Source organism: Microcaecilia unicolor, chromosome 11, assembly GCF_901765095.1.
Source record: "Microcaecilia unicolor chromosome 11, aMicUni1.1, whole genome shotgun sequence".
In the NCBI taxonomy this organism is placed as follows: domain Eukaryota; kingdom Metazoa; phylum Chordata; class Amphibia; order Gymnophiona; family Siphonopidae; genus Microcaecilia; species Microcaecilia unicolor.
Window position 1 is genome coordinate 191,110,374 of NC_044041.1, and position 144,179 is coordinate 191,254,552.

The window sequence follows — 144,179 nt, forward strand, 5'->3', positions numbered from 1 at the left end:
ATTGACCTTACTATTGAGCAACAAAATTCTCCGGGCCTCCAAGGGGGGCCCGGCGCCGCAGTCCCCTCCACCCACCCCCCTCTGTCACCACCATCATAGCGCCTCACCTCTACCTCAGCTCCGTGTGAAAGAAGCGCAGCAGCGTTGGCAGTCTGCAGATCAACTCCCTTCGGACCTCCATCCCGTGTCCCGCCCTCGTCTGATGTAACTTGCGTGAGGGCGGGACGCAGGGAGGGAGGCCCAAAGGGGAGGTCGAGGTGATGGCGCTATGAATTTGAATTCAGGGGGGCCTGGCCAGGTGGTGGACGGAGGGGGGCGGTGACAACAACCTCAGGTGGGGGCGGCGGGGGCGAGGCCCCGGGGGCAGCCTTGCACCGGGCAGTACCAGTCTCTCGGCGGCCCTGGTTATGGGATCGGTGTGCGTTATCCAAGTGTTAAAATACTGCAGCAGGACATGTTTATCCACTCCTGCCCTAGCTGAGATAATATTTAACCATCTCTCTGACCTCATGTGCAACTTTCTTTAAATTAGTCACCTACTTTCTAACTCTTCTTACTCTCTTTCCTATCTATATGTTCCATCTTTGCTTTACCCTTCACTAGCAATTAAAATGTTCTATTACGTATTGCGTTGACATTGTACATAGTATCCCATGCCATACTTTGTATTGTTATTTGAATATTTCTACTTCTGTAATTGCCTATTGCTCATGTTTGATCTATTCTTACTGTACACTGCCTTCAGTGAATTCCTTCAAAAAGACAATAAATAAATCCTAATAAATCAATAAAAATAGATTTTCCTTTTTAGCGCAGGGGCATGTTTGGAGGCAGAGAGTAGGTGTCCCTTGCACTAATTGAGTAGCGCAGATACATTGCTGCCTGCTGCCCAATTATTGCGGGGTTAGTGCGTGAGCCCTTGCCACCTAGAAAATAGGTGACGGGAAGGGGCTCTCCCACTAATGGCCAAGCGTTAATTGGGAAATTAGCACATGGCCATCAATGGAGAAATAGAAATTGCGGTCATTTTACAGCTGCACTAAATGTGGCCTCAGCACATAGGAAAGCTCCTCGCTACTGTTACCACAGGCCCACGTTTTAGCGCAGCTTAGTAAAAGGGCCCCTAAATTTTGCAGTAAACATCTCATCCAAGTCAGTATAAGAGGCTGATCCAGTCCTGGTTTTGTCTTACAGTATGCACGGAGCCCTAGTTCTTATTTTCCTAGGGCACTGCAGAGTCCTTTTACAAAGCCATGGTGGCCTGTGGTAGTGTAGGTACATCTTTTAGGGGCGCGCTAGGCCAGGGGTAGGCAACTCCGGTCCTCAAGAGCCGCAGGCAGGTCAGGTTTTCAGGATATCCACAATGAATATGCAGGAGATAGATTTGCATACCATGGAGGCAGTGTATGCAAATCAAGTTCATGCATATTCATTGTGGATATCCTGAAAACCTGACCTGCCTGTGGCTCTCGAGGACCGGAGTTGCCTACCCCTGCACTAGGCTATTTTCTTCCGCAGCTGGGAAAAGGGCTATTTTTTAATGGGCCTGAGCTAATATCAGAATTAGCTCCTGCCTAGTGCTATGGGCTCACACACTAACCACGCGGTAAACCGTGCAGCGTGCGCCAGTGTGGGCAAACTGCCGGTTACTGCCGGGAGCATCCCCGCAGTAGAAAATTATTTTCTACCATGGGTTCAGCATGCGTCAAAATCAGAATTACCACCCGGCACCTGCACTGCCCTAGCAGCAGTTCTGATTGGATCAGGGGCGTAGCTACGAGGGGCCACGGGGGCCTGGGCCCCTGCAAATTTCATCAGAGTGCACAGGAGGAGCAAGAAGAAAGAAGAGCAGGGGGCAGGCAGCGAACGCGGCTGCGTCGGAGACCGCGCTGAAGAAGGCTTCGGCTGGCGGGGGTTTGTTTGTGAGGGGAAGCAGTGAGGAGGTGAGGCATGGCGAGGCATGGCGGTGGGGGGGGGGGCAGCGGGGCGGCACTCAAAATGTGCCCCCAACCTCGGGCTCTGGCCCCGTCCCACTGTGAGGTCTGGCTACGCCCCTGGATTGGGTGCATGCTGCTCACACGTTAGCCCTTCCACGCCTTTTGGTCCCTGCACGCAATAAACCAGAAGCCAAAAGAAGCAGGAGGAAACTGCAGGGTTTAAAAAATAAATCCAAGTCATTTAAAGAAACAATATTAATGTTTTTGAACTTTAACCTCTCCTTCAACCTAACAGTGAATTTCCCGTTATCTTTATTATCCATGCAGACTCCTATTTTTATTTATTTATTTACTTATCTATTCATTATCTTTTCTGAAAAAAATATGCTTTTTCAACATAGCTTGGAATGCTCATTTTTTTTTTAAAAAGAGGCTTGTCTTATCACATGTCCACATGCTAAAGTGCAGTTGTGTCGATTTCTGATTACTTAATTCATATTGATATGCAACTGTACAATCTCAGTAAAAATGGTTTGACCCCAAAAAACAAGAAACAACCAGGCTGTGTTCCAACCCTACTACTGCTTAGCACATTTCCCCGTGGCCACTCCCACATTCCAAATATATATAAACCGACTCGCAGCCTCCATTCTCGTGGCAGAAATAACTCCCCAGACTTTGCCCTCCATTAGAACAGTGCTTCCCACCTCTTCTACAGTCATGCCCAGCAAAACCGTGCTACCCACTGAGGAGGAGGCGTTGCCAGGCCGCTCTGAGAAGCTGGTAGTAGCAGGTACAGTAGTGTGGTCCTGGGATTGCTCAGACTGGTTTATTTTCTTCTTCCAGGTTAAGCTTTTTTTTTTTTTTTTTAGCCCTTTTTCAAACATTTTTGGTCAGTCTCATGAGCAAAGCCAAAATGGGTCAGAATAACGGCTTTCCTTTAAGTGACACAGGCAACTTTTCTAAGTCTGGCATTTAAAATATGTAAGTTCACAGGCTCTTTAGTATGTCAAATCTTTATCGTATACATTTCATTGCAGGGATGTGGGCACTTTTAATTCAAGAGTCCTGGGCTGGGAGCTGGTTTAATGATAAAGCTAGGAGTTTGTTTGTCTCCCCCCTGTCTTATTTTCTCGTTCCTTTCACCCAGGAAGGTGACGGTACTCACCACTAGCCAGAGTTGCCAAGGGTCTGCAAATTTACAGATAATCAGTAAAAAAAAAACCATGCAGAAAAAATGCCCTGTCAATAAAGTTGCTACCAGCAATGGTGCTCCTCTGTCCAGTGCCCTGGGCTAACCTACTAGGGATTTGGGGAGGGGGGGAGGGGGCTATCCCTTGGTTGCTAAAGGGAGAGGGGGAAGAGGAATGCCAGCACAGTAAGTCCAGCCATGCACAAAAAGGAATGGTACAACCAATGGTGTAGCAAGGGGGGGTGGGAGGGGCGGTCCGCCCCGGGTGTCAGCTCAGGGGGGGGGGGTGCTCCCTGCCAGCTCCCCCCCCTCGGCGAATCGACCCCCCCGACCAGCTCCAGCACCCTACCTTTAAAAAGAATATCGGGAGGCGAGGCGCAGCGCCTCGCGCCTGCCCTGCACGTAAAAGAAATGTGGACCGTCGGGTCTTCCCTCGCTCTGTCTGTCCCGCCCTCCGCTGACGCAACTTCCTATTTCTGCAACGGCGGGACAGACAGAGCGAGAGAAGGCCCAACGGTCCACATTTCTTTTACGTGCAGGGCAGGCGCGAGGTGCTGCGCCTCGCCTCCCGATATTCTTTTTAAAGGTAGGGTGCGGGAGCTGGTGGGGGGGGGGTGTCATCGTGCTGCACCCGGGGGGGGGGAGGGTGCAATGGTGAACCGCCCCGCCCCGGGTGGCAGTCCCCCTGCTACGCCACTGGGTACAACCTGTGTCTCTAAAATCTGTAAAGGAAAAAAAGTTCGGTTGTCAATGCAAAATCAGGCAGGTTGTCAGTAATAGAACATTTTAATGGGCTAACAATTCTGCCATTGGTATGAAGTAGGTTCTGAGAAATGTATTTATTTATTATGATTTATTTACCGCCTTTTTGAAGGAATTCACTCAAGGCGGTGCACAGCAAGAATAAGTCAAACATAAGCAAAAGGGCAACAAAAATGATAAAGGGGATGAGACGACTTCCCTATGAGGAAAGGCTAAAGCGGCTGGGGCTCTTCAGCTTGGAGAAAAGGCGGCTGAGGGGAGATATGATAGAGGTCTATAAAATAATGAGTAGAGTTGAACGGGTAGATGTGAAGCGTCTATTCACGCTTTCCAAAAATACTAGGACTAGGGGGCAGGCGATGAAGCTACAATGTAGTACATTTAAAACGAATCGGAGAAACTTTTTCTTCACTCAATGTGTAACTAAACTCTGGAATTCGTTGCCAGAAAATGTGGTAAAGGTGGTTAGCTTAGCGGAGTTTAAAAAAAGGTTTGGACGGCTTCCTAAAGGAAAAGTCCATAGACCATTATTAACTGGATTTGGGGAAAATCCACTATTTCTGGGATAAGCAGTATAAAATGTTTTGTACTTTTTTGGGATCTTGCCAGGTATTTGTGACCTGGATTGGCCACTGTTGGAAACAGGATGCTGGGCTTGATGGATCTTTGGTCTCTCCCAGCATGGCAATACTTTATGTAATAGACAGTAAAAATGATTCAAATTACAATACAAGGTATGGCATAGTTTGCTACATGACAGTGTCAACACAATACATAATAAAACACTGTAATAGACAGCCTACGATGTGAGCCAGTGGCGTTCCTAGCCCGGATTGCACCCGGGGTCGATCGCCGATGCACCCCCCCCGGGTGCAGCGTGCCCCCCCTGCAAAATGACACCCCCCCCGGGTGTACGCCGTTGGTGGGGGTGCCGCGGCACGCGCCTGTCGGCTCCGAGTTCATTAACTTTGCTCGTTCGCTGCAGCTCCCTCTGCCCCGGAACAGGAAGTAACCTGCTCCGGGGCAGAGGGAGCTGCAGCAAACGAGCGAAGTTAGAGAACTCAGAGCCGACAGGCGTGCGCCGCGGCACCCCCCAGCGGCGTGCACCCGGGGCGGACCGCCCCCACCGCCTCCCCCTTGGTACACCACTGATGTGAGTAATTGGGGGTTGTTTACTAAAGAATGTATCACGTTCAAAATCTGCACCCTGATTCATAAAATTATCAACGGCAAAGTCCCGGGATACATGACAGACCTCATAGACCTGCCAACCAGAAACACAACAGGTTCAACACGAACATACCTAAACCTCCACTACCCAAGCTACAAAGGACTCAAATGCAAATCAACTTATGCATCCAACTTTTCCTATATAGGCACACAACTCTGGAACGCATTACCAAACGCAGTGAAAACAACGTTTGACCACCTAAACTTCCGGAAATCACTAAAAACTTACCTGTTCAAAAAGGCATATCCTACCGACCCAACTTAAATGCCCGAACCCTGCAACACAACGGATCCAAAGCTTGTACTGGACATTATTTAACCTGTTCTGGGGCAGAGGGAGCATAAAAACGAAGAGCCGGCAGGTGCGCGGCACCCCCCCCCCCCCAGCGGCGTGTACCCGGGGCGGACCGCCCCCCCCCTTGGTACGCCACTGGCCTTACGGTACTATGAAAGCCACATTGAGCCTGCAAATAGGTGGGAAAATGTGGGATACAAATGTAACAAATAAATCAAATAAATAAAGCTTAGCTCAAGGTATCTGCAGCAGGGCCCATAGGAATAAAATGGGCCCCGCTGCAGATAACTTGAGCTGAGCTTTAGTAAACAGGAGGGATAGATAGGTATGAGGAGTCAGCAAATAAGGGCACTAATTTCAAGAAAGTTGCACAAGAGGTCAGGGAGGTGCTTAAATATTATCTCAGCGAGGGTAGGAATGGATAAACACATCCTGCTGGTATGACCTTGGTGACTCTGAAGGTACATGTACTAGTCAATTCTTTAGAGATTCAGTTAGAAGTGCAACGTAATCGTATCAAGGGCCCCTTTTATTTCATTGCGAAGGAGATGTTTTATGTTTGAAGTGCTGGAAAAGCTCCTCTAACTGAGTCACTGTCACCAGCGTGGAGCTGAGTAAATCGTGAAGGCAATGTGGTGCTGATTTATGCCGGAAATTGCTGCATGTCAGGCAAGAATGCAGCAGGAAGTGGAGGTGTAAGCAGCGGCGTACCACGGGCGGGTCGGTCCACCCCGGGTGCACGCTGCTGGAGGGGTACAGAGAGCAGCCGTGCGCCTGTCGGCTCCGCTGGTTGCCTCCTCCCTCTGCCTCGTAACAGGTTACTTCCTGTTATGGGGCAGAGGGAGCAGGGAGCCAGCGGAGCCGAGAGCCGCGCGGCTGCTCCCAGCAGCTAAGAAGGCACCCCGGGGGGGGGGGGGGGGGGGGGGGGTGCGCATCGGCGATCCACTCCGGGTGGCAGCCGACCTAGGATCATCACTGGGTGTAAGGAAGTCTAGGGTTTATAGCAGCAGGTCTTAGAGGTGGGGAAGCCAGGGTTCAAATCCTGCTGTTTCCACACATAACACCTTGGGTATGTAACTCGCTTCTAATGCCTCAGGTACGATTTTTTTAGGGGGTCTTTTACTAAAGGTTTGCTTGAGTTATCTGCAGCAGGTCCCATTTTGTTCCTATGGGCCCTGCTGCAGATAACTCGAGCTAACCTTTAGTAAAAGACCTCCTTAGATTCAAGTTTGAAAAGCATTTGAATGCTGAGATGCTGTGCAGTAGGGGCTGTACTCAGGGCCGCCGAGAGACTGGGCCAGGCCCGAGACAAGGCCGCCCCTGGGCCCCCCCACCTGAGGTCACTGGGCCCCCCTCCACCGGGCCAGGCCCTCTCTCCACCCCCGGGCCCTCTGCACTGACCTTAAGCGCCTCACCTTCGAAAGCGCAGCAAGCAGCGGCAGACCACTCCTTCCTTCCGTGTCCCGCTCTTGCGGAAGTTAGGTCAGGCGAGGGCGGGACACGGAAGGAAGGAGTGGTCTGCCGCTGCTTGCTGCGCTTTCGAAGGTGAGGAGACGCTTAAGTTCAATGCCAGTGAGCAACAGAGGGCGGGTGGGCTGGACTGCGGCAGCGGCGGCGGTGCCGGGCCCCCCCCTGGAGGCCCGGGCCCGGGGAATTTTGTCCCCTCTGTTCCCCCCTCTCGGCGGCCTTGGCTGTACTAAAGGGGGAATTGGGGTACTATTGGGTTTCTAGGTCTATTAGCAGGAAGGTTTGGATTCTTTTTTAAATGAAATTTGTTTTATGTTGTGTTTATGATTTTACTATGGCATTTGTTATATGGCAGACCATTGAGAAAAGTAATGGATGGGCAGTTTTATAAATGTTTTAAATAAATACATTTAATAAAATGTAAAAAGGACAATATTTAATTTATTTATTAGGATTTATTTATCGCCTTTTTGAAGGAATTCACTCAAGGCGGTGTACAGTAAGAATAGATCAAACATGGGCAATAGGCAATTACAGCAGTAAAAAATATTCAACTAACAATACAAAGTATGGCATAGTAGACTACTTACAATGTCAACACAATCTATATATATAAAACTCACCCTCAACGTTCTATTTGCACTGACGTCACTGAAGCCAGGTTCGTAAGTTCGAAGCTCTGAAGCCACAGAAAATCACAGTCTGTGGGCCCCGCCCTCGCGTCAAACGTTATGATGTTGAGGGCGGAGCACATTCTCAGCTCCAACATTGTACTGCACTGTACCTCTGCTCTGCCCTCGCGTCAAAACGCGATGACGTCGAGGGCGGAGCACACGGGGGGTGTGCCAAAAGGGCCGGGGTCACACATTCGCACGGAGGCTGCAGGGGGGCCGGCGACACACGGAGATACAAAGGGACGGAGGGGAGCCTTGCTAGCGCCCGTTTCATTGCGATTTGAAACGGGCCTTCCTTACTAGTACGTAATAAAATGTTTTAATTGACAGCGAAGGGTGTAAGCAAAGATGGAACATATAGGGGTATGTTTACTAAGGTGCATTAGCATTTTTAACGTGCCTGTAAATTTAAGGCGCATTAAATGCTAATGCACCTATACACTTCTATGGGCGCATTAGCGTTTAATACGCATACACCATTTACGCATGTTAAAAATGCTAACACACCCCAGGGGCGTAGCTACGTGGGGCCAAGGGGGCCCGGGCCCCCGTAGATTTGGCCCTGGACCCCCTTGCCGACGACCCTGTTGACCTCCTCTCCCGCTGCTAACCTGCCGTCGCCATCGCCTACCTTTGCTGGTTCTGTTTCTGTGAGTCTGACGTCCTGCACGTACAACGTGCAGGACGTCAGACACAGAAACAGAACAAAGGAAGAAGAGGATCTCGGCTGGCGGGGATTGGGGCAAAGGTAGGCGTCGGCAATGGCGGGGGAGGCGGTCGAGAGGGGCGTCGGCAGGGGGGATCAGAGTTGTTGGTGGTGATGGCAGCGGCAGGAGGTTGGCAATGGCGGGGGGTGGGGCTAAAATGTGCCCCCTCACCTCACGCTCTGGACCCCCCCTCCCGCCAATGTCTGACTACGCCCCTGATGCACCCATAGCGCCACTTAGTAAACCTAGCCGATAGATAGGAAAGAGAGTAAGAAGAGTTAAAAAGTAAGGTGACTAATTTAAAGAAAGGTGCACATGAGGTCAGAGAGATGGTTAAATATTATCTCAGCTAGGGTAGGAGTGGGTAAACATGTCCTGTGGCAGTATGTGCAGCCCGTGTCACTCCTTGTGTGTGTGAGTGAGACCAACAAGTTAGTTACTTCTTCCGTTAAAGGCTTGGTTGAAACGCCAAGCTGTCACCTGCTTCCTGAAGTAGAGGTAGTCTTGTGTTAAGCGGAGCCTTTCAGGCATTGCATTCCAGAAAGTGGAATGTAGAGGTACTGTAATATGTACTGTTACTTGCCTTGGAAAAGTGAGTAAACCAACACTTTGAGTCTGTCTTTCTGCAATGTTTTTAAAACTCAGGTAACATCATTGCCGACAGCAAGACTTGATATACTGCATTTCTGTGGTTTTTGCAACTACTTTCAAAGCGGTTTACATAGTATATACAGGTATTTATTTGTACCTGGGGCAATGGAGGGTTAAGTGAGTTGCCCAGAGTCACAAGGAGCTACAGTGGGAATCGAACCCAGTTTCCCAGAATCAGAGTCCGCTGCACTAACCACTAGGCTACTCCTCCACTAGCAACATTCCATGTAGAAGCCTGCCCTTGCAGATCAGCAACGCAGCCGCGCAGGTTTCTGTGAGTCTGACGTCCTGCATGTATGTGCAGGACGTCAGACTCACAGAAACAGAAGTCTGCGTGGCTGCATTGCTGATCTGCAAGGGCAGGCTTCTACATGGAATGTTGCTAGTGGAATAGCAACATTCCATGTAGAATCTCAAATAGAGAAAAGGAACTGGGACTTGATATACCGCCTTTCTGAGGTTTTTGCAACTACATTCAAAGAGGTTTACATATATTCAGGTACTTATTTGTACCTGGGTCAATGCAGGGTTAAGTGACTTGCCCAGAGTCACAAGGAGCTGCAGTGGGAACAAACCCAGTTCCCCCAGCATCATGGTCTGCTGCACTAACCACTAGACCTACTCCTAGTGGACTGCTCCTTGCTCCACCTTGAATGTTCAGAAGGATCATCCTCTCTTGTCTCAGGTAACAAAAGGCCGGCTTCTCAATGGCACTGGTGAGGCTTTGGACCAGCATCCTAACTGTTGTGATTGGGTACCTAAGTTCAGCTGTGATGTTTAATCCCTTATGTTGTATGGGGGGGGGGGGGGGGGGGGGCAGCAGACTTCCCTACCTTGATCTGTGGCAGAAGCACACAAGCCAAAGAAACATCAGCGAAGCATTTTGTGAAAAAGGCAGCTTTGCGCTGAAGTTGACTCAAGGACTTTGGGTATAGAACAGGAGCCTGAATGCTGCAGAAACACCTAAGTGAAGAGGAAGGCAGGCATGGAACTAAGCTGTCCTGCAGAGATGCACAGCTGGATGTCAAAGTGGGCATGAATTGGTGCAGCCTTGCCACTAAAAGCCAGACTTGTCACCTGTCCTAGCTGGATAACAACAAGGCAGGTCAATGTACACCTGGGAGCATGAATTAGAGCTGTCCTGTCACTTAAGGATGAACTGTCCACATGACCTAGCTACATAACAACATGGCAGGTCAGTATGCATCTTCAGGAGACACAACCACCCAGTTGGAAAGGAACGGTGGCTGGTGTATACAATAGTGTCAGATGGTTAATAATACAGCTGCAGCCTTGCAAGTCTCCACATTTCTTGTGTCAAGTGTGCTGCTTTGCAGAGCTTGTATGTATTAAGAAAGAGGTGATGTGCTGAGTGGGTGTACCGCCTGCCCATGTGAGTAAACATTGTGCTATGCAGAGAAAAACTTATTGGATGTGCCTTCTTTCCATACAGTTAGCTCATATGATTTACAGGCAGTACTTTTCAAGTAGCAGGTCCATAGTTTTGGAATACACTTCCAATTGAACGGAGCAAGACAGAACAGCTGATTTTAGGCCAGATGCACAAAGCTTACCATGCCAGCAACGTGCAATCTTGACCGGTTCAGCGAGCACGGTATTCAATGAGAAATGCACAAAAGAGTTCTGCATGCTTTTTACTATTCATGGTAGCAGCCAATGGGAATCCTATGCAAATGTATTACAGTGAGCTCATTTGTATTCCAATGCGCATTCCAAGCAATATATATAGCTGTTTCCGAGCGGTGCACAGAAAGAAGCGTCCACCCTTAACAAGAGAAATTTTACAGGAGGTCAGGAGCTGTCGTAGCATGACTGTGGCTTCCCGGGGGGAGCAGCCTGATGTTGTGTTTGCACATGTGTGTTGAAGAAGTTGTCTTGGAACAAAAGGAAAAGGCTGTAGCATCTTGGGGGACGTCCATGGCACCCGTGTGGCTTTCATACACAGCTTTTACATATGGCCTTCATACACAGCTTTTACATATGGCCTTCATACACACACATATAACCAATAAAGCCCCTGGGGCATGAAAGTTGCAGTGAAACAGAAATCCTTGAAGAGATTGTAGACTGTGCAGAACACAAGAGTGAGACTTTTATACCATGCGGATAAATTTGACTACCTTACCCCTTTGCTGGCCAAGGAAGAGCCACTGGTTTCCGATCACTTTTAGAACTACTGCCTGCACCTAAGGCTTTCATTATTGGCCTTCCCTTGTGTTTATCCAGCCATCTTGTCCCAGTACATTCTTCTTAACCAATTCAGCTGAAACGTAAAATCCGATGTCACTTGCCCCCTGTTCCGAGATAGAGTTGCTAACTAGATCCAGATGTGCCCGACAGGGTTGATCCAGTCCTGGGCTTACCCCCAATGCATGTAGGGACTTGTAGCCTTGCTTTTCGTAGGGAATCCAATGGGGAAATGAGAACCACAAGTCCCTGCATGCAATGGGGTAAGCCCAGAACTGGATCATATCTGTCGGGTGAGTCTGGATCTAGTTGGCAACCCTATTTCGAGATCTTGTGATGAGGCTACTTTTGTCTTTGCTGCTCTGTCGCTTTGGAATGATGTTCCTGCTTATTTGCGGATATGATCTTGTTACTGCAACTTTAAACAGAGTTTTAAAACTTTTCTTTTCTTTTCAAGGTTTTTGAAGACATAGTGGACCCTTGAGTATGATGTGCTCTATGCTACTCTCGCTTCTCTGTTTATGGTTGCATAGTAACTTAGTAGATGACAGCAGATATAGATAGACCTGTATGGTCCATCTAGTCTGCCCGAGTAGATAAACTCATTACATACAGGTATGAGGTGATGCAACATATGCATACCTGATCTTGATTTGTTCATGCTATTTTCAGAGCATAGACCGTAGAGGTCTGCCCAGCACTGTCCTTGTTCTAAAACTTATGAAGATGTCATCGAAGCCCTTGAAAAGCCCCAGTCCAGCCCATCTATATCTATGCAGGCTATGATCAGGGCCATAGGAGCCGAGTTTTTAAAATGATTGGGGGTGCTGAATTTTTTTTTTTTTTACAAGTGGTGCATTCCCCCCTCCCCTCCCCCCCCTGTTCCAGCCCCCCCGCTCCTCCATCCCTCCGTCCATCCAAATTTTAAAAGCCATCTTCTTACCTCGTCGGGGTGTTACGGCGGCAGCTGCATGCAGTGAAAAGCGTGCAGGCTCGCGCTTTAGCCTTCCCTCGTCTGTCTCTCAGCTCTGGTCCTGCCCTCATTTCCTGTTTCCGCAAGGGCAAGACCAGAGCTGAGAGACAGACGAGGGAAGGCTGAAGTGCGAGCCTGCACACTTTTCACTGCGTGCGGCTGCTGCCGTAACACCCAATGAGGTAAGAAGATGTCTTTTAAAATTTGGACGGACGGAGGGATGGAGGGGCGTGGGGGGGGGGGCCCTGGAACTCGGAGGGAGGGAGGGACGGACGGACGGCCCTGGAACTCGGAGGGAGGGACTTTTAAAATTCTGGGCTGGAAGGGAACTTCTGGTCGGCAAAATATTGGGTGTGCTCGAGCACCCACAGCACCCACGGAGTCGGCGTCTATGATCAGGGCACAGACTGTAGAAGCCTGTCTAGCTCTGGCTTTGCTTCCCAATTACCAGTGTTACCACTTAGTTTCTGCTGGTTAGTTGTGTAATTTTTCTTTTGTACGTGTAACAGAAATTGTTAATTTTTTTGCACTTTTTTTTTCTCCTTTGCTTCCTTTCCTCTTTTGCCCTGAAGCCATTGACAAAAGGCAGTAAAGCAAATACCTGAATAAACTGTGAAGCGCCTATCCTCGCTTTGCAAGTTTATTGGCATTTCCATGCGCTGTCTGCAATGTCAAGTTACATCTGCCAAGATTAATTCTAAACTTTTAATAAAATGTTTATAATAGCCCTTTTAGCACTCCGTGTGCTCCTCCTGCTCCCGATGGCCTGTCTGATAAATTTGCAGGAAGGCACTCTAGTTTCCACTGAATAAGCTTCATCAGAGAACTTGGAACAGTTCAAAGAAGGGGACTGTGTTGTAGCTAGAGATATGTAGAAATTTCTCTCCACCTCTTTCCCAAACATTCCTCTCTGCCTGGTGAACGATTTGTGCATTTCATTTTTCATATTTTTTCATTAGAGGATGATTTTGCAAAGTATTCACCGTTTTACCCTCACACCGTTTTTCTTGCTGGCAAAGGATTGGCATTAAAATCTACAGCATAAGTTATTGCAAAAGGTGTCTCTTTTTTTTTTGTTGTTGTATGCATGTTTTTGTCTTTTTAATTTCATTTTAAGAAAATGATTTTTTTTTCATGAACATTTTTGTTTGGGTGCATTGGTAAAGGAAAGACTTCAGGTTCTGCAGAGACAAACAGTAGAGAGAGATGATGTCTGCATGTGCCAGATGAGGGAGGGGAGATGGTGAGCCTTCATACCACCTCCAGGTAAGGCAGAACTTCCCAAATCTGTCCCCTGGGGATCCCACTGTCAGTTGGATTTTCAGGATATCCACAATAAATATGCATGAGATACACTTGAGACTCAACAAAGGTACATTGATCTCATGCACATTCTTTTATATCCTGAACCCCAGATGGCTGTATGGCCGGCAGGTTTGGGAAGCCCTGATATAAAGCCTGATCTTGGTTTATAGCAATCGGGGGGGGGGTTTTCATTAATTCCCAGGAGAAAATCTTCCCTTTCCCTGCTGAGAATATGGTGCTTTTCGCAAGGAGCTTGTTTTAACAGTGTGTCTGTGTCCCATCTACACTTTCTCCCCTCCTCCCACTCCATCCTACAAACCGACTGCATTCCTAGTAGAGTGGCTGGTGTCTGTCTTCGGAGCATGCCAGGGACCCCTGCTTTGGAATGAGGTGCTGCTGCATCAGGGCTTTTTTTTTGCCACTAGAGCTCCATCACACCAAAGGGAAGGGGGTAGCGAGTGGGGGAAGGCAGAGCTCCACTCTCCATGGCAACAGATGGTGTTGCTAGGGTACAGCTAGGGAACAAGAGAGGGGGAGGAGCACCCAGCATCCCTGCTCAGAGAGTTATTTATTTATTTCTCCCATTCCTTCTCTTCCCCTCCCCCCACCGCCCCCATGTCGCTGACTCGGCGTCATTCATGCTTCAGAGAGACTGTGCGGTGAGAGGCCGGGAGTTCACGTGAGGGTGGCTGGGTTCAGGCCTCCAGGCCTTTCTGTATGGACTTTGTAAAAACTTGATCGATCTCTGTATAGATACATATAGGTGAACGTTTAGCCCCCCTAAGATCTCAATCGCCTTTGAACGATTGCGTCGACCTATGCTCCACCTTAGCAAGTGGGACCCCAGAGAGCGAGTGACAGTCTTAAGATGGGAGGACAAAGAATTCTTTCAGTGTCCATGCTAACAACCCCCCCCCCCCCCCCCAAAAGGATTGTTTTCCCAAATAATCTTTGAAGACATCTGGCCTTATTGCCTTATGTAAACCAACTCTCTCTGGGGGAAAAGAGTGAAATGTGGGTCCCCCTTCATGGTGACCAAACGTAAGAATTTAACATATTATGGCAACTGAAAGTATGTAAAGGGCTACTTTCAAAAGATCTGGCAAGGTAATTACGGCTTAGCCAGGTAAACCCAAGGGCCAAAAATGTCCCTTCTCCTGTGCCAGAAAGGGGCACTGGGAACAGGGGGAGAGCAGACCTAAGACATTTTGAAATCCCCACTTGTCATTCACAGAACGGACTTTGCCCCCTGCTGTATAGCCGAGTCCATGCTTAAGGATGTATTTACTTATTTATTAATAAAATATACCCGCAAGACCCTCCAACCTTCAGATTTTCAAGGGAAAAAAACAGTCTGCAGTGAGTTTCCACTTGAAAATATGTTTGCAAACACCCCACCGGGTTTTAACAGTCACCTCCATAAATGACTGGTAGCCATGCTATCCATTCTATTACAATATAGTAACATAGTAACATAGTAGATGACGGCAGAAAAAGACCTGCACGGTCCACCCAGTCTGCCCAACAAGATAAACTCACGTGTCATTTTTTGTGTATACCTTACCTTGATTTGTACCTGTCTTTTTCAGGGCACAGACCGTATATGTCTGCCCAGCATTATCCCCGCCTCCCAACCACCTGCCCTGCCTCCCACCACCGGCTCTGGCACAGACCGTATAAGTCTGCCCAGCACTATCCCCGCCTCCCAACCACCTGCCCCGCCTCCCACCACCGGCTCTGGCACAGACCGTATAAGTCTGCCCAGCACTATCCCCGCCTCCCAACCACCTGCCCCGCCTCCCACCACCGGCTCTGGCACAGACCGTATAAGTCTGCCCAGCACTATCCCCACCTCCCAACCACCTGCCCCGCCTCCCACCACTGGCTCTGGCACGGACCGTATAAGTCTGCCCAGCACTATCCCCACCTTCCACCGCCGGCTAAGCTTCTGGGGATCCCTTCCTTCTGAGGAGGATTCCTTTATGTTTATCCCACGCATGTTTGAATTCCGTTATCGTTTTCCTCTCCACCACCACCAATAGGCATAAAAAAAATACAGGATATTCATTCTTCTTCCTCTTATTTTGCAAAATATGTTTTGTTAACTTAAGAGATTGATTTGTATAGTTATACATGTTATACCTTTTTCTTGTGGTACCTATATGATTATTATGCTTGGGTCTTTTTGTTTCTCGCCTTGCACCTTTTTTAAGGGCTTTGGTAGCATTCGTACAAAGGTCAACCTTAAAACACGTGTGGTCAGAGAGAAGTAGACACCAGGGCATCTCTGCTGGTAAGTAGTGATTACTTATTAACTATTAACAATTTACATTTGTTGATAATTAATGTCTATCTTATCTAGCACTTTTTATTTTAACAGAAAGCTTCAAGAAGGTCGAACGTCAAAAAGAGTGTGAGTATTAAGCTGTGTGTTTTTTCTAGTGAAAAAGGTGCCAGTACTCAAGTGCCAGGCCACCCTTCAGGGGTGGGGTGATCACTGAGGGACCCACCCCACAATAGCCAGGCCCCCTGCAGCCAGTCACGGAATCTATGACAAGGCAGAATTGGTGTGTAGAGTCTGAGCTCTTTCATTAAAACTTGGGGACCGTGGGTCAATTTTAGCAGACAATGGAAGAGGTGCCGGTATCCCCAAGTACCCCTTCAAAAAAAGTCCTTCTAAAGAGTGACAAAATTCCATGCAGAATTTCAAAGAGTAGCAACATTCCATGTAGAACCCCAAAGAATAGCAAGATTCTAGAATCTCAGAGAGTAGCAACATTCCACGTAGAACCCCAAAGAATAGCAAGATTCTGGAATCCTAAAGAGCAGTGTGTTTTTTCTAGCGAAAAAGGTGCTGGTACTCAAATGCCTGGCCACCCTTCAGGGGTGGGGTAATCGCTGAGGAACCCACCCCACACTAACCAGGCCCCCTGCAACCAGTCACAGAATCTATGACAAGGCAGAATTGGTGTGTAGAGCCTGAGCGCTTTCATTAAAACTTGGGGACCATGGGTCAATTTTAGTAAACAATGGAAAAGGTGCCGGTACTCAGTACCCCCTCAAAAAAGCCCTGGTATTAAGAGAAGCCTTCCTTGCAAACACTGTTATGTAGCTTTCTTAATTTATTTACAGGTTGCTTCTAAAGTGGTAAAGACGCCTTTTTCAGTGTGGATTACATAGATTATAGTTTTTGAGAACTCGTTTTTCCTTTCAACGATGTCTTAAAATGAAGGTACAATTCACTGAAATACATGGGAGCTCATTTTCAAAGCACTTAGGGCTCCTTTTACTAAATGGTGATAAGCCCGACCTGGGCTTACCGCTCACTATACAGGAAGTACCGCCGGCGGTACCTTCCCACCCCTAACGCGCCGTCATCTCCGGCGCTACAAAAAAATGTATTTATTTTTGTAGCGCCGGAGTGTACCCGGTGGTAATCGGGCAGTGCCGCATGCTACCCAGTTACTACCGGGTTAGCGCGGGAGCCCTTACCCGCCACCTCAATGGGTGGCGCTAAGGGCTTCCCCGGAAATGGCCACGTAGCAAATGCTTTACTTGCCGCGTGGCCATTTCCTGTAGGAAAGTGAGACTTCCCTTTTACCAGCTGCGGTATAGAACCATAGTAACCATAGTAAGCTTGGAGAAAAGGCGGCTGAGGGGAGAAATGATAGAGGTCTATAAAATAATGAGTGGAGTTGAACGGGCAGATGTGAAGTGTCTGTTTACGCTTTCCAAAAATACTAGGACTAGGGGGCATGCGATGAAACTACAATGTAGTAAATTTAAAACAAATCGGTGAAAATGTTTCTTCACTCAAGTGAGAGGAGTGTAGTAGCCGTGTTAGTCCACTCTTAAGGTTATCAATAGAAATCAAACAAAATAAAACATGGAAAAGAAAATAAGATGATACCTTTTTTATTGGGCATAACTTAATACATTTCTTGATTAGCTTTCGAAGGTTGCCCTTCTTCCTCAGATCGGAAATAAGCAAATGTGCTAGCTGACAGTGTTTATAAGTGAAAACATTCAAGCATTACTATGACAGTCTGACAGGGTGGGAGGATGGGGGTGGGTAGGAGGTATGCATGGGGACATCAAAGCATATCATTGATATTTTAACAGGGTGGGTGTGGATAGGTGAGGGGAGGGTGATCAACAGAGACATACAGCTTTATGGTTTATAATGGGCTAGGAACCTCAGATCCTTGTTAAGTCCTTTCTGTTGGGTGTTATTCACTCAAGGTGTAATTAAACTCTGGCATTCATTGCCAGAGAATGTGGTAAAGGTGGTTAGCTTAGCGGAGTTTAAAAAGGTTTGGACAGCTTCCTAAAGGAAAAGTCCATAGACCATTATTAAATGGACTTGGGAAAATCCACTATTTCTGGGATAAGCAGTATAGAATGTTTTGTACTTTTTTGGGATCTTGCCAGGTACTTTCGACCTTGATTGGCCACTGTTGGAAACAGGATGCTGGGATGATGGACCTTTGGTCTTTCCCAGTATGGCTGTACTTATGTACTTATGGTACTTTGTGTGTTTAAGGGACCCTTTTACAAAGCAGCGGTACAGACACTGCTGCTTTGCCGTGTGCCAAATTGGGACCACTGCAGGGCTACTGAAGGAGCCTGGTGCTAGTTCCCACCCCCAGCACGTAGCATCTCTGGTGTTACAAAAATATTTTGTATTTTGTATTTTTGTAGCACTAGGGCTTGCCCAGGGGTAATTGGACAGTGCCGCGCGCTACCTGGCTACCGCTGGGTTAACACAGGAGCCCTTACCATCACCTAATAGGTGGTAGTAAAGCCTCCCCCCTGGCCATTTTCTTTAAAAAAAGAACAGCCTTTTTACCCACTGCAGTAAAAGGGGGCTTCGGCAAGCATCCAAAACCCTTGCCGATGTTACTGCAGGCCCCCCTTTATCTCAGCGTGGCCCTAAGTGCTTTGAAAATGAGCCCCATGGTGTGACTAGTATTCCAAAGACTAGTAGAAAAATTGCTGCTTTTTTTTTTTTTTTTTATTTGAATTGAAATTCATGCGTCCAATCGGTTGATTTGCTCACATATATTCTCTGGTTTTGTTTCAGGTGATAAATGTCAGTGTTGGTTCAGAAACTTCCCAGCGAATGTGGGGCCGGGTGCAAAGATCTGTGGCAGAGCCTCATTTGAACAAATCAGCGGGGGGCTGAAAAGTGGGGCCATGTGCAAAAAAAACAGCTGCCCAGGGATAGGGCCGTCCCTGCTGCAATCTCCCAATGCAGTGGTGTAGCTACAGGTGGGTCTGGATGGGCACAGGCCCACCCATTCTTGACTCAGGCCCATCCAGCTGCAGTGCCCAGAGGTAAACTGGATGGGCCCTCCCCCACGCAAGTGCCACTCCCCCAGTGGCGTTCCTAGGGGTGCTGACACCCGGGGCGGATCGCCGATGCGCCCCGCCCCCCGGGTGCAGAGCCCACCCCGTGCAGCCCCCCCCCCCCGGTGAAAGGACACCCCCCACCTGGCGAAAGAACCTCCTCCCCCCTGGGTGCACGCCGCTGGGGGGGGGGGTGCTGCGCGCTGGTCGGAACAGGTTACCTGTTCCGGGGCAGAGGGAGCATGGAAACGAACGACGCTGACCAGTGTGCGGCACCCCCCGACGGCGTACACCCGGGGCGGACCACCCCCACCGCCCCCCCTTGGTACACCACTGCACTCCCCCCCCCCCCCCCCCCACACACACACAATAAATATCTTCCCAGAGATATTTTTTAAGAACATAGATTTTTTTCACCTACCCCACATCTTCTCCCTCTCCTCCACGCAGTGGCGTAGCCACAGGTGGGCCTGGGTGGGCCGGGGTCCACCCACTTAGGGCTCAGGCCCACCCAACAGTAGCACACATTTAGCGGTAGCTGGTGGGGAGCCCAAGCTCCGCCAGCTGAAGACTTCCCCCTGATGGTAGTAAAAACGCTATTCTCCGTGTTACCGGCACCTGCGCATGCTAAGTTTTCAGCGCATGCCTGCTGCAGACTGCCAAGGTGGAAAGAAGCGTTTTCCCGCCAGCTGAGATATTTTTTGGCGGGGGGAGAGGGAGAACACTTGGTGCCCACCCACTTCTTGTCTAGGCCCACCTAAAATCTGTAGTCTGGCTACGCCCCTGCCTCCACGGCATCCTGGCCTCCGCACTCCTGTCTCTGAACCCCTTCCCTCCCCAGTGTCGGTGCAGGCCTCCTCGGCCCTGCAGGCTTCCAGCTGCCACATTCCACCAGACAGGAAACAGGCAGTGACATCAGCAAGGGCGGGACACAGCAAATGGAAGCCTGCAGGGCCAGCGCAAGTAGCAAGAATGAGTTGCTGCAGGCACCAAGGACGTCTGTATCGACACCGGGGATTGATAGTATGCGATCATTACTCTCGTACCCTTGATGCAGCTCTGGCAAAATCAACAGCCCTTGGGTTTAGATGTGATAGAGTACTGGTTAATGCAGCGGGTTGAGAACCTGGGGAACTAGGTTTGATTCCCACTGCAGCGCAGTTTTGAACTACCACCCAGCTACTGCGTGGCCCGGGCGCTAATTTCATTTTTTACGTGTATCCACTAAGTGTGCCAGAACATATATTTTATTTTCCAGCGTGTGGCGCTAACCTGGCGGTAATCAGCATAGTATGTGCATAGATCATTACTGCCTGGTTAACGCGCGAGACCTTACTGCTAGGTCAATGGGTGGTGGCATGGTCCTGGGCGTGCAGATTTTTATTTTGCTGCACATCCAGGTGCGCTGAAAAATGGACCTGCATGTGTCCAATACACGCATCTACATCAGCACAGGCCACTTTTTGGAACACACCTTAGTAAAAGGACCCCTAAATAATTTAAACCACCCAATTAAATCTCTGCCCATAACCATTCGAGACTGAAAATCAAAATTCTGCCATAAAAGCTGTACTCAGTGGAGTTCCTAGGGGGGCTGACACCCGGGGCGGATCGCCGATGCGCCCCGCCCCCCGGCGAAAGAACCCCCGATCCCCCGGCGAAAGAACCCCCCCCCCCTGGGTGCACGCCGCTGGGGGGGGGGGGTGCCGCGCGCCTTCCGGCTCTTCGTTTTCATGCTCCCTCTGCCCCGGAACAGGAAGTAACCGTGTTCCGGGGCAAAGGGAGTGTGAAAACGAAGAGCCGACAGGCGCGTGGCACCCCCGCCAGCGGCGTGCACCCGGGCGGACCGCCCCCACCGCCCCCCCCCCTTCGTACGCCACTGGCTGTACTCAAAAGCTCTTGCCTTGTTCTTGAATTTTTGCCTGGATAGTCCAGTATTTTTCGACATTCTTTTATTTTTTTTTATAATTCAGATTTCCTATGAATTCGTAAATTTGCTTAATTTGGGATCTAATGGATATCCCACAGGGTCTTTAGCTCGCTAAATTTTCAAGTTCTTAGCATTAACAGTTCTCAAGATATAACCAATTCTCACTTTTATCTTTTTTTTTTTTTTAAATAGTAACTAAATCTCCCACATCAGATTTGAGATTGACACCCTCTCAACAGATTGTTTTATTCATCTGAAAATACGCTCTTCTTTTAGAATAACACCGTCTGACAGAAACTGAGAAATGGGCTGTCATACGTCTCATAGAGAATACAGACACTCGTTTTTCTTTACCAGATCTTTTCAATTTGAATAAAGCCTCAGTTTCTTCAAATACAAAACCTTCCTTTGTAAGTCACCCCTTACACTTAGCAGCCCAATCCACCCAACACGAAGCTCCAGCTGTTGAAGGGGACTGACTGAATCTTTCCTGGCAACTGACTTCAGCACTGCTTAATTCAGTGCATTGCTTGTAGCTGTTCCCTCCCACCCAGTGGTGTGCTGGAGCAGGCTCTCACAGGCTCTCGAGAGCCGTTTGTTAAGTTTTTAAGATTTTTGGGAGCCGGTTCTCCCTGGCTACTTTAACAAATGGATCCCAAAATGTGGGCTTGGGCCCCTCCTGAATTCTCTTTTACTTTCCTGGCGAGAGAGAGCCCCCTGTTAACAATTTACAAGCACACCCCTGCTCCCACCCCACCCCACCTTCACCACTGCAGCTCCAGTGATAGCAAGCCCTCTTCCCTGGTTCTGTTTCTTCTTCCCCTTTCTAGCTCAAGGTGAGTTACATTCAGGTACACTGGGTAGTTCCCCGTCCTTGGAGGGCTCACAATTTCATTTGGTACCTGAGGCAATGGAGGGTTAAGTGACTTGCCCAAGATCACAAAGAGCAGTAGGATGTGAACCAGCCACCTCTGAATGTCAAGACTGGTGCTCTAACCACTAGGCCACTCCTCCACTCCCATAAAATTATCCATAGCAACACAGTGAATGAGCAAACTGATATATCCAGTCTATCATTTGAATAAATACGAGCACAAATTTCCATGCTCAAACACCTCTTCCCCACTCCCTCTGTCCACCTAAACCTCCAACACCTTTCCAACCACTGCCCTCCATATATGCCCTAAACATGCTCACGTAAAAGCAATCTGGTAGCAACACAGTCAATCAGTGGTTTCTAAACCTGGTCCTGGGGGCACCCCAGCCAGTTAGGTTTTTAGGATATCCACAATGAATATTCACTAGAGAGATTCGCATGCACTGCCTTCACGGCATATAAATCTCTCTCATGAATATTCATTGTGGATATCCTGAACACATGACTAGCTGGGGTGCCTCCAGGACCAGGTTTGGGAACCACTGCAATAAATAATGGCAGTTAAAGACCCCATAGGGTCCATCCAGTCCCCTAACAAGGCGATCGGAGCCTCACAACAGTGTTGCAAACTGACAATATTTTACTCATTATCAACCTTAAGGTGACTACCTCTCCACCTCTGAATTATACTCATAGATTATGACATAAATGTAATATAAAATACGCATATTTGTTCTTGATTCATCCTTGCTATTTTCAGAACACGGACCATAGAAGTCTACCCAACACTGTCTACTAGCGTTCCCATCCAAACTCACTCCAGCCCATTCAGATCTACCTTGCCATAATCAGGTCGCAGACCAAAGAAGTCTGCCCAGCAGTGGTCTTACTTGCCAACTACTTGAGTTGCCGTCTAAGCACTGTTGACTTTTGTTTAGTTCCCATCCTCTTTCCATATAGGGCTCCTTTGTGTTTTTCCCATGCATCCAAGTCTTATTGGATATGAGCTGATTGGTGGTGTATGAGTAGAAGTAAATCGATTTTTCACTCATTCCAAAAGTACAAAAACTAGGAGACACTCGAGGAAGTTACATGGAAATACTTTTAAAACAAATAGGAGGAAATATTTTTTTCACTCAACAAATAGTTCAGCTCTGAGCTCTTTGCCAGAGGATGTGGTAACAGCAGTTAGCGTATCTGGGTTTTAAAAAGGTTTGGACACATTCCTAGAGGAAAAGTCCATAGTCTGCTATTGAGGCAGACATGGGAAGCAACTGCTTGCCTTGGAATTTGTAGTATAGAATGTTGCTACTCTGAGATTCTGCATAGAATCTTGTCACTCTTTAGGATTCCAGAATCTTGCTGTTCTTTGGGGTTCTACATGGAATCTTTCTACTCTTTGAGATTCTGCATAGAATCTTGTCACTCTTTAGGATTCCAGAATCTTGCTGTTCTTTGGGGTTCTACATGGAATCTTTCTACTCTTTGAGATTCTGCATGGAATCGTGTTGCTCTTTAGGATTCTAGAATCTTGCTATTCTTTGGGGTTCTACATGGAATGTTGCCACGATTTGGGTTTCTCCCAGGTACTTGTGACCTGGCTTGGCCACTGTTTGGAAAACAGGATACTGGGCTAGATGGACCATTGGTCTGACCCAGTATGACTACTCTTATGTTCTTATGTGCTCTTCTTCCTCTCCCTGTCATTGGGGCTGTTGCATACATGCTCGAATTCTCCACTGCTTTTGGCTAGAAGTCCGGTCCAGGTGTTCTCCACCCTGCCAGTGAAAAAAAGGATTTTCTTGCATTCCTACTGGACCTTTGTCCCTTTAGCTTCTTATGATACACTGCTGCCCTAGGTGTAGCACCTAAGAGAGCATCTGGTATGCACTATATGTCATGTTAATGAGGAAGCAGGACCTCATTTTGTTCTGATCCCATTCTGTGACACCCTCATCGCATCTTGTGTTTGACATTAACTTGCTTCCATTTATAGAATTGGAATTTTATATTCTGCTTCATTTATTTAACACATCCCGCTCTAATACCCTGACATCATCATTCAGCCACCTCTAGTGTGGGTGTCCCAGCATCTGCTGTTTGATGCAACAGGCTGTGACATGGAGAGAAGAGTAAAGGAATGGTACTATTCCACAGTTGTATAGGGTGAGCTCACTGATTAAGGGTTTTTAGTTTTCATTACAAGGAGGCAACTAAAAAAATCAGATCAGGGACCAGAGAGAGAGAGAGAAACTTTGATATTTCGTCCTCCAACTACCAGGATAAGAAAACCTTGCTCAAAACTGAAGAGCGGTTCATAAACAGGAAGTGATGGAAAGGTGGGACAGTGGGATGACTTTCTATTACCAAAGAACAAGCTTTGAGGTTTCCCCTGCCAACAGAAGACCAAATACCGGTAACTCCAGGATAACCAACATCTCTACCGATGAACCCACAGGGACTCTACTGCGGGGACCAAGAGTTCCCATGCAGTAAGAGACATGACAGAAGGCGCGAGTTCTCCGTTTCATGCAGAGTTTTTGCTTTTGTAGTAACCAATGTCTAATCTGGTCACCCCTTTGGACTAGGTCCTCCATTTGTCCTAGTTGGAGAGCACTGCCTGTTTTGGTTATGGTCGCAAGACTGATATGAGACCCATTGCATTACTTAAATAAGCCCATATGGCAGGCTGCACATGCTTTTATCTTTGATGTGAGAATATTGATTTTATATGCTCTGTCTCTCACTTGTCTTCTCTTCCTCCCCCCCCCCTTCTCTGTCCCATGATGCTCAGCTGCTCAGCAGGACTGGCACCATATAAAAGCAAGGGGCTGTTCTACTGCCCCACTGACGTCTCTGCCGTGGCAAGTGAGGGGGAGAGCCTGGCACTGTTTGTAAACCAAATCCTCCGATTCCAACCAGCCTCCACCTTCCTTCCGCTGCCAGCTTTCTCCAGTCACCTTTCCTCTCGAGCTCCGGAGGCAGAGATGGAGGAGCAGGGGGAAAATCCCCACGCCAAGCGGGCGGGTGAAAAAATGGGCAGCGTCCAGCAAGCCTGGGTGGTTTTTGGTTCTTGAACGGCCAAGGTTGGTGGTTTTTCTTTTATAGGGGAAAGAACTGGAAAATATATAAATAAGAGGGAAGCGAATCAAATGCCAGGTTTTTTTTTTCTTCCTGTTTGTTGGCACAGCTCCTGGGCATACCAGCTGGAGCGAGGAAAAAAATCCAAAGAGAGGGAGAGGCTTGGAGGAGTTTGGACAGAGGCCGATGAGACAGAGGGAGAGAGATAGAAGAGAGTATGTGGTGAAACACAATGGGAGGGGGGAGAGTGTGATTGAGATGGGTAGAGAGGGAGGGAATGAGGAGGAGAGAGAATGTGAGTTAGAGAGGGTAGAGAAGAAAGGGGTAGAATAAGTGTGAGTGAGATGATAGACGGAGAGGGAGTGGGAGGGAAGGAGAACACGAGTGAGAGAGTAGACATGGAGGGAAGGGTGTGAGTGAGATGGATAGAGAAGGGGGGAGTGGGAGGAAAAGGGAGAAAGAGACACAAGGGAAAATGCAGGTGTGAGCAAGAAAAAGATGGGAGACAATGTGACAGAAACAGGGTCATAGGGACAGCAAGGGAGAGAGGCAGTAAGTGTAGGAGAAACGTGGTTAGAAGTAGTTCAGGCTGGAATATTGCCAGACCTGCCTGGCAGCAACGCTGTAAGACTGGCAGAATGGAAATGAGTTACAGGCAAACAATGAGAGAGTGAGAGAGATAGAAATAGAGACGAGGCAAAGGGGAAAAATACAGAAAAACTGGCAGAATATCAGACAATGTTTTTGAAAACCTGTCTGATGGGGATGATTTTCTGTGCGGAGAGGACTGCGGATGTGGGGATTACAGGTGCGAGAGACCTAGCAGGTACCTTCCAGAAGAGGACTCTCTGGTTTTTGGTTTGCTTTAAAGTGGGGAGTGGGCTGGATTTCTGATGGGAGCTGCATTCACAAGCTGCCAAAAACCAATTAATGGATGCCATTGAGAATGATATAAAACCGGATGCATGATTTTTTTTCCAAGGGGGTGCCTCCACCCCCAATTTTATTGGTCTACCAGCTGGCTCTGTTTTTCTCAGACTTACAAATTAATCCAATCTTGATTTTTACCCCCTAACTAGCATAAGCTGAATTTCTAGTTGTGGGGGGTAAAAGAGTAAAAAAGCACAAGGATCCTTCAAGATTAGGGGGCATCAAATCAGTACTTTATGGAACAGACCCTGATTTGACGCCTCCTGTTCTTTGAAGTCTCCTTGTGCTTTTTTGCTCTTCTGCTCCATTTGGCTGTGCTTTGGATTCCCTCTCTTACGTTCCTCGTTGTGGGGGTAAACCAGGGCTTGGGGAGAAAAATATGAAACCAGCTGCCAATCCTAATGCAGTATAATTGCAATCGTGCCGTTATGCCCTTTATGTTAAAGCAACAGCGCCATCCTTGTGGTAAAGCGATGGGCTGCAGAGGCTGAGCACAAGAGGATCACATAAGGTTCCCTTGCTTGATCTATCTATCCTGGAGGAAGGTGATAAAGTCTGACCCGGATATGCATCATTATCTGACCTAGATAAGCAATCAAAGTTGTATGATTGGACGCTGAGAGATATCTTTGAGCGGGGGTCAGGATGATAGGCCAACTTGACTTTATTTCAGTTACCTTCTAAAAGCAACCAAATTGATTTGGATAATGTCCATGGGAAATCTATTAAAATCTACCTTTTAATTATTCTGAATTGTATCTAGTTTAAACATTGCGAAAGTTTCTCTCAATATCAGTAAACCAATGTAAAGAAAGTGGAAGGCACCATGCGTGTAATCCTCATTAGACCCCCCCAGGAGAGTATTTGGGATATTTAAGGTATAAATGTACTAAGTGCAGTGGCAGCTAATTTATTTATTCTTAGAGGCCCTTTTACTAAGTCATGTAGGCGCCTATGTGCGTCCAACGCGCGCCAATTTGGAATTACCACCCAGCTACTGCGAGCCCCAGGTAGTAATTCCATTTTTTATGCATGTCCGATATGCACGGCAGAAAATATTTTTTATTTTCTACCGTGTGGCGCCCGGTTAACGCATGAGCCCTTACCACTAAGACATTCGGTAGCGGTAAGGTCTCAGGCCCAAAATGGACGTGCACCAATTTTTGTTTTGCTGCATGTCCATTTTCGGCCCCCAAAAAGGCCTTTTTTTGCAGGCACGCTGAAAAATGCACCTGCGCGCGTCCAATACACACGCCTACAACAGCGCAGGCCATTTTTCAGTGCACCTTAGTAAAAGGACCCCCATAATTTTAAAATGTATAATGAACATGATTCCACAAGTCTTGGCAGTTAATGAAATGAATATACATAAATCAGTAATAAGTTAAAATAGCAGAACAATACAATAAATCCATAACAGTACAGCACCCGTTCATCAAGATCCAACTGAGGGACTCCAAAAGCCATTTCCCATTAAAATAACAGCACTTAGAAAATGTAGGAAAGAAGATTTTTTTCAAAGGAAACAAATAGTTATAACACAATATGAACCCATAGTTCTTTGTAGCCCTTTTGAACCAGGACTGAAATCCCTATAGTCATGATTCAATATATCCATCTAGTCATCTGTCTGGGGACATGGTAACTGCCAAAAAAGACCACCGATCAACCTTAAACCTTGAGGGAAAGTCAACAGTGGTTCTGCAACCTTCTCATGGTGATTTGAGAACATGGAAGGGTCAAAGAGGCACCACAGGTTCCTGGGAGAGCTTCTCTCTTGGTTGAGCCTGGTTGACCAATTTCAAATGCAATTTTGAGGCACATTTTGAGACATCTCACCCAGGAATGAGAGGGAAGTCCTACGTGGGTTGATCACCTCTTGCATTTCAAAGAGCAATTCTTTTGGTTGAAAGGCCATTTTTCTTGGCACTTTGAATGAGAAATGTTGACTAGTCCAATGCTTTTTCATAGCCATCAATATACACCCATCCAAGAATTGTTGACAATATGGCTACGCTAATCATCAAACACAGTGGAATTCAGAAGGATAGATGAATATTTTTCTTTAATTCATGTTTTACTGATATTTTCAAACAGTCAGAGTCAGGACAGAATGTTGCCAAATTACACTCCAATCAGAAATCATTTTATTTATTTATTAGGATTTATTTACCGCCTTTTTGAAAGAATTCACTCAAGGCGGTGTACAGTAAGAATAGATCAAACATGAGCAGGAGGCAATTAGAGCAGTAAAAATATTAGAACAACAATACAAAGTATGGCATGGTATACTACTTGCAATGACAACACATCATGTAATGTCTTTTGGAGAGGTTGTAGTTAGTGAAAGTCCTTGGGAGGACCTTAGTGTTCTTGGCGGTGTGTGGAGGATCATCCTATTCTTCAGATACTCGGGGCTATTTCCTTTCAGGGCCTTGAAGATCAGACATAGAGTTTTAAATTTAGCCCTGTATTGTACTGGTAGCCAATGAAGGTTTTGCAAAAATGGTGTGATGTGGTCACGTCACTTGCAACCTATCATAAATCAAATATTCAGGATAGAGAGATGAGAAGGAACTTAACCAACCTTCTCAACATCCATAGTGTTTATTTATTTATTTTATTTGTTTCATTTGTATCCCACATTTTCCCACCTATTTGCAGGCTCAGTGTGGCTTACATAGTACCATACAGGCGATCGCCAATATCGGTATGAACAAATACAGAGTGATGTTGTAGTAGAGTACGGTTCATGTGTTACAGACATGTTAGGGAATCGTAAGGGGGAAGAGTAAAGTTATGTCCAGTATGAGCTTTGGTTTCGTTGTGTTGCAGGGTTAAGGCATTTAAGTTGGATCGTTAGGGTATGCCTTTTTGAACAGGTAAGTTTTTAGCAATTTCCTGGGTAACGTGAAAGGGTACTGATGTGTCCACCAGATTACGTTTACTTCATTCACAATTATAGTCTTTAAAAATGGATTCCAGATTTCAAAAACTTGGGGGCCCTTTTACTAAGCCGCATAAGCGCCTACGCGTGCCCAACATGCGCCAAATTGGAGTTACCGCCTGGTTACCATGTGGCCCTTGTGGTAATTTCAATTCTGGCGCGCGTCAAGTAGCATTTGACGCGGTAAGACCATTACCGCCCGGTTACCAGGTAAGACCTTACCACTAGGTCAATGGTTTGCAGTAAGGCTTCAGACCCAAAATGGACATGCGACAATTTTCATTTTGCTGCACGTCCCTTTTCGGCAAAAATTTTAAAAAGGCATTTTTTTGTAGGTGCGCTAAAAAATAATTCTGCGCGTGCCCAAAACACACGTCTACACTCCCGCAGGCCACTTTTCAGCGCACCTAAGTAAAAGGACCCTTCGGTGACCAAGACCTTGCACATCTAAACTACATTTTTTTTTCTCATTGGATGAATTCAATTGTTGGAAAACACAAATGAAATTCCTTTTCCCTTAATTGAAAGGAAGGTCTGTGCTTCCAGGTGCCGGGGAGTTGGCTAATCAATCGGAACATGCCTCTGCTGTTGCCAAAATTAACTGGAGGAGAGATGCTTTGAGATGCCAGACCCCCATTTTCAGTTTGCTTCATCCAGAACTCAGAGTCCTAGCACAGTATAGTCCAAGTTTTAGCAAAACATGTTCTCCAGTCCCAATAGCAGGACACCGTCAGACAAATGAACATTTTGTCAGAACTCAGCTGAGGGAATCACATATCCTGACCTCAGAACTGTACTTACTTTACGCAGTAAGAGTGCATGTATATTTTTACAAATGGTTTTATGCTTACAGTACAAGGGAGGACTGAAACACACAAGCACCTAAAATTCATAGTATACAATAACTTTCAACGTCAGATATTGTAAAGAGTAAAGGAGCTTGTGAATGTGAGATTAATTTGCATATTTATTTTATTCTGCAAACCATACAAGATCTAGGGTCTGAGTTTATAATACTTTAAAATATTTTGATATAGCCGGTGTGTTTTTTTTTCTAGCGAAAAAGGTGCCGGTACTGAAATGCCAGGCCACCCTTCATGGGTGGGGTGATCATTGAGGGACCCACCCCACAATGGCCAGGCCCCCTGCAACCAATCACAGAATCTACGACAAGGCAGAATTGGTGTATAGGGCCTGAGCTCTTTCGTTAAAACTTGGGGACCATGGGTCAATTTTAGCGGACAATGGAAAAGGTGCCGGTACTCAGTACCCCCTCAAAAAAAAAAAAGCCCTGGATATATCACTCTTCTTGAACAGTCAAAGTGCTTTACAATAAAATTGTTCTAATATTTAGAAAAGAATGCCATTGAAAATAGGAAAGTAAATACTCAACAAGACCACTCACACACACACAACCTAACAAAAAAAAAAGATAAAATGAAAAATAAAATGTAAAAAAATGGCAAAATCTGCAAAAATTTTACCAGAGCCTCATCTCAATTCAGTATAAATGCTTTCTGAAATGAGTAAGTTTTCAATTTTACTTTAAATTGTTTAAAAGACTGAATCTTGGGCACCAGGTAACAAAGCCTGCCTTAAGGTCAGGGGCCTGTATGCATTTTGTAACTCTGAAATTTCAGCCTTCAGTCTGAGGAGAGTGAAGAATGACCCAGTTGCCTCTCTTTGAGGGTCTTTTACTCAGCTGTGTTAGGTACTAATGCCCACCTACAGCAGCTTAAAATACCGTACTATGGGACATGCTCAGACGTTCTGCGATAACTGCCCAAATAATGTTTTTTAGGGGGCGGAAAATGGGTGTTGTTCCTGTGCTAATCAGTTAGCACATCTACATTTGCATGTACCAACTGGTTAGCGCAGGAACTACTGCGCAAGTCCTTTCCACCTATAAAAAGGATGGCGGTAAGTACTCATGCATTCATTTTTTTTTTTAATGTCCGCCCACTAATGGCAACATTAACACATGGTCTTTAATACAAAAAAATAGAGAATCGGCCATTTTACGGCTGCATTAAAAATGGCTGTAGCGCAAGGGAAAAACCCGTGAACGGGCGTGCTAAGGTGACTCATTACTGCAGTTTAGTAAAAGGAACCCTTTTATGTTTGTTATCAGGGACTGACTGTATTCTGGGGCCTGGTTGTATACGGTGTCTAAATTAGAACACAGAACTGTGAAGCCTGTAGAATGAAGTGATCAGTCCTCCAAGGATGTTATGGTTAAATTAAAGATATTTCCCTTTTATAACATCTCATGCTTCCGAAATATGTATTCAGTCCAGAGAAGGACAACTCAGGTCTTTGTCTGAGGGGAAGGAAAGGTGATGGGGAATATAACCTGGCCTTTTTTGGAGTAATCAAAGGCTGGAAATCGCTTGGAGCTCATACGTACCTCATGAGCCTAGAGTTTCCCAAACTGTGCGCCACAGCAAACTCACAGGGGTGCTGCGGGACATTTGGGAGTTCACACGCCGAGTGCTGGAACAACAATTGGTGCGGTATCCTTCACTTTCCTCTCTCCACCACCCACCCGCTCGCTCGCTGCAGGCTGCTGGCAGAGATGTAAGCACTGCCTTTGGCCTGCCCCCGAATCCTTCTTTGTACAGCATCCCGCCTACGAGGGAACAGGAAGTGGCTTACAGAGAAGGTTTTCAGGGCAGCCTGAAGGCAGCGCTTACACATTACTGCCGATGCCAGCAGCCTGGAAATTTGAAGGCCTGCTCCCGCCCCGGGACCCTGGCTGCTCACTACTCAGCTGTCAGGGAGGGAGCACAGGGCTGCAGGGTATTATGTTGTCTCCCTCCTGTGCTCAGGTCTGGGCTCTTTTTCATCTTTCTCCTCCCAGGAACAAGGTAAAAAATGGATTATAATGGATTACAAGGGGGCATGGGTTTGGTGGAGATGGTACATGGGGGAGAGAGGGAGAAATATTGGACATGATGTGGAGCGGGGGAGGGGAGGGGTTGAGACCTGTGTGGCTGGGGGGGGGGGGGGGTGCCATGAAAAATTGCTCAGACACTAAGGGGCTCTTTTACTAAGCCATGTAAGCGTCTACATGTGCCAAAATGGAGTTACTGCACGGCTACCGCGTGACACTTGTGGTAATTTCATTTTTGGCGCACGTCCGATACGGCCAAAAAATAATTGTTATTTTCTGCCGCATGTATCGGACGTGTGCCAAGTGGCATTTGGTGCACGTAGGTCATTACCACAAGGATACCGCGTGAGACTTTACCGCAAGGTCAATGGCTGGCGGTAAGGTCTCAGACCCAAAATGGATGCTCGGCAATTTTCATTTTGCCGCATGTCCATTTTCGGCAAAAATTTTTTAAAAAAGGCCTTTTTTGCAGGTGCGCTGAAAAATGATTCTACACGCACCCAAAACCCGCGCCTACACTACTGCAGGCCATTTTTCAGTGTACCTTAGTAAAAGGACCCCTAAGGGTGCCACGAGCTGAAAAAGTTTGGAAACCATTGGTCTAGATGAACGTCATCATTGTTGGCATCATGAAAACCATACTTGTCAATGGATGGTCAAGGCCTTTTCTTTTTTAATTCCCATGTTCTTTGATGGATCCAGAGATACTCCATTGCAGGTTCATTTTATACCAGTGTGAATCCTTGTGGGATTGTTCGTTGGTCTGGGACCCACTGCTTCTTTTTAATCACTACTCATTTACCGCAGCCCCTCCAGAAGGGTTCTTTAAAGGGTGGCCATATTCTTTGGGATTAATTCCATATTGAGGTCTTGGCTTTACCCTTCGGGCCCTTCCTTACAAACATGGAGGATGCAGCTGATTCAACAGATGAGGGTGGATAGATGCGGGGTCAAGCAATGGGATAGTGTTCCAGGGATTCGTTTTTGGTCTAGATGGGAGCCACTTTGGACTACTCTACCTCCTAAAGGGAGAAGTTTTATTTTGAACTGCTAATCCACACGGGTGTATTGGGAGGGGGGCGGGCAGTGGGTGGTAGGGGGACGGAGTGGGGGGGAGGGAAGGAAAGGTATTAAAAAAACAAGAAATTGGATGATAATGCTTTTGCCTTTGATTGTACAAGCTGAGTTCATATATGGTTGTTGCTGAATGTACAGTTTGCTTGTACTGTGTATAATGGCTGTTCATCAGTAAAATTGTTGAAACATACCAGTGTGTGCTGGTTGCCAAACAGATCTCTTCCATCCCTGTCAGTGGTTTAAACTGGAGCCTTATTCAACTCAATTCATATTCAAATCAGTTCTTGTATACCGCTAATATCCCCTTGCCAAGGTTCAGTGTGGTTTACATTCTAGGTGACACAAAAGCAGATTGTGTTAGTGTGAGGTTTGAGAAATATTAGAGACCATTGAATTAATGCATGAGACTAAAAACATTAAGGAAAGGACAATGGATCATACTAGGAGGTAGAAGTCATGATGGATTGTTATGAAGCAGTTTTTGGGAAGAGAAAGGTTTTTAGCCTCTTCCTGAAGTTGAGGTAGTAATTATAGAATTTAATTTTATAAAATGTTATAGAAAACTGGTTGACAATGTGATGAGGTCAAGTCAGTTAGATGGTCAGATTATTATTACTGGGAAATGCCCATAGAAGCCCTAAAGAAGAATTTATTAGCATCAATCCGTACATCTTGTACAGTCACATAGCAATGGATTCAATGTTCGATTGTCTAGAATAGTACAGGATTTTATGAAGACCATAAATTCCTGTAGGACTTGAAACAGTTTGCAATAAATTATTTATTTATTTATCTTTTCTCTTCTCTTTCCCTTTTCCTCGATTTTGATTTTCTTTCCTCTCCCAGCCACACATGTTGTCAATGGGAATCCCACCCTCGGATCTTTCCCAAGCGGGCTGGAAATGGCTCTCTTTGGTAAGTGATGAGCATTTGGGCTTTTTTTTTTTTTTTTGCATCTTTAATTTATTCATTCTGACCACCAGGAGGGTAAGAAGGGGAAGGAAGACTTTTATTGTGCTTGAATGTTGGTGGTTGATATGATATATGCCTCAGATTGTATGCATCTGAGATCAACATATCCAAGGGGAGAGATAATTTCTTATTACAAATGAACAAAAGACCAACTATATATTATACACAATTATAAAGCACCTATTAGGGTATAATTCAGACCAGAATGTTTTGGAAAGTCTTCATAGAGGACTGGGTTGACAGAACATACCTGGGATACAGACGGTTAAAGGTCGTATCATTGAAGCATCCAACCAGTGCTCTAAAATCTAGAGGAAGCATGACATGGAATGTCTTCATGGTCAAATAATGGGAATCATTCGTCTTGGTTTCCACATGAATCAAAAGGTCTCAATTAACAAAATGAGACTGTTCTCAATGCAGGACTTTACTTTCCATGATTTTGACATCTGTCAGCCTGGCACTGTTCACAAGCATTAAGAATTCACTTAAAGATTAAATCTAAGCATATTCTGTAATAGGTCATTTGAGGATGTGGGAGAGAAGGAGGGAGCTCGGCAATTAGACAGAAAAAGCTTCCAAAACTAAGTGCCCTTGTCATCTTTGGACAAGCACCTCTTCCACAAACATTATAACAAGTTACCGAGTGCTGAAAGAGTTGGATTGACTGAGACCTTCATTGCTTTAACTGAGGTCCCCCATGTTTTCCCAGATGCAGGGAGGTCCAGTGCAAGGGTATTAGATGCCCTAGGTGAATCTTCAGCCTTATGCCCCCCCCCCCCCCACCCCAATTAACTTTAAGGCCCCAAGACATCCCCTTGAGATTTTGATAAACTCAACAATCGTGACCCAGTCGATGCCATGTATCCCAGGACAATCCTGTAAGAATACATAATTGGATATCATACAAATATTAAATCATTTACTTTCCCTATGAGGAAAGACTAAGGAGGCTAGGGCTTTTCAGCCTGGAGAAGAGACGGCTGAGGGGAGACATGATAGAGGTATATAAAATAATGAGTGGAGTGGAACAGGTGGATGTGAAGCGTCTGTTCACGCTTTCTAAAAATACTAGGACTAGGGGGCATGCGATGAAACTACAGTGTAGTAAATTTAAAACAAATAGGAGAAAAGTTTTCTTCACCCAATGCGTAATTAAACTCTGGAATTCGTTGCTGGAGAACGTGGTGAAGGCGGTTAGCTTGGCAGAGTTTAAAAAGGGGTTGGACAGTTTCCTAAAGGAGAAGTCCATAGACCGCTACTAAATGGACTTGGGAAAAATCCACAATTTCGGGAATAACATGTATAAAATGTTTGTACGTTTGGGTAGTTTGCCAGGTGCCCTTGGCCTGGATTGGCCGCTGTCGGGGACAGGATGCTGGGCTCGATGGACCTTTGGTCTTTTCCCAGTATGGCATTACTTATGTACTTATGTACTAGATACATAATATGGGCAATTTCCAGAAACTACTTACCTGGGTAAGTAGACCATTTGCAAAGTCCTTTTTTCTCTGTAAATAAGGCTGATGGCTCTTTTAAGTTTGTGTGGCTTTCAAGACTATTGCTTTGCTTCGACTGCAGCTGCTCTGCGCTGCCCCCTTTTACACTGCCGCCCTAGGTGGCTGCCTAGGCGTCCCTGGGATAGATGTAAAATGGGCAATGTTTGAAGTAGAAACTGTAATGTTTTGCGGCTGCTGGCCTGTTGCTGCTTACGGTTTGCCCTCCTCACTTTCTCTATGTTGTTTTCAGGGATGGGTTGTTTCTGGGGCGTTGAAAAGAAATTGTGGCAACAACCCGGTGTCTTCTCCACTCAAGTAGGATACGCAGGAGGCTACAGTCCCAACCCTACGTATGAAGAAGTTTGCACAGGTAACAGAGAAACATAGAATAATGCAGTGGCGTAGCCAAGGGTGGGCTTGGGTGGGCCCAGGCCCACCCAGTACCAGCATAGCTAGAATGTGGCTGGCAGGGATCCCCACAAGCCCCACCAGTCAAAAACTCCCAACAACTGTCCCTCCTGCATACCTTGTAAGTAGCAGATCTTCGCCTGCAGTGAGCAGTGACTGACGCATACTGCTCGCACCGGCCCCATAGCCTTCGCTCTGATGTATTCTTGCCTAGGCGGAAACAGGAAGTTGCATCAGAGGGAAGGGTACGGAGCCAACATCAGCAGTGTGTATTAGTTGCTGCCCGTTGCCGGTGAGAATCTGCTATTTAAAAGGTATGCGGGAGAGGGAGGATATTTGAGAGACCATATGGCATGCAGGTGAGAGATCATCTGTGGGATGAGGCAGGGTTTTTCCGCCCACCCATCTTGGGCCCAGGCCCACCCAAAATTGGGTGTCTGGCTACGCCCCTGGAATAATGGCGGCGGCAGATAAAGATCATATGGCTTATCCGTGCCATCTACTATCCCTTCCTCTCCCTAGGCACTTGTCTCAAGCGCTCTTGACTTCAGATTCAGTCTTCCTTTCCGCCACCTCCACCGGGAAGCCGCCGTTCCACGCATTTTACACCCTTTCCTTAGAGAAGATTTTCCTCAGATTGCTCATAGGCCTATCTCCCCTCACCTTCATCCTATGCCCCCTCATTCCAGAGATTCTTATATAACCTCCCTATCAACCCACTCATTACTTTACCTCACCCATTTCTATTCTTCTATCACCTTCTCCCACTACTCCAACCAGAGTTACACCTAATCACACTGACCACCCTTCAACATCTTCAGTCCTCCTGTGACTGCTTAAATATTTTAAATTTAAATGCTTTACTTTTTGTCTATTAGATTGTAAGCTCTTTGAGCAGGGACTGTCTTTCTTCTGTGTTTGTACAGCGCTGCGTACACTTTGTAGCGCTCTAGAAATGTTAAATAGTAGTAGATTCCTTTCAGTTGAAAGAGGCCTGTCTCCTGTGTATTTATGAAACAGAACTATTTAAACATGTCTATCATATCTCCCCTCTCCCCCCTTTTTTCCAAAATATTCATAATGAGATCTTTAAGTCTGTCCCCCATACACTTTATGATGAAGCCCACTGACCATTTTAGTAGTCGCCCTTCGGACTGACTCCATCCTGTTTATTTCTTTTGTAAGGTGCTGTCTCTAATTGTACGCATACTCTAAATGGGGTCTCAAATGGAGAATGCTGGGGCCTTGGGTGTATAGGGAGAGGAATGAACAGCAGGGTAAAGGAGGTGATTTGGCACTTAACTGGCTCCTGCCCATTTCAATCACCTGCAGGGCCACCGAGAGACTGGGCCGGGCCCGCCCCACCGCCGCCGCCCCCCAAGGTCACCGCCACCGCTCCCCCTCCACCTCCTGAGGTCACCACCGCTGCTCCCCCCCCTCCACCCGCCTCCCTCCGTCCGCCACGGTGCCGGGCCCCCTGCATTGAAATCACAGCGCCTCTCGCCTCTGTGTGAAAGCGCTGCAGCAGATCACCTCCCTTCGGCCCTCCTTCCCTCCTTGTGTCCCGCCCTCGTCTGACGTAACTTCCGCGAGGGCGGGACACAAAGAGGGAAGGAGGCCCGAAGGAAGGCGATCTGCTGCAGCACTTTCACACGGAGGTGAGAGGCGCTGTGATTTCAATGCAGGGAGCCCGGCCCGGTGGCAGACAGTCGATGATGGAGGGTAGGTGGGACTGCGGCGCCGGGCCCCACTTGGAGGCCCGGGCCCAGGGAATTTTGTCTCCCCTGCCCCCCCCCCCTCTCAGCGGCTATGATCACCTGTCCAGGCTAACCAGACATTTTCAGTGGCAGATAACTGGAAAGCACTCAAGCTAAAACGAGCTATTTTGGGGGCATTCCAGATTTGGAGTCAGCACTTAGCTGCAATTTTCAGCACTTAACCAGCTAAGATAACTGCACCAATAGGATGCGTAAAACATAGACCTATCTTTATGTAGTTCTTCATAGCCAGTTAAGTGCCAAATATTGCATTTAACTGCCTTTGTTTTTGCTTACTCCATATACCCAGAAATTCAATGACAGAGCCCAGACATGGCCCAGCTTGGAATTTTCTGGGTGCAGAGGTCAGCAAAATGCTAACCACTGCCAGCTGAATATTGGGCCCTCAGCTGCCCCTGCACACTGAGCAGAGGGTTTCAACATATCATCAACTAAGTCCTTTCACTGTCTTGGGTCCTGCAATCCTATGGATTCCAGAAACCTCACCCTCCTCTGTCTTAGAAGCATTTCCTTTCATTTACTCACCACAGAACTACTACTAATCATTTCTACAGCGCTACTAGATGTACACAGCACTGTATACGTAAAGGGTTCACAATCTAAGTTTTTGTACCTGGAGCAATGGAGGGTTAAGTGACTTGCCCAAGGTCACAAGGAGCTGCAGTGGGAATTGACCCCAGGTCTCCAGGATCAAAGCCCGCTGCACTAGCCATTAGGCTACTCCTCCACTAGCACCATTCCATCTAGAATCTCAAATAGTAGCAATGGAATCTCAAATAGTAGCAACATTCCATGTTCCACTGCACTAACCATTAGTCTTACTCCTGCACTAGCAACATTCCATGTAGAATCTCAAACAGTAGCAATAGAATCTCAAATAGTAGAAACATTCCATATTCCACTGCAATAACCACTAGTCTTACTCCTGCACTAGCAACATTCCATGTAGAATCTCAAATAGTAGCAACATTCCATGTTCCACTACAATAACCACTAGGCTACTCCTCCACTAGCAACATTCCATGTAGAATCTCAAATAGTAGCAATGGAATCTCAAATAGTAGCAACATTCCATGTTCCACTGCACTAACCACTAGCCTACTCCTCCACTTGAAACATTCCATGTAGAATCTCAAATAGTAGCAACATTCCATGTTCTACTGCACTAACCACTAGGTTACTCCTCCACTAGCAACATTCCATGTAGAATCTCAAATAGTAGCAACATTCCATGTTCCACTGCAATAACCACTAGGCTTACTCCTGCACTACCAACATTCCATCTAGAATCTCAAATAGTAGCAATGGAATCTCAAATAGTAGCAACATTCCATGTTCCACTGCACTAACCACTAGCCTACTCCTCCACTTGAAACATTCCATGTAGAATCTCAAATAGTAGCAACATTCCATGTTCCACTGCACTAACCACTAGGTTACTCCTCCACTAGCAACATTCCATGTAGAATCTCAAATAGTAGCAACATTCCATGTTCCACTGCAATAACCACTAGGCTTACTCCTGCACTACCAACATTCCATCTAGAATCTCAAATAGTAGCAATGGAATCTCAAATAGTAGCAACATTCCATGTTCCACTGCACTAACCACTAGGCTACTCCTCCACTTCAGCCTGTAGTTCTCAACTTCCTCTTCCACACACACAAACATACGTATACACTCTCCCCCTCCATCCTGTATCCAAGTAGTAAAATAACCGAGAGTCCATTCTTAAGAAAGGACCTACGTGGTCTGGACAGTTGATGTAATGCAATGGCTTCTTCTGTTGGGCCCTATGTAGTTTCCAGTTTCCTCCAGGACCAGTGTGACTCCCAGAAGAGCACTGACATTATAGAGCTGATGATGGTTTACAGGAAGCAGAATGGGATGAGTTACAAGAGCCATGGTCCCATCAACTTTTTCCCAAAACAGCATCATCAACTAGAGAGCTTGGCGAATGTAGAAGAAGATTGGTTTGTGTGGCCCCCTCTGACCAAAACGATGCTGCGGTACCCCTTTGAATGAAGGTTTAAAGATGCCAGTATTCAACATATCCTAAAATCATTGCCTTAAGGATCCAGGGCTGCTGGGAGTGTGAGGATGTTACCTGAGGAAAGGACCTTACATAGAAACATAAAAAAATGAAGGCAGATAAAGATCATATGGCCTGTTCAGTCTGTCCATCCGTATCATCCACTATCATAAAGGAATCCTGTTCAGAAGGAATGGATCCTAAAGAGCTTAGCCGAGATTGGGTGGCAGAGCTGGTGGCGGGAGGCGGGGATAGTGCTGGGCAGACTTATACGGTCTGTGCCAGAGCCGGTGGTGGGAGGCGGGACTGGTGGATGGGAGGCGGGGATAGTGCTGGGCAGACTTATACGGTCTGTGCCAGAGCCGGTGGTGGGAGGCGGGACTGGTGGATGGGAGGCGGGGATAGTGCTGGGCAGACTTATACGGTCTGTGCCAGAGCCGGTGGTGGGAGGCGGGACTGGTGGTTGGGAGGCGGGGATAGTGCTGGGCAGTCTTAAACGGTCTGTGCCAGAGCCGGTGGTGGGAGGCAGGGCTGGTGGTTGGGAGGAGGGGATAGTGCTGGGCAGACTTTTACGGTCTGTGCCAGAGCTGGTGGTGGGAGGCGGGGCTGGTGGTTGGGAGGCGGGGCTGGTGGTTGGGAGGCGGGGATAGTGCTGGGCAGACTTATACGGTCTGTGCCAGAGCCGGTGGTGGGAGGCAGGGCTGGTGGTTGGGAGGAGGGGATAGTGCTGGGCAGTCTTATACGGTCTGTGCCAGAGCCGGTGGTGGGAGGCAGGGCTGGTGGTTGGGAGGAGGGGATAGTGCTGGGCAGACTTATACGGTCTGTGCCAGAGCTGGTGGTGGGAGGCGGGGCTGGTGGTTGGGAGGCGGGGCTGGTGGTTGGGAGGCGGGGATAGTGCTGGGCAGACTTATACGGTCTGTGCCAGAGCCGGTGGTGGGAGGCAGGGCTGGTGGTTGGGAGGAGGGGATAGTAGTGCTGGGCAGACTTATACGGTCTGTGCCAGAGCAGGTGGTGGGAGGCGGGGATAGTGCTGGGCAGACTTGTACGGTCTGTGCCAGAGCCGTGGTTGGGAGGCGGGGATAGTGCTGGGCAGACTTATACTGTCTGTGCCCTGAAAATGGCAGGTACAAATCAAGGTAAGGTATACACAAAAAGTAGCACATATGAGTTTATCTTGTTGGGCAGACTGGATGGACCGTGCAGGTCTTTTTCTGCCGTCATTTACTATGTACTATGTTACTATCTCTTCCTCTCCCTTGAGCAGTTTACATTCATTGATGGATCGTTTCTACCCAGCCACTTCACAACTTTCAAGTCATTTTTGCACCACTGCCGCGGTTTTCTAGAATTCCTTTTGTCCCAAGAGGATGTCTGTGTATCTTGCAGTCTCAGAACAGATGGCGGCGTATGCTGTACTGGCACACAGCATTCGGTGACAGCACTGCAATTTATCATTGGTCCCCCTTAAAAAACACATCTTAGTTACAACAAACAGAAGTTTTGCTTTTCTCAAAGTAACCCCCCACCCCCGTACAACAAATTCTGACCCCTCCCCTCAATCTGTTTCTTATAAAAGACAACCTGCTCTACTCAGAAAACGCTCAAGTCATACTGCACCAGGAAGCCCTGAATTAGCGTTTCATTGACACACACTGTAAGAAAATGGTCCCTCAAGGGAGAGTGTGTAGTTCCTTGAAGTGACACTTCAGGACTATAGCTGGGGAATTGCAGTGGGCAGGTAAAGACCGCACTTGAATTAGCACGAAACAGAAATTTTTCTATGCTGATCATTTCTGTAGCGCTACTAGACATATGCAGCACTATATGCAGGTACTTTCTCTGTCTCTTTTCGTACCTGGGGCAATGGAGGGTTAGGTGACTTGCTCAAGGTCACAAGGAGCTGCAGAGGGAATTGAACCCAGTTCCCCAGGATCAAAGTCCATTGCACTAACCGCTAGGCTACTCCTCCACTCATTCCACCAATAAGAGCCAACCTCATCAGTGATGTCACAATGGCTTAAAGTCCATTGCACTAACCACTAGGCTACTCCTACACTCATTCCACCAATAAGAGCCAACCTCATCAGTGATGTCACAATGGCTTGATTGCCCGATACTTGGCTCACTTCTGATATTGTGATGTCATAAGGGAAAGGGGGAAAGAGAAATGGGACTTGATATACTGCCTTTCTGAGATTTTTGCAACTACATTCAAAGCGGTTTACATATATTCAGGTACTTATTTTGTACCAGGGGCAATGGAGGGTTAGGTGACTTGCTCAAGGTCACAAGGAGCTGCAGTGGGAATTGAACCCAGTTCCCCAGGATCAAAGTCCACTGCACTAACCACTAGGCTACTCCTCCACTCATTCCACCAATAAGAGCCAACCTCATCAGTGATGTCACAATGGCTTGATTGCCCGATACTTGGCTCACTTCTGATATTGTGATGTCATAAGGGAAAGGGGGAAAGAGAAATGGGACTTGATATACTGCCTTTCTGAGGTTTTTGCAACTACATTCAAAGCGGTTTACATATATTCAGGTACTTATTTTGTACCAGGGGCAATGGAGGGTTAAGTGACTTGCCCAGAGTCACATGGAGATGCAGTAGGAATTGAACCCAGTCCCCGAGGATCAAAGTCTGCTGCACTAACCACTAGGCTACTCCTCCACTCATTCCACCAATAAGAGCCAACCTCATCAGTGATGTCACAATGGCTTGATTGCCCGAAGGATCAAAACCCACTGCACTAACCACTAGGCTACTCCTCCACTAGCAACATTCCATGTTGATCTCATTCGCTGCCACTGTTATTCTCTCGATCTTGATGCAGTGAGGTTTACCCTTATGTGCAGTGGCGTTCCTAGGGGGGGCGGTCCGCCCCGGGTGCACGCCGCTGGGGGGGGGTGCCACGCGCGCCTGTCCTCCGTTGTTCCATGTTTCTTCTCTGCCCCGGAACAGGTTGTTCCGGGGTAGAGAAGAAGCATGGAACAATGGAGGACAGGCGCGCGCGGCACCCCCCCCCCAGCGGCGTGCACCCGGGGGGGTTCCTTTGCCGGGGGGGGGGGTCCGTGCTGCATCCGGGGGGGGCGCTGCACCCGGGGGGCGGGGCTCATCGGCGATCCGCCCCGGGTGTCAGCCCCCCTAGGAACGCCACTGCTTATGTGATCTTTCTACAGCAGGGTTCACCCTCAGGTGTAGCATCTCCACCACTGCATCATTTATCTGAGTGCCAGGCAGGATGCCCCCTTAGTAGATGATGGGGAATGGGGCGGGGGTCTTTGAATATATAAACTCAATGTAAGGATGAAAGCACTGGAGAGTCAAGTGCAACAAACCTATTTCTGGCATCCTTATATTAACTGCACAAAATAAAAGGAGGGAAAAAAAGGTAAGAACTGAGGTGCACTGGCAGATCTGTGGGTGGTCTCAATATCGAAAGAGGAGGCAGTGCTCTAAGTCGGGACTGAGGTACATTGCCAGAGCTGCATGTGTGTGTCTCAGTACTGGGAGAGCAGAGAGTGCTTCAGGCAGGATTGAGGTACACTGGCAGAGCTGCATGTGTGTGACTCAGTACTGGGAGAGCAGAGAGTGCTTCAGGCAGGATTGAGGTACACTGGCAGAGCTGCATGTGTGTGACTCAGTACTGGGAGAGCAGAGAGTGCTTCAGGCAGGATTGAGGTACACTGGCAGAGCTGCATGTGTGTGACTCAGTACTGGGAGAGCAGAGAGTGCTTCAGGCAGGATTGAGGTACACTGGCAGAGCTGCATGTGTGTGACTCAGTACTGGGAGAGCAGAGAGTGCTTCAGGCAGGATTGAGGTACACTGGCAGAGCTGCATGTGTGTGACTCAGTACTGGGAGAGCAGAGAGTGCTTCAGGCAGGATTGAGGTACGCTGGCAGAGCTACATGTGTGTGACTCAGTACTGGGAGAGCAGAGAGTGCTTCAGGCAGGATTGAGGTACGCTGGCAGAGCTGCATGTGTGTGTCTCAGTACTGGGAGAGCAGAGAGTGCTTCAGGCAGGATTGAGGTACGCTGGCAGAGCTGCATGTGTGTGACTCAGTACTGGGAGAGCAGAGAGTGCTTCAGGCAGGATTGAGGTACACTGGCAGAGCTGCATGTGTGTGACTCAGTACTGGGAGAGCAGAGAGTGCTTCAGGCAGGATTGAGGTACACTGGCAGAGCTGCATGTGTGTGACTCAGTACTGGGAGAGCAGAGAGTGCTTCAGGCAGGATTGAGGTACACTGGCAGAGCTGCATGTGTGTGACTCAGTACTGGGAGAGCAGAGAGTGCTTCAGGCAGGATTGAGGTACGCTGGCAGAGCTACATGTGTGTGACTCAGTACTGGGAGAGCAGAGAGTGCTTCAGGCAGGATTGAGGTACGCTGGCAGAGCTGCATGTGTGTGTCTCAGTACTGGGAGAGCAGAGAGTGCTTCAGGCAGGATTGAGGTACGCTGGCAGAGCTGCATGTGTGTGTCTCAGTACTGGGAGAGCAGAGAGTGCTTCAGGCAGGATTGAGGTACGCTGGCAGAGCTGCATGTGTGTGTCTCAGTACTGGGAGAGCAGAGAGTGCTTCAGGCAGGATTGAGGTAAGCTGGCAGAGCTGCATGTGTGTGTCTCAGTACTGGGATGACAGCAGATGTTGCAAGGCAAAAATGAGGTGCATTAGCTTACTGTGTTTGGGAGTCTCAAGGCTGGAATAACAGGTGATGCTACAGGACACGTCTTGAGGTGCATTGGGAGAATGCAGCTTTCCCCACTGCAATATAAGTTCTAGTTGGTCAGCAATGGGTTAAGCAGGAGATTCAGGGCAGTAATGAGATGCAGCTCTGCAGCAATTTTTGCTGAGTGCAGGGAGCACAGAGGGAGGCCGGCTGCCTTCTGGCATACAGAAAAATCCAGCTGGCGAGAGAGCACAAAGGCAAAAGAAATGACAGTGACAGGAAGGAGGAGAGTCAGCAGCAAAGAAACAGACAGGGTGCAAGGCAGCCTGTTTCTACCAAATCCTCATTAACAAAAAAACAATCCAGCATGTCCTCCCTCAGCTTCCTACACACTCTCCTTGACATCAGGACCGGTGCAAGAATATTAGGTGTCCTTTGTAAACCTTCATACGTGCACCCCCATCCTCTCGCCCCCACACACACATTCAGCATCTCCCCTCCCAACCACTTTCTTACCTCCACCACTGCCACAGCAGCAGTGCCCAGGAATCACAAAAGTGTCAATGACAAAATAAATAAAATAAATGAAGCTGGGTGGTACAGACTTCCTGTTTGCATGTGGGTGGAATGCAGCTGGATGTTCAGAGGCCCCACACCCGATTTTCTTCTTTGTGGCCATTGCTGCTGCCAGATCCAGGGAAGATGTGGCAGTGATGGTGGGGGGGAGGGGAGCAGGTAGGGTTAGAAGGGAGATCCAAACTCAGCTGTGCAGGGGATTTTTCAGGAACGCTTTCTGATGCTTGTTCCCCCCTCCCCCATTTGATGCTATAGGCAACCACCTTATGCCCCGGATTCTATATAGCTCGACCAAAATTGAACATGCAAATCCGGTTGTATTCTACATATGTGCATGCAATTTAATTTTGTACCAAGCCAATCAGCACCGATAATTGGCACTTAACAAGCAATTATTGATACTAATTGGCATTAATTAGAATTTACGTGTACAACTTGCTAGGCATATTCTGTAAAGTAAAACTCTGCAACAAAGAAAATGTTCTATGCAATGTGGAAGCTCAAACGATTAAAACCTTTCTTCCCAAGAGCAACTTTTCAATGGTCCTAAGCCATGCAGATTATTGCAACGGAATCTACGCGGGCTGCAAAGAACAACTCATAAAAAAACTCCAGACCACCCAAAATACAGCAGCCAGGCTGATATTCAGCAAAACACGCTTCGAAAGTGCCAAACCCTTCCGAGAAAAGTTGCATTGACTCCCAATCAAAGAACGGATCATCTTCAAAATCTGCACCTTAGTCCACAAAATCATCTACGGCGTAGTCCCAGGATACATGACGGACCTCATAGACTTACCAATAAGAAACAAAGTCAGATCGTCAAGATCCTACCGAAACCTACACTACCCAAATTGCAAAGGACTGAAATACAAAACAAGTTACGCAGCTGGCTTCTCCTACATAAGCGCACAACTATGGAATGGGCTCCCAAAAGCTGTGAAAACAATCCACGACCACTTGAACTTCAGGAAATCACTAAAAACCAACCTCTTCAAAAAGGCCTACCCCAACGACCCCACGTAACCTTCTTCACCTACCAACACAGCATGACTATGATCGCACAGGACAACACGCAATCTTCATCCATTCCGACCCTCCACTTATACCTCATATGATCACTATGCAACTTTGAATTTGTTATCCACCGACTGGGCAAATGCCTTTGACGGTACTATGTATAAGCCACATTGAGCCTGCAAATAGGTGGGAAAATGTGGGGTACAAATGCAATAAATAAATAAATAAATAAATAAAATTAAGTGGTGCGTGTAAATTCTAACATGCGCTGCCACAAAGGGGGCATGGCCATGGGCGTGAAATGGGCGGACCGTGGGCGTTCCGAAAATCTACGTGCATGGTAATAGAATACACCTGCTCTGTACCTAAATTAGGTGCCAGTATTTACACTGAGTTTTACTTGGCGTAAATGGACGTGCCTACAGTTAGGTGCAGGTATGGCCACTAGGCTTCTTCTATAAACTGCCTAGGCATATTCGAAATCGGTGCTGAAAATATTTCTGCCTAGGCATATTCAAAATACGCCTAGGCGGAAATATTTTCAGCGCCGATTTTTCAGGCACCGTATATAGAATCTCGTCTCATATGCCTTATGGTAGCACTGGTCCTGCTTGCCATCCTACTTCTGATCGATCCCCAGGGCACACCATCATCTCCCCCTTCCCCAGTTCCCACATCACCTCTTCCCAATACTCGATCTTCTCTGTCCAACCACTGACATTTCAGCACCTGCCCAGGTCACCCTTTATTGATGTTTTAGGTGTATCAAGAGCTGGGGGGGGGGGGGGGCACGATCTCTCCTCCTCCCTCTGTATAGAAAGTTCTCCTTTAACTTTCTCTCCTGAATGTTGAGATGAATCCCTAACTCAGTCTGGAAGGGCATTTGAGGTGAATTGACAAGCGGTTGAAGTGCTCTTTGAACTTATCCAAAAGAAAATGTGTAAAAGATTACCAAGCACAGCGGTCATGCGACTTTCTAAGGGTTTGCCATGCTGCACCAACGGTTCTGCTGAACTCTGATGGCCCACTTGGCAGCCTTGGATGGATTCACAGGAGCAGAAAACGGCAAGTCTCATCAAAATGGAAAACACACAAGCCAAAACACATTGAGGCCTGCTGAGCAAGCAGCATCCCTAGACCAGCAAATGAACATCTTCAGTTTACTTAAATCCAAAGTGATGGGTGCGGTTGGGTAGAAGAAGCCTACAACTTCCTCCAACACTCAGATGTTCCCTCATAGTAACATAGTAACATAGTAACATAGTAGATGACGGCAGAAAAAGACCTGCACGGTCCATCCAGTCTGCCCAACAAGATAAATTCATATGTGCTACTTTTTTATTTGTACTGTCCTCTTCAGGGCACAGACCGTATAAGTCTGGCCAGCCCTATCCCCACCTCCCAACCACCAACCCCGCCCCCCACCACCAGCTCTGGCACAGGCTGTATAAGTCTGCCCAACACTATCCTCGCCTCCCAACTACCAGTCCCGCCTCCCACCACCGGCTCTGGCACAGACTGTATAAGTCTGCCCAGCACTATCCCCGCCGCCCAACCACCAGCCCCGGCACAGACCGTATAAGTCTGCCCAGCACTAGCCCCGCCGCCCAACCACCAGCCCCGGCACAGACCGTATAAGTCTGCCCAGCACTAGCCCCGCCTCCCAACCACCAGCTCTGCAAGTATTTTGTGAAAGATTCTGGGTGGTTCTTGTGCTTTGAGGACCCTGGGGTAGATTTCACACATATCATGTGGGCTGTGCTTTCTCATTAATTTGCTATGATCCTGTCTCTTTCAGATAGAAGTAGAGTTCCCATCTTTGCCCAGCTCAGTTAAATAGGTGTAGCCCTTAGGGGGCTGAGGGTCAGATTAGTGAGTGGAGGGGTGTGAAATTTCTTCCCCCTCTGATTTTTCCACCTCTACCCTGAAAGTTCTACATCATCTGTCCTGGTCTTTCTCTCGTTCTTCCTCCCCTCCAATCCCCGTCCCTTATGATCTCCTGCTCCTGTCTCCTCTTTCCCTCAAAGTCTCTCTATTTCTCTCTGCGACCTTATCTCCTTTCCATTCCCTGCTCAAAATCTGGCACCTTTCTCTCTCTTCTCTTCCTCATACTCCACTCTCCACTGACTTGCTTAAGTAAAGTGCAAGACAACAGCAGAAGCTAAGTACAGAAATTCAGGGTCTGTAAAGTGCACAGGTCTTGTCCCGGTCCCCTCTTCCTGTTACCTAGGAAACCTGTACAAGGGAACAGGACCAGTGTATGGGCTGTGTGGTCTGTGTGCTGAAGTTCTGCGTTTGCTGCTACCACTGCATGAGTATGCTATCAGGGCAGCCACTCCACTGGAGCCCCTTCAGGGCTAGTGCAAGGATATTTGGCACTCTTTGCGAACCTTTAACCTTGCACCTCACAGACCTCTTGCAACCTACCGGCTCAACCAGGCTCCCCAAGATGCCCTAACATTTCCTCTGGCTGCTGAGCCCCTGTGGCTGGCAAGAAGAAGAGCACAATGGCTCACCAGCTTTCTTTGCCACACTGGCCAGTCTTACAGAATGAACTGCGAAGTTATGGGTTCTCACATCTCATACTATGAGACTGACCCTGCGTAGAAGGTCAAAGGCAGTGGCGTAGCCACAGAGGGGCCCTGGCCCCCCTTCCAAATTTGCAGCACTGAATGCGTGGCTGGTAGGGATGCTCACACCCCACTAGCCAAAGTGATTCACTGCCGGAGCCTCTGCCTGTGCTGTCTGAGCAGAAGAAAGTTGGCAGGGTGCTGCAGCCACCGATGCCGGCAGTTTCGCACATGCTCAGTTCATGCAACTGAACTGCGCTTGTGCGGAAGTGCAGGCGTCGGAGGTTGGAGCAGACTGCTTGTTTCGTTGCTCCTCAGGCAGCATAGTCCCAGATTCCAGCAGATAATACCTTCAGCTGGTGGGGCTTGATCATGCCTGCCAAATTTCCCCCTCCCCCCCCCCCCCAATCAGGTTATGGCTACACTCCTGGAAAAGTCAACAGACTCCAGACACCAGTATTTACAGTGTGGTATTAATGTTGTAAATATACACAGTGCCAAGTGTCCTTAAAGCTGTAATGATAGGGCACATTTGTACCATCATTTTCATATAAAAGACGAGACTGGTACATCCATTGGTTAACTGAAAGCAATAACCATGAGATGACAAAAAGAGAAGGAACCAAAAAGTCTGCAGAGTTGTGAATTTTCTTCTGCTTTTCACAGTGACCTCATTGAAAATGAGCTCAGGTTGTGGGTCATTTTCAGTAGGTTACATTCCAAGCCTTTGGTCGGCCTTAACCCCCACTCCCAATCTGACTCCCGATCAGTCCTCTTTGAGGAAAGTCAATTTGCCTCCAGACAGACAGAAAATTGAAACCCGCAGAAGTCATATCCCACTGGCTGTTGAAAAGCAGGAAAAAGTGACTTTTGGGCTCATTTTCGAAAGAGAAGGACGTCCATCTTTCGATATAAATCGGAAGATGGACGTCCTTCTCCCAGGGACGTGCAAATCGGTATAATCAAACCCGATTTAGGACGTCTCCAACTGCAGTCCATCGCAAGGACGTCCAAAGTTCAACGGGGCATGTCGGAGGCAGGACTTGGGCGTGCCTAACACTTGGATGCCCTTGACCCATAATCGAAAAAAAACAAGGACGTCCCTGATGAACACCCGGACCTGTTTTTCTTACGACTAAGGCACTAAAAGGTGCCCAAAATGACCAGATGACCACCGGAGAGAATTGGGGATGACCTCCCCTTACTCCCCCAGTGGTCACTAACCCCCTCCCACCCTCAAAAAAATCTTTAAAAATATGTCGTGCCAGCCTCTATGCCAGCCTCAGATGTCATACTCAGGTCCATGACAGTGCATGCAGGTCCCTGGAGCTTTTTTTAGTGGGTACTGCAGTGCACTTCAGACAGGTGGACCCAGGCCCATACCCCCCTACATTTGTGGAGGAAACAGTGAGCCTCCAAAACCCACCACAAACCCACTGTACCCACATCTAGGTGCCCCCCTTCACCCCTAAGGGCTATGGTAGTGGTGTACAGTTGTGGGTAGTGGGTTTTGGGGGGGCTCAGCACACAAGGTAAGGGAGCAATGTTCCTGGGAGCATTATATGAAGTCCACTGCAGTGCCCCCTAGGGTGCCCGGTTGGTGTCCTGGCATGTCAGGGGGATCAATGCACTGCAAATACTGGCTCCTCCCTCGCCCAAATGGCTTGCATTAGGACGTTTTTGACATGGACGTCTTTGGTTTCGAAAATCGCCGAAAGTCAGAAACGTCCATATCTAGGGATGTCCAAATTTAAGGATTTGGACGTCTCTGACAGTATTTTCGAAATGAAAGATGGACATCCATCTTGTTTCGAAAATACGGGTTTCCCTGCCCCTGGATCGCAACTTGGACGTCCCTTTCGAAAATGCCCTTCCACGTCAGCCAATTCCCTGCTCCTTCCATCACTTAGGAGTCTTTTTACTAAGCTGTAGTAAGCATTAACCTATGCTTACTGCAACTTAAACGGGCTTACCACGGGGCATGATGAGTCATCCTGCGGTAAGTTTCAAATATACCCATGCCAGCCACGCACTAAAAATTATTTTTTATTTTTTTGGCCAAGGGGGCCTGTCCACGGGCAGAGAGAGGGCGTTTCTGCGCTAATCAGTTAACATGTCGGCACTGCCGTGTGCTGATTAGCGCCGGTAACAGAGAGTAGGGGTGGACCAAAAAATCTCATCAGCCGATGGAAAGTTGAAATAACTTTATTCAGCACCAATTGTGTACATGACCCGACACGGGGCCGTGTTTCGACGGATCCACTGTCTGCTTCAGGGGTGGATCCGTCGAAACACGGCCCCGGGCCATATACGCATTTGGTGCTGAATAAAGTTACTTCAACCTACCATCGGCTGATGAGAATTTTTGGTCCACCCCTACTCTCTGTTACCGGTTCTGGACTACATGTGGGGGGAGTTTCTTACCCTGACCTGTTGGTTGTTGTTTAGACCAACTGATTAGCGCAGCATTAAGGCGGTAATTTTTTTTAATGGCTGTGCTGTAATGTCAACATTAACGCATTCAGATAAAGGAAAATCGGCCATTTTCCAGTTGCGGTAAAAATGGCCTTAGCACATGGAAAAGCCCTGAATAAGGTCCTTTCCAGCTTTGTAAAAGGATCTCTTAGGCACCAGCCTGCCGTCTTAGCTGCACAGGTATATCCAGTGCTCCACGAGATACACCAGTTTTATGGGGTTTTTTTTCACCTCCAGGTCTGACGGGGCATGTGGAAGTGGTGAGAGTCATCTATGATCCAAAGGAAACCAGCTATGAGGCTCTTCTCAAAGTCTTCTGGGAGTCTCACGACCCAACACAAGGTAATGAGAGCAGTTCTCCTCCTTTCTGTGCTGAAGAATGAACAACTTTCTCGCTCCTCTCTGTTCAAATACCTCAAATGGTATAAAAATTGAACAAGAGGCAGTGGCGTAGGAAGGGGGGGGGGGGGGGGGGGGGGAGCGGGGCGGTGGTCCGCCCCGGGTGCACGCCGCTGGGGGGTGTCAGCGCCTCGCTGGTTCCCTGCTCTCTCTACCCCGGAACAGGTTCTGTTCCGGGGCAGAGAGAGCAAGGAACCAGCGAGGCGCCAACACCCCCCAGCGGCTTGCACTCGGCGGATTGGCTCTCCCGCCTGCCCCTCACCACCTTCCAGGTATGTTCTCGCGGGGGGGGGGGGGGGGGGTTGCGCTATGGAGGGGGAAGGGTGCGTCGCGCTGCACCCGGGGGGGGGTGCGCAGCGGCGACCCGCCCCGGGTGTCAGCTGCCCTCGCGACGCCACTGACAAGAGGTAGCTTTTTGAATGGAGAGGCATATCATAGACTAACCGTTTCATTACATAAGAACATTAGAACATAAGAACAGCCATACTGGGTCAGACCAATGGCCCATCAAGCCCAGTATCCTGCTTCCAGCAGTGGCCAGTCCAGGTCACAAGTACAATTAGTAGCAACATTCCACTCTACCAATCCCGGGGCAAGCAGTGGCTTCCCCCATGTCTATTTCAATAACAGGCTATGGACTTTTCCTCCAGGAACTTGTCCAAATCTTTTTTAAAACCAGATACACTAACCACTGTTACCTCATCCTCCGGCAATGAGTTCCAGAGCTTAGCTATTCTTTGAGTGAAAAAAGTATTTCCTCTTATTCATTTTAAAAGTACTCCCATGCAACTTTATTGAGTGTCCCCTGGTCTTTGTACTTTTTGAATGAGAGAAAAACCGATTCACCTCCACCTGTTCCACACCACTCAGGATTTTGTAGACCTCAATCATATCCCCCCTCATCCGTCTCTTTTCCAAGCTGAAGGGCCCTAACCTCTTTAGCCTTTCCTCGTACGAGAGGACTTCCATCCCCTTTATCATTTTAGTCGCTCTTCTTTGAACCTTTTCTAATTCCGCTATATCTTTTTTGAGATACGGTGTCCAGAACTGAACACAGTACTCAGGTGAGGTCACACCATGGAGCGATACAGAGGCATTATAATATTTTTGGTCTTATTTTGCATCCCTCGCTTAATAATTCCTATAGCATCCTGTTTGCTTTTTTGGCCGCTGTCACACACTGGGCAGAAGATTTCAGTGTATTGTCTACAATGTCACCTAGGTCTTTTTCTTGACTCCTAAAGTGGACCCTGGCATCAGATAGCTATGATTTGGATTATTCTTCCCAATGTGCATTACTTTGCATTTATCTACATTAGATTTCATCTGCCATTTGAATGCCCAGTCTTCCAGTTTTCTAAGGTCTTCCTGCATGAGCTTTCGAGGACGAGTGTCTATTTTGTTTGAGGGTTATAATTTATTTATTTGTTACATTTGTATCCCACGTTGTCCCACCTATTTGCAGGCTCAATGTGGCTTACATAGTACCGTAATGGCGTGCGCCGGTTCCAGTGTTAACAAATACAAGGTGTTATGTATGGTAGACGTGTTGGGGAATTAAGGGGGGAAGAGGGAAGTTGGGGTGTGTCCATTACGATCTTTGGGTTTGTTGTGTTGCAGGTGTTCAGGCTTTTATGTTGGGTCGGTGGGATATGCCTTTCTGAACAGGTTAGTTTTTAGTTCTTTCCAGAAATTTAGGTGGTCGTACCTTGTTTTTACTATTTTTGGCAGTGCGTTCCATAGTTGTGCGCTTAAATAGGGAAAGCTGGATGCATACGTTGATTTGTATTTGAGTCCTTTGCTGTTTGGGTAGTGAAGATTTAGGTATGTTCGTGCTGATCTAAGGAGCCTAGGGAAGGAGGAGTAGATTCAGGAATAATAGAAAACTTTTTTGTGTCTCCCCAGAGAGGGTGGTAGTGAGAGAAAGAAAAGAAGCTGTGAGGGGAGGGGGGAATCAGAGCAAAACTGGACAAATCCTTTGCAAAAAGTGCACACTATCCCGCAGATTCAATAAAGTTAGGCTTCCAAATTTCTGACTAGTGCACAAATGTAGGCATCATGCCAGTTGCGTGCATAACTTTATTATTAAATTAGGTGCCAATTGGCAGTAAATACTAATAACAGCCCATAAGTGGCGTTAATTGGTAGTAATTTGCTGTTATGCGCAGAACTGAGTTATTCTGCGCTGTCTAATGCCCCGATGATCAAAGGTAAATGCGGGCACTAGTGCCCACATTGACCAGCTCAGCATGATCAGAGGGGGCACCAGGGAATACCACAGAGCTCATTTAAATGTAGCTTCGGTATTCCGCCTGTATGACCAGAGCACTGCGCTCTGATCTTACGGGCACCTTAACCCTACACCAGCTTGGAGCTAGCGTTACGTTTAGGGCACTATTCCTGCCCCTCCTCCCTCATCCGTGCCAGGCAGCTTGGGCTGTCACCGTCAGTCTTGGGGGGGTCCAGTGGACCCCCGGATCCCCCCAAAGGCAAGGCCCTGGTGGCCTAGTGCTCCCCAAGCCCCCATACCCCTCAGGAGAAGAGAGGAGTGTCGCTCACTTAGGGCCAATGTTCGCTCACAAATATCTCGTTCCTCTACTTCTTCCTCTTCACCGATGCCCCGACGCAGCTCTGGCCATCAAGTAGGATACCGTGATGTTCCTTGGGGTGGTGAGCCATGTCCCTACCGCTCCTTCTATTGACCGCCTTCGGCTTCCGGGTAGGCGCATGCCTGCTTCCGGGTATACGCTATCTATAATTTTTAAGTGAGGGATAAGTACATAAGTACATAAGCACTGCCACGCTGGGAAAAGACCAAAGGTCCATCAAGCCCAGCACTCCGTCTCCGACAGCGGCCAATCCAGGCCCCAAGAACCTGGCAAACCCCCCAAATTTAATAACGATCAATGGACTTTTCCTTCAGGAATCTGTCCAGACCCCCTTTAAACTCAGCAAGGCCAGCTGCCGACACTACCTTCTCCGGCAATGCCTACCCTTCGGTGTTGGGGACTATTACAGGAAAGCTTTGCCTTCCCCTCAGTGCTTGCCTTGCTTGTGTACAGTATTGCCTGTCAGCCTTGCCTGCTTTCCTGCTTCTGACTTGCAATTTGAGTGATTGTTCTTATTTGAAACCAGCACTAGCCCTTATCGCAACATCTGGCACCGAGGTAGGCTATTTGTAAGTGATGTTTTCCCAGTGTTTTTAAGTATTTGTTGTTATTTGTAACAAATCTTGAGTATCCATTATTGTTAGCTTTTTAATTTACACGTTTTTAAATTTGTTTGGTATTTGGCTCTAAAAAATGTTCATGTATACTTCTGGCCTCTTTTAATATATTTTTTTGATGTCATTCCATTTTTTATGATAAATAGCTTATGGAAGACAGAAATAGTCAGAAGAGAAACTTTTTAAATATTTGGGGCCCTGTTTACTAAGTTGTGTTAGAGGCATGTTAGCATTTTTAACACACGTTAACCATGCATGCGCATTAACCGTGTACATGCCTACAATAATCCATATAGGTGCCTACACGGTTAGCGCACGCGCTAATTGTAGACATGTTAAAAATGCTAACGCACCTTAGTAAACAGGGCCTTCAGTGAAATTATGAGTAGAAATAAATTTTGTAATAATTAACACTAAATTTGCTCCTTAGATAGCTCACGGGGACACCCCCTCTCCTTCGAGAGCTCAGGAGGACCCCCACCGCTCCTCAGATAGCTCAGCTCTTTTTGGGCTATTGGGCTATTTTCAGTGCTTACTCGAAAAAAGGTTGCACGCAGCAGGCCTCTCCTTAGACCAGTGCCGTAGCGAGGGCGGCTGACACCCGGGGCGGGTCGCTGCTGCGCACCCCCCCCCCCGGGTGCAGCACGGCGCACCACCCCTGAGCGCATTCTTACTAGCATAGGAAAGCGGGGAGCGGGCGGGAGGGCCGATCCGCCCCGACTGCACGTCGCTGGGAGCTGCGTCGGCTCTGCTGGTTCCCTGCTCTCTCTGCCCCGGAACAGGAAGTAACCTGTTCCGGGGCAGAGGGAGCAGGGAACCAGCGGAGCCGACACCCCCCCCAGCGGCGTGCACCTGGGGCGGACCGCCCCCCCCCCCCTTCCTATGCCACTGCCTTAGACAGAAAAATGCCTGACACCGGGCCGTGTTTCGGCAGAAGGTCACCTGCCTCAGGGGTCACATACACTGTTGCAAGCAACAATCTTGTAAAAAGGTTCTACGTATTTGAGTGAAAAATATATATTTTCTCCTAATTATTTTAAATATACTTGGTAGTAACTGCATGGCATGCCCCTAGTCTTTGTACTTCTTGAAAATGTAGGTAACTGATTTACCCGTTCCATTCTACTCAGTATTTTAAAGATCTCTATCATATATATATTTTTTTGTTACATTTGTACCCCGCGCTTTCCCACTCATGGCAGGCTCAATGCGGCTTACATGGGGCAATGGAGGGTTAAGAGACTTGCCCTGAGTCACAAGGAGCTGCCTGTGCCTGAAGTGGGAATCGAACTCAGTTCCTCAGGACCAAGGTCCACCACCCTAACCACTAGGCCACTCCTCCACTGTTGCTACTATTTGAGATTCTACATGGAATGTTGCTATTCCACTAGCAACATTCCATGTAGAAGTCAGCCCTTGCAGATCACCAATGTGGCCGCGCAGGCTTCTGCTTCTGTGAGTCTGACGTCCTGCACGTACGTGCAGGATGTCAGACTCACAGAAACAGAAGCCTGCACAGCTTTCTACATGGAATGTTGCTAGTGGAATAGCAACATTACGTGTAGAATCTCCAATAGTATCTATTTTATTTTTGTTACATTTGTACCCTGCGCTTTCCCACTCATGGCAGGCTCAATGCAGCTTATACATGGGGCAATGGAGGGTTAAGTGACTTGCCCAGAGTCACAAGGATCTGCCTGTGCCTGGTGGGAATCGAACTCAGTTCCTCAGGACCAAAGTCCACCACCCTAACCGCTAGGCCACTCCTCCCCTCAACGATTTGTTCTCAAGCTGAAGAGTCCTAACCTCTTTTAACCTTTCTTCGTAGTGGTCGTTCCAGCCTCTTCATCGTTGTGGTTGCGCTTCTCTGTTATTTTTTTCTAATTCCACTATATGTTTTTTTTTGAGATGCATCGACTGGAGTTGCAGAAAATACTCAAGGTGCAGCTGCACACCATGGAGCGATATAGAAGAATTATAATATTCCCTCTTTTCTTCTCCGTGACTTTCTTTTCCTGCTGCTACCTACTGTTCGTAAGTGTACACCAGACTGCAGAAATGAGACAGTCCCTTCTCTCTGGAGCTTACAGTCTGGTTGAGACGCCCAGACAATTCATGTCCCCAGTGAAGGTGGAAATCTCTCCTCTCTTGCGAATCCCTTTGCCATTCCTAGCACTAAATCCACCTGCCTTTTTGCTGTGAAAAACTTGTGCCGTCTTGCTTATACTGCAAAACGTTTTACAAGGCAAGATCATTGCATCAGAGTGAGAAAAGGGAACATTGTAAGGACCTGCCTGCAACAGACGGATAATTTATATCAGAAAATGTTTGGTCAGTAACAGGGCTGCCGAAAGACTGGGCCAGGCCCGGGACAAGGTCCCCCCCCCCCAAGGTCGCCAGGCCCCCCCTCCACCCGCCACCAGGCCCTCTCTCCACCCCCGGGCCCTCTGCACTGACCTGAAGCACCTCACCTTCGAGAGCGCAGCGGCAGACCACTCCTTTCTTCCATGTCCCGCTCTTGCGCAAGTTATGTCGGGCGAGGGCGGGACACGGAAGGAAGGAGTGGTCTACCGCTGCTTGCTGCGCTTTGGAAGGTGAGGCGCTTAAGTTCAATGCCAGGGAGCGATGGAGGGCGGATGGGCCGGACTGCGGCGGCGGCACCGGGCCCCCCCGGAGACCCGGGCCCGGGGAATTTTGTCCCCCCTGTCCCCCCCTCTCGGCGGCCCTGGTCAGTAAGCCTTATAAAGTGTACTGAATTTAAACTCCTTATCTGATTCGCAGCGGCAAATTTCTTTACAGTGCTTAACCCTTTCCACCCTCTGACAGGAACCCTTCATGTGTCCTTCCAGCTACCTTTTCACTTCCCCGTCTATTGTTCATGCTTTGGTTTTGTTACACAGCACCTGCTCCAAGGTGTGTAAAAATATAAGGGAGAGCCAAGGAGGTGGGAAGGTTTTTTATAAATGTGAGGCTCTGTCTTTTTAAATCTGACAGCCTGCAGTGCAGCCCTGTTGCAGTCACTGTAAGGATGGTGCAAAGTCCCTAAATTCTGGGGCATGCCCAGCTGCATGGAAAGGGAGAGAAGAGAGCATGAAATAAGAGGAAAAGCGGGGGGGGGGGGGGGGGGGCATTGTTTGAAACTCCTTCCATACTGCAGGAAAGGATGACAGTAGAGATGGGTTGAGGACAGACCCTTGAGAGAGTAAGGATAGATTCCAAAGCAGTCCTCTCATCAGCTCCCTTCCTCTCAGTCCGTCTGTCTGTCATTCTCGGCTTCCCTTCCTTCCCCTCCATCCGCCCATCTGTCTGTCATAGCCTTGACTTCCATCCCTTCCCCTCCATCCATCCATCTGTCCATCACAACCTCGGCTTCCTTCCCATCCTTCTGTCTTGGTGTTCCTCTGCTATGCTTTCAGCACTGCTCTATCCTTCTGCCACCTGGAGTCTCTCATCATCATCGCTTCATCTTCCACTACTTACCAACTGTGCACTTAGTCGAAGAATGGTCTCTTCCCTACCCAAACGCTGAAGCACAGTTGCTCCGGCCACCCTCACAAGTGGCAGCAAGTCTGGTTAACATATAGGTTAGCCGCATGGACTTCACTAGGAATGTGTGTTCATTAGCAATCGTTTGGTTCATCAGAGAGCACAAAACCAATTCGACATACGTTTAACCTGTGAATGAATGCAGGTTTAATCAATTTGCACAAGTTAAAAAGTCTGAACACTCGCTGAGAAAAGCATTATTAAAACAAATGTGTGAAATGAACTAAACAAACCCCCCGAAATAGAGAAATAAATCCAAAGGAACTAAAAAAAGCTGAATATTTTTGACCCGTGCAAATCCCTAATGTGCACACGTTAAAAATGAAAAACAAACAAGCCCAGTTCATAGAAACACGGGGTCTTTTTCTTCCATCATGTCCTAAGGCCACATCTCTTTCCCAGAGCCATGTCCTAGACTGCAGCTGATCACCACTGTCCCCCCTCACTTCCTTGTAACCAGGGATGCTCTGTGCTTTATCCCAGCTTGTCTCCTCTCCTCCCCTCAGAGGTCACTCCATATGTCCATCATCCTATTTCCAGATGTTTCTCCCAATTCTACCTCTCCTCCGGAGCTTAATACTGTGACCCTTTGCTCTGCAGCAGTCTTACCTCTGAGAAAGGTTTCCAGTTGATATTAAGCCCATGGCGGTCAGCATTTTTTGTTTTAAATGCTGACCTCTGCAGGCAGAATTAGCCCAAGATATAAAACGCCTGTCCAAGTCTGTCACCAGCATTGAATATCCTGGGTTAATTCTTTAGGTGTTAGCTGCCAGGTCTTATCTGGGTTCTGGACGATATTCAGCTGGGATCCGCGTACGACACTTATGTGGGCCGTGGCTGAATATGGGCCGGGACCTTCATAATAAAATCTGACCAGGTACAACTCCCTCTTCCGATCCCCCTCCCACCCCCCTGAACTTCAGGATCCCCCCTAAGACCCTCTCCCACCCCCCAACAAAATCTAAGCCAGCCCCAGTCATCCACTTCCTGTAGGCCTTCCGGGCCTACCTCCGAAGGTGGTGGTCTAGGGGAAACAGGCAGGAGTGAAACCCACTTTCTCCTGCCCGGTGTGGCCTACTCTTCAAATGGCTGCTGCAACCTCCAGCAGTAACCTTGAAATACTTGAAGCCACTTTGAAGAGCCACCTTTTTGATGCTGCTTTTAACTCCTAACCCTTGTTCACTTGTTCAGAACCCTTATGTTATCATCCTCACTTTATTTTTTCTTACATTTGTACCCCGCGTTTTCCCACTCATAGGAGGCTCAATGCGGCTTACATATTATATACAGGTACTTATTTTTACCTGGGGCAATGGAGGGTTAAGTGACTTGCCCAGAGTCACAAGGAGCTGCCTGTGCCTGCATTGGGGATAATATTCCCTTATCTCTTGTTTGTCCTGTTTGTCTGTCCTAATTAGATTGTAAGCTCTGACCAGCAGGGACTGTCTCTTCATGTTCAAGTGTACAGCGCTGCGTACGTCTAGTAGTGCTATAGAAATGATAAGTAGTAGTAGTAGTAAGAGCCGGGCAGGCGCAAATGGGCAACGTTCCTGCCCGTTTTCTCCTAGACTACCAGGGACCCGCAAATATCTTCACTTAGGCCCAACCAAGTGAATTAAATGCTTTTGAATATCTACCCCTTGATTGCTTTTGCTTATTTTATACTTTTCGAGGCGTTTGACCTTTTTATCACTTTTCCTCCTCGTTCTTTTATCCTCTAGGGCAGCGGTTCCTGGAGGCACCCCCAGGCAATCAGGTTTTCAGCATGCTCACAATTAATATTCATGAGATAGCTCTGCATGAAGTGGAGGCAGTGCATGCAGATCTCTCTCATGAATATTAATTGTGAGCATGCTGAAAACCTGACTGGCTGGGGTGCCTCCAGGACTGGGCTGGGGAACCACTGCTTTGGGGCACATATTTAGGGTTCACATGATTCCTGGCACTACGAATGGGTAATGGGCTTGATACGCTGTAAGACTGTATCCCCTAGGTTTTATAAAGGTCACCCAAACTTGGGCACAGATCCCAGATTGGCGCCCAAAACAATGAGTTAATGGGCTCCGGTAATTTAATTCATGAACTTAATTGGCAGTAATTATGATTTGGGTGTTGCTTTGGCTGTGTGCTATTCTGTAACAACGAGCACCTAAATTGGATCGTGTGCCACTGGGAAAGGGGGCGTGGCCACGGGAGGGGCCTTCACAAAAGATGCTGCAGCGTTACAGAGTAGCAGGGATCTGTGCCCAGTTTGCGGGCCAGGATTTACACCGGGTTCCTGCAGGCATAAATCCTCAGTGCCAAAGTCGAGCGCCGAATTCAGTGGTCAGTGCTGTTCTCCGAAGTGCGTATTCTTAAGTGCCCTGTGCAGAATAGCACCAGATTTTCAGCACCATTTATAGAATTTGGTCTTATTCACTACTACTACTTATCATTTCTATAGCACTACTAGACGCTGTGGTCCCCACGTGCCTAAAACGCAGTCATCCTGGGAAAATGTTCCAATACCTGCGGTGCTGGTTCTCTAAGCTCAGTGTAGGATTAGTTGAAAAAAAAAAGTGGGTCTTGAAAACGTAAGGGGCCAGTTCAGTTTCAGGTTTAATTTCTTTTATTGACTTTCAATACAGTACAAATATAAGCAAGAGCTCATAACAAAACACCAAGCAGCATGTTACAAGTGATGGCAAGACTGGAGCTCACAAGCGAGAGATAACCATCCATATCCAGAAGCAAATTAAGAAAAAAGGGGGAAAGAGGAAAAGGGGGGAAGCTGGAGGATACAACCAAAGCATAAAGCGTGCACATGCCACAAAATATATCATAAGTACATAAGTAATGCCACACTGGGAAAAGACCAAGGGACCATCGAGCCCAGCATCTTGTCCACAACAGCGGCCAATCCAGGCCAAGGGCACCTGGCGAACTTCCCAAACGTACAAACATTCTATACATGTTATTCCTGGGATTGTGGATTTTTCCAAGTCTGTTTAGTAGCGGTTTATGGACTTGTCCTTTAGGAAACCGTCCAACCCCTTTTTAAACTCTGCTAAGCTAACCGCCTTCACCACATTTTCCAGCAATGAATTCCAGAGTTTAATTACACGTTGGGTGAAGAAACATTTTCTCCGATTTGTTTTAAATTTACTACACTGTAGTTTAATCGCGTGCCCCCTAGTCCTAGTATTTTTGGAAAGCGTCAACAGACGCTTCACATCTACCTGTTCCACTCCACTCATTATTTTATATACCTCTATCATGTCTCCCCTCAGCCGTCTCTTCTCCAAGCTGAATAGCCCTAGCCTCCTTAGTCTTTCTTCATAGGGAAGTCGTCCCATCCCCGCTATCATTTTAGTCGCCCTTCGCTGTACCGAGTTAAAATAAGATACCAGTGGTAGCCATTTTCCCCCTATATGAAGTGAAGCGAGAAGACTGCTTTGCCAGATGTAATTCGAATTTGTACATTTGCAACAATACGTTCCACCATTCCTGAGAAGTGGCCTGACGTAAGGACTTCCAATGGGAGAAGATTACCGTCAGTGCTAAAGAGACCGTGGCACTAACAAGAGCCCCTTCGCCAGTGGCGTACCAAGGGGGGGGGGCGGTCCGCCCCGGGTGCACGCCGCTGGAGGGTGCCACGGCGCACGCCTGCTCTGAGTTCGCTGACTTCGCGCGTTCGCTGCAGCTCCCCCTGCCCTGGAACAGGTTACTTCCTGTTCCGGGTCAGAGGGAGCTCCAGCGAACGCGCGAAGTCAGGGAACTCTGAGCACTGGCAGGCGCGCGCTGCGGCACCCCCCCCCCCAGCGGCGTGCACCCGGGGGGGGTTTCGTGCTGCATCGGGGTCGGGGGGGGTGCTGCAACCAGGGGGGGTCCACGCTGCATCGGGGGGGGGGGGGTGCTGCACCCGGGGGGGGGGCAGGGCGCCGCCCCGGGTGTCCGCCCCCCTAGGAACGCCACTGCCCTTCGCTAGGAGTTAGCAGACCCCTAAAGAACTGCTCCCCAAGAATTAGGACCTGTGGTGCTGGGTTCTCTAAGCTCAGTGTAGGATTAGTTGAAAAAAAAGTGGGTCTTGAAAACGTAAGGGGCCAGTTCAGTTTCAAGTGCTGAAAACCTGGGTTGGATTCCCGGCTCAGCTATGCCTGGGAGAGAGCTGCAGCCATTACTTTATGCTGACAACTAGCAGTCGGGGATTTGGAAGGAGTCTTGGTGGATGACCCCTAGCTGAGGACTGTTGTACTGAGCAATCACCATATGATTGCAGAATTTCAAATGTAATAGTTCATGGAGGTACATAAAGATCAAGTGGCCCACCCAGCCTTCCCAGTTATTCTAGTCTACAATGTTAATACTAGGACTAGGGGGCACGCAATGGAGCTACAAAGTAGTAAATTTAAAACGAATCAGTGAAAAAGTTTCTTCACTCAAACGTGTAATTAAACTCTGGAATTCGTTGCCAGAGAATGTAGTAAAAGCAGTTAGCTTAGCGGGGTTTAAAAAAAAAAAGGTTTGGATGGCTTTCTAAAGGAAAAGTCCATAGACCATTATTAAAATGGACTCGGGGAAAATCCACTGCTTATTTCTAGGATAAGCAGCATAAAATGTATTGTACTGTTTTGGGATCTTGCCAGGTACTTGTGACCTGGATTGGCCACTGTTGGAAACAGGATGCTGGGCTTGATGGACCTTCGGTCTGTGCCAGTACCAGTATGGCAATACTGATGTACTTATGCAAACCCATATTCCAGCTAGCAGTCACACATTTTTTGTGACTATAAATTCATATTGTTATACCTTATCTCACCCACCTCCTCTGAGAAAGGTCCACATGCACCTACTGCATTTAGCTGATTGGCTGTCATATGACAGATGACATAATCACTGCATGAACCAATGGGATCTTGTCCCATTTGAGGTCATTAATGGCCATTATTACTGAACATGTCAAAAGCCAGAGGGTAGGGGTGCCTTAGAAATCTCCAGCTGTGGCTGAGGCATTCATACTCTGGTAGCCAGTTTGGTTCCCCAGCAGCCCATGCCTTAAAAAAAAAATCTCTGTTTTTATACCCCATCCCTTGTCTTTGGCCCTATTTGGCTAGACAAGTGTCAGTGCCTCTGTGCAGCATTATTCCTGCAGCTTCTTATATTAACATGAAGGCCACTGAATATTGTTTAATAAAAAGAGCCTGGGCATTTCCACTCTGTTTATTTTTTTTTTCTTGACGCGAGTTTATATCAAACGATGCCCTCTCTTTAACCGGTGGAATTCTTTGATCCTCGCCCTCCATACCTTCCACCCACACTAGCTGTATTGGTGGGGGATGTGATCTTGCTTCTGCCACCCCCATAACATATTTCCCCCTCCTCATTTCTGCTTTTATTTTCCTATCCATGCTGCGCTTTCTCTTAAACACCCTCCCCTACCTCCCGGTTACGCTTGGCTGCTAATGAGCAAGGGGTCCCTGGGAGGTAATTTTATGCAAATTACCAGTGGCAAAGAGACTCTCTGAAGGCACGTTTCAGCTCACACACAGTGGTGATTAGGAAGCATGTAGAGAGACAGGAATATTAATTACCAAGCGAGGGGAAAAGGAGAGGGCAGGAGGTGACGTGGATGCACAACATGACATTGGGTTTGTCACCTCACCCCAGATCAACCAAATTTACCTGCAGTGGGGACAAACCCGGACTGGATCGTCTTGTGCTGTTGACCTGGAATGAGATGGCAGCCTTAAATATTGCATTAGTTCTGGTCCGAATTCCTGTTGATGGGCACAAATAATTAACAGAGGTGCTTTGGCTCCCACCAAGGACACTGCTACCCCCACGAACAGGTGCCACGGAACTGGAGCAAAATCATTCCTACCCTCTTCCATTCACACACACAGTATTGACTCTGTATTTAACACCAACACCACTGTGGATGTGTTGGTTGGGGGATGGAGGGGTGGTGCGGTATTCTTCCAGGATGCAGCTCTGTCCAGTATTAACATCCTTTCTATTAAAAACACATAAAATTATGTAAGACCCTTACATCTCCAGTATTAGCTGTTTGTAATCAGAAACAAATGATATACCTAGGGCTTCTATTCGTAGCTGTTTATAGATTGTAAATGTAGGTATTTATTTTCCAGTTAATTAGGAGTTCCTTGAAGATATAAGCATAGGCGTAGAGTGGGGTGGGCATGAGGGGAAAGTGCCCCCCCCCCCAAAAAAAAACATTGCAGGTATTAATGCTGAATTAGTCCCCTTTCCCTCCCTGCTAATATGACTTCCTTACCTTTCGTCCCCTCTCCCCAAAAGCAAACAGGCAAAGTCCACCTACGGGTGTGGAGTACCTTCCCCGGTTGAATCAAATAAATATTTTTAAGCCACTGAGAAAAGCTCAGCGTAGAAAAAGCGCCAAAACAGAGTGAAGGATCCAAGGTAGGCAAGGGCATGAGTGAAAGATCATTACAGGAAGCGATGTTTTCCCCTAGTTTATCAATAAAACCTTATTCCCCCCCCCCCCCCAAAAAAAACATTTTTTTTTTGCAATAAGGTGTTTTATTGGGTTTTGATCAGTGAAAAGCTAAACTCAGAAGCCCTATGTATGACACGGAGGGTAATTAGGAGCAACAGGAAACCTACCAGGTAGGCACGGATGCCATGGATTTATGGAATACTTTTTACCCTGTGCCACTTCAGGCATGGGGTTTCAGTAGCAGCCGTGCTGCCAATATTAATGCCTAACTTGCATAACTGCTTCTGAAGGGGAAAGGAACGACGTGACCCTGATTAACACTGTTTATACGGCCCCATAATTCCTGCTACTGAACTGTAAAATTGTGGCATTGTAGAATTTTAATTGAATTTTTCATTTTAATAATAGATCCAAGTGCCTTCTAGGAAACTGGGCATCAATCATCAACCCTTTTTGCAGCAGTTCTGTTCTAATGCTTGTCCTGCCCTGTTTTCCGTCTAAGGAGACCCTCCTCCCCGTCTCTCTCCCCAATGCTTTTGATTGCTTTTAATTGCATGCAAGAAGGTTCTAGATTTCCACAATGACTATGCATGAGATTGACTTGCATGTACCAGAGACACAGCCAGCCTTTCAATTTTTTTTGGGGGGGGGGTGGGGGAAGGGCCCAGAGGTGGACTGGGGGGGCAGCGTATTACCTCTCTTTACCCTCCGCTCGTGTGCGTTAAACGTACCTTTGCTGATGGAAATACAGTGCCCGAGCCGCTCCCTGTCTTCTTGTGCTGCTTCTGTAGCGCAGAAGTTGGCGGCGCGCCTTCAGCCGCTGACTCCAGGACTCTCCGAGCATGCTTGCACGGACTGAGAATGCACGAGAGGTCCTGGCGTCGGTGGCAGGAGGCATGCTGCGGACTTCTGCATCACAGAAGCAGCGCAAGGAAAAGGGGAGTGGATCAGGCACTGCATTTCATTGACTGGTGGGACTGGCACCCCGCCTGGTGTTTAAGGGGGTGTTGCAGGTTTGGAGAGGGCCCAGGCCCTCAAGGCCCCCCCCCCCCCCCCCCCCCGCCTGCCACCGGCCACTGCTTCCATTGTATGCAAATTGATCTCATGCATATTTATCGTGAAAATCTTGAAAACCCGACTGGGTTGTGGCCCTCGAGGATCCTGGTTGCAGAAAGGCAAAATCCTGGGGCTGGGGTTTGTTACAGAAGAGCCTATAATTATACCGGTCTGCCAAGTCAATTACCCACCTCCTAGATTTAATGCTAGATTATGTGGCTGTCATGTTCTCACAGTCCTTGACATTACCTGGCAGGGGCTGTGTCATGAAGTGGCCCCTCCTTCCATCACGTTTACCGACAGTGGTGAATAGCAGCCTAGGCTAGATTTACTGCTTTGCAGAAACATTGTGACGCTAACCACCCTTCTTTCTGCCATCTTAGGCATGAAGCAAGGCAAGGACCTTGGAACCCAGTACCGCTCAGCCATCTTCACGTACAGCTCACAGCAGAAGGCAGCAGCGTTGAAATCCAAAAGAATATTTCAGGAGGTGCGTTGATGAGAGTAGGCGAAGAGGGGTTTCCAGGGGGACCTTCAGCAAAGTGACGAGAGAGAAAGGAGAATTTCCCACTTGATCCACAGTATTTAAGTTATTACCTTAGTATCTGTCTAGCAGTATGTGCACGAGTAAATGTTGGCTGGAAAATTCACATTATAATACTGTGGTTAATGCAGGGAATGTACTAATTAAGCCTTGTTCATTTCCCGAGGTTTCTTTTTCTTAATTAGTAAAGCAAACTTAATGTACCCAAGGATATACAGCTGAGTGTACAACCGCGGTCCCTGTCATAGAACATTCTTATGAAATCCAGAATTTTCATATCTGTAATTTTTTCCCCTGGGTATAGATAATGCTTCAACCTGTTCTCTGCTATGAGGGATGAGAGAATGATAGATGGAACAGGTAAACAGAAAGGAGAGAATTTCAAGCTGGAAGACCTGAGCTGTCCTTCTCTCTCTTTAGCATGTGGTACTGATGCAGGAGAGAATCACGGCTGCAGTTTCTTGCCAAAGGTGACTTCACCCATCCATCTCTGCTTTCTCGGTGGAGAAGTGTCTTTCAAAAGTTATTGAGCTAATACTCTGTTTGGACTTCAAGCGGCCCAGAAAGATTCAGACGGATCAGAGCTTGAATGGGGAAAGAGGCGTCTCAGTTTTACTGGAATCAATTTGTGGAACGTTCTAATCGGACTCCAATATTTCGAGAGACTTTTTAGTGCGTTTTAGGTGGGGAGATGGATCTAACCTGCCCCAGTCTGCCAATATTTAAAGCCTTAACGGTCGCCCATGAAGTCTCCGTTATCGGAGCGCCTATCTCTTCCGCGCTGCCCCCCTGACTCCCTCTGCCTTCCTGATCCATCACAGATTAAAAACAGGGTTTCCACGGTAACAGGTTCTCCATAGCAACTCACACCCATAGGCCAAAGGTCAGCAGGGAAGGCAGGTGCGAGAACCGGATATCAAGTCGGCCTCTTCTTTATATGGTGTACTCCCAGTAAAGAACTGGTTAGGTAAAGGTCAGCAGGATTCGCCCACCACTTGCAGGGTAGGGCTGAAAATTTAGCAGGTATTTGGGGGGGGGGGGGGTTCAAACCTTGCTTCCACACCCTTTCCCAAGCTGTGCCCAGGCATCACAAGGCCACCCCCCACTTCCAGCTGTTGGATTTGAGAGGGTGCCTGATGTGCGCTGGGTCCATCCCCGGCAAGAGGTGCATATTCGAGCCCGTTTCGGTACGTTTTTTTAAAGAGGTTTCCTGCATGCGCACAGAGCAGGAGGGGCGATCGGGCAGAGGAGGATCACAGGGCTGGGACAGATCTGAGAATCAGAAAGGCAGTGATGCCAAGTTACCCGGTTCCAGGCTGGAAGTTTTGAGACGGTCCTGGGTTTCTGACCACCCCCCATCCTGGTGCATTGTGGGACTTGCAAGCACTGATTTAAATGGGCAGGATCAGGCACTGCAAATCCCACACTGCATTGGGATGTAAGTTCAAAGCCAGGACTGGCCAAAAAGCCTCCAGCCTGGAACTGGGTAACTTGGCATCTCTGGGGAGGGAGGGGGGGGACCTGCAGGAAACAGTCTATGAAAATATAAGCCCTGCTGAGAGGTGTAGGCGGGTGAAGACCTCATATGCCCAATACGTAAAGTCCAGCAGGAGCCAGTGGGGGTGGGAGAATCAGAGCGCCCTGTCACATACAACACGTGGCCTAGACGTATGGGCGGGAGGGGGTAAAGCAGAGCTTCCCGAACTGTGCGTCTGGACCTCAAATGAGGTCGCAGAGCCTAAGTTTGGAGTCACAACCTAGGTGTAGGGTTACCCTATGGCTCCAGAAAAAGGAGGACAGATCGAGTCAGTCTGGGTTTTATTTCCGTTGCTTTTTCTGGAGCCATAGGGTAACCCTACACCTACGTGCATCAATTATTCCGTACTTACAGAGGGCACACAGTTTTATTTGGCTGCAATCATGGGGTCAGGGCCACAAAAAGATTGAAAAGCACTAGGTTAAGGGTTGAGGGAAATTCCGGGTTTCTGTGTAAATCTGACGGCTGCTCTTACGTCTGTTCCTCTCGCTCTCTCTGCTCTGTTTCTTCTTCCTATTCCTCTCTGCATTCCAAGGCATTGTATTGGCCTTCCGATGTTGCGTAGATGCCTTATATACATATGTTTGTCTCGTCCTCTCTTTCTTTTCCTGGTTTCTTTGCTCCGTCCTCCCTCCTTCCCTTTCTTTCTCCCTCTCTTCCAGTCCCCCCTCCCCCATTTCTCTCTTTCTTTTCCTGGTTTCTTTGCTCCGTCCTCCCTCCTTCCCTTTCTTTCTCCCTCTCTTCCACTCCCTCCCCATTTCTCTCTTTCTTTTCCTGGTTTCTTTGCTCCGTCCTCCCTCCTTCCCTTTCTTTCTCCCTCTCTTCCACTCCCTCCCCCATTTCTCTCTTTCTTTTCCTGGTTTCTTTGCTCCGTCCTCCCTCCTTCCTTTTCTTTCTCCCTCTCTTCCAGTCCCCCCTCCCCCATTTCTCTCTTTCTTTTCCTGGTTTCTTTGCTCCGTCCTCCCTCCTTCCCTTTCTTTCTCCCTCTCTTCCACTCCCTCCCCCATTTCTCTCTTTCTTTTCCTGGTTTCTTTGCTCCGTCCTCCCTCCTTCCCTTTCTTTCTCCCTCTCTTCCACTCCCTCCCCCATTTCTCTCTTTCTTTTCCTGGTTTCTTTGCTCCGTCCTCCCTCCTTCCCTTTCTTTCTCCCTCTCTTCCACTCCCTCCCCCCCCCCCAGTTCCCTATTTCTTTTTCATGGTTTCTTTGCACCTTAGCCTGTTCCCTCTCGCTCTCTCTCTCCCTCCCTCTGACTTTCATCCCCACTGGAGGTTGTGGATAATTAGCCATGACTCCTTATCAGCTGGGCTCCATACAGCAGCCTCTGAATGGGATGGAGTGTTGGGGGGGGGGGGGAGGGGGGCCGTCCTCGTGTGGCATTTTTCTGAATTCCTTTCCAGTCATGGAGTCTATGCAGGAGCTGAGCTTCCAAAGGGATCTTATAGTAGCAGGATGACAGCTGAGTTGGGATGGAGGGTCATTGTTCGTCCCCCCCTCCCCCAATTATCTAAAGCTCTCTGTCCCGCACTGTACTCAGGTCCTCTTTTTAGAGATGCACCTTTGGCATTTCACAGTTTGTCTTATTGTCATCAGAAAATGTCTGCAGATAAAGACCCGCATCCAGTCTGCCCATCAAGGAGGCCAGAATTGAATCTGAAACTCTGCACAGGTTCCACTTCGTCATGATTAAACACTGCAATACTTACTCTCTGTCTCTCTCTGCCAATTTGGGGGCACAGACCATAGAAGTCTGCCCGACATTGGTCTTACTTCCCAACCTCTGAAGCTGCTGTCAAAACTCACTTCAGTTATAAGGTCATTGAAGTTTTTTGCTTTCAATGGATTCCATCCTTTCTCGATATAGTGATCCTCCGTGTTTATCCCATGCATTCTTGAATCCCATCACTGTTTTTGTCTCCACAACTTCCCATTCCAGGCACCCAACCAGTGGCGTAGCAAGGGGGCTGCCACCAGGGGCGGTTCGTCGTTGCACCCCCCCCCGGGTGCAGCACGATGACATCCCCCCCTCCGACCCAGTGCCTACCCTCCTCAACTCCGTCCAACCAGCTCCCGCACCCTACCTTTAAAGAAATCTCAGAAGCCGTGGCGAGGCGCAGCGCCTCGCGCCTGCATGCAAAAGAAGTGTGGATCGTCTCATCGGGCCTTCCCTCACTCTGTCTGTCCCGCCCTTGCGGAAATAGGAAGTTGCGTCAGCGGAGAGCGGGACAGACAGAGTGAGGGAAGGCCCGATGAGACGATCCACACTTCTTTTGCATGCAGGCGCGAGGCGCTGCACCTCGCCTCGCCACGGCGTCCGAGATTTCTTTAAAGGTAGGGTGCGGGAGCTGGTTGGACGGAGCTGAGGGTAGGCACTGGGTCTGGGGGTGTTGATGCGCCGAGGGGGGGGTGTCATCGTGCTGCACCTGGGGGGGAGCTGGCAGGGAGCACCCCCCTTGAGCTGACACCCGGGGCGGACCGCCCCCCCTTGCTACGCCACTGCACCCAACACCCTTTCTATGAAAAAGTATTTCCTGAAGTTCCCACTCTTAAGCCTCAACTCATGACCTCTAATTCCACTGCTTCTCCATCTCTGAAGAATATTAGTTTGCATATTAATAACTTTTAAGTATTTAAACGTCTGTATCATATCCCCCCATCCCTCCTTTCTTCTAGAGCTGTGGCTCCCAAATCTGGTCCTGGAGGCACCCCAGCTGAAGAGGTTTTCAACGCATGCACCGCCTCCACTGCATGCAAATTTACCTCATGAATATTCATTGTGGATATCCTGAAAACCTGACTGGTTGAGATGCCTCCAGGATCAGGTTTGGGAACCATTGTGGTTCCTAAACCCTGGAGGCACCCCAGCCAGTCAGGTTCTTAGGATACGCACAATGAATATTCATGAGAGAGATTTGCATGCACTGCCTCCACAGCATGCAAATCTCTCCCATGAATATTAATTGTGGATATACTGAAAACCTGACTGGCTGGGGTGCCTCTAGGACCAGGTTTGGGAATCACTGCTGTAGGGTACACATAATTCAGGTCTTCCAGTCTCTTCTCATACGTCTTTCGGCACAAGCCCCATACTATTCTTGTGAGCCTCCTCTGAAACACCTCGTCTTTTGATGTCCTTAGCAAGATACGGCCTCCAAAATTGGACACAATACTCCAAGCAAATGTTCTCTATCCCTCTTTCTTTCTCTCCTTCCCTCTCTTTTTGGAATCCAAAATCAATGAGAAAAGGACGGTATAGAGAAGGAAAGGCTAATGGCCAAGCGCTAATTTAGAAATTAGCGCCTGGCCATTAATAGAAAAAAATGGAAATGCTGCCATTTTACTGCTGCATTAAAAGTGGCCTCAAAGTGCGGGGAAATCCACGCATTAATCATAGTGCACGGCCCCTTTACGCACAACTTAGTAAAAGAGACCCATAGTTGCATAGTGGATAACAACAGAAAAAGACCAAAATGGCTGCCAGGTCAGTGCCCGCTGCGTGTGCAAGTTACTTTCTTCGGGTTTGTTTTTTTATTTTGGAGAGGTTGTACCTGCTGTGCAGGGCAGGTTACTTTCCCCACTATTTCTTAGGATAATCACAACAACAGTCATTTCATAGCTCTTTTGAGTTGAGATGCTCCATTCTTGGTTTCCATCATCTTCCCTTTAGCCTCTCGCTCCATCATGGCTCTTGCCTCCACCTCCTCCTTCCAGAGGGCATCTTTCCATGAAGATATATTTCCTGAGGCTGCTTTTGATTCTACCTCCTTGTAGCTTGGTATCATATCGTCTAGTTCTAGAGCTTCCCTTCGTTTGAAAAGGTTTCTCTGTTCTGTACTACCTTTCAAGTATTTAAAAATCTGTATCCTATCTCCTCTCACCCTCCTTGCCATGGGCGCAGTTTGGGGGGGGGGACAGTGCCCCCCCAAACGAGCTGCCACCTCATCCTCCAATTCCCCAAGCCGCCGGCAGCCTCTGCGAGAAAGCGGCACGCACACTGCTTTAGACCTGCCCCCGGAAGCCTTTCTTTCTCCTTCAACTTCCTGTTCCGCGTAGGCGGGAAGCTGTAGGAGACAGAAGGGCTTCCGGGGCAGGTCTAAAGCAGTATGGAGGCTGCTTTTGCTGAGGCTGCCGGCGGCTCGGGGGATTGGAAGATGGGGGAGGGTGATATCAGGTGCCACTGTAAGACTCCAGTGGGGGGGGGGGGGGGAGCAGCAGTGGCGGAGAGCAGCGGTGCGGGTGGGGGGCGGCGGGAGAGAGACACGCCCCACCCTTTGCCCCCCCCCCCAAATGAAACTGTCAAACTACGCCCATGCTCCTTGCCTCTACAGAATAAATATTTAAGATCTCAGTTCCTCCTAACTCTTCTCAATTGTATTTAGAAAGGTATTGAAGAGACTGGACCTAGCACTGATCTGTATTTCTCATTTTATCTTTCTCAGAGCAGACCCCCACGGACCCACCAGTCTCTGCCTCCAATTGTTTAATCAGCTTCTCAGCAGATCTATAATTCTTCTTCCCACTTTCAGTCTGGCCAGCAGGCTCCCCAGTCCTCTAGGAGTCAGAGGCTTTGCTGATACATCTGTTGCACGTCCCTGATTCAGTGCTATGATCACCTCATCAAAGAAATTGATCACGTTTATTTGACAGTGTGATTCCAGGGGAGCGGAGAGCAGCGTAAAAAGCTTGTTTACAGGACACACACACGGCCTGCAAGCCCTACATTGTTATATTAGGATGTGAATGTTTTGACAGATACTGAGCTGACAGAAATCCTTCCAAGTCCCAAAGTCAGGAGAATCGAGGCTGGGGGGGGGGGGGGGGGGAGAAAGATGACATTTGAACAGAGTGTAAAGCGTGCCATCAGGAGAGAATACCTTGATATGTGCTCTCAAAAGCTCGTCAGAAAATCGGTGCAGGGAGGCTGTATACGACACAGACAATTTCATTTTTTGTATGTGTCTGTGTAGATGTTTGCAAATTATCTGCAGTTCACCTGGGTTTGGCGTGGTTGGGGCTTATACTAGGCCAGTGCCGTGGATAGGTTTGGGTTAACTGTGCAAGGGCAGCACGGACTATCGGCCACACCTGCGTAAATTCTGGGCTCTGCTGAATATCCAGGTCTAACAATGTGATAAGACGACGGCCGTGGCCAGAAGGATGCTAGGCTGCATAGAGAGGGGTATAACCAGCAGAAGAAAGGAGGTGTTGATGCCCCTCTGCAAGTCGTTGGTGAGGCCCCACTTGGAGTATTGTGACTGGAAGCGGTGCAAAGAAAAGCTACGAAAATGGAACGGGATTTGTGTTGCAAACCGTACGAGGAGAGACTTGCCGACCTGAACATGTATACCTCGGAGGAAAGGAGAAACAGGGGTGACACGATACAGATGTTCAAATATTTGAAAGGTGTTAATCCACAAACAAACCTTTTCCAGAGACGGGAAGGCGGTAGAACTAGAGGACATGAATTGAGGTTGAAGGGGGGGCAGACTCAGGAGTAATGCCAAGAAGTATTTTTTCACAGAGAGGGTGGTGGATTCCTGGAATGCCCTCCTGCGGGAGGTGGTGGAGATGAAAACGGTAATGGAATTCAAACATGCGTGGGATAAACACAAAAGAATCCTGTTTAGAAGGAATGGACCCAAAGAAGCTTAGCGGACATTGGGTGACAACGCCGGTAATTGGGAAGCAAAACCAGTGCTGGGCAGACTTCTACGGTCTACGCCCTGATCGTAACTGAATAGATATGGATGGGCTGGAATATCAATTTTAAGGGGCTTCAACGTTAGCTTCAGAACTTTTAGTACAAGAACAGTGCTGGGCAGACTTCTACATTCTGTGCCCGAATGGCAAGGACAAATCAAACTTGGATATACATATAAAGTATCGCAAAATGAGCTTGTTGGGCAGACTGGATGGACCGTTCAGGTCTTTATCTGTCGTCATTTACTATGTTACTATGAGATAGCATCAGCACGTGAATTCGCTGTGTGCTAAGGCCCTTTTTACCAAAGGGGTTAAAAGGCTTTTTTAAAAATGGAAATGGCCCTGTAGTAAGGGAACCACTTTCCATGCGGCCATTTCCAGGGGGATCCCTTACCGCCACCCATTGAGGAGACAGAATGGGCTCCCGAGCTACCCCGGCACTAGAAACTAAAAATGCATTTTCTAGCATCAGAGTTGGCGCACGGCAGAGGCCTGATTTGCTGAATGCCAACACGGCGATAGCCCTTCCGCCCTTTAGTAAAAGGTTCCCTTACAGAAATGCTGACTGCAGTAAAGCTGAATATTAACCTGATTATTTTTAACATCTGAAGACCTAATCAGTTCATGTGTGAGGAACGGACTTAAAAAAAAGGAGACTGCATTTGTGAGACTTGATTCCTGATGAAGTCTCTGCTTACAAGGCCTGGAGCAGGAGTCACAGTTAATGAGGGCAGCCTCCCGTTTGGAGAAATGCCTTACGATGAGCCAGTGGCATAGGAAGGGGGGGCGGTGGGGTGGTCCGCCCCAGGGGCACGCCGCTGGGGGGGGGGGGGTGTCGGCTCCACTGGTTCCCTGCTCCCTCTGCCCCGGAACAGGTTACTTCCTGTTCCGGGGCAGAGAGAGCAGGGAACCAGCGGAGCCGACGCAGCTTCCAGTGACATGCACTCGGGGGCGGATCGGCCCTCTCGCCCGCCCCTCGCTTCCTAATTCAAGTAAGAATGCGCTCCGGGGGGGGGGGGGGGGGGGTGCGCGCCAAGGGGGGGCGGTGCGCAGCGGCGACCCGCCCAGGGTGTCAGCCGCCCTCGCTACGGCACTGCGATGAGCATCAAATTATTTTGAATGTGGACAGGGTTCTTCAATGGAAGGGGTGTATGGCACAAATCTCAAAAGTATCCCAGTGCTCTAACAACATTTAAATAACTTTTACATTAAACTAATTGTTAATCTATTAGTTATCAGACCACAGTACGAACCATCAGTGGTGACTCTTTCAACACAGGCGAACCGCCTACGGCTCGCCTTTTCTTACCATCGGTTCTTAAACTAACTGCAGCTGTTGTACTGTATATATATTTATTTGCTCATTTATTCACATGTAGCTTAAATTTTGTTCTCATAAAGTTCCATCATCAAGATGTGAATTATCCAAAAAAAATCATGAATCCCTCTCTCATTCACTGTTATCAGCACACTTATAAACTTTATTTAATCAAGCACTCTTATCTTCCCACTTGCAGACCACATGCCGACATGACCCTGTTTCACTGACTGCTCTTCTTTCTAGGACTGTGCCATGAGAATCAGCCATACCCTGGAAAAGGGGGTTGGGGGATGGGGCTGAGGGTAAAGAGCTTTTGTGGAGAGATTATCCCAGTAGTAATTTTATAAAAGTAAAATTTTAAAAGTAGTAAGTTTGTCCCTGTTGGCCCTGTCTCCATCCGCACAGGCCGTGTCCCCATCTCTGTCCCTGCCCCATCCCCACAGGGTCTGTCTCTGTCCCCGCAGGTCTTGTCTCCGTCCCCACCCCATCCGCACAGGCCGTGTCCCCATCTCTGTCCCTGCCCCATCCCCACAGGGTCTGTCTCTGTCCCCGCAGGTCTTGTCTCCGTCCCCACCCCATCCGCACAGGCCGTGTCCCCATCTCTGTCCCTGCCCCATCCCCACAGGGTCTGTCTCTGTCCCCGCAGGTCTTGTCTCCGTCCCCACCCCATCCGCACAGGCCGTGTCCCCATCTCTGTCCCTGCCCCATCCCCACAGGGTCTGTCTCTGTCCCCGCAGGTCTTGTCTCCGTCCCCACCCCATCCCCACAGGCCCTGTCCCCATCTCTGTCCCTGCCCCATCCCCACAGGGTCTGTCTCTGTCCATGCAGACACTGTCCCCATCTCTGTCCCATGCCCACTGTCTCCGTCCCCACCCCATCCCCGCAGGCCCTGTCCCCATCCCGTGGGCTCTGTCTCCGTCCCCGCTCCGTCCCTGCGGGCTCTGACCTGATCTGCAGAAGCCTCGATCACTTATGATTTTATATTTAAATCTTTTTATTAAAGTATAAAATGAACAATATTCTGTGCAACTGTTGTTTATAAATCACAAATAGAAAACAATAATAGTAATAACAACAACAAATAGCTATGATACCCCCCCCACCACCACCCTTTACCTTCCAACAATAGCTGACTTCTACTACCCCAAGGAACCCTAATCCAACCTGTTAAAATGTCCAGGGGTACAAAATACAACCCGTTCTGTATGCCCTGGCAGGGGAGAAATATTCCCTATGAAGCACTGTTATGATTTTTTTAATCTGTGGATGAATAAGTCATCACCAGCTCTCCTGTCTTCCACAGTCCTTCCTGCAATAGAAAATGTCGTCTCAGAAGATGTGCCGGTAGCAGGAATGTACAGGATCCCCCTGTGCAAATTTTGCCAATTGTGGCCAGCACTTTTGCTTGTTTTTCAAAATAATGAAAACATTATCGTCTGGATCACTCAGGCATAATTAACTGTCCAATTCACTAACAGCCTTCAAAATAGAGAATGACACGAGGACAAAGTTTGTTCCCATCCCTGTGGCCTCTGCCTCTGTCCCCATCCTTGCCCCATCCCCACAGGCTCTGTCCCTGTCCCCTTGTCATTCTCTACCCAGCACCAGTTTCCAATCAGGCCTGTAGGGTTACCATATGTCCTCTTTTTGAGGGCATGTCTGGGCAACTGGGCAGGTTTTGCCAATCTGCCCGTTTGTCCGGATTTCTGGACAAACGGGCAGGCTGGTGGGCGGGCCGTCCTATAGGACAGCCCGCCCACCAGCCTGCCCGTTTGTTCAGAAATCCGGACAAACGGGCAGATTGCTAGCCTCCCCTCCCCTTACTTACTAATGCCCTGGTGGTCTAGTGACCTTTTCCGCCTTTGGGGCAGGAAAGAGCCCCCTCTTTCCTGCCCAGAGCGCTGCCCTGCATTCATTCTTCCTGTTGCTGATCCTCGGCACCGATTCAAAATGGCCGCCGAGAATTGACATGACCTCGCGAGACTTCAACTGTTGGCGGCCATTTTGAATCGGCGCCGAGGATCAGCAACAGGAAGGATGAATGCAGGGCAGCGCTACGGGCAGGAAAGAGGGGGCTCTTTCCTGCCCCGAAGAGGTCACTAGACTAGGGTTACCATACGTCCGGATTTCCCCGGACATGTCCTCTTTTTGAGGGCATGTCCGGGGCGTCCGGCGGATTTTGCCCGCGCCCACGTTTGTCCGGATTTCTGGACAAACGTGGGCGCGGGTGTGGGCAGGCGTGTGCGTGCGGTGGGCGCGCGATCGGCGCCGTGGGTCGTGACCTGGTCTCCCATCCCCTCCCCTTCCTTACCATGTTCCCTGGTGGTCTAGTGACGTCTTCGGGGCAGGAAAGAGCCCCCTCTTTCCTGCCCGGAGCGCTGCCTCCCCTGTCTATCATCCTTCTCGGTCTGGCTGGGGATTCAAAATGGCCGCCGAGATTTGAACTCTCGCGAGGCCGCTTCAACTCTCGGTGGCCATTTTGAATCCCCAGCCATACCGAGGAGGATGCAGCAGGCAAGGGCAGGCAGCGCTCCGGGCAGGAAAGAGGGGGCTCTTTCCTGCCCCGAAGAGAAGACGCTACTAGACCACCAGGGCTAGATAGTAAGTGAGGGGGGGAGGGGACTATGTGACGGGGGGGGGCGTGGCGGAACCCGACCTGAAGGGGGCGTGGCATGAGGCGTGGCGGGGGCGGGGTAGGGGGCGTGACATGTGTCCTCTTTTTCAGAGGACACAAAATGGTAACCCTACACTAGACCACCAGGGCAGTAGTAAGGTAAGGGGAGGGGAGTGACAGGGAGGGGGGGCAACGGGGTATGTGACAGGGGGAAGGGGAAAATGTGACAGGGGGACGGAGCGAGGGTATGAAAGGGGGCGGGGTGTGAAAGGGGGCAGGGTGGGGTGTGTGGTGGGGCGGGGCATGTGTCCTTTTTGGGGAACAAAATATGGTAACCCTACAGGCCTGGATTTAAGCATCAGCAACATAGGCAACAACTCCCCAGGGTACCAAAGACCTAACCCAAATTTAGGAGCCTGATTCTGCTCATTCTAGCACTGCTTCCCACCAGTCTATCCTGTCTGTGGACCCCAACACTAAATTTGGTCCTGCTTCCATCTTCCACTCCAGAGGTAGCAGTGACAAGGAAGCAATTTTCCCGGTCATTAAGGTTCCAGACTGGTGACCTGATGTGACCCGGCATCATAAAGTGTATGGCCATCTGCTCCTGCAGTGCTGGGCCAAGAGTGTCCTCTCTGCACGGAAAGACCATCCAGCTCCCCCTTGTTAGAAGAGACTGGCACCCTCATTTTAAGGAGGCTCCCCCGTCTTCCCTACATCAAGTGCTGCCGTAGGCCTCTGTAGGCCTCAGTGAACAGCGCTGTGTACGTCTAGTAACGCTATAGAAAAGATAAGTAGCAGTAATAGTAGCAATTTCCTCATATGTAACAGCCAGAGTCACTGGAACACTCAAATTCAGAGCCTTCAAGTTATCCAGTTCCAGGAGAGAGATTTCAGGCCAGTCCTGGATTTCTGATTATTTTATCCTGATGCATTATCGGACCAGCTGCACTGATTACAATAGGTAGAAGCAGAGACTATGACAGTGGTTGGAGGCACCCCAGCCAGTCAGGTTTTTAGGATTTCTACAATGAATATTCATGAGACAGATTTGCATGAGGTGGAGGCAGTGCATGCGGATCTGACAGGCTGGGCCGCTGGGGTGCCTTCAGGAATAGGGTTGGGAACCACTGGACTATGAATATATCACACTGCTTTGGGATGTAAGTTTTAAAACCAGAACTGACAAAAAGCCTCCTTCCTGAAACTGGGTAAGTTGAAAGCTCTGCAAATTTCAGTTTTGCTTCTTTTATGTCTGGGCTCTGAGATTCTGGAGTGAAAGATGCTCTGTCCCTGTATTTTAAGCAGCAGTAGAGACAGAGGTGAGGAAATTGGGAGATAGGGGTGGCCTGTTGGTTCGTTTGTGGTCCAAACTCCGGACACTGAAGGGCAGTCAAGTCTCTGTTCTGCAGCTCTGAAAGCGAAATGGTATCCAGATGCCACCCTGTGACCCTTCTGGGTACTGCAGCCATGCTTTTGCATGTCTTGCAAGGCCCACCTGATCCCCGCTGCTTGCTGCAAGAGGATTTTCCCCTCTGTTTTTTTTTTCCTAGGGACAGTGCTAAGAGACTGAAGGGCCCTGTGTTTTGCGCTGTCACAGGAGGATAAAATGACAGCCTAAGATTGAGCTCATCATCCACTGGGACTTACAGTTCAGTGTAAGGCCTCTGACTGAGTTCCAGATGGTAGAGGCAATATGGAAAAATCCCAGGTATTTTTGGATGAAGCCTAATTCCAATTGAACTAGAGGCCCAAGACAGCAGACCCGAACAGAAGCTCAAAAATGTAATGTATACAATTGCAGGTTTAGCACTCCAAAATAAAACCACTGCAGAGCTGTCAAGTTACCCATTCCAGGAGGGAGACATTTTGGCCAGACCTGGATTTCTGCCAACCTCAACCTGGTGCATTATGGGACCTGCAGCACTGATTTCAATGGATAGAATCATGGACTTCAAGTCCCACACTGCTTTGGGATGTAAGTTTAAAACCAGGACCGGACAAAAAGTCTCCCTCCTGGTATGGGTAACTTGCTCTGGACACATTTCACTCTTTTCCTTACCAGCCTGGACCTCCTTTCAGCTGAAGGGACAAGATCTTGAATTTAGGTGATGCCTTTTCAGTTGTAGCTCAAAACGAGCTATATTCAGGCACAGTAGATATTTTCCTGTCCCTGGAGAGCTCACAAAGCTGGGTCTGTCAAACCAAGAGCGAGCAAAACTAGAAAAGGGAGATATTCCATCCCCTGTGAAGAAACAGGATAAGGCTCTTTAGTTTGTACAAGAGACAGCTGTGAGGAGATGTGATAGAGGTCAATAAAATCATAAGTGGGTTGGAACAGGTCAAGAAGGATCAGTTATTTACCCTTTCAAACACTGGCGTAGCCAAACCTGCCATTTTTGGAGGGCCCTTTCAACCCCCTCCCCATTGTAGATATATAAAGTAGAGGGTATTTTTAAACCTTCCCTTCCTCCCCTGCATCCAACGTCTCTCCCTCGCGTTTTCCTCCGAGCCCCTGCCCTGGTCCCAACATGTCTGCGTCTCTCTCTCTCTCCCCCCATACCCAGACTGCCAACTCCCTCTCTCTCTCTGACCTCCCTCCCCCCCTCCCCAGGCATTGCCAGCAGCAGGAGCAATTCCTTTACTGCCTGAGCTTGCACCTTGCCCTCGCTGACATCACTTCCTGTTTCTTCACTGATGGATCACGGCAGGGGCGTATCTGCTATGGGGCCACAGGGGCCTGGCCCCCGTGGATTTGCCCCTGGACCCCCCCTACCGACAACCCTCTCAACCCCCCCTCCTCCCGCCATCACTCCGCCGTCGTGCCTCACCTCCCTTTGCTGGCGGGGGACCCCAACCCCCGCCAGCCAAAGTCTCCTTCCTTCCTTCCTGTTTGGTTTCTGACATCCTGCACGCACGTACAACGTGCAGGACGTCAGACTCACAGAAACAGAATTAGTCTGTGAGTCTGACGTCCTGCACGTTGTACGTGCGTGCAGGACATCAGAAACCAAACCCAAACGAAGGAAGGAAGGATACTTCGGCTGGCGGGGGTTGGGGTCCCCCGCCAGCAAAGGGAGGTGAGGTGCGACAGTGGAGTGACGGCAGGGGGGGGTTCAAAGTAGTTGGAGCCAGGTGGTGGTGTCGTGTTTGGCGAGAGGGGGGGTTTAAAGTAGTTGGAGGTGGTAGTGTTGGCTGCGGCGGCGGGCGAGCGGGGTGGTGGTGGTGTCATTGTCGTCTTCAGCGGGGGGAGGTCAGCGGCGCTGGGGGGGAGCTAAAATGTGCCCCCTCACCTCGGCTCTGTCCCCCCCTACCGTTGAAGTTCAGATACGCCCCTGGATCACGGCAGAGGGAAGCCTGCAGGGCCAGTGCAGGCAGCAAATAGGAAGGGAAGGGGGGGGGGGGGTTCAAAGAGAAGAGGATTTGTGAGTCTGTGGGCAGAGTAGAAGGAGAATGGGGATTGAGATGCCATTGCCGGGTGGGCGTATGCACACACAGGCCCACCCATAACTAAGCCACTGCTTTCAAATAGTACTAATGAGGGGATATTCCATTCAAGTAGTCAAGTAGAGAGTGGAAGACTCCAAAGGGGTCCCAAAATGACCAAAATATGTAAACAAGAACTCGAACTACACGATCCTCTTGAAAATCGGGTTTATTCTCCAATGTAAAATAACAGGATGCGTTGTCATCTATGGACCAACACGGGCCGCGTTTCGGTTACGGGCCTTCCTCAGGGGTCCTGTAAGCAATGCATATGGAGCCAGTGGCGTAGGAAGGGGGGGCGGTGGGGCGGTCCACCCCGGGTGCACGCCGCTCGGGGGGGGGGGGGGGTGTCGGCTCCGCTGGTTCCCTGCTCTCTCTGCCCCGGAACAGGTTGCTTCCTGTTCTGGGGCAGAGAGAGCAGGGAACCAGCGGAGCCGACGCAGCTCCCAGCGACATGCACTCCGGGCGGAATGGCCCTGCCGCCCGCCTGCCCCGCTTTCTATGGTAGAGTAAGTGCTCCGGGGGGGGGGGGGGGGGGCGCGCCGAGGGGGGGTGCTGACAAGCAATGTATATGTTCAAAAAGGTGTCTCAAAAAAGCAACATATGAATTTGTAGACATTGCGTGTCTGCTTTCTGGCTGTTCTCTTTGCTCCATATGCATTGCTTACAGGACCCCTGAGGAAGGCCCGTAGCCGAAACACGGCCCGTTTTGGTTCATAGATGTCAACGCATCCTGTTATTTTACATTGGAGAAGAAGCCCGATTTTGAAGAAGGTCTTGTACTTTGAATTCTCGCTACATTCCCTTGGTCATTTTTATATCCCTTTGGAGTCTTCCACTCTCTGTTTTGACTGGTACATTTTTGTGGAAGCATTGCCTTTCCTCTTTTTTTTAGCTTTGATATTCCATGAAACAAATACTTATTGATAAAAATTTACCCAAGGCAGTATACAGCAAGAGCGATCTGAGCATAAACAATTACAGGAGTACAAATAGTCAAATAACAATACACATTATCGCATAGTAGGCATGACAAACCCTATTTATAAACTTTATTTATAAACTTTATTTAGAATGTATCTCTCTATAACTGCTTGACCAAAACTCTTGTTTTTCCTTGACATCTTTGTGACACCAACTGTATTCTGTACCCTGGCATGGCTATGCCATAACAGGTCTTTGTAAGCCACATTGAGCCTGCAAATAGGTGGGAAAATATGGGATACAAGTGCATATATATATATATATATATGTGCAGGACGTCAGACTCACAGAAACAGAAGCCTGCGTGGCTGCATTGCTGATCTGCAAGGGCAGGCTTCTAGATGGAATGTTGCTAGTGGAGGAGTAGCCTAGTGGTTAGTGCAGTGGAACATGGAATGTTGCTATTACTTGAGATTCTACATGGAATGTTGCTACTAGTTGAGATTCTGTTGTTACTATTTGAGATTCTACATGGAATGTTGCTATTCCACTAGCAACATTCCATATTTAGATTGTGAGCTCTTTGAGCAGGGACTGTCTTTTCATGTATGGTGTACAGCGCTGCGTATGCCTTGTAGCGCTATAGAAGTGATAAGTAGTAGTAGTATACGCCATGCAACTAGTGTGCTACTTTTATAGAACAGAACCAGCTGAGGGCACCAGTCCCATGCCTATGTGCTTGCATTCTATAAAACTTGGCATGCAATTAGCAAGTAACTTTAGCTGCTGTTTATAGAATTGTCTTTTGGATGTTTAAGCCCCTCCATTTTAACCTCTGAACTGACCATTCTCTGCTCAAGCATACCCACAAGCCCACTGGCCAGATGTCACCCCAGGACACTATTGGGCTCATTTTCGAAAGAGAAGGGCGCCCATCTTTCGACAGAAATCGGGAGATGGGCGTCCTTCTCCCAGGGTCGCCCAAATCGGCATAATCGAAAGCCGATTTTGGACGCCCTCAACTGCTTTCCATCGTGGGGACGACCAAAGTTCCCGGGTCCGTATCGAAAGCGTAGTGAAGGCGGGAATGGGGCGTGCTTAACACATGGGCATCCTCGGTCGATAATGGAAAAAAGAAGGGCATCCCTGACGAACACTTGGCCAACTTTACTTGGTCCTTTTTTTTTTTTTACAACCAAGCCACAAAAATGTGCCCTAAATGACCAGATGACCACCGGAGGGAAACGGGGATGACCTTCCCCTACTGTCCCAGTGGTCACTAATCCCCTCCCACCCTAAAAAAACAAAATTTTAAATATTTTTTCCAGCCTCTATGCCAGTCTCAAATATCATACCCAGCTCCATGACAGCAATATGCAGGTCCCTGGAGCAGTTTTAGTGGGTACTGCGGCAGGCGGACCCAGGCCCATCCCCCCCTACCTGTTAAACTTGTGGTGGTAAATGTGAGCCCTCCAAAACCCACCACAAACCCACTGTACCCACATCTAGGTGCCCCCTTCACCCATAAGGGCTATGGTAGTGGTGTATAGTTGTGGGGAGTGGGTTTTTTTGGGGGGGGGGGATTTGGGGGGGCTCAGCACCCAAGGTAAGGGAGATATGTACCTGGGAGCAATTTGTGAAGTCCACTGCAGTGCACCCTAGGGTGCCCGGTTGTTGTCCTGGCATGTCAGGGGGATCAGTGCACTACGAATGCTGGCTCCTCCCACGACCAAAGGGCTTGGATTTGGTCGTTTATTTGCCTTTATATTAAAACAATGCTTCACATTACTTCAGCAGTTACCTTCCTCAGAGATCATTCTGTTTTCTTTCAACACCATCTGTTTCCCCTCTAGTGCTAAACCACATTTTTCTTTCTCTTCATAATTGCTCCTTTCCCACACTTGCTTGCACGCAAGAATGTCTTATCAGATCATGAGCCTCCGGCTCACATGCTTATCAGTTTCTGAGATGGGCGTCCTCGGTTTCCATTATCACCGAAAATTGTGGGCGACCATCTCTAAGGTCGACCTAAATGTGGAGATTTGGTCGTCTCCAACCGTATTATCGAAACGAAAGATGGACGCCCATTTTGTTTCGATAATACGGGTTTCCCCACCCTTTTTGGGGACGTCCTGTGAGGACACCCTCAGGAAAATGTGGGTGCCCCGTTCGATTATGCCCCTCCACGGATTCTAGTCAGGGACACCTGACACAGCCAGATCTGGGGTAAACAAGGGGCTTGACGCCCTCTGCCGCCTCCCTGCAGTTCTCTACTTTCCTGGAATCATTGAATGTCAGGTAGCAGCGATTGAGAGAGACTGCTACGCCGGCCACAGGCCCTTCTTCCTGCCACGTTCCGCCTCCTGTGAAGTAACTTCCTGTTTCTGCATAGGCGGGATGCGGCAGGAAGAAAGACCCGTGGCCGGCAGAACAGTGTCTATCACTGCTGCCTACCATTCAATGATTCCAGGCAAGTAGAAGACCTGGGGGGAGGGGTGTTGGAAGGGAGGGAAAGATGCAGAATCTCACCTGGGCTGCTGGTGCTGGACCCCCCTTGGAGGCCAAGTCGGAGGAATCTTGCCCCTCTTGCTCTGCCTCTCAGCGGCCCTGATTCTAGTTACCAATGAGATTTATATGCCAGATATAGCAGTCAAAAGGGAATCCACTGCTGCTTTACTTGAGTGTCTGGGTCTCTTCTATTCAACCGCGCATCATACGCTTTTTGGGACAGGATCTCCTTTGCCTACTTACTTAGCAACATAGTAAATTAATCGTGCTATCAAATTCCTGCAGTGACTTCTCCACTGTGTCCAAGGATCTCTAGACATAACCATTCAGTCTCACTCATCTTGAAGGTCACCTCTGTCCCAAACACCCGCTGCTCACTTCTTGCCCAGCATCCCTCCTGCTGAAGTAAAACGTTGACAGATGCTTTATATTTTGTGAGACAGACCAGGCTGGGCTCTCTCCAGGTCATGCTGCATTGGAGATACTACTGTTCTGTGTTGCCCTCTTCGCACTGTATTCCTGTTTGTTTCCACTGCAAAGATCAGTTTTGCTACCTTTAACTCCAGGTTTTCATCTCAGTCAGATATAATTATCATAAGAAATAAGAATAGCCATACTGGGTCAGACCAATGGTCTATCTAGCCCAGTATCCTGTTTCAACAGTGGCCAATCCAGGTCACAAGTACCTGGCAGAAAAACAAAGAATAGCAACATTCCATGTAGAACCCCAAAGAGTAGCAACATTCTAGAATTCTAAAGAATAACAAGATTCCATGCAGAATTTCAAAGTGTAGCAACATTCCATGTAGAACCCTAAAGAGTAGCAAGATTCCATTCAGAATCCCAAGTACATACGTATTGCCATACTGGGACAGACCAAAGGTCTATCAAGCCCAGTATCCTGTTTCCAACAGTGGCCAATCCAGGTCACAGGTACCTGGCAGAAAAACAAAGAATAGCAACATTCCATGTAGAACCCCAAAGAGTAGCAAGATTCTAGAATTCTAAAGAAAGAATAACAAGATTCCATGCAGAACCCCAAAGAGTAGCAAGATTCCATTCAGAGTCCCCAGTACATAAGTATTGCCATACTGGGACAGACCAAAGGTCCATCAAGCCCAGCATCCTGTTTCCAACAGTGGCCAATCCAGGTCACAAGTACCTGGCAGAAAAACAAAGAATAGCAACATTCCATGTAGAACCCCAAAGAGTAGCAAGATTCTAGAATTCTAAAGAATAACAAGATTCCATGCAGAATTTCAAAGTGTAGCAACATTCCATGCAGAACCCCAAAGAGTAGAAAGATTCCATTCAGAATCCCAAGTACATAAGTATTGCCACACTGGGACAGACCAAAAGGTCCATCAAGCCCAGCATCTTGTTTCCAATAGTGGCCAATCCAGGTCACAAATACCTGGCAGAAAAACAAAGAATAGCAACATTCCATGTAGAACCCCAAAGAGTAGCAAGATTCTAGAATTCTAAAGAATAACAAGATTCCATGCAGAATTTCAATGTGTAGCAACATTCTATGTTACTTATCCCAGTGCAGGCAGTTGCTTCCCTGATGTCTCTATCTCATTAACAGACTATGGACTTTTCCTCCACAAAGTTGTCCAAACCTTTTTTAAACCCAAATACGCCAACCGCTGTTATCGCATCCTCCGGCTATGAGTTCCAGAGCTTAACTATTCATTGAGTGAAAAAATATTTCCTCCTACTTGTTTTAAACGTATTTCCATGTAATTTCATTGAGTGTCCCCCTGGTCTTGTGTAACCCCGATCCACTGACCTGCAAACCTGTTTTGTACTCGAGCAGGAACTGACCAAAAAGAAGATGGGTGACATCACCACAGAGATCCGTGAGACCCCAGAGTTTTACTACGCAGAGGACTATCACCAGCAGTACCTCCATAAGAACCCTGATGGATACTGTGGCTTAAAAGGTACCGGCGTCACTTGCCCCCTGGGCCCATGAGAGCCGACACCAGCACCGTGCCCAGAACGTGGAACCTCATCATGGCAAGAGAAACGTAATGCCACCTTCAGCGCTATCAGGAGAAAACAAATCACCTCAACCATCATTCAGCGAATGGCGCTTTATTCAATGAATACATCAATTAGTCAATAAATTGCCTTTTGCCTAAGAATGGTTCACATTATGTCATGCGGTGGAGTTTAGTCACTTGAGATACTGCTCTTTACCCAGCATTAAGCAGTTTACAATAGAAAATAAGACCATTTGTGTGGACTGTGGAGTGGTTAACTGTAGGATGTAGGTCATAGGTATCACTTATTTCACCAGTCCGGCTGTGAAACTGAGACCTGTGAGATTTCACACTTGCCTCTGGCTTCCAGGGCCCCTGTTTGAGGTTTTATTTCCAAGAATTTCACTGGAGACCAGGGGCGGGCTGAGGGTGGTCTGGGCCCCTGGGCACTGAGGGTGGTCTGGATCTCCCCCCCCCCGCCACTGCCCGACACCCCCCCTGCCGACCCTGTTGCCGAAGCCGACGCTCCCGCTGCCCCAGTCCTACCTGAGGGGTCCTGGTGGTCTGGTGGCTTCTGTGGAGAGGAGGCATGTTCTTTCCTGCCCACTACACTGTCGCTATTGGTCCACCTGGCACCGCTGTGTTTTCAAAATGGAGGCCAAGACTTCCTGCGGTAGTCTCGCGGGTCTCGACAGTCTCGCGACACTTCCGCAAGGAGTCTCGGCCGCCATTTTTAAAAATACAATGGTGTCAGGTGGGGGGAATAGTGGCAGCCCAGCGGGCTGGGCAGGCAAGAACATGTTTCCCCTCCCCCACACAGGCCACTAGATCACTAGCGGCTCTGCCCGGTTGCTCAAATGGTCAGTCCACCTCTGCTAGAAATTTAAAATACATGGTTGGGTTGGGGGTGGGGGGGGGGGGGGGGGGAAGCTCCAGGGCAATGAAGATTCAAACAGACTGAGGGAGAAAGAAACATTAGAGGCTGAGTTTTTCAAACTCCTACCAATAAATTCCTTAATCTACACTTCCCCAGCTGTAAAGGACTAAAATGTAGACTAACACATGCGTCCAGTTTTTCCTACATGAGCACGCAGTTGTGGAATGCATTGCCGCTTAACTTAAAAACAAATTACGAGCTAATCAATTTCCGTAAATCTCTGAAGACCTATCTATTCAACAAGGCATACCACAACGAGCAATAATTTAATTATAACACAACACCACTTCAACTGTACTCTGAATATTTTCTCGCTATATCTGTTTGCTTAATTCTATATTGTCATCCATGTACTCCATGTAACACCAATTGTATCTTTTACTCTGGAATGGCGAATGCCATAACGGAACATTGTAAGCCACATTGAGCCTGCAAATAGGTGGGAAAATGTGGGATACAAATGCAACAAATAACAATATATATATATATATATATATATATATATATATTCATTTATTTGTAACACTTGTACCCCACATTTTCCCACCTATTTGCAGGCCAGTTTTTTATCCACCCTCTGGACTGACTTCATCCTGTTTATATCTTTCTGAAGCTGGGATCTCCAGAATTGCACACGGTACTCTAAGACCCCAATGCTCAGAAGTAAACGCCTGGCACTAGAGGGCATTAGAGCCATCCTAGCGTCCGCAGTTACCTGCACAGAATGTTCAGAGTCCCGGAGCGTGGGAACAAATGAGCGCCCAAACAACGCAAGTAGCATGTTAATGGAGTCAAGCTCATGTGAATGAGGACATTTTGTATTCCTTTCCAATGCTTAGAAAAGAGCGCCCCAAACAAAACTGCCTTACGGCTGTAAAATATGACGCCAGGTCGGGGTGTTGGAAGAGAGGATTCCTCATGATTCTCATGCTTCTCTCGTGATTCTTTCTGCAGAACTTTCATTTGCTTTTGGAAGCAGAAGGAACCCCTTGCAAGCCCATAAGCGCTGGTCCTGAGAAACAGCAGACTCAAGCGAAAGCATACATCGGCGTCTGTTACCTACAGGGGCGTAGCTACGTGGGACCACGGGGGCATGGGCCCCATAGATTTGGCCCTGCCCCCCTCCCGCCGCCAACCCTCCCCCGCCACCGTTAGGTACCTTTGCTGGAGGGGGTCCCCAATCCCCGCCAGCCGAAGTCCTCTTCTCCGGCGCGGCCACGTAGCTGATCTGCAAGGGCAGGCTTCTGTTTCTGTGAGTCTGACGTCCTGCACAGAAGCCTGCCCTTGCAGATCAGCAAATGTATATATACATATATACACACAACCCCTTCATATGTGTACAATACAATACATTGAGTACTTCTGTCCCGCAAGGTCCCATATGAGTTCTATGTGGTTAACTATTCAAAAGAATCGGGTATTCCCAGGAAAACTACATTGTCATTGGTAGTTGACAATTGAAGATACATGGTTATGATGATTTGCTAATAAAAAGATACATTTTAAGAGCCCTTAAAACTTAACTGTGTCCTTCAGGGCCTCTCTGAGGCTTCCACCTCAGGTTTCCGGTCCTATATTGCCTTATTATTTACTAAAAGCAGTGACTGTACAAAGGAACTGGAATAGGATGCTCAGGGTGTGTCTTTGTTTCTGTAAATTATATCTTCAAAAGCTGTGGGAGCTGATGTCAGAAATTCGCTGCCCAAGGATGTCAGAAGCCTTTTGAGGACATAATTTTACAGAATCAAAACACACCTTGAGCATCCTATTCCAGTTCCTTCCTGCAGTAACTGCTTGTAGCAAATAATAATGCAATATAAAACTGCTTATGCTGTTCTGGCCCTACTAGATATACACAGATTCACGTAAGAGACAGTCCCTGTTCCCCAGAGCTTAAGATCTAGTCACTATGAAGAGGTTCATCACTCCATCTGCCCCAAGCAAGACTGGTCCAACCATTAGCCATGACTAGGCGGTTGCCTAGGGCAGCAGTTTCTAGTTAGCACCAAAGAGCAACTGCTGTCAAAGAAAACAACAGGAGAATGGGCAGCCCATCCACATTATTCTGGCAGGGGTGATCATGGATGTTGGGGGAAGGGGCCTAAAATCTTGGGGGGGGGGGGGGGGAACAAGGCTGACGTTTTGCCTAGGGTGCCTAAAATCCTTGCACCAGTTCTGCCCCTGAGCGTGTGACAGGGACCTTTGGTCTCTGAAAAGTAAAGAATTATGTTTATAAACCAAAAATAACTTCAGACGTTGTCCCTGTTCCGAGAAGAGTTTAACTGGATGAAACTATTAACAGCAAAACCCAAATTGTCCTTGTGAAGTATTCAGAAACAAAAATCTAATTTTCATTTCAAATCTCAGATAAACAGAGATACATTGCTTTCCCACTGTGTTGGTGCCAAGCTATACCTATTTTGGAAACAGGAAGTTACATTGCAAACTCAAGTGAGAGATTTAATAGTAAACTCCCATGGTGAATATATTTTACCAAAAAAGCAGATAGATAACGTTTTGCAACATTATTTGCCAGAGGAGAACTACACCTTCAGCGATAAAGGGGATGGGACGACTTCCTTATGAGGAAAGCCTTGGGATCTTCAGCTTGGAGAAAAGACGGCTGAAGGGAAATATGATAGGGCAGACATACGGTCTGTGCCAGAGCCGGTGGTGAGAGGCGGGACTGGTGGTTGGGAGGCGGGGATAGTGCTGGGCAGACTTATACGGTCTGTGCCAGAGCCAGTGGTGGGAGGCGGGGCTGGTGGTTGGGAGGCGGGGATAGTGCTGGGCAGACTTACACGGTCTGTGCCCTGAAAAGGACAGGTACAAATCAAGGTAAGGTATACACAAAAAGTAGCACATATGAATTTATCTTGTTGGGCAGACTGGATAGACCGTGCAGGTCTTTTTCTGCCGTCATCTACTATGTTACTATGTTAAGTCTATAAAATAATGAGTGGAGTGGAATGGGTAGACGTAAATTGCTAGGACTAGGGGGCACACAATGAAGCTTGAAGTAGTAAATTTAAAACGAATCAGAGAAAATATTTCTTCACTCAACATGTAATTAAACTCTGGAATTTGTTGCCAGAGAATGTGGTAAAAGCAGTTAGCGGGGTTTTCAAAAGGTTTGGATAGCTTCCTAAAAGAAAAGTCTATAAGCCATTATTAAAACGGACTTGGGAAAATCCACTGCTTATTTCCAGGATAAGCAGCATAAAATGTATTGTACTGTTTTGGGATCTTGCCAGCTACTTGCAACTTGGATTGGCCACTGTTGGAAACAGGATACTGAGCTTAATGGACCTTCGGCCTGTCCTAGTATGGCAACACTTACCGTGTTTCCCCGAAAATAGGACCTACCCCGAAAATAAGACCTACCGGGGTTTTCCTGCAAATTAAAAATATAAGACATCCCCCCAAAAGTAAGACCTACCAAACTTTTTTTTTAAGCAGGGCCGCCGAGAGCTACCCGAGGTTGCCGGGCCCCCCCTCCATCGCTCCCGGAACTAACCTGAAGCTCCTTTCACCTTCGCAAGTTCGGATTGGAGCAGCAGCATGGCAGACCTCTCCTTCCTTCCGTGTCCCGCCCTCGCCTGACGTAACATAACGTCAGGCGAGGGCGGGGCACGGAAGGAAGGAGAGGTCTGCCCTGCTGTTGCTTGCTGCTCCGAACTTGCGAAGGTGAAAGGAGCTTCAGGTTAGTTCTGGGAGTGACGGAGGGGGGGCCAGGCGACCTCGGGTGGGGGGACGACGACCGATGTTTCCCAGAAAATAAGACATCCCCCCGAAAATAAGACCTAGCGCGTTTTGGGAAGGAAAAATAAATATAAGACAGTGTCTTATTTTCGGGGAAACACGGTAAGTACTTATACTTATATATAATGCCTGTGAAAACTAGATTAACCGTGTGGCCACTTCAGCAGAGAGCCAGAAGGTGGCGCCAAGACTCCATGTTGCTTTGAATATGGGCAGATTTTGGCAGCGGTCAGGTTATTTTCAAGCTACTGCTGGACCCGTGAAAAAGCATCAGTAAGAAAATATTCTCCTAGATAAGGTTTCCATGTTGTCTGTCTAGTTATTATTTATTTATTTATAAACTAGGTAAGTTAATGTTTATTATTTCCACTAAACCAAATTTCATTGCATTTCAAATTTGGCCATGTTTAAGAGATTATTCAAACAGCGCAGTTTCCAAACTGAACTTGATTTCAGGTTCCAGTGGACATAATAGGGGAGATTCTATATATGACACCTAAAAAATCCGCAAGGAAAACAGTGTTGACTAAGCTGAGCATATTCTACAAGCAGGGCTGCCAAGAAACTGAACTGGGCCCGGGGCAGGGTGGCTGCGGCCCCCCCCCCCGACCACTGCCACCCCCCCCCCAGATCGCTGCCACAATTGAAATACCTTGCTGGCTGGCGGGGATCCCGAGGCCCTGCCAGCAGCAGATGTCTTCCTGCAGCGCTGCTTTATGCCGATTGCCTGCCCCTGCGGCTCAGTGGCGTAGCCAGTATGGGGCCACGGGGGCCTGGACCCCCATAGATTTGCCCCTGGACCCCCCTGCCAATGACTCGACCCCCCTCCCACCGCCAACCCGCCGCTGCCTACCTTTGCAGGCGGGGGACCCCCAACCCTCGCCAGCCGAGGTCCTCTTCTTCCGGCGCAAGGCTTCGTTCTGTTTCTGTGAGTCTGACGTCCTGCACGTACAACGTGCAGGAGGTCAGACTAGAACGAAGCCTTGCGCGGGATTGGGAAGAAGAGGACCTCGGCTCGGTTGGCGGGGGTTGGGGTCCCCCGCCAGCAAAGGTAGGCAATGGCGGGTTGGCGGCAGGAGGGGGGTTGAGAAGGTCATCATCAGGGGGGTCAAAGTTGGTGGTGGGGAGGTTCAGCAATGGTGGGGGGGGGGGGTCGGCGGCGCCGGGGGGGGGGGCTAAAATGTGCCCCCTCACCTCTCTCCCGCCGAAGTCTGGCTATGCCCCTGCTGCGGCTGCTTTTTCTCTCAAGGCATGCTCAGGTTTAAAATCGAGCATGCACACCTGAGAGGAAAAGCAGCCGCTCAGCTGGGCAGAAGAGCAGCGCTGGAAGTGCTCCTCCGGGTTCTCTCCAGACTCCAAGGGGGGTCCAGCCACATCACCAGAGTTTTCTCTCTCCTGCGCCTGTCGGGACGCAATCACTCGGGTCCCGTCAGGAGCAGGAGAGAGACAGAGACCCCAGCGCCGGCCCCTTTTGGAGGCCCGGGCCTGGGGAATTTTGCCCCCCTTGCCCCCCCTCTCAGCAGCCCTGTCTATAAGTGGAATCCAGATTTAGCTGTGGTATACAGAATACGCTTAGTTGATATCCCAGATCCTAACATTTACACCTACGAAAATGTGGCATAAATCCCTGTGCGTAGATTTACTCTCACTGGGCCACATTCTACAACTATGTGTGTAAATTTTGTAACGCCCATGGAATGCCCATTTCCCTGCCCCATAACCACGCCCCTTTTTGCCTGCACACATTCGAATTTAGGCACAGTTCATTACAGAATACGCTTAGGGAGTTCTGCGCATAAATTCTAATTATTGCCAATTGGTGCTCATTATTGCTTGTTAAGTGAAATTTGTGATGTCATTCAGGTGCATGAGTGCACCTACTCTATAAATTAATGCATGCAAGTGATCCTAAATGTAGGCAGACTGTGAATAGAGAAACGCCAAGCCTCGCTCATTACAGGTGTCTCACACTCATTTGAAGGTTCTCTCGCTCTCACGCCCTCTGGAGCGTCAGGGCCAGTGCACTGAGCCTGGTCACCATTCTCGTGAGGTCAACCTTAGAGAAGAAAAGTCACGTGGCCCGATCGGAAGGAAGAAATCTGAGCATACTGCCTCCCCCTGCCCCATCTCTTTACCCTGCATCGCCAAATATTATTTATTTATTAGGATTTATTTACTGCCTTTTTGAAGGAATCCATTCAAGGCGGTGTACAGCAAGGATAACTCAAACATAAGCAATAGACAATTACAGCAGTAAAAATATTCAAACAACAATACAAAGTATGGCATAGCATACTACTTACAATGCCAACACAATACACAATAAAACATTTTAACAGGCGGCATAGGGTGTAAGCAAAGTACCTCTGTGTGCTCTGAAACCCACTGAATGCAGAGCATTTTCCAGCCCATGGAATTTATCCATATGGCTGCCATTCTGTCTATATCATTTCACATGCTGCAAAGAACAGCAAATATTTAGGCTGGAGGTTTTTTTTTTTTTTTCTTATTTGCAAAGCAAATATTACACTTACACTTTTCTGGATTTATATCCTGGGCGCACCATCTGAAAAATCTGGGATGGTTCACCCCCTGGCATCTCTGTGAATATGATATATAGACATATCTTACTTGAATGTAACTCACCTTGAGCTATGATTGAAAAAGGTGTGAGATAACCCCAAATCCCTTCCTTTCCACTCTGAACTTCCAATTTATTGACACTCCAGAAACAGATGGAACACTGCAGTCTATCTACCAGCTCAAAGTTTCTACTGTCATTCAGGAGCTCCATCATGGCTATCACGAGTTTCCATCCCTCTTTCTTTTCATGCACTCTCCCACCAACCCAAATACGTTTCTGCAGATAGTCATGGTCTCCATCGACTGTTCATGGGACAGACTCAGACATCCAAAAACATGAAGCCCACCCCTTAATTTCGTTCCCCCATCTCATCCCCCCAGAGATTGACCCATAAGCAGCTACTTTACACACCCCTTCCCCTGCCTCAGTTTAGCCAGGCATCCCAGAGGCGGATAAGTACATAAGTGTTGCCATACTGGGACAGACCAAAGGTCCATCAAGCCCAGCATCCTGTTTCCAACAGTGGCCAATCCAGGTCGCAAGTACCTGGCAGAAAAACAAAGAATAGCAACATTCCATGTAGAACCCCAAAGAGTAGCAAGATTCTAGAATTCTAAAGAATAACAAGATTCCATGCAGAACCCCAAAGAGTAGCAACATTCCATGTAGAACCCCAAAGAGTGGCAAGAGTCCATTCAGAATCCCAAGTACCTAAGTATTGCCACACTGGGACAGACCACAGGTCCATTAAGACCAGCATCCTGTTTCCAACCGTGGCCAATCCAGGTCGCAAATACCTGGCAAGATCCCAAAAAAGTACAAAACATTTTATACTGCTTATCCCAGAAATAGTGGATTTTCCCCAAGTCCAATTTAATAATGGTCTATGGACTTTTCCTTTAGGAAGCCGTCCAACCCTTTTTTAAACTCTGCCCCCGAGTGTACGTCGCTGGGAGCTGCGTCGGCTCCGCTGGTTCCTTGCTCTCTCTGCCTCGGAACAGGAAGTAACCTGTTCCAGGGCAGAGAGAGCAGGGAACCAGCGGAGCCGACACCCCCCCCCCCCCCAGCGGCGTGCACCCGGGGCGGACCGCACCACCGCCCCCCCCCCACCTTCCTACGCCACTGCATATATGCACAAATTTGCATGTTAGGAATGGATACAATTTACATGTACCCATTTGTGCATTACCAGGGCTGGTTCTGCAGTCTGTTTTATAAAGGCAGATAGCCATGTTTTTGTAAATGTTATATGTGTCCTATTGTAACAGTTTCCTACCATACATATACCTCGTTATACCACCATATCACTTTATATTCATTCATACTATGTATTTGTTCAAACCGCAATCGGCTAACACTGTTAACGGTTATATGTAAGCCACATTGAGCCTGCAAAAGGTGGGAAAATGTGGGATACAAATGTAGCAAAAAAATAAAAAAAATAAAATGGAAAACAGACAAAGCAGATACGTATATGAAAAAAAAACAGTATTTAATGGAAATTGAAATTATAAAGCCCTTTTTAATTTCAATTTCCATTAAATACTGTTTTTTTTTCATATACATAACGTATCTGCTTTGTCTGGGTTCCATCTTGGAGTTTGCAGGTGGGTTACCCTATTCCCCAGCTGTAAAGGAACCAAATACAAACAGGCATACGCTACTACCTTCGCGTACAAAAGCACACAGCTATGGAACGCACTACCCAAGACCCTGAAAACCACGGACAACTTAACCAACTTTCGCAAATCTTTGAAGACATTTCTCTTCAACATAGCCTACAAAAACAATCCTTGAGGAATCCTACTACTCCGTACATCACCCAAACGCTCTAAAACACTTCGACACGACCTTACCCACTACCTTCTAACTAACTCCTCTTTTACTTCCAACTTTATTACCGACTGTATCTAACACTATGTAACGATCATACCAAATTAACACCCTGTAAGCCACATTGAGCCTGCAAAAAGGTGGGATAATGTGGGGTACAAATGCAATAAATAAAATAAATCAAATTACTCCTTCCCCTCTACCCCCAGCCCCAGGCATGGCTAAAGGGGAAAGGGGATGTCTCTTCAACTAGGCCTTTAATGGAAGAAGTAACTAGCTTGCTAGTCACACACAAGGAGTGACACCGACTGCACTTACTATAGCAGGACATGTTTATCCACTCCTATAATTTTATTTCTTTTATTTGTGGCATTTATACCCCGCTCTTTCCCGCTCAATACAAGTATCACAGAGACAATACAGGGATGGAAACAATGTATCAAAGAGCTGAGATAATATTCAAGCACCTTTCTGACCTCATGTGCAATTTTCTTAAATTAATCCCCTTATTTTCTTACTCCTGTTACTCTGTATGTTCCGTCTTTGCTCACACCCTCTGCTGTCTATTACAATGTTTTATTACATATTGTGTTGACATTATAAGTACATAAGTAATGCCACACTGGGAAAAGACCAAGGGTCCATCGAGCCCAGCATCCTGTCCACGACAGCGGCCAATCCAGGCCAAGGGCACCTGGCAGCTTCCCAAACGTACAAACATTCTATACATGTTATTCCTGGAATTGTGGATTTTTCCCAAGTCCATTTAGTAGTGGTTTATGGACTTGGCCTTTAGAAACCGTCTAACCCCTTTAGACGGAGAACGTGGTGAAGGCGGTTAGCTTGGCAGAGTTTAAAAAGGGGTTAGACGGTTTGTTAAACTCTGCTAAGCTAACCGCCTTCACCACGTTCTCTGGCAATGAATTCCAGAGTTTAATTACGCGTTGGGTGAAGAAAAGTTTTCTCTGATTTGTTTTAAATTTACTACACTGTAGTTTCATCGCATACCCCCTAGTCCTAGTATTTTTGGAAAGCGTGAACAGACGCTTCACATCCACCTGTTCCACTCCACTCATTATTTTATATACCTCTATCATGTATCTCCTCAGCCGTCTCTTCTCCAAGTACTTTGTATGTATTGTTTTTTGAATATTTTTACTGCTATAATTGTCTATTGCTTATGTTTGAGTTATCCTTGCTGTACACCGCCTTGAATGGATTCCTTCAAAAAGGTGGTAAATAAATTCCGATAAATACATAAATACATATATACCGCCTTTCTGTGGTTACAATATTGACAGTATAATGATAATAATAGTTTGACAAAATTAGAGAATTCAGAAAGAATAATTCCCAGGTTCTGCTGCTGGTCCAGTTCCTGTATATTTGAGGTCCGGGATTAGAATCCCACATATCTTGCTGCTATGACTGTGGTTTTACACAAACGCACGTACACTCTACATGATCAAATCAATTTCCAGTCTGCTAATATATACCATCAGCAAGAAGACCTGACAAATACTTGAAACCTCCCACCTTACATCCCCCCACTCCTGATCCCCCTTTACCCAAGCCGGTATCACCCAGCTGTCTGGGGGGAGGACATCGGGGAGCTATCTGAGCTGCCTGTTATGGCTGCTCTCCAGCTGTGTGAGCCCTGACTTCTGAGGGTGGAAGAGGACCCTATGAAACTTCCTGCTTGTCAGAACAGGTGGGATTCCTAGACCCCTGCCCAGTTAGAACGTTCAGACAAGATCTGAGCATCCTGCTGTCCCAGGATGAGTAACTTCTGGGGCTCATTCATCAAATCACAGCAGCTGAAGAGGTGTCAGAGTCCCCTTCCAGAGCAGAAGAGGCAACAGATGGGTCTCCAAGCTAGGCTGGAAGGAGGGTCAATAACTTGCTTCAAAAATAACGGCAAGAATTTGAGATCACTCAGCCCTCTGCAAACACTTTGGCTGCGGGATGTCACAGAAACGTCAGCCTACAGGTGGCAATTGGCGTCATGAATGGACAAACATTTGTTAGACCAAGGTTGGGAAGAATTAAGATGGCTGAAAGAGGGGCTCGCGGTACAGCCGTGTGCGGAGGTCTGAGCGCCTGGCTTCTATCGTGAGCATCGTAACTTGCAGCTAATGGGAGGGGGAAGCGTGACGGACTCATGCGCAGAAAGGTTTCATGGTAAGCGCGGGTTCCTGTGCGCAGGATCCAAAAGAAAACAGAATGGTGCCTGTTGTCATCAAAATGCATGTGTAAGCAATTTTTATGAGGCAGCTCATACTTAGGCGAGGAGCAGGTGCCAGTGTGACCTTCAGTTTTGTTCAGACCCCCGCGCACATATTTGTAATGTCCTGTCTGCCTTTGAACCTTGCAGGGTTTCCTTCAGGTTGCAAAAGGAGAAAAAACCGGAAGTTAAGTCTCAAAAAAAGGCATGCAATCCTATCCATGATCCCTTGTAGCCAGCCCCAGACCCGGTGAAGAAATTCTCATGGTAACTGCGTGTCAAAAGCCCCTGTTTGCCTCTCTGCGTTGCCGCGGAATACGCAACGGCCTCGTTAGCATTCATTTTAATGCAATGTGCGGCCGTAGGTTCCACATGGGTTAAACTCGCACTCAATCCCTCTCTGCATTGCTTGGTGTATACCCGTGTCCACAGCGGTTTTCTACATCAGCCCCAGAATGAAGCTTTTAAGTAATTCTACAGCATTAACAGATCATTTGAATTTGTTTCTATGAGTTTGGGATGAAATTTTAAATACAAAAATGGATCTATTTTTTTCCCATTCTAGGAGGACAATCACTTCAGTTCCTGTGCTTTGTATTCTCCTTGTAAAACATTTTGCACATCAGTGTTCAGTGTTATCCCCCCCCCCCCCCCCACACACACACACACCTTTTTTCTGTTTTCCATCACTATAGATAGGACTACTGATTTTAGGTTTAACTGACAAACACCATTAAATCACCCTCAAAGCAGTGACGTAGCCAAGGGTGGGCCCGGATGGGCACAGGCCCACCCAGTAGCACCACACCTATGATGTGGCTGGCAGGGATCCCCAAGCCCCACCAGCTGAAAACTCCCAACAACTGTCCCTCCTGCATACCTTGGAAATAGCAGATCTTCGCCTGCAGCAAGCAGCGACTGATACATACTGCTCGCACTGGCCCCAAGGCCTTCCCTCTGACGTATTCCCGCCTATAAGGAAACAGGAAGTTGCATCAGTGCCAACGCGAGCAGTGTGTATTAGTTGTTGCTTGCTGCCGCTGAAAATCTGCTATTTAAAAGGTATTCGGGAGAGGGGGGGTCACGTGATGCTGTGAGCGGCAGCAGACGCACGTTAGGCTTGCTGCTCGGGGATCCTCTCCCTTCATCCTTTTCTTTACAACCCGCATTAGTGCTTTTCGAGAACGTTTGCTTTACTTACCATTCTGGGAGTCTATGGACAAATTTGTAAGCAGAGCAGTGCTTCCTATGTCGTCGAAAGCATCGCGGAGGGGCCAAGATCGGACTCGCCTGGTAGAAGACAAAATGGCATCTTCTCCTCCATCAGCGCCTCATGCCCCGGACTTTATATCGGAGTTGGCTGAGGCGGTCGTCAAAGCGCTGGATTCAAGATTCATGCAGTTGTCTGAACAAATTGCAGGGATCGCCCAAACTACATCGCATTTAACACGCCGGATCGGCCAGCTTGAATGGCGAGTCTCCGAGGTGGAGGATCCCCTCCAGTCCCACAGTACAGATATAGAACGCTAAAAGGCCTTAACTCGCGCTCAGCAGATGACAATTGAGGACTTGGAGAACAGAGCCCGCCGTGAGAACCTTCGGTTTGCCGGGTTGCCGGAATCATTGCAGGAGTCCTCCCTCTCTTCTTCATTGGAGTCTTGGCTGCTGGAGCAATTTCCTTCGGTGGGGGATCAGGGCGTTTGTCATTGGGATCGAGTACGTCATTTGGGCCCTCCCCGCACGAATGATGACAGACCCAGAGTGGTTATAGCGAAATGTCATCGCTATTTGCAAAAAACTCAGATCCTGCACCTCTATAAGAATAAGTCCGAAGGCATTCAGTTTGAAGGCCGCCCGATTAGGATTTTTCAAGATTACTCCGCTGCTCTTACCATGAAACGCCGCGCTTTTTCTCCATTTCGCTCCCAACTCGTGGCTAAGCATCTGCGGTTCTCCTTGTAATACCCAGCCACTCTGCGAATTCAGCATGAGAATCGCTGGCTGTCTTTTACCAGCCCAGAAGCAGCTCAGTCATGGATACAATCCCTGGAGGGTTCTTGAGAACTTGGACATGTATATTCTTGTGTTTTTTTCCTGACAAACTACCTTCGTTAAGTGGACGTGTTGCAGAATCTTTACAACTGAGTAAACGGATGGTTTCCTCTTGATAAGGGTGGTTTGTATATGGGTAAATTTCCATAGAAGGAAGGGGACTTCCCCTTATGGCATCTGTGCTGACCATTTGTCCTTTCTCTGTTAGGGTCTGGGACATGTTCAATGGTTATGAGGGTGGGTTTCGGGGGTTGGGTGAGAGGTGGGAGCAGAGGTTTGGGAAGGGTTTGGATAAGTTATGGGATATGAAGGGACATGGTTTTGGGGGAGTGAGTCTCGATTGCAGTGCATTTTGTCTAGCAAAAAAGGTGCCGGTACTCAAATGCCAGGCCACCCTTCAGGGGTGGAGTGACCATTGAGGGACCCACCCTACAATAGTCAGGACCCCTGCAACCAGTCATAGAATCTATGACAAGGCAGAATTTGTATGTAGAACCTGAGCTCTTTCATTAAAATACGAGAACCAACGAGAACCAAGGGTCAAGTTTAGCAGACAGTGGAAAAGGTGCCGGTACTCAGTACCCCCAAGTACCCCCTCAAAAAAAGCCCTGCTCGATTGTGTTGTGCAGTGTGGATCTTTTCTTCTCTGCGAGTCAGGATATATTGATAGGTGGCTCTTTGCTCTGAAAAATGGATTGGTGATCCCCTGGCAGGAGGCTGGGTCCCCGGGTTTTTTTTTTTTTTTACATAGGCCGCCTCCACCAGGATCACCACGACCACCACCCCCTACAGGTTCACCGCCGGAACTGCAAGTACCTTGGCTGGCAGAGATCCAGAGGTCCTGCCAGCAGAAGAGGTCTTCCTCCGGCACTGCTCGTTCCTCTGCTGCTTTGCCTTCCCCTGCGGCTGCTTTTCTTTCACATCGCGCATGCTCGTTTTCAAAACCGAGCATGCGCAGCCTGAGGGCCCAGCAGCCGCTTGGCAGGCAATGCAAGGGGGGCCCGGCGCCAGAGTTTTCTCTCTCCTGCTCCTGTCAGGACGCGATCACCCGGGTCCCGTCAGGAGCAGGAGAGAAAGAGACAGACCACAGCGCCGGGCCCCCGGGGAATTTTGCCCCCTCTCGGCGGCCCTGAAGAATGGCAGTCATCAAGTAGCAGAGATGATCTCAAAATAGCACAGCAGCGTGACAAGGCATGGCCACAGCTGGAGAAATGGTAGAAAAGGAGGTGCTACAGGTCCTTGGTGTGACCCAAATTCTTCTGTCCAGTTCTAGAGACCTTTCCCACCAGTAGAGTAGCCAGACAGCCAATTTAGGGTGGGCCAGAGATCAAAGTGGGTGGGCCAAAAATGTCATGTCTGCTGCTGCTGCCTCCACTCCCCCAGAGTAAATCCCAGATTTAACTTCCGCCTCCCCTCCCAGTGCCCTCTCTCTCTCCCTCCCAAAGCAAATGGAATACCTGAGCTGACGGGTATCCCCAAGCCCCGCCAGTTGAAGACCTCTTTCCCGCCAAACGAGCTTACTTCTTGGGCACTGTTCTTGAGACCCTGGAGTGGACGGAGCGGAGCGAGAGCGAGGCTGAGCACGCCGCAGCGCACAGCCACGTCATACGGTCCTACCGCGTAGGATGGAACAACGAGCTGCGTGTCGCGACCTGCATTTCAGTGCCGACTGCCGAGTCTGCCTCTGCAAGCCCGAAAGGTAGGTGGGCTGGAGCCTGGAGATCAGCTGAGCGGGTGCCGTCTGCCGTGGTACGCTACACGATGACTCACACAGTAGAAAACATGTGAGCAAAGGCTGCTGCAGTGTGTGCGCTTGGGTGGGCGGGCCTGAGCAGAAATTGGGTAGCTACGCCCCTGTTTCCCACTGGAAGGATATAGATGGAACTGAGGAAAGGGCTATGAACATGGTGTGAGGTCTGAACCAGATACCCATTGAGGTCCCATTGATGCTCCAACCTTGGCCGCTTAAGTGATGAATATCAGCACTTAAGCGGTCAAGTGCTGACTCCACCTCCAGAGCGCCTCCAACATAGCCGGCTTTACGTTTGGCGCTAACCTGTGATATTCAGCGGAACGTAGCCGGTTCAGTACCGCTGAATATTATCAGCTAGCCCAGAGCAAGTGATTTAACTGGTCAGATGCCAGCAAAACTGTTTTGAACATCGCACTGTATGTGAATAGAATTAATATTAGTAGAACCGCATAATTAGATATTATTAATATGTTTTGATAAACAGAAAATCTGAATGTCGGTGTTGCAATTATTATATTACTAGTAAAAAAGGCCCGTTTCTGACGCAAATGAAACGGGCGCTAGCAAGGTTTTCCTCGGCTCCCCTGCAGCCACCCATGTCCAGCGACCCTCCTCTCCCCCTGCAGCCACCCATGTCCAGCGACCCTCCTCTCCCCCTGCGCCTACTGCAGCCACCCATGTCCAGTGAACCCCCTCTCTCCCCTGCCCCCCTCCAGCCACCCATGTCCAGCGACCCCCTGCCCCCCTGCAGCCACCCATGTCCAGCGACCCTCCTCTCTCCCCTGCCCCCCTGCAGCCACCCATGTCCAGCGACCCTCCTCTCTCCCCTGCCCCCCTCCAGCCACACATGTCCAGCGACCCCCTGCCCCCCTGCAGCCACCTATGTCCAGCGACCCTCCTCTCTCCCCTGCCCCCCCTGCAGCCACCCATGTCCAGCGACCCTCCTCTCTCCCCTGCCCCCCTCCAGCCACCCATGTCCAGTGACCCTCCTCTCTCCCCTGCCCCTCTCCAGCCACCCATGTCCAGCGACCCTCCTCTCTCCCCTGCCCCCCCTCCAGCCACCCATGTCCAGTGACCCTCCTCTGGACATGGATCAGCTGTGAGGCATGTTTTTTTCCCCCCGGGTTCTGAAGTTGACATCATAATGGCTACAGTGATGTCAGCCTGATCTACAGAGCCTAGCAGACCAACTCGGAATGAGCCATGGTCCCAGGCAGCAAGTCAGAACGTTGGAGGTGAGAATTATTATATAGGAAATGCAACATGGCTTGTAGGTAAGGATTGTGGAGTTTGGCAGTTCTTTCATTCAATCAGATTGTAAATGCAGGGCGCATGGTCTGGTGCCCAGGGTGTGCCCACATTCCAGCTGCCTTCAGATAGATCATTATTAGTGGGCAATTTCATTGCCACCCCCAAAAAGGCTGTATTACAGCACCATCTCCAGTGTTTACATCCCCTGTAAGATCCTCTGGAGGGAGGGGGATAACTCAGGAGTTGCCTCTCCCCTATTGTGCCCTAACAGGACCCTCCAGTGTTTCTTCTGTTAGGGGCAAGACTCCCATAACATGTTGGCAAGCTTCTGCTCTTTATTGTCTACTCTGTCCCACAAGCTCACCAGAGTGTTGGCTTCTCCCAGACATATCCATGTGTCTGCCATACCCTGCCCTCCCCCTCACCTGAAGCCAGATTCTCTGCTTCCTGTCTCTCTGACTCAGATATGCAGCAGGTTGTAGAAGCAAGGATCCAGGAGGGTACTGCTGCCGTGCCCGTTCAGCTCCAGTCACCAGCAGCAGACATCCTGGCACCCTCCATGCACCAGTGCTCAAAACCTGTTCCCCCACCTCTCACTCTATGATGTGTCAATGCTGCGGTTAACAGGACATGGTGAAGTGGGGAGGGGGGGTGAAGATTGTCTGGGGAGGGGAGATTCAGGTGATTCAGAGCAGGAAATGAGATGAGTGAGTGAAGAGTGGGGAGAAGAAACACAGCTGAACATGAGTCACCCACAGGTCGGAAATCACAGCTATGCTTGTGGGCAGGGGAAGGGGTTTGCCCCCCTTAGATTTATGTATCCCAGGAGGCAGGATGAGGCGGGCAGGCAAAGAAACCTAGACAGAATGAAACCTTACCCAGCAAAGTGGCCCACAGCAACTGCTCTCACTTCTGTGCCAGGTCCTGCCTGGCAGTATTTAAGGTAGAGTTTAAGGCATGGGGTGCTAATCCCTACCTGATGTCCTGATGTTATTTTATTCCCTGAGCATCTAGCTCCAGGTGAGCAAGGACAGGCAAAGTCAGTCCTGGTAATACTCAGTGCACATAAGGGAGTCCTTTTACCAATCTAACATACACAGTAGGTGATGGCAGAAAAAGACCTGTACAGTCCATCCAGTCTGCCCAACAAGATAAACTCATATGTGCTACTTTATATGTATACCTGACCTTGATTTGTATCTGCCATTTTCAGGGCACAGACCGTAGAAGTCTGGTCAGCACTAGCCATGCCTCCTAACCACTAGCCCCACCTCCTAACCACCGGTGCTGCAACCCAATCTCTGTTAAGCTTCTGAGGATCCATCTGCGGGAAAAATGGCCCTGCGCTAACAGCGAGGGCTGTTTTCCCGCGTGCCAGGGCCCTTCTTACTGCAGCGGTTAAAAAAGGCCCCCAGCACACATGGCCATGCGGTAAGAGAACTCTTACCGCATGGCCGTACGGCAGGGAGCCCGTACTGCCATCCATTGAAGTGACAATAAGGGCTTCCGCGCTAACCCGGCTGTAAGCGGGCAGCACGTGGCGATGCCCGATTACCGCCAGGTTACTGCCATGCAAGCCATTTCCAGGGGTTTTCTTTTTCCCCTGGAAATGGTGCACACTCTGGGCGGGTCTACCACCAGCGGCCGCGTTGGACCAGTGGTAGTCCCTGAAAAGAGCCAGCGGTAAGCCCGCGTTGGGCTTACCACCGCTCTGCAAAAGGGCCCCAAGGTTTGCAGTCCTCACTGCCGGTAATTGGAAACAAAACGGGAGCTGGGCAGACTTCTATGGTCTACGCCCTGATCGTGACTGAATAGATAGGGATGGGCTGGAGTGTAAATTTTAAGGGGCTTCAACGTTAGCTCCAGAACTTAGTACAAGACCAGTGCTGGGCAGACTTCTACAGTCTGTGCCCTGAGAAAGGCAAGGACAAATCAAACTTGGGTATACATATAAAGTATCACATACCATGTAAAATGAGTTTATCTGGTTGGGCAGACTGGATGGACCATACAGGTCTTTATCTGCCGTCACTTACTATGTTACTCTTTGGGGTTCTACATGGAATGTTGCTACTAGTTGGGATTCCGGAATCTTATAACTCTTTAGGATTCCAGAATCTTCAGAACTTTTAGTACAAGAAAAGTGCTGGACAGACTTCTACGGTCTGTGCCCTGAGAATGGCAAGGACAAATCAATCTCGGGTATATATATAAAGTATTGCATACCATGTAAAATGAGTTTATCTTGGGCAGACTGGATGCACCATTCAGGTCTTTATCTGTCGTCATTTACTGTGTTACCAGGTCTATAAAGAGGCAAATTCTAAGTCCATGAACACAAGAAGCCTTTGGGGAGATGGATGAGGTTCCAGCTTGAGTGTTTCAATGTCTCCTAAGTCTTGGTTCTCTGAGTGACTGAATGCATTTCCTATTTTTTAATTATGTTCCTTTTCCTTTTAAATGGATGTTTTTAGTCTGTACACTGCTCTGCCCTGCCCTGGCAGCTACAGAGGTTTGGTAAGTCACAAGAAAGGCTTAGATAGTACCTGCTCACCGGGAGCCATCTGATGCTGGATCTCTGCTTCCAGTGAGGCCCTGAAACACAGAACCCCTGCCAGAAATAGCTAAGAGGGAACAAAATTAACCTGACTCTTTCTTGATTCGGTTTGTTTCTCTGTGAGCTGTAGTTCTTTGTAACTTTTTAAAATGTGTTTTATTCCTGACGAGGAGGTGCGGTGCCCGATCTTGTGTGAGCGGAGAAGCAGCCTCAAACTGCAGGTCAGATTTCATGCTTTTACATTTCTTCTACATATTTTGTTTATTTATTTGTTGCATTTGTATCAGTGGCGTAGCCAAGGGTGGGCTGGGGTGGGCCCAGGCCCACCCACTTTAGGTTCAGGCCCACCAAGTAGCAGCACACCTATAATGTGGCTGGCAGGGACCCCAAGCCCCACCAGCCCAAAACTCCCAACATCCTTTTGCTGCCGGTGAAAATCTGCTATTTAAAAGGTATACGGGGGAGAGGGGATGGTTGAAAGACCATATGGTATGCAGGCGAGAGAGGGAGAAACCAAATCACTTGAAGGACAAGGTGGAGTGCTGCCCACCCACCTTGGGTCCAGGCCCACCCAAACTTGGGTGTCTGGCTACGCCCCTGATTTGTATCCCACGTTTTCCCACCTCTTTGCAGGCTCAATGTGGCTTACATGATACCGTGATTGGCATTAACCAATTCCGGTGTATCAATTACAAGTTGCGATAATATCAAGGTGATGTTATGGTAGAGTGAGATACATGTATGGTAAAGACAATTAGGGAGAACTTAGTAAGGGAAAGAAGAATAAGGATATGTCCGTTGACGATCTTTGGTTACGTTGTGTCACAAATGTCCAGGTTTTTTATGTTGGGTCGGTGGGGTATGCCCTTCTGAACAGTTCTGTTTTTAGTGCTTTCCGAGAATTCAGGTGGTCGAGTATGGTTTTTACTGCTTTTGGTAGGGCATTCCACAGTTGCGCGCTCAGGTAGGAAAACTGGATGCATAGGTGGATTTGTATTTGAGTCTTTTGCTGTTTGGGTAGCGGAGGTTTAGGTATGATCGTGCTGATTTTATGGTGTTTCTGAGTGGTAGGTCAATGAGGTCTGTCATGTATCCCAGTGCCGCGCCGTAGATGTTGTAAAGTACGTTTAGTAAAATTAAGTTCCCCTCCCCTACTTTTGAGATGATTTAGGACTTTGTAGAGCTCCTAAATTACCCATTTCCAGGAGGGAGATTTCAGGCCAGTCCTGGATGCATGCATTATAGGACCTGTTGATGTCAAGGGGAAGAATCAGGGACTACAAATCCCACAATACATTTCGAGATGCGAGTTCAAAAGCAGGACTCCCTTCTGGAACTGGGTAACTGGGCAGGTCTGACTTTGCCCCGTCCCTTCCCTTTGCTGAATAACATAGCAGCGGTTCCCAAACCTGTCCTGGAGAACCTCCAACTAGGGTTGCCAACCAGATCCAGATTCACCCGACAGGGCTGATCCCGTCCCGATCTTACCCCCTTGACTTGTGATTCTGATTTCCCCATTGGATTCCCTAATAAAAGCTAGGCTACAAGCCTCTGCATTCATTGGGGTAAGCCCAGGACTGGATCAACCCTGTCAGGCAAATCTGGATCTAGTTGGCTATCCTACTGCCAGCATTTTGGGTTTTCAGCATATCAATAATGAATATTCATAAGATTAATTCGCATGCATTGCAGCCATTGCATGTAAATCTCATGCATAGGAGCAGGCAATCCACAGAAGTGGATGGACACAAACCCCCACGAAAGTCAAAACAATCAAATGAAGAGTGGGAAGTGGACCAATGACTCCAGGGAAGCAGGGTTACGATAGTAAAGAGAATAACATTATTCACAGACTCGACACAGTACTGTGTTTCGGCCACAGGCCTGCCTCAGGAGTCTAAAATATAAAAATATTAAAAAATTGTTGTAAAAAACAATTATATATATATAAGTTTTTATTGTTTTTATATTTTAGACTCCTGAGGCAGGCCTGTGGCCGAAACACAGTACTGTGTCGAGTCTGTGAATAATGTTATTCTCTTTACTATCGTAACCCTGTTTCCCTGGAGTCATTGGTCCACGTCCCAATCTCATGCATAACCATGAAAACCAAAGGAATCCTGTTTAGAAGGATCGGATCCAAAGAATCTTAGGGGAGATTAGGTAGGAAAACCAGTGTTGGGCTGACTTTTACGGTCTGTGCCCTGATGGAGGCTGAGTAGATTTGGATGGGCCAGAGTGAAGCTTTTCGGGTGCTTTGGTTTAATGGGACAGAGTCAGCATGGGTTCAGCAAAGGGAAGTCTTCCCTCGCCAATTTGCTTCATTTCTTTGAAGGCGTGAATAAACATGTGGATAAAGGAGAGCCAGTTGACGTAGTGTGTCTAGATTTTCAGAAAGCTTTCGATAACGTTCTTCATGAGAAAATTAAAGTCGTGGGATAGGAGGCAATGTTCTGATGTGATTTAGGAATTGGCTATTAGCCATAAAACAGAGGGTACAGTTAAATGGTCATTTCTTTCAATGGAGGAGGGTGAACAGTGGATCAGTACTGGGACTGGTGCTATTTAACATCTTTATAAATGATATGGAAATCGGAAGGACGAGTGAGGTGATTGAATTTGCAGATGACACAAAACTATTCAAGGTTGTTAAAACACATGCGGACTGTGAAAACTCGCAGGAAGACCTTAGGAAATTGGAAGACTGGACATCCAAATAGCAGATGAAATTTAATGTGGACAAATGCAAAGTGATGCACATTGGAAAGAATAATCCGAATCATAGTTACCTGATGCTAGGGTCCATCTTGGGGGTCAGCACCCAAGAAAAAGATCTAGGTGTCATCGTAGATAATACGCTGAAATCTTCTACACAGTGTGCAGTGGTGGCCAAAACAGCAAACAGGATGTTAGGAATTATTAGGAAAGGGATGGTGAATAAGACCAAAGATACTATAATGCCTTTGTATTGCTCCATGGTGCAACCTCACCTTGAGAACTGCATTCAGTTGCTGTATCTCAAAAAATATATAGTGAAATTAGAAAAGGTTCAAAGGAGAGCGACCAAAATGATAAAGGGGATGGAAGTCCTCTCATATGAGGAAAAGGCTAAAGAGGTTAGGGCTCTTCAGCACGGAAAAAGAGACGGACGAGGGGAGATATGATTGAGATCTACAAAATCCCGAGTGGTGTACAAAAACTAGGGGACACTCGAGGAAGTTACATGGAAATACTTTTAAAACAAATAGGAGGAAATATTTTTTCACTCAACGAATGGTTAAGCTGTGGAACTCTGTAGTAACAGCGGTTAGCGTATCTGGGTTTAAAGAAGGTTTGAACAAGTTCCTGGAGGAAAAGTCCATAGTCTGCTATTGAGACAGACATGGGGAAGCTACCGCTTGCCCTGGGGTTGATAACATGGAATGTTGCCACTATTTGGGTAAAACAAATAAGAGAAAATATATTTTCACTCAATGTATAGTTGAATTCTGGAACTCTATTGCTGGAGTAGGAGGTAAAATCAGTTAATATAGCTGGGTTTAAAAAAGGTTTGGACAAATTCCTGGAGGAAAAGTCCATGACCTGTTACTAAGGCAGACTTGGAGAAAGCCATTGCTTATCCCTGGGGTCAGAATGGAATCTTGATACTATTTGAGATTCCACCAGGTACTTGTGACCTGACTTGGCCACTGTTGGAAACAGGATAGTGGGCTATATGGAGCATTGGTCTGACCCAATATGGCTATTCTTATGTTCTTACATGCAGTGTATCATGAAAACCTGACTGGCTTGGTGTGTCCCAAGGCCTGGGTTGAGAACCCCTGCTCCAGCCACAGGATCATTGATCTTTAAGAAACTGATCTCAATTTCCCTCCCATAACAATCCGAGCCATGCCACGTTTTATTTAGTACATGTGTTGTGTTGTGCTGTGTTGTGTTAGATACAATGTTGCCAAGTTACCCAGTTCCGGGATGGAGACTGCTTTCCCAGCCCTTGTTTTTAAGTTGCATCCCAGTGCAGTGTGGGATTTGTAGTCCCTGATTCTACTCATTGAGGGCTACTGGACATAAAGCATCAGTATAGATTTGTCAGAAATCTAGGACTGGCCTAAAATCTTTGGCAGCTCTGAAGAAGAGCGGACAGGGCTGTGGTTCAGCAGCTGCTCAAGGGACACTTGTAGCTCCACATTTCCAATTAGAAAAGTACTCCATAGACACTTCCCCCCTCCTCCCACCTTAGGCACCAACATTTTCAAATGATTGGGGATGCCAAACACAATACAAACGACCCCTCCCTGGACACAATAAGTACATAAGTATTGCCACACTGGGACAGGCCGAAGGCCCATCAAGCCCAGCGTCCTGTGCCAACAGTGGCCAATCCAGGTCACAAATACCTGGCAAGATCCCAAAAAAGTTCAATATATTTTATGCTGCTTATCCCATAAATAAGCAGTGGATTTTCCCCGATAATGCTCTATGGACTTTTCTTTTAGGAAACCATCCAAACCTTTTTTAAACCCCGCTAAGCTAACCGCCTTTACCACATTCTCTGGCATATAAAAATGTTAAACAGCACCAGTCCCAGTACTGATCCCTGCGGCACTCCACTATTCAACCTCCTCCATTGAAAGAAATTACCATTTAACTGTACCTTCTGTTTTATGTCTAATAGCCAATTCCTAAATCACATCAGAACATTGCCTCCTATCCCATGACTTTAATTACACGTTGAATGAAGAAAAACTTTCTCCGATACGGATTAAATTTACTACTTTGTAGCTTCATCGCATGTCCCCTAGTCCTAGTATTTTTGGAAAGAGTAAACAAATGATTCACGTCTACCCGTTCCACTCCACTCCTTATTTTATAGACCTCTATCATATCTGCCCTCAGTCGTCTCTCCTCCAAGCTGAAGAGCCCTAGACGCTTCAGCCTTTCCTCATAGGGAAATCGTCCCATCCCCTTTATCCCATCCCCTTCTCTGTACCTTTTCTAATTCCACTCTATCTTTCTTGAGGGAGATTTCTCGATGTCGGGGGTACTCAGAACCCACAGCTGGCACCTAAGTCCCCCACCCAGTATGTGGCAGCTGCACCTGCAGTTCACAGTGGAGGCAGAAAAACAGGAAGCCTCAGCTTTTTATTAGCCACCAGCTCTATCAGCTGCAGTTGAAGATCAAACCTCTGCGCAGTGTCCTGTTTGCTCCTGCACCTCGCCCTCAACGCCCACTCACCTGCCGCTGGACTCAACCTATCTCACCACCCCCACAGCCCTGTTCCCTGTATACAGACGTGTCTCTCCCATCTGCCGCAGGTTACAGGAAACCACGCTCTGACGTCTGCCTCTTTCACAGCAAGGTGGGGAGGGGGGGGGGGTTCAATGCCACCCCTCACCAGTCTGCTAACGCCCACTTGCTTCCTGCTGTCACCTGCTCCAGCACACTCTTCCTGCTAGTACAGTCTTCTGCTCTGTTAACCAAGGCAAGTGCTATAGAGATCACAACAGAGAAGTAACTGGCACCCTTCCACTTATGTAGATGTATTTCACTGTTTCACTATGTGAGGAGCCGGTCTTCTCCTGTGCCCTCTTCATGATAAAGGATTAGAACTTAGGGAACTGAAATCAAAGGGCAGCTACTGAACAGAAGTGCCCTAGACAGGGGTTGGTTTCATAGGAGCCGGTTCAGGGTTCTGTGGGCGCTTGAACCAGGGCCGCCGAGAGACTGAGCCAGGTCCGGGGCAAGGCCGCCCCCCCCAATCGCTACCACTGTTGCCTCCCTCTCCTGCTGTCAGGCCACCGGTGCTGCAGTCCCCAGTCTCCACCTGCCCACCCCCAGCCCCATCGACAGCCTCCCTCCATCCGCCATGGGGCCCCCTGCATTCAAATCGGCAGCACTTCACCTCCATGTGAAAGCGGCAGATCGCCTCCCTTCGGGCCTTCCCTCACTGTGTCCCGCCCTCGTCTGATGTAACTTCCTGTTTCCGCAAGGGCGGGGCACAGTGAGGGAGGGCCCAAAGGGAGGCGATCTGCCGCTTTCACACGGAGGTGAGGCGCTGCCGATTTGAATGCAGGGGGCCCGGTGGCGGACGGAGGGGGGCTGTCGATGGATCCGAGGGCAGGCAGGTGAGACCGGGGACTGCAGCGTCGGCAGTCTGGGAGCAGGAGAAGGAGAGAGACCCCGGCGCCGGGCCCCCCTTGGAGGTCAATTAGATTCCGCAGTACTGCAGTAGGAAAGGAGCCTGGGGAAGGAGGAAGGTGTGAGGGAGGTCTGGAAAATTATGTTTTTTTTATGCATTGTCTACATTTCTGACTCTTTGTAATCTTTGGAAGACACTCCTCTCCCCCCCCCCCCCCCCCCCCCACTAGTGGTATAAATAGTTAATGGTGTGTGGGAAGTTTCCAGGTCTAGGCACAAGGATGAATGCTGTAACTGAGTGATATCTGGGGGATATGGCAGTAGTTTTCAGGGTTTATTGCCTGTTGGTAAAACCATATTTCAAGACGTGTGGATGCTGTGAGGAATCTCTCTCTTATGTTGTTTTAATATTGGTATTATGGGGTTATGTTTCATTATTATTTTTGTTGGATTATTATCATCCTTGACTCTTCTCTCTCCTTCTCTGCTCATATCCAGCAGACTGCCAAGACCTGTCGTTTCTTTCTTTACAACATCCGTAAAATCCGCCCCTTTCTTTCCGAGCACTCTACCAAAACCCTCATCCACACCCTTGTCACCTCTCGTTTAGACTACTGCAATCTGCTTCTTGCTGGCCTCCCACTTAGTCACCTCTCCCCCCTCCAGTCGGTTCAAAACTCTGCTGCCCATCTCATCTTCCGCCAGGGTCACTTTACTCATACTACCCCTCTCCTCAAGACCCTTCACTGGCTCCCTATCCATTTTTGCATCCTGTTCAAACTTCTTCTACTAACTTATAAATGTACTCACTCTGCTGCTCCCCAGTATCTCTCCACACTCGTCCTTCCCTACACCCCTTCCCGTGCACTCCGCTCCATGGATAAATCCTTCTTATCTGTTCCCTTCTCCACTACTGCCAACTCCAGACTTCGCGCCTTCTGTCTCGCTGCACCCTACGCCTGGAATAAACTTCCTGAGCCCCTACGTCTTGCCCCATCCTTGGCCACCTTTAAATCTAGACTGAAAGCCCACCTCTTTAACATTGCTTTTGACTCGTAACCACTTGTAACCACTCGCCTCCACCTACCCTCCTCGCTTCCTTCCCGTTCACATTAATTGATTTGATTTGCTTACTTTATTTATTTTTTGTCTATTAGATTGTAAGCTCTTTGAGCAGGGACTGTCTTTCTTCTATGTTTGTGCAGCACTGCGTACGCCTTGTAGCTCTATAGAAATGCTAAATAGTAGTAGTAGTATTAATTATCTGTATTGGATTATACATGTTTAAGTTGTAAATCAACTGGAGCGTGTTGGGCAGGCGTTTCCTGAGTATGAGGAAATACATACATGGTTGGCTGTGGACTTCAGAGAATGCTGAATTAGATCTGACGCCCGCACGATGGAAATTCTGAAATATTAGCTATAGGTGCAGAAGTGAGGTCGCATTAATAGGTGCAGCGAGTGAGAGCAGCCATGAAAGGAACAAGAATGTTCCTGATATGTGCCAGCCCCAAGCTTATAGGGGAGACGTGTTTCTTTTCCACCTCTGGGTCTCATATAGTGCTACACTACACTTTAGGGTGAGGCTTTTACAATTGAGTGGACAGCAAGTACTGTTTACTACTTATTTCTATAGCGCTACTAGACTCATGCGGTGCTGTACATTTTGACATGAAGAGACAGTCCCTGCTCGACAGAGCTTACAATCTAATTAGGACAGACAAACAGGACAAATAAGGGATAAGGACAAAGAGTAGCAAGATTACGGAATCTCAGAGACTACTATTAGTACTTATCATTTCTACAGCGCTACAAGACGTACGCAGCGCTGTACACTTGAACATGAAGAGACAGTCCCTGCTCCACAGAGCTTACAATCTAATTAGGACAGACAAACAGGACAAATAAGGGATAAGGACAAAAAGTAGCAAGATTCCGGAATCCCAAAGAGTAGCAAGATTCCATGCAGAACCCCAAAGAGCAGCAAGATTCCGGAATCCCAAAGACTGCTACTACTAGTAGTTATCATTTCTATAGTGCTACAAGACGTACGCAGCGCTGTACACTTGAACATGAAGAGACAGTCCCTGCTCCACAGAGCTTACAATCTAATTAGGACAGACAAACAGGACAAATAAGGGATAAGGACAAAGAGTAGCAAGATTCCGTGCAGAACCCCAAAGAGCAGCAAGATTCCAGAATCTCAGAGACTACTATTAGTACTTATCATTTCTACAGCGCTACAAGACGTACGCAGCGCTGTACACTTGAACATGAAGAGACAGTCCCTGCTTGACAGAGCTTACAGTCTAATTAGGACAGACAAACAGGACAAGTAAGAGATAAGGGAATGATAAAATATGAGTACTTAACAAGTGAGTAAAGGTTAGGAATTAAAAGCAGCATCAAAAAGGTGGGCTTTTATCCTAGATATGAAGACGGCCAGATGGAGCTTGACGTATCGGCTCAAGGAGTCTATTCCAGGCATAAGGTGCAGCAAGATAAAAGGAATGGAGTCTGGAGTTAGCGGTGGAGGAGATAAACCAGTCTCACTTCATGGGATCTCTTCTGGTGTGCTGCAGGGCCGCCAAGAGACTGGGCCGGGCCCGGGGCAAGGCCGCCCCCCCCCCCCCGAGGTCACCACTGCTGCTCCCCCCTCCACCTGCCCCCTTCCATCCACCACCGGGCCAGGCCCCCTGCATTGAAATCACAGCACCTCTCAAGCGCTGCAGGCAGCAGTAGATCGCCTCACTTCGGGCCTCCTCACCTCCCTGTGTCCCAGCCTCGCGGAAGTTACCTCAGACGAGGGCGGGACACAGGGAAGGAAGGAGACCCGAAGGGAGGCGATCTGCTGCTGCCTGCAGGGCTTTCACACAGAGGCGCTGTAATTTCAACGCAGGGGGCCCGGCCCGTTGACAGACGGTCAACGATGGAGGGCGGGTGGGACTGCGGCGCCGGGCCCCCCTTGGAGCCCCGGACCCAGGGAATTTTGTCCTCCCTGCCCCCCCCCCCCTCGGCGGCCCTGGGATGCTGTGGAAGGGCAGTGTCGGGATAAAAAGATGCCCCAGCCAAGGACTGCTTTTTACACCCCCCCCCCTCAGTTTGGACTCACATTTTAGTAGACCTGCAGAATGACTGGGAAAGCAGCAGAGCCCACCCTCCCCAACCCCTAAATTGGCACTCGGATTTCTTGTCTTTCTTACCCACCCCTGTTCTCCTTGGACAAGCAGGATGCATCAGCCACATATAGGTGACGTCACCCGACGGCTCCCATTGGATGGAAAAAGCTCTCCAATAGCTCAGAGGGGTTTTTTGAAAACCCTCTGAGCATGTGTAGAGTTCCCCCTCCCCTGTAGCTAGGAAGGCCCAGGTACTCCCCCTTCCTTTTCAGTCTAAGTTTTCCGCCATTCCCAACGGTCGGATTTTTCAGCTCTCCACCAAAAATCTTTTGATCAGCTCATGAATACACATCAAGAAACAAACGTCAGGATACCAACACTGGGATGCAGACACCCACATGAAGGTTCCAGACGCAAGAGGTGTATGTTCGAGACTAGGAACAGCAGACCTCATCCTGCCTGTTTGCTCCATGGCCGCATGTCTCCGAACACAGGCGAAACACTCTCCAGGACACTGTTCCTGCATGAATCGGTACCGAACCCTACACACAGGGAAGAACAACTCTTTCTGCAGCTCCACAACCAAACCTCCTTCTCGTGCCCCACCGAGGTCCACTAGACCCTATTGGGGCCCCCCTCCCCAAAGGCACACACAACAATCTCAGAGCTGTTACAGCCCTACCAGTGGGACGCCTACTGGGGATCTGAGAACATAGCCCTGTGTGCTCTTCCTTTCATTCAACCATCCAAGGAGGCAAGACCAGAAGGGTAAAGAATAACCAGGAATAAGAGCAACAAAGAAAGCAATAAAACCAGAGCTTTTTTTGTGGGGGTACTTGGGGGTACTGAGTACCGGCACCTTTTCCATTGTCTGCTAAAATTGACCCAAGGACCCCAAGTTTTAATGGAAAGAGCTCAGGCTCTACAAACCAATTCTGCCTTGTCATAGGTTCTGTGACTGGTTGCAGATTGCCTGGCTATTGTGGAGTGAATCCCTCAGTGATCACCCCACCCTTGAAGGGTGGCCTAGCATTTGAGTACCAGCACCATTTTTGCTAGAAAGGATGCACTGAATAAAACCATCCTGAAAAATCAGTAGTGGGTCACTGCTGCTTTAAGCACTCGTCCTTCCCTACACCCCTTCCCGTGCACTCCGCTCCATGGATAAATCCTTCTTATCTGTTCCCTTCTCCACTACTGCCAACTCCAGACTTCGTGCCTTCTGTCTCGCTGCACCCTACGCCTGGAATAAACTTCCTGAGCCCCTACGTCTTGCCCCATCCTTGGCCACCTTTAAATCTAGACTGAAAGCCCACCTCTTTAACATTGCTTTTGACTCGTAACCACTCGCCTCCACCTACCCTCCTCTCCTCCTTCCTATACACATTAATTGATTTGATTTGCTTACTTTATTTTTTGTCTATTAGATTGTAAGCTCTTTGAGCAGGGACTGTCTTTCTTCTATGTTTGTGCAGCGCTGCGTATGCCTTGTAGCGCTATAGAAATGCTAAATAGTAGTAGTAGTAATGGAGGGAGAGACAGAGGCCAGTTTGGCAAAGTTTTTCTCCCATTCCGCACCAGGATAGAAGAAAAATTCTTATGATAACAGAAACCCAGTTTTGTTTTCAAACTATCAAGCTGAGAAGATTGACGGGATGGACACCGAGTCCATAATTAAAATGTTAAAAGAAGGATGGCAGAGGGGAAGTCCTGGATGATCTGGATGTGAACCAGCTTCTTAAAACCGAGCTACACAGGCAGAAAGGACAACTGTCTCATGGCTGGATTCCAGCACTGGGAGCAGTTATTCCAGGGGTGAAAGACTGCAATGTTTACAGCGTGCTCTGAACCCACACGATTTAGGCCAAAGACCTTTTGGATTTCTCTTCCAATGAATCTCTCATGCGGTGCATTACTCCCTTAAATGCCAGCTTTGGTTTTAGGAGAATGGAAGGTTTCACGATCCACATTCCATACGGATTTTTCTTCAGAGTAAAACTGGAGCTTGTGTCATAAGGACTAATGAATATGCTATTGTATCGTAACAAATTAAAGCTTTGTTTTCTTTATCCTTCCTTTATTTTAATTTCCAGTCTTTTATGTTTCTTAAATATTTTTTTTTAATTTGTACCCTGTGCTTTCCCACTCATGGCAGGCTCAATGCGGCTTACATGGGGCAATGGAGGGTTAAGTGACTTGCCCGGCCCATAGTCACAAGGAGCTGCCTGTGCCTGAAGTGGGAATTGAACTCAGTTCCTCAGGACCAAAGTCCACCACCCTAACCACTAGGCCACTCCTCCACTGTTGCTACTATTTGAGATTCCACTAGCAACATTCCATGTAGAAGTCGGCCCTTGCAGATCACCAATGTGGCCGCGCAGGCTTCTGCTTCTGTGAGTCTGACGTCCTGCACGTATGTGTAGGACGTCAGACTCACAGAAACAGAAGCCTGCGCAGCCTTCTACATGGAATGTTGCTAGTGGAATAGCAACATTCCATGTAGAATGTCCAATAGTATCTATTTTATTTTTGTTACATTTGTACCCTGCGCTTTCCCACTCATGGCAGGCTCAATGCGGCTTACATGGGGCAATGGAGGGTTAAGTGACTTGCCCAGAGTCACAAGGAGCTGCCTGTGTCTGCAGTGGGAATCAAACCCGGTTCCCCAGGACCAAAGTCCACCACTCTAACCACTAGGCCACTCCTCCACTAGGCCACGCCTCCACTCTTGCAGGTAGACTGGAAACATTAAATAAAGAGAATGTTGCAAAATACAAATAAAACAGATATCCCAAGCTTCCTATTTAAGTTCCAACCTGCAGTAAAAAAAATAATCTTAAAAAAAAAAAAAAAAAAAGGATTTTAACCTCCAAACTAAGAAGAGGGGGTACCACATAGAGAGTTGCATGGGGACAGAAATTTCACCCATCCCCAATGGAATCTAACCCGTACCCACTAAGATCCATTCCATCCCCAGCCACGCCTACAATTAATTTTCTCCATCCCCACCTGTACCCACAGGAATTTCCGCTACTATTTACTTGCTCACAGCCCTCTGTTTCTTCCCAACCCCAACAGCCTCCTGTGTGTTTTTTTTTTTTGGATGGTATTCCCCATTCAACCAATGAGTGTTCCAAGCCTCAGTCTGGTGTTCCGGCTGCCTCTCTGGGCATTCCAAGCCTCATTCTAGCGCTCCAATGGCCTCTTTTAGTGTACTCCAAGCCTCATTCTGGAGTCACCATAGATTTTGACAATACTCTCACAGGAATCCCATGGCAACTTCTTCCAATCCCATGGGAATCTCGTGAACTTCTTCCATACCTGCAGGAATCCCACAATCCCCATTCCCATGCAGCTCTCAAGATAGACAAGCAATCTTACTTTGGGGGGCAATGAGTAACCTTATAAGGGCATACAGTCAGACTTCAACATTTTGTAAGATAAATTTGAACAATAACATAGAGGAGGAAAAAGAAAATACACAAATCCGAACCTAGGGGTGCGGTTTCAATTATTTCCTCAACTGCTCAGTGTGTAACCTTAAACAGATCATGGAATCTCTCTATTTCCAAAGTAACAGTAAGCTCTAGGGGACAGGCATCCTAACCAATTATCCTGAACAGCTCTGTGTAAAAGAATGGCACTGCTCGAAGCACCATCTTACCACGATAAGACTGACAGATGGTCAATAGTGAAGTGCTTTAGCCATTCCGTTGAAACCAACAGAAGCCGTATGGTCCGGTTTCCAAACAGAGCAAATCTTATCATACAGCGAACAGACGAGAGGCCTGGGCACTGTGCCAAGTCTGCTCACAGGGCAGGATTACTAGGCACATACCCTGGCCCAAAGGTTTAGGAAGAGGCCCTCTCAGATGTGCTAGTTCAATGGCTCCCAGCTGAAGAGGTCTCCTGTGCGAGTCCCCGTCTGTCAGTGTTGCCAGGTAGTTGTGGAAAAATAAGCACGTTTTGCTTAAAAAACAAGCACAAAACAAGTGATATCAGTTCCTAAAAACAAGCCCAGTTTTTTAATGTGTCTTATAAAGTATGTCCCGGGTGTCAGAAGGCAGCCCTAACACAGGAGCGGTGCCTGTTGTGATTAACTCCTTCCACAGCCAATGAGGAAACGAAAGAGGATCAGCGACGCCGGTAATTGGGAAACAAAATGGGAGCTGGGCAGACTTCTACGGTCTATGCCCTGATTGTGACTGAATAGATATGGATGGACTTGAGTGTAAATTTTAAGGGTCTTCGACATTAGCTTCAGAACTTTTAGTGCAAGAACAGTGCTGGGCAGACTTCTATGGTCTGTGCCCTGAGAATGGCAAGGACAAATCAAACTCGGGTATACATATAAAGTATCACATACCATGTAAAATGAGTTTATCTTGTTGGGCAGACTGGATGGACCGTTCAGGTCTTTATATGCCGTCATGTACTATGTTACTCTTTGGGGTTCTACATGGAATGTTGCTACTAATTGGGATTCTGGAATCTTGTAACTCTTTAGGATTCCAGAATCTTCAGAACTTTTAGTACAGGAACAGTGCTGGGTAGACTTCTACGGTCTGTGCTCTGAGAATGACAAGGACAAATCAAACTCAGGTATAAAGTATCACATACCATGTAAAAAGAGTTTATCTTGTTGGGCAGACTGGATGGACCGTTCAGGTCTTTATCTGCTGTCATTTACTATGTTACTCTTTGGGGTTCTACATGGAATGTTGCTACTAATTGGGATTCTGGAATCTTGTAACTCTTTAGGATTCCAGAATCTTCAGAACTTTTAGTACAAGAACAGTGCTGGGCAGAATTCAACGGTCAGTGCCCTGAGAAAGGCAAGGACAAATCAAACTCAGGTATACATATAATGTACCACATACCATGTAAAATGAGTTTATCTTGTTGGGCAGACTGGATGGACCGTACAGGTCTTTATATGCCGTCATGTACTATGTTACTATGAAAAGGTGGGACTGAGCACCGGCTGACACACTTACTTGCAGTGTTATCATGGCGACAATTGTGGGAAATCAGCAGTATATCAAGCCAAATAAAAGAAAAAAGAACAAGCCCAAAAACAGGCTACCCGTGAGTTCAGAAAAAAAGCACAACTTAAAAAAAATAACAAGTCCAAACTCACAGGAAATAAGCTAGGTTGGCCACACTGCTGCTTGTGCTGTCTCAGTAGGCTTAATTTGGCCAGTGCATATCGGCTACCGTCACCTGTATTCTGAAATCTTCTGCCCAGTGTACGGTGGCAGCCAAAAAGGTAAACAGTATGCTAGGAATTATTAGGAGAGGGATGCAAAATAAGACCAAAAATATTATAATGGCTCTGCATCGCTCCATGCTGCGACCTCACCTTGACTATTGCGTTCAATTCTGGGTGCCATATCTCAAAAAAGATATAGCGGAATTAGAAAAGGTTCAAAGAAGAGTGACCAAAATAATAAAGGGGATGGAACTGCTTTTATATGAGGAAAGGTTAAAGAGGTTAGGGCTCTTCAGCTTGGAAAAGAGATGGATGAGGGGGGATATGATTGAGGTCTACAAAATCCTGAGTGGCGTGGAGTGGGTGGAGATAAATTGATTTTTTTACTTATTAAAAAAGTACAAAGACCAGGGGACACTCAATGAAATTGCATGGAAATACAAGGTCTAGAACTTGTAGCCGGAGGATGTGGTAACAGCAGTTAGCATATCTGGATTTAAAAAGCTTTGGATAAATTCTTGGAGGAAAAGTCCATAGTCTGTTATTGAGATGGACATGGGGAAGCCACTGCTTGCCCTGGGATTGGCAATATGGAATGTTGCTACTCTTTGGGATTCCGGAATCTTGGTAGTCGTTGGGGTTCTGGAATGTTGCTACTAATTGGGATTCTGCCAGATACTTGTGACCTGGATTGGCCACTGCTAGAAGCAGGATACTGACTGAGCTGGAAGGACCATTGGTCTGACCTAGTACGGTTAGTCTTATGTTCTTATGACAGCAGTTAGACACAAGAATTTATACCAGCCTTGTCAATATAGAATTTGTGCTTATTTATTTAGATTTTGCTCACACCTTTTTCAGTAGTAGCTCAAGGTGAGTTACATTCAGGTACTCTGGATATTTCTCTGTCCCAGGAGGGCTCACAATCTAAGTTTGTACCTGAGGCAATGGAGGGTTAAGTGACTTGCCCAAGATCACAAGGAACAGCAGTGGGATTTGAACCGGCCACCTCTGGATTGCAAGACCGGTGCTCTAACCACTAGGCCACTCCTCCACTAGCAACATTCTGTGTAGAATCTCAAATAGTAGCAACATTCCATGTTCCACTGCACTAACCACTAGGCTACTCCTCCACTAGTAACATTCCATGTAGAAGCCTGCCCTTGCAGATCAGCAATGCGGCCACGCAGACTTCTGTTTCTGTGAGTCTGACGTCCTGCACATACGTGCAGGACATCAGACTCACAGAAACAGAAGCCTGCGCGGCCGCGTTGCTGATCTACAAGGGCAGGCTTCTACATGGAATGTTGCTAGTGGAATAGCAACATTAACATTCCATGTAGAATCTCCTATAGTAGCAACATTCCATGTAGAATCTCAAGGTGAGTTACATTCAGGTACTCTGGATATTTCTCTGTCCCAGGAGGGCTCACAATCTAAGTTTGTACCTGAGGCAGACTTTATCCCCAGCACCTAACGTAGGCAACTTTTGAGGATCATCCCCAAAGCGCTCAGTCCTTCACAGTATCAGCACATTTCCAAATTCACAGTTCAAACTTTTTTTTTTTAATTCACTTTTAGAAAATATAACAAGACATAACTGATGGATGTCACAGAAGAAAGACATACATTCAATGGAGCTCAAATATGTTTTGAATGATGAAAACATCTCAGCAAAATAAGATAACTATAGGATGATGGATATTGGGAAAAGATAAAGTGAAAAAAACTAACCTTCCTTTCACTAAGCCACGTTAGTGGCTGCCGTGCAGCAATGCTGACCCAGACGGCTTAGTAAGCAGGAGCATAATATTGCTATAAAATCAGTGCCACCATTTTTAGAAACACAGTAAAACACCGAAGACGAAAGAAAAATGGTTAGAAAGAGTAACAAAGACGAAGGGGACTGCTCCTTATGAAGCAGTCCGCGAAACAGGAGCTCGCTGTCGGGCGTTACCCAGTAGTCTTAAGCGTATAAGATAAGTGCTGAAATATTCTTTTAAAAAAAGTTTTTTGAAAAAAAAAAGCGAGATTATTGTTTAGAACGGGCGTTTTTTTTTTTTTGAGGCTCATGAGGATGCTCGCCAGGAGGTTTGCATAAAGAAAACTGATTTTCAATAACAAACACTGAGCAGCACAGTATCCGCTACTACATAGTAACATAGTAGATGAGGGCAGAAAAAGACCTGCACAGTCCATCCAGTCTGTCCAACAAGATAAACTCATATGTGTATCCTTACCTTGATTTGTACCTGCCTTTTTCAGGGCATAGACCGTACAAGTCTGCCCAGCAGTATTTCCTGCCTCCCAACCACCAGTCCCGCCTCCCATCACCAGCTCTGGCACAGACCGTATAAGTCTGCCCAGCAGTATTTCCCGCCTCCCAACCACCAGTCCCGCCTCCCAACCACCAGTCCCGCCTCCCATCACCAGCTCTGGCACAGACCGTATAAGTCTGCCCAGCAGTATTTCCCGCCTCCCAACCACCAGTCCCGCCTCCCATCACCGGCTCTGGCACAGACCATATAAGTCTGCCCAGCAGTATTTCCCGCCTCCCAACCACCAGTCCCGCCTCCCATCACCGGCTCTGGCACAGACCGTATAAGTCTGCCCAGCAGTATTTCCTGCCTCCCAACCACCAGTCCCGCCTCCCATCACCAGCTCTGGCACAGACCGTATAAGTCTGCCCAGCAGTATTTCCCGCCTCCCAACCACCAGTCCCGCCTCCCAACCACCAGTCCCGCCTCCCATCACCGGCTCTGGCACAGACCGTACAAGTCTGCCCAGCAGTATTTCCCGCCTCCCAACCACCAGTCCCGCCTCCCAACCACCAGTCCCGCCTCCCATCACCGGCTCTGGCACAGACCGTATAAGTCTGCCCAGCAGTATTTCCTGCCTCCCAACCACCAGTCCCGCCTCCCATCACCGGCTCTGGCACAGACCGTACAAGTCTGCCCAGCAGTATTTCCCGCCTCCCAACCACCAGTCCCGCCTCCCAACCACCAGTCCCGCCTCCCATCACCGGCTCTGGCACAGACCGTATAAGTCTGCCGTCCTCTATCCTCACCTCCCAACCACCAACCCCTCTTCCCCCACCTGCTCCACCACCCAATTTCGGCTAAGCTGCTGAGGATCCAATCATGAGGATGCTCGCCAGGAGGTTTGCATAAAGAAAACTGATTTCCAATAACAAACACTGAGCAGCACAGTATCCGCTACTAAATCAGTAGTCGATTTATCGAGTGTCTGAAGTCTTTTTTTCCTCCCTAAAGTTATAGACATTCGCTTTCAGATGTTACAGTTGGAGTTAGAAATATAAAAATTTGGTATATACAGCGGTTGCTATAAAATCAGAATACAATCAGATCAAATGTAAGGTCAAGGGAAATCAGATTAGCCAAATGTAACTCTACTGGAACCCAAATATCTTTACTTTTTTTTTTTTAATATCCGTTTGATTTGTCTTCTGATTTCCAAGTTCAAGAGAATCAAAGAAAGCAAACTAGTAAAAAAAAAAAAGAAGAATTTGAAATGCAAATGACAGCATCTGTGGCACTCGCTGTCTCAACTTTGGTTACCTCGATCTCTTTCAAACATGTTCCTCTTTCTTCTCTGGCTCACTCTCACTTCTCGAATGTTATCAGTCCTTAGTGAAAGTCTTCTGAAAGTTTGTACTGAGAAAGCCACTAACACCCCTAACAAAATCACACAAAAAAAACCAAGAAGATGCTTTTCACTTGATGGATAGACAATATTATTTACTTGGATTTTGCTCACACCTTTTTTGGTAGTAGCTCAAGGTGAGTTACATTCAGGTGTACTGGGTATTTCTCTGTCCCAGGAGGGCTCACAATCTAAGTTTGTACCTGAGGCAATGGAGGGTTAAGTGACTTGCCCAAGATCACAAGGAGCAGCGGTGGGATTTGAACCGGCCACCTCTGGACGTCAAGATCGGAGCTCTAACCAGGGGCGTATCTGCGTGGGGCCACAGGGGCCTGGGCCCCTGCAGATTTTGCCCTGGCCCCCCTCCTGCCGCCAACCCTCCCCCACTAATGTTGTTTACCTTTGCTGGCGGGGGACCCCAACCCCCGCCAGCCGCCGAGGTCTTCAAAGTTCTTGTTCATCGTCCTCCGTGGCCATGCTGTACCCTGTTGATTCGGAGTCTGTCTGACGTCGCACCTTTGGCAGTAGGAACAGGATAAGGCAGACTGGCATTTTCTGCCTTTGATCAATATGTTCCTGTACTATTGTACTAATCGCATGAAAAGGATGGCTTATAATTAAGCAAAGTTCTGTCTTTCCTCGCTCTCAGGCCCTCATGATCAAAAGCAAACTCTGGCGCTAAAGGCTGTTAACGCCATACTAGCGCCAGAGTTTGCAGCCGACCCATGATCAGAGCCCTCGAGCGCCTGAAACAGCGCACTCGAGGGCTCTCAGCGCAAGTAGCATGCAAATGCATGCTAAACAGGGCTTCTAGCACAATTAGCTTGCAAATGCATGCTAATTGGCGCTTAACGCATTCATCCCCAATGATCAGCGACCAGCGCGCCAAAGATTGGGTCGCTGGCCGCAGCAAAAGCAATGCCAGCTCCGAGCTGGCGTTAGATTTTGCGGATCATTGGGGAGGAATGGTGAGCCCTGTCCAGCATGCAGTTGCATGCTGGCAGGCCCCCCTTCCCCCCCAAGGCAAACGTGAACGGGGGGCTGGAGGTCTGGTGGACCTTCGGTCCCCCCGACGATCCCCCCCCATGTTCACGGAGGGCTGGAGATCCGGTGGGTCTCCAGCACCCCTGAACGCACGCTGCCTCCCGAAAAATGCTATCATACCCTCCCACCCACCGATGGGGGGGGGGGGCTGGAGGATCAGTGGGTCTCCAGCCCCGAAACCCCCAGAAATCGTTGATTGACCGCCTCCGGCCAAAGGATCTCCCACTGTGATCCATCGACGGGGGGGGGGGGGGGGCTGGAGGTCCGGTGGACCTCCAGACCACCCCAAATCCTCCCCCCAGCATTGTCCTTAGATTCCCTGGTGGTCCGTGGTGTGCTGCGGTGTCGTGACACCCCCCCTTCCGGCTCCCCTACCTTTTGTTGGAGGACGGACGCAGCCTGCCTGCCTCCCTCCTCTTCCAGTCAGTCGACACCCAAAATGGCGGCGCCCAGCCCCGCCCATTGCATCCCCACCCCCCCATCGATGGATCACAGTGGGAGATCCTTTGGCCGGAGGCGGCCAATCAACGATTTCTGGGGGTTTCGGGGGCTGGAGACTCACCGATCCTCCAGCCCCCCCCCTCCCCGTCGCTGGGTGGGAGGGTGGGAGACGGTTTGCGTGGCGGCGGCCTCATTGTTCGGCATGCTGTTTGACAGGTTTGGGCGTTTGACAGCCCAGACCTGTGAAACAAGTGCGGGAGGATTGTGCCGAGCGCATGCTCGGCACAATTCTCCCACACTTTAAACATAATAATCAAAGATAATAGCGCTGCTTAGATTTGCATGCATTATCTTTGATCATCGATGCAGAAAAGCCCTGCGCTGTCCCGGCGCTATTTTTAGGGCGCTGTTTGGAACAGCGCAGGGCTTTTGATCATCTGGGCCTCAGGGCTCACCCATCTCTCTGAAATGTCTCAATCCCACAGGCAAAACTTGTTATAAGGATCAGCTGGTTTGCATGCGAGTAAGGGGCAAAGTACCTCCCATCCTGTGCTATACCTGTACTAAGGGGTTAACAACACGAAAACAGTCAAAGCCCCATTCAGTAAATGGTGCTCGCAAATCGGTGCTGGAAAACGATTGGCATTCAGCGCTACTCTGTAAGGTACACTGCATCCGGACATCCTTTATAGAATACTGCGTACTGCCAATTCTCATCCCAACTATGCCTGCTGAAACGTGCATTCCCGGCATGCTCTAACATTGCGCTCACGTTTTCTGAACGCCCCTGACCTGCCCATGCCCCTCCCATGGCCACATTCCCTTTTAGATTGCTCGCTATGGGATCTGGGCACCCAATGCTTTAGAACGGTGTTTCCCAAGTTGTTCCTGTGGAGTACAGTCAGGTGTTTAGGCTATCCATAACGGATATGCATGAGATTGATTTGCATAGACTGCCTCCATTGTATGCAAGTCTCTTTTATGCATATTAATTGTGGCTATCCCGAAAACCTGACTGGCAAGGGGTGCTCCAGCACCGACTTGGGAACCACTGATATAGAATAGCGCACAAGCAGATTCCGGCGCAAATCCTAATTAGTGCCAATTAACATCAATAATTCATTGTAAATGGTTCCTTAACTAATTCACTTGCGTGCACATCTCAGGATTGTGCCCAAATTTTGGCGACCTTTATAGAATCTGGGGGCTTATGACAGAATGGATGGAAGGGATGTTGTAATGTCATTTCTTAGAAATCCAGCAAAAACTATGTTGAAAACATAATCGAAGCTCTCTGCAAAAATACAAGGGAAAATACCTTCTCTAACAGTTTCTATCCTTATATTTAGGTCACAGGTTAGTAAATACTACTCAGAAACAATAGCAACCACCACCCTCCCACCCTAAAAAAAAGAAAAAAAAATTAAAAAATATTTTTTACCAGCCTCAAATGTCATACCCAGCTCCATCACAGCAGTATGCAGGTCCCTGGAGCAGTTTTAGTGGGTACTGGAGTGCACTGCAGTGCACTTCAGGCAAGCGGATCCAGGTCCATCCTCCCCCCCTACCTGTTACACTTGTGGTGATAAATGTGAGCCCTTCAAAACCTACCAGAAACCCACTGTACTCACATGTAGGTGCCCCCCTTCACCCCTTAGGGATATGGTAGTGTTGTACAGTTATGGGGAGTGGATTTTGGGGGGCTCAGCACACAAGTTAAGGGAGACCGTGTCTTCAGTGTTCCCGGAATTTCTAAATCCACCAGGTGTTGTCAGGAGAAAGTAAGTCAGATTTAAGACCGGAGGCCAAATTAAATTGATTTTCAGCTTTTGTAGACTTCATTGTAAAAAATAATATTGAAAAAAAAGAACACCAACTGGCATGATAAGGCGATTGGCTGCGACAATAATCTGGGTAGAAATGAGAGAGCTCCACGTGTAAGCTGCCATTCGTGGAACCGGAAGCCTCTATGGACTATGTATCTAATGATTGCTTCAAAAAACTCGTAACATTTATTTTAACAAAAACCAGCACTGGATAAGGCTCTCCTGAAAATCTGGAATCGGCTGACTGCTAAAGAGGAACAGAGTGTGCGCACAGACGGGTAACTTTCCCTGGTTTGGTTTTTTTTTCCTCACCTCATTCCTTTCCAGTAGTGGTTTAAAGTGTGTTCGGGTACAGCAAGCATTTCCCTGTCTCCAGCAGACTTACAATCTAGCCAGGGCCACCGAGAGACTGAGCCGGGCCCTGGGCAGGACTGCAAGGTTCCCCCCTCCCCCAGACAGGAGCACAGCAGCTGCTCCCCACCCCAGGACACCACGCAGCCAGACTTCAAAAATTGGGGGGGATGGAGCCCAAAGTGGCAGGGAGGCACATTTTGCCCCACCTCCCTGCCCCCCCCCCCCCCCGCAACTCTACATACTTTGGCTGGTGGGGGTTCCGCAAGCCCCACCAGAGGAAGCCTTCCTCCAGCGCTGTTCTCCGCCGCCGCCGCATTGCCTGCCCTGCGGCTGCTTCCCCTTCTGCTGGCAGGCCTTGGGGGACCCCCTCCAGCCAAACCAGAGAACCTGAAGCCGAACTCTGCTCCTCCCCAGCCTCTAAGGTGGGCCCTGCGCCGGATTCTGTATCTCTCCTACTCCTGTCGGGACCCGGCTGATCAGGAGCAGAAGAGAGACAGACCTCTGCGCCGGGACCCCCTTGGAGGCTAGGCCCGGGGGAATCCCCCCCCCCCTCAGCGGCCCTGGATCTCGCAGCTAGAGTTACTCTCATGTGCTAATGCCATTATCACATTATTAGTATCTACATCCCATTGCATAGTAGGATTGGAGGAGTGGCCTAGTGGATTAGAGCACCAGTCTTGCAATCCAGAGGTGGCCAGTTCAAATCCTGCTGCTGCTCCTTGTGATCTTGGGCAAGTCACTTAACCCTCCATTGCCTCAGGTACAAACTTGACAGAGAAATATCCAGAGTACCTGAATGTAACTCACCTTGAGCTACTACTGAAAAAGGTGTGAGCAAAATCTAAATAAATACATAAAATAAATAGTAACACAGTAAATGGCAGCACACAAGGACCCGCATGGGCCATCCAGTCTGACAACAAGGTGGCCAGAGCCACACCCACCACTCCATTAATGGCATTAATGCATGGTAACCGATATTAGTAACTCTAGATGCCTTGTACCCCAGGCTCTCCTGTACATCCCAAGGAGACAAAATGGATGATGTCAAAAAACTTCTATTGGACTCGAAAAAGTTCACAGCAAAATTTATTAATAAAACCCGGACTTGACAGGAGTTGTGTTTCGGACGCTCTGGCCTGCCTCAGGAGTCCCTGTATAATTTGCTATAATGGTATCTGGAAGAAGAAACGATCTTCTAAAAGTGTGCAGTTGAATAAAGCTGTGAATGAGCGATCACCTTGTCGAGTCCAGGTTTTATGAATAAATTTTTGCTGTGAACTTTTTCAAGTGCAGTAGGAAGTTTTTTGACATCATCCATTTTGTCTCCTTTCCTGTGACTTTGTTCTTTGGTTTTTACCAGTGTGAAGTTTTGTTTTCTTTTGTGTTTGTCGCTCTCCTGTACATCCACTATTTTTCATTTCCTAGCCTGCTCAGCCCACCCAGAGCTTTTTTGGGTGGACACTAGGCTCCAGGTCAGTTGAGCCAACCCTGTTTTGTTCTTCCCTCTTCTGAACCAAAAACAGAGCTGCCAAGTTACCCAGATCCAGAAGGGAAATTTTAAGCCAAGGCCTTACAGTGCAACATCGATTGACACCTAACACTTGAGAGCCATGCGAAAAACACAACCAAGAAAATGTTCCACTCAATGTGGAAATTAAAAAGAGTAAGACCTTTCTTCCCTAGGAATGTCTTCCGTAACCTGATACAATCAATGGTACTCAGGCATTTAGACTTCTGCAACGCACTCTACGCTGGCTGCAAAGAGCAAATAATCAAGAAACTTCAGACAGCCCAGAACACGGCAGCTAGACTCATATTCGGTAAAACAAAATATGAAAGTGCTAAACCTCTACGAGAAAAACTACACTGGCTCCCTCTTAAAGAACGCATCACGTTCAAAATATGTACCCTAGTTCACAAAATCATTCACGGAGATGCCCCAGCCTACATGTCAGACCTGATAGACTTACCACCCAGGAATGCAAAAAAAATCATCCCACACTTTCCTTAATCTTCATTTCCCCAACTGCAAAGGTCTAAAATACAAACTTACGCTTGCGTCAACCTTTTCCTACTTGAGCACACAATTCTGGAATGCGCTGCCGCGCAACTTAAAAACGATTTATGAACTAGCTAACTTCTGCAAACTACTGAAGACCCATCTCTTTAACAAGGCATATCACATTGACCAACAAATGTGAACCCCTCCACATATATCCAGAATTGTCTTATAATATTTGCTTGCTTTCGAATTTCATGCTTTTTCATTATCATGTCACCCAAGATCCTTCTGTAATACTAAAAGTTTAATTCTTATATATCACCACTATTCGTGATGTATTGTAAGCCACATTGAGCCTGCAAAGAGGTGGGAAAATGTGGGATACAAATGCAACAAATAATAAATAATAACCCTGGAGCTTTACGGGACCCTTAAGACTGATGTCAGTGGGAAGAAAGAGAGACTACAAATCCCACGCTGCTTTGGGATGTAAGTTCAAAACCAGGAATGGCTAAAAAAGAATCTCCCTCCTGGAACTGGGTAACTTGGCAACCCTGCCAAAGCATTCTTGAAATTTGAATAGGAATTTGGCAAAACCAATGCTGGACTCCCTTGTGACTATTAAGCTGGAACCCCGTGATCTCCCCAAACTCCGTTCCTTTTATGCCGGTCCTGATTTTGCATTTCTCATTAAAATGTGTGTAGTATACAGGGCAGGAAGAGTGGAGTATGTTTGGGTCCTTTCTGCTTTGATTTATCCCTTCTCTTTCTTTCTTGTGTTTTTACATGCAACAAAGGATGTGGTGAACTTAAAAGCGTTAGAACTATTCTAGAGAAAGCTTGATACAGAGCAGAAGGTTAATTATACACGAAGAGTTCCAGGCCCTGCTCTCTATACCACAACTGGGACAGGTGAGGTTTTCTCTTCTCCAAAATGTAACAGGTGTGTCCTGTGGGTTGTTCCACTCTTTTAGTTCCTGGCCTGTCCAGCACTTCCTCCAGCTCTTACACCTGCCGATCCAGCTGCCTCTGCTGGCATAACCTCTTCCTTCCCCACCCCAACCAACCCAAGAGTCTCCCATGGGTTGCCATCAGCCCCAAATGCTGGGCACTCAAAGGGAGACCCGAATCTATAGCTATGCACTAATGAAGACATAGAGGGTAATCTACACAGAGCTACAGTTACAACCAAACGAAGGAGGAAGGTAACCAGCACAGAGTAGCAATTACAGCCCTAAATGAATGAAGGTAGCCCGCACAGAGCCGCAGTTACAACCCCTGCGGCGGAGGGTAACCTGCACAGAACGGCAGTTACAACCCTAAAGATGGAGGGCAACCTGCACACAGAGCAGCAGTTACAACCCCAACGGTGGAGGGTAATCTGCACAGAACGGAAGTTACAACCCCAATGGTGGAGGGTAATCGGCACAGAATGGCAGTTACAAGCCCAACAGCAGAGGGTAACCTGCACAGAATGGCAGTTACAACCCTAAAGATGGAGGATAACCTACACACAGAGCGGCAGTTACAACCCCAACGGTGGAGGGTAATCTGCACAGAACGGCAGTTACAACCCTAAAGATGGAGGGTAACCTGCACACAGAGCGGCAGTTACAACCCCAACGGTGGAGGGTAATCTGCACAGAACGGCAGTTACAAGCCCAACAGCGGAGGGTAATCTGCAAAGAGTGTCAGTTACAACCAAACAAAGGAGGAAGGTAACCAGCACAGAGTAGCAATTACAGCCCTAAATGAATGAAGGTAGCCCGCACAGAGTCGCAGTTACAACCCCTGCGGCGGAGGGTAACCTGCACAGAACGGAGCGGCAGTTACAACCCCAACGGTGGAGGGTAATCTGCACAGAACGGAAGTTACAACCCCAATGGTGGAGGGTAATCGGCACAGAATGGCAGTTACAAGCCCAACAGCAGAGGGTAACCTGCAAAGAATGGCAGTTACAACCCTAAAGATGGAGGGTAACCTGCACACAGAACGGCAGTTACAAGCCCAACAGCGGAGGGTAATCTGCAAAGAGTGTCAGTTACAACCCCAGCGGCAGAGGGTAACCTGCACAGAGCAGAAGTTACAACCCTAAAGATGGAGGGTAACCTGCACAGAGCGGCAGTTACAACCCCAACAGTGGAGGGTAATCTGCACAGAACGGAAATTACAACCCTAAAGATGGAGGGTAGCCTGCACACAGAGCGGCAGTTACAACCCCAACGGTGGAGGGTAATCTGCACAGAACGGCAGTTACAAGCCCAACAGCGGAGGGTAATCTGCAAAGAGTGTCAGTTACAACCCCAAAGGCAGAGGGTAACCTGCACAGAGCAGAAGATATAACCCTACCAACCTTATCTGCCAGGCCAAATGGGCCACCTTTCTCTTTGTTTGCCATTACTAATGACCTCTGACCCTGCTGTGCAGCCTATCGGAGAGCTCCACATGAGTGCAGGGTTTCCCAAGTGCTTGAAATACCACCAAGATTTCCAGGATCTCCAACCCCCCACTGCCTAAAATAATGAGTCAATATCGAGAATAATTGAACTGGGCAGGACAGGAGTTAAATCACACTGACTGGCCCTAGAGCAGATATTCAGCGGGACTTAACTGGACAGTGCCGCTGACTGCTGCAGCCCTCTCTGGTTAGTGCTATCCAGGCACCCTCAATATTCAGTGGGTGCATATCTGGGCAAGCAGGACTGCACAAATAGTAGTCCTAACTTGCTCAGATAGTTCTTGGAGTGCCGGCACTGAATATCGACTGGCATCCAACTTCTAACAGCTGCAAAAGACCTGGATATTCACTGCTGGGGTTCAGTTTAGGCCCAGTAGGAATCATGATGCCCTGAGCCAACTTTTCCATTAGTACTGTTCCCTCTAAGCTGAATGGGAGTGAGGGGTGGAGCTTCAATATTGTATCTTCCATCACTATAGACCAGTGGCGTAGCTAAGTGGGGCCACCGGGGCCTGGGCCCCCAAAATTTCTTTTGGGCCCCTGGTTTTGCTGGCGGGGGTCCCCAACCCCCGCCAGCCAAGGACTTTGCTGCAGCAGTGGGTAGGGGGTGGTAGGGGGGCAGCGAGGCAGGTGGTGGGATGGCAGACCAAAATGTGCCCCCCATCTGGCCCCCTCCCACCGGGAGGTCTGGCTATGCCCCTGTTATAGACAGGCAGGTTCCCTGGAGTCCTGAAGAGCTTGCTTGTCTCTCACTATTGAGAATGTGATAGTGAAACAGCACCCTCTACTGGTAGGACTATACATGGAGGACTTCCGCTCAGCTTAGTGGGAACAGTGTCCATCAGCAGCACTCCCCGCCTTCTACCTGTACTGGAGCCCCTTTCCTTGTGGTTCGCTATCACTCCATCCCTCTGCCCATGGTCCTGCAATCCTGCTAGCATCCACAATGTGAATACAGGCAGCCTCCAACCAGCCCTGGGTGTTCCCTCTGTCCTGTCCCACCTCCTCTGATGCAATTTCCTGTGGGCAGGATATTGGCTGAGGGAGTACACAGGGGTTGGCCAGAGGCTGCCTCTTTTCACATTGCTGCTGCCGGCAGGTTTGCAGGACCACAGGTAGGCGGGCAGGAGAAGGAGGAGGAGGAGGAGGAGAGGGAGAGACTGGACCATGGCAGTAGCAAGAGAAATGCCGAACCCACTGGGAAGGGTGGGGCAAAAACACTTAACCATTGCATCAGCTGAGGCACTGGCAGTTATGTCAGTGTCTGAAGATTTTGGCACCTTTTATGGCCAATGACCTGAGCCAGTGCTTCATCAGGTCCAATGGTTAAACCGGCCCTGAATATCCAGTTTAATATTGCGCCCTAACATTGTTTCTTGTTGAGGGATCCTGAGAAGTAATAAGCAGACTAAGGTCCATATTTGCTAAGCAATTTTCTCATAGACACTGTATAGAAAAAAAGGAGCCTTAGTAAATCAGATCACAGGATAGCATGTGGGCCTACATAAGATAAAACATTTAATAAACCAAAGCAAACTTAGTCTGACAATTTTATAAACCATTAGCCCACTAGGAAGGAGCAGATTCAGAGAGTTCAGTTCTAGCTACATATTTCAGTGGGAGCTGGGACTTGACCCAGTCTGGACCCAGTAACTGTGCTGGCCAAGCACCCAAGCCAATCACAACCTAAATAGAATAATTTAGCAAGCCAACACAGAAGTTGCATTTCTACCGTAAAGGATGTTAAGTAATAAGAGTTAGGAAATGTGTGGGAAGTTAAAAGCATTGCAATAGCACGGTGAGCAGTAGCAACGAAGAAGACTGACAAATTGAAAAAATCAGAAAAACAAATTGAAAAAATCAGAAAAATAAAAAAAAAATAATAAACTTAGAAAAAGAAAAAAAAAATTTGTCACACAAAGTACTAAGTTGGATCACACATCAAGGAAGATTGGGGGTAGTCTATGATTAAATGTGTCACTAAAGAGGGGTACACCTTATGGGTGATAAGAGATTAACCCCTGTGACTATATGAGACTTGCCCTGAATAACCTATCTTGAAATTTTAAGGTGCTTTTGCCTTATTGTTTTGTATTTCTAGGATAAGCAGCATAAAATCTGTTTTACTCTTTTGGGATGTTGCCAGGTGCTTGTGACCTGAATTGGCCACTGTTGGAAACAGGATACTGGTCTTGATGCACCTTCAGTCTGTCCCAGTATGGCAACACTTATGTACTTATGTACTTGGGATTCTGAATGGAATCTTGCTACTCTTTAGGGTTCTACATGGAATGTTGCTACACTTTGAAATTCTGCATAGGATCTTGGTATTCTTTAGAATTCTAGAATCTTGCTACTCTTTGGAGTTCTACATGGAATGTTGCTATTCTTGGTTTTCTGTCAGGTGCTTGTGACCTGAATTGGCCACTGTTGGAAACGAGATACTGGTCTTGATGCACCTTCAGTCTGTCCCAGTATGGCAATGCTTATGTTCTTATGGATGCTCTCTGCACTGGTGTAGCTATATAGAAACATGTCTTCGTCTGCACTGATGTGTGCAAGTGGCCACGTATAACACAAGCACATACTTCCTTATACATGTACTGTATACACTCACACGTTAAAACATTGGAGTGTGTCTCTCATAGTGGAAGCAAGCGAATTAGAGTAGCTTTGAAGTTTGTGTGTGGGATGAGAACTTTGTGCCTTTGCTGCCACTGTGGGTAAGCAGGGGACTGGAACTGGTGAACACAAATTAATTGTTTACTCTTTAAAAATTACAAGACTAGAAGCTACAGGATAGCACATGTAAAACAAATAGGAGAAAATATTTTTTTTCACTGAATGTATAGTTGAGTTCTGGAACTCCATTGCTGGAGTAGGAGGTAAAATCAGTTAATATAGCTGGGTTTAAAAAATGTTTGGGCAAATTCATAAGAACATAAGAGTAGCCATACTGGGTGAGACCAATGGTCCATCTAGCCCAGTATCCTGATTTCCAAACAGTGGCCAAGCCAGGTCACAAGTACCTGGTAGAAACCCACATCGTGGCAACATTCCATGTAGAACCCCAAAGAACAGCAAGATTCTGGAATCCTAAAGAGTGACAAGTTTCCATGCAGAATCTCAAAAAGTAGCAACATTCCATGTAGAACCCCTAATAGCAAGATTCTAGAAACCTAAAGAATGACAAGATTCTATGCAAAATCTCAAAGAGTGGCAACATTCCATACTACAAATCCCAGGGCAGGCAGTTGCTTCCCATGTCTGTCTGAATAGCAGACTATGGACTTTTCCTCCAAGAATTTGTCCAAACCCTTTTTTAAACCCAGATATGCTAACCGCTGTTACCACATCCTCCGGCAAAGAGTTCCAGAGCTAACTATTCATTTGTTGAGTGGCTTTCTGACCCAGTAGGGCAACTCTTGTGTTCTTTGGAACTGTATTTGGTACAAAAAAAAACAATAGCACAAATGTGAGTGAGGGTATCTCTCATTGAGGGATGTGAGGGGAGGAGCATGGTGCTCCCTGGAGATGTGAGAGTTGTCTGTCTTTGAGGGGTGTGATAGACATAATGCTACACACATTTCATATGTTGGAAAACAAGGCCAGTGCCAAGCAGACTTCTACGGTCTGTGCCCTGAAAATGGCAAGGACAAATCAAGATCATATATGCATATGTGGTATCACATTATGCTATGAGCTTATCTTGTGGGGCAGACTGGATAGACCCTATAGGTCTTTCTCTGACATCATCTATTATCCTATATAATAATTTGCACCTCCAACGTTCCATCGCTGTCTGGCTGCCTGGGTTCGTAACATCTCATGACATCAGCCAACCTCCAGCATTCCATTCCCCCTCACTGCCCCGCCCTCGCGTCAAAACATAATGACGTCAGAAGGCGGAACAGTGAGAGGGAAGGGAATGCTGGAGGCGAGCTGATGTCAGGATGTTACCAACAGAAGGGAAGCCAGCCAGGCCAGCCAGAAAACGATGAGGTACAAAGGAAGAGAGAATCGCAGTACATCGAGGGCAGAGCAGAATCGATGGACATGGATGGGATGGGAGGAGAGGACAGGAGAGAAGAGAATCGCGGGACACAGATGGGAGGGCAGGGAAGGGAAGAATCACTGGACATGGAGAGGAGGGGAGGGAAGGGAAGGGAAGGGAAGGGGAGAGACAAAAAATTGCTTACAAGAGAGCCTTCCTAGGGCCTGTTCAATTGTTGAGGAAACGGGCTGGGTTCCACTAGTATTACTATGTCACATAGGACACAGATGGAGAGGTGCAAAAATTGTCCTGAACCCACCATCCCCTCTCATTGGTCGGGGGTGAAGTGAACAGGAGGTACCAGTGGGTGAGTTGCACAGGTGTAGCTTGGTATGGTTCTGGTCACTCTAACCCAGGTGTTGGCAACCCACAGTCCTTGAGGGCCAGAACCCAATTGGGTTTTCAAGATTTTCACAATGAATATGCATGAGATTGATTTGCATATATTGCATCCACAGTATGCAAATAGATAGCATGCATATTCATTGTGGAATTCTCAAAACCCTGACTGCATTGTGGCCCTTGAGGACCATGGTTGCCCATCTCTGCTCTAACCACTAAGCTACTGCTCCATGGTGTAACCCCAGTTTCCTTGAAATCAACTACTACTACTACTTATCATTTCTATAGCGCTACCGGACGTACGCAGCGCTTCACACTTGAACATGGAGAGACAGTCCCTGCTCAATAGAGCTTACAATCTAATTATGACAGACAGACAAGACAAGTAAGGGATAAGGGTTAGGACAGACAGGACATATCAGGGAGAGGGGACAGTTGAAGGGTTAGGTTTAGGAGTTAAAAGCAGGAGTTAAAATGAATGCATCTGGTTATTCAGGGCTCACCCACTCATTAACCCCTCTCGCCTGGCGCAACCAGTGGCATCCTGGTCTAATATTTCTATTTCTTGATGCCCACGAGAAAGGTAGATATGACAGTAACAAGCAGACAGTTGCCTTTTCCTGTCACACCGAGCAGGGGACCGGGTAAACTTTCCCCTGCTCATCCCCTCTGCACCTCTTTCCTCCTCCCCAAACAATTTATTAATTGCCCCTCTAGAAAGTGAAATTACCGTCTTACAAAAACATTAAAAATAGAAAAGACGAGAGAAAATGGCAAAACCCATTTCCTGTTCTGTCCCCATTTCTCTGAACACCTGCAGCTGCAGAAATAATGTAGGGGCAATTTTTTTTAGGTGCTTCCTAAAGACAAAATATTTTCAGATCAGACTAGACTCTAATCTTCACTTTTATTGGCCACCAGCTCTCAATTTCCTTTGCTTTACTTTCCCCATGATATAGGTTTTTTTTTTTTTTAATCAGATATCACAGCCACATCCAGCACCCTGGAGAGAGAACCACTATGGCAGGAAGTACATAAGTATTGCCATACTGAGACAGCCTAGCATCCTGTTTCCAAAAGTGGCCAATCCATGACAACCCGTGTCTCTGTTGCTATTGTTATTTTCCAATAAAAGAAAATAAACATTAAACCAAATACCTGGCAAGATCCCAACAAAAGTTCAACTCATTTTATGCTGCTTATACCAGAAATAAGCAGTGGATTTTCCCAAGTTCATCTTAATAATGGCTTTTCTTTCAGGAAATTAGTCAAACCTTTTTTGTTTTAAATCCTGCTAAGCTAACTGCTTTTACCACATTCTCTGACAATGAATTGCAGAGTTTAATTATACATTGCATCCAGCATCTCAGCAGAGATTGTGCCAGGAAAGGTTCCAGATTGGCAATGATTCAGAGTTCCAGTGAACACAAGGGATTGGCTCCTACCCGCCCACTCGTGTGTGTGTGTGTGTGTGTGTGTGTGTGTGTGTGTGTGTGTGTGTGTGTGAGCATCTTGGTCTTTAGCACAGTACAAGGTCTGGAAGCTTTATTCATATGCTAAGAATTTTTATTCCTCTTTGGCAAAGGGTAGCTATTGCCTCATTGCAGTTCCACCTAGCGTTAACCACAGCCAGTGCCCGCAGGTGAAAACCTGTCAAAGGGCGACTGCCTGGTATCATGTACTGTGTATATAGTGCATAACTGCACCCACACGCTGATAGTGACAGGAATGGCACAGCGTGGGCTCCAGCAGATAAGGCTGCCTCTGGTTTGGATCAAGAAGTGTGCTTAGAGTACGTGCAGGACGTCAGACTCACAGAAACAGAAGCCTGCGTGGCCGCGTTGCTGACCTGCAAGGGCAGGCTTCTAAATGGAATGTTGCTAGTGGAATAGCAACATTAACATTCCATGTAGAATCTCAAATAGTAGCAACAGAATCTCAATAGTAGCAACATTCCATCTCCAATAATAGCAACATTCCATGTAGAATCTCAAATAGGGAAAGGGAAATGGGACTTGATATACCGCCTTTCTGAGGTTTTTGCAACTACATTCAAAGCGGTTTATATATATTCAGGTACTTATTTTGTACCAGGGGCAATGGAGTGTTAAGTGACTTGCCCAGAGTCACAAGGAGTTGCAGTGGGAATTGAACTCAGTTCCCCAGGATCAAACTCCACTGCACTAACCACTAGGCTACTCCTCCACTCATTCCACCAATAAGAGCCAACCTCATCAGTGATGTCACAATGGCTTGATTGCCCAATACTTGGCTCACTTCTGATATTGTGATGTCATAAAGGACAGGGGGAAAGGGAAATGGGACTTGATATACCGCCTTTCTGTGGTATTTTGCAACTCCATTCAAAACGGTTTACATATATTCAGGTACTTATTTTGTACCAGGGGTAATGGAGGGTTAAGTGACTTGCCCAGAGTCACAAGGAGCTGCAGTGGGAATCGAACTCAGTTCCCCAGGACCAAACTCCACTGCACTAACCACTAGGCTACTCCTCCACTCATTCCACCAATAAGAGCCAACCTCATCAGTGATGTCACAATGGCTTGATTGCCCAATACTTGGCTCACTTCTGATATTGTGATGTCATAAGGGACAGGGGGAAAGGGAAATGGGACTTGATATACCGCCTTTCTGTGGTATTTTGCAACTCCATTCAAAGTGGTTTACATATATTCAGGTACTTATTTTGTACCTGGGGTAATGGAGGGCTAAGTGACTTGCCCAGAGTCACAAGGAGCTGCAGTGGGAATCAAACCCAGTTCCCCAGGATCAAAGTCCATTGCACTCACCACTAGGCTACTCCTCCACTCCAGTAAATAAAATATTAAGGGGCTCATTTTCATAAGAGAAAAACGTCTCATAATCAGCATAAAGTGGCATTTTCCTCCGAAAAGCATCCAAATTGCTATTTTTTTAAACTTGGATTTGAGGTGCTTTTCTCTGCAGTGCATCCAGATCACAAGGGGCCATGTTGGGGGTGGGATTTGGGTGTTCCTGAAACTTGTAAATGTTTCTGCCATAATGGAGGAAAGTAAAAACGTCCAAGGCTAAAAGTTAGATGTTTTATTTATTTTAAATATCTTTTATTGGATTTCAATATAATACAATAAAAGCAAGAGCTCACCACAGTTCAACAAACAACATTTACAAATCATGGCAAAACTGGAGCTCACATTTAAGAAACAACTATCCATAACTAGGCGTGGCCTAGTGGTTAGGGTGGTGGAGTTTGGTCCTGGAGAACTGAGGAACTGAGTTTGATTCCCACTTCAGGCACAGGCAGCTCCTTGTGACTCTGGGCAAGTCACTTAACCCTCCATTGCCCCATGTAAGCCCCATTGAGCCTGCCATGAGTGGGAAAGCGCGGGGTACAAATGTAACAAAAATAAAATAGATACTATTAGAGATTCTACATGGAATGTTGCTACTACTGGACATTCTACATGGAATGTTGCTATTCCACTAGCAACATTCCATGTAGAAGGCTGCGCAGGCTTCTGTTTCTGTGAGTACGTGCAGGACGTCAGACTCACAGAAGCAGAAGCCTGCGCGGTCACATTGGTGATCTGCAAGGGCCGACTTCTACATGGAATGTTGCTAGTGGAATAGCAACATTCCATGTAGAATCTCAAATAGTAGCAACAGTGGAGGAGTGGCCTAGTGGTTAGAGTGGTGGACTCTGGTCCTGGGGAACTGAGTTTGATTCCCACTTCAGACACAGGCAGCTCCTTGTGACTCTGGGCAAGTCACTTAACCCTCCATTGCCCCATGTAAGCCGCATTGAGCCTGCCATGAGTGGGAAAGTGCAGGGTACAAATGTAACAAAAAAAAAAAAAAAACTAGAATCACATTAAGAAAGAGGAGGTGGAGAAGTTAGATGTTAGATGTTTTGGTCTAGACCTGTTTCAATCACGACTCAGTCACAAAAGGGTGTCCTAAATGACGAGATGACCACTGGAGGCATTAAGGCATGATTCCCGCTTACTCCCCAGTGGTCACTGATCCCCTCCCACCTACTTGTGGTGGAAAGTGTGAGCCCTTCAAAACCCACCAAAAATGTACTGTACCTACATAGAGGTGACATCCGCAGCCATAAGGGCTATTGTAGTTGGGTACAGTAGGTTTATGCTGGGTTTTGGAGAGATCAGTATATAATATAAGGAGGTATTGGTGAGATGTGTACCAGGGACCTTTTATGTGAAGTCCACTGGAATGCCCTCTAGGGTGCCCCCTGCTCTACTGGGATGTCTGTATGGCCAAACAATGTGCTTTCTGTAGAGGGGCATTTTCGATATGGCATCTAACTCTGATTTTGGACGTTTTGCAGAAAACCTCCAAAACTCCAGTAGCAAACATGGCCATTTTCAAACCAGAAAAATGTCCAACTTTTTGTTTAAAAAATGGCCATGTGCTAGACTATTTTAGTGCTCAGTGAGTCTATCTTTTTGGACCATTTTTGGAAAGAAAAAAAAAACAGTTCAAGGTAAAAACGTACAAAAACAAGCCATTGGGATGTATGGAGGGCCAGCATTCTTAATAGTCTGGCATCAGGGCCACCGAGAGGGGGGGCAGGGGGAACAAAATTCCCCGGGCCTCCAGGGGGGCCCGGCGCCGCCGCCGCAGTCCGGCCGGCCCGCCCGCCGTCACTCCCTGGCATTGAATTTAAGCACCTCACCTTCGAAAGCGCAGCAAGCAGCGGCAGACCACTCCTTCCTTCCGTGTCCCGCCCTCGCCTGACGTAACTTCCGCGAGGGCAGGACACAGAAGGAAAGAGTGATCTGCCGTTGCTTGCTGCGCTTTCGAAGGTGAGGCGCTTAAGGTCAGTGCAGAGGGCCCGGGGGTGGAGAGAGGGCCCGGTGGCAGGTGGATGGGGGGCCCGGCGACCTCGGGTGGGGGGGCCCCGGGGGCGGCCTTGTCCCGGGCCTGGCCCAGTCTCTCGGCGGCCCTGTCTGGCATTGCACCTTTCAGAACAGTATTGAGCAGAAAGATTTCATAGGCTCACATGTTCATAGGTATTTTATTTACTTTTGCAGTGACTGTGAACATGTGAGCTGTGAAATCACCACGGCACACAGCCATGTTGAGTAATCAATAAATTATTGACTAGAGAGTAGCTCCAATGACATTCTTATCCCTGTGGCCATCTCTACCTTTTGTCCTCTGATTTCTCTGAAGTTGTTTTTGTTCTTTTGTTTCCCTTGTGAGGTTGCCAGCACCAGCCTGGGTCATCCTAAGACAACAGAAGGCTGTGTGATTCGCCCAAGACCAGAAGGAGCTGCCGTGGGATTTGAATCTGGCACCTCCAGTTCTCAGCCCGCTGCTCTAGCCATCAGGCTACTCCTCAGCCTTCAAAGTGTCTGACCCATCTGATTTTCCCAGTTCTGAAATTCAGTTATCACTGCGCATGACTCTGGGAAGACAGATAGCTTCAGCCTCAATCCCGGCCTTCTTCCAGCTGTTTCCCCAGAGCTACAATAAACCTCAGAGCACCACAGGACTGGGCCAAGTTAAAGAACACACCCCGGGACAGGGCACCTTGTACTGTACAAGTGCCAGGTTGGAAGGGTTACAGTGACATGAGGGCAGGAGAGAAGCTCTCCCTGTCAGAACAGAAACATGTTAATAGGAGCAAGGGGAAGGGTTTGTGGACTTATTGTTAGGATAGTAAGAACATGACAAAGATATGATTGGAGGTTATTTTATAAAGCAATTTCCACATATAAATTATCTCTATATATAAAAGGCACCACCAAAGTTCTAAATGAAGCCTCCAGCCGGAAGTGTGAAGGGGGAGAGATATCCGGTTTCCCCATGAGTGTCTGCCCCGCCCTCGCTCTCTCTGTAACACAAACAGTGAAGGAAAACACAGCAAAGCACGAAATCAAATCGCTCTCTCTGTAACAGTGAAGGACTCAGAGGGGGGAGGGGAGAGAGGGCAGAAGCCCTCACTATCTCTGTAACACAAACACAGCACAGCAAGAAACTTAACACTGAAGGACTCGACTCCGAGGGGGGAGGGGACAGAGAGCAGAGGGGACACACAGCACAGAGGAAGGGAGAGAGGGCAGAGGGCAGGGACACACACACTCCCACATGCACACAGAAGAAAACCTTGCTAGCCCCCGTTTCATTTGCATCAGAAACGGGGCTTTTTTACTAGTGTCTTATAAAATACTGAGCAGAGTAAAAGTACATGCTTCGACACTGTGGGATCTGCTTTGCTGGTAGCTGTGTACAGGGGCGGAGCTTGCAAATACACCTGTACACTGTAAAATATGCTAATTTGCACATGAGCTTAAGTAATCTAGGCCTTTTGAGTAGGTTTAAGAAGGAAGGCTCGATTTCTGCTGCTTAGTGTGAGTATTTCAGAAAGAGACAGAGCTATCTATGTGTCTTTATAAAATATTATCTATATAGGAACCTATTATCTTCTTGAACCAGGTGTCCTGTTATTGCCCTGCACAAGGGCAATTCTATAAGGTATGAGCTTACAGTTCCGTGCCAATTATGTGCGTAATTCATTCGAATAATGGCATATATGTGCCTATAACCGCCAGAATTCTGCCTAAGCTCTAGTCTGTAAATACAGTCTGGATTCAGATCTATGCTACATGAATGTTCTATAAAGGTTTCTCTGTGCTGAGCGGCCTCTATAGAATACTAACTTAGCATGGATTTCACACCTAACATTGAACGCCTGCTGAAACAAGTGTCACAGAATAGCACGCAAATCCTCATTGGTGCCAATTAACATTATCCACTCCTACCCTAGCTGGGATCATATTTTACCATCTCTCTCACCTCATGTGCACCTTTCTTGAAATTAGTCAACTTACTTTCTAACTCCTCTTACTCTCTTGCCTATCTATATGTTCCATCTTTGCTTATAACCTTCACCGTCAATTAAAATGTTCTATTACGTATTGTGTTGACATTGTAAGTAGTATGCTATGCCATACTTTGCATTGTTATTTGAATAATTACTGCTGTAATTGCCTATTGCTCACGTTTTATTCTTCCGCCTTCAAAACGGTGGTAAATAAATCCGAATAAATAAATAAAATCATTGGTTGTTAGCGTCCAGTTATTGCTCGTTAATGGCTTGTTAGTCAATTAAGTTACATGAATGTCTTGGGATCGAGCCCAAATTTGGGCACACAACTGAGAGTATGCTATAACATCATGCCTAACTTATGGGAATGCCCCCTGATTCGCCCAGGCCTCTCCTGTGGCCACGCCCCTTTTGGTGATACGCTGTGAACGTTAGGTGTGCATTTTATAAAATAGCACTTAGAGCACATAACTCCAAATTGTTTCCAATTAACATCAATTATTGATTGTTAACAGCCCATTAACCAATTAGTTTACACATGAATCTAGGATTTGCACCCAACTTTGGACAACCTATATAGAATCTAGGGGTATATGTGTATCTTACATGCATGTATTTTACAGGTGGGCGTACACTTAGGTGGCATCTGCTATTGAGATAGACCATGGAGGAAGCCACTGCTTGCCTGGGAATGGTAGCATGGAATCTTGCTACTCTTTGGGATTCTGGAATCTTGCTTCTCTTTGGGATTCTGGAGTCTTGATACTCTTTGGGATTTTGGAATCTTACTTGTCTTTGGGATTCAGGAATCTTGAGATTTTGGAATCTTGCTACTCTTTGGGATTCTGGAATCTTGCTTCTCTTTGGGATTCTGGAGTCTTGCTACTCTTTGGGATTCAGGAATCTTGCTTCTCTTTGGGATTCTGGAGTCTTGATACTCTTTGGGATTTTGGAATCTTACTTGTCTTTGGGATTTTGGAATCTTGCTACTCTTTGGGATTCAGGAATCTTGCTTCTCTTTGGGATTCTGGAGTCTTTTTGGGATTTTGGAATCTTGTCTTTGGGATTCAGGAATCTTGGGATTTTGGAATCTTGCTACTCTTTGGGATTCTGCCAGGCACTTGTGACTTGGATTGGCCACTGTTGGAAGCAGGATACTGGGCTAGGAGTAGAGGAGTGGCCTAATGTTTAGTGCAGTGGACTTCAATCCTCACAACCTGTGTTCAATTCCCATTGCAGTTCCTTGTGACCTTGGGCAAGTCACTTAAGCCTTCATTGCCCCAGGTACAAAAACATAGATTGTGAGCCCTCTAGGGACAGAAAAAGTACTTGCATATAACGTGTACAGCACTGCATATGTCTGGTAGCACTATAGAAATGATTAGTAGTAGTAGATGGACCATTGGTCTGACTCACTATGTCTACTCTTATGTTCTAATGTCTGGGTGCTGAATAGACAGGACCCCCACTTACATGCATAACTTATAGAATGCTATAGATTATGGGCCGGATTCTATAAATGGTGCTGAAAAATGGGCGCCAGAAAAGATTGGCGCCAGTGGTTTAGGAAGGGGGGGGCGGTGGGGCGGTCCGCCCCGGGTGCACGCCGCTGGGGGGTGTGGGCACCTCGCTGGTTCCTTGCTCTCTCTGCCCTGGAACAGGTTACTTCCTGTTCCAGGGCAGAGAGAGCAAGGAACCAGCGAGGCGCCAACACCCCCCAGTGGCGTGCACTCAGCGGATTGGCTCTCCCGCCCGCCCCTCACCGCCTTCCAGGTATGTTCTCGCGGGGGGGGGTTGCGCTACGGAGGGGGGAGGGTACGTCACGCTGCACCCGGGGGGGGGTGCGCAGCAGCGACCCGCCCCGGGTGTCAGCTGCCCTCGCGACGCCACTGATTGGCGCTAAACGGAATTCTATAAAGGGAAC

At 47.9% G+C, this 144,179-nt stretch overlaps 1 protein-coding gene across 4 annotated transcripts; it reads left to right on the forward strand.

The window, feature by feature from the left end:
- The first annotated feature begins 2,587 nt into the window (after nt 1–2,587).
- Nucleotides 2,588–85,966, forward strand: LOC115480505 (peptide methionine sulfoxide reductase MsrA 1-like). Of its 4 annotated transcripts, XM_030219231.1 has the most exons (9): nt 2,642–2,730; nt 15,615–15,694; nt 15,782–15,814; nt 18,485–18,672; nt 33,332–33,400; nt 35,207–35,326; nt 50,724–50,828; nt 65,554–65,660; nt 85,624–85,966. In XM_030219231.1, the coding sequence occupies exons 5-9, from the start codon at nt 33,388–33,390 to the stop codon at nt 85,780–85,782; spliced, it is 504 nt and encodes a 167-aa protein (XP_030075091.1). In that variant the 5' UTR covers nt 2,642–2,730; nt 15,615–15,694; nt 15,782–15,814; nt 18,485–18,672; nt 33,332–33,387; the 3' UTR covers nt 85,783–85,966. The 4 variants fall into 4 exon arrangements, with proteins under 4 accessions (XP_030075089.1, XP_030075090.1, XP_030075091.1 ...); XM_030219232.1 differs by lacking the exon at nt 15,615–15,694 and having other exon boundaries at nt 2,668–2,730; XM_030219229.1 differs by lacking the exons at nt 15,615–15,694; nt 15,782–15,814; nt 18,485–18,672 and having other exon boundaries at nt 2,588–2,730.
- The last annotated feature ends 58,213 nt before the right edge of the window (nt 85,967–144,179 follow it).

Coding starts and splice junctions, on each gene's coding strand:
- LOC115480505 (XM_030219229.1), top strand. CDS start 2,658: ATGCCCAGCAAAACCGTGCTACCCACTGAGGAGGAGGCGTTGCCAGGC. Junction 2,731..33,331: donor TGAGAAGCTGGTAGTAGCAG/GTACAGTAGTGT, acceptor TTCCTCTCCCAG/CCACACATGTTGTCAATGGG. Junction 65,661..85,623: donor CCAAAAGAATATTTCAGGAG/GTGCGTTGATGA, acceptor GTACTCGAGCAG/GAACTGACCAAAAAGAAGAT.